This window comes from Halichoeres trimaculatus, unplaced genomic scaffold (assembly GCF_033239565.1).
Source record: "Halichoeres trimaculatus isolate MK-OKI-2021-1 unplaced genomic scaffold, fHalTri1.1 fHalTri1_scaffold_4, whole genome shotgun sequence".
Classification (NCBI taxonomy): Eukaryota; Metazoa; Chordata; class Actinopteri; order Labriformes; family Labridae; genus Halichoeres; species Halichoeres trimaculatus.
This window is the reverse complement of record NW_027437182.1, coordinates 2,144,305-2,286,767: the sequence shown is the minus strand read 5'-3', so window position 1 is coordinate 2,286,767 and position 142,463 is coordinate 2,144,305. Positions and strand designations below refer to the sequence as shown.

At 43.6% G+C, this 142,463-nt stretch overlaps 7 protein-coding genes across 11 annotated transcripts; 5 read left to right on the top strand and 2 right to left on the bottom strand.

Annotated features, from left to right (window-relative positions):
* The first annotated feature begins 1,971 nt into the window (after positions 1 to 1,971).
* s1pr1 (sphingosine-1-phosphate receptor 1) lies at positions 1,972 to 5,698 on the top strand. Of its 2 annotated transcripts, none has more exons than XM_074669156.1 (2): positions 1,972 to 2,124; positions 3,132 to 5,698. In XM_074669156.1, the coding sequence occupies exon 2, from the start codon at positions 3,254 to 3,256 to the stop codon at positions 4,373 to 4,375; it is 1,122 nt and encodes a 373-aa protein (XP_074525257.1). In that variant the 5' UTR covers positions 1,972 to 2,124; positions 3,132 to 3,253; the 3' UTR covers positions 4,376 to 5,698. The 2 variants fall into 2 exon arrangements, with proteins under 2 accessions (XP_074525257.1, XP_074525258.1); XM_074669157.1 differs by lacking the exon at positions 1,972 to 2,124 and adding an exon at positions 2,151 to 2,634.
* A 4,348-nt stretch (positions 5,699 to 10,046) lies between these two features.
* Positions 10,047 to 16,720, top strand: zbtb37 (zinc finger and BTB domain containing 37). The gene is made up of 4 exons (XM_074668433.1): positions 10,047 to 10,410; positions 13,057 to 13,999; positions 14,090 to 14,189; positions 15,196 to 16,720. The coding sequence occupies exons 2-4, from the start codon at positions 13,077 to 13,079 to the stop codon at positions 15,718 to 15,720; spliced, it is 1,548 nt and encodes a 515-aa protein (XP_074524534.1). The 5' UTR covers positions 10,047 to 10,410; positions 13,057 to 13,076; the 3' UTR covers positions 15,721 to 16,720.
* An 8,612-nt stretch (positions 16,721 to 25,332) lies between these two features.
* serpinc1 (serpin peptidase inhibitor, clade C (antithrombin), member 1) lies at positions 25,333 to 27,707 on the bottom strand. The gene is made up of 7 exons (XM_074667824.1): positions 27,336 to 27,707; positions 26,938 to 27,153; positions 26,613 to 26,750; positions 26,242 to 26,460; positions 25,962 to 26,136; positions 25,599 to 25,663; positions 25,333 to 25,509 (listed from the first exon to the last, which is right to left on the bottom strand). Exons 1-7 carry the CDS (start codon positions 27,705 to 27,707, stop codon positions 25,333 to 25,335), a joined length of 1,362 nt encoding a protein of 453 aa, XP_074523925.1.
* A 1,362-nt stretch (positions 27,708 to 29,069) lies between these two features.
* On the bottom strand, positions 29,070 to 38,616 carry stil (STIL centriolar assembly protein). 2 transcript variants are annotated; one of them, XM_074667453.1, is made up of 17 exons: positions 38,520 to 38,606; positions 38,206 to 38,435; positions 37,538 to 37,645; positions 37,318 to 37,433; positions 37,034 to 37,212; positions 34,517 to 34,764; positions 34,349 to 34,432; positions 34,123 to 34,209; positions 33,899 to 34,052; positions 33,717 to 33,820; positions 33,531 to 33,639; positions 32,735 to 33,451; positions 32,414 to 32,513; positions 32,161 to 32,329; positions 31,975 to 32,065; positions 31,617 to 31,894; positions 29,070 to 29,747 (listed from the first exon to the last, which is right to left on the bottom strand). In XM_074667453.1, exons 2-17 carry the CDS (start codon positions 38,283 to 38,285, stop codon positions 29,231 to 29,233), a joined length of 3,141 nt encoding a protein of 1,046 aa, XP_074523554.1. In that variant the 5' UTR covers positions 38,286 to 38,435; positions 38,520 to 38,606; the 3' UTR covers positions 29,070 to 29,230. The 2 variants fall into 2 exon arrangements, with proteins under 2 accessions (XP_074523554.1, XP_074523553.1); XM_074667452.1 differs by having other exon boundaries at positions 38,206 to 38,616.
* Positions 38,617 to 40,664: 2,048 nt separating this feature from the next.
* Positions 40,665 to 61,414, top strand: LOC141789027 (polypyrimidine tract-binding protein 1-like). 3 transcript variants are annotated; one of them, XM_074668293.1, is made up of 15 exons: positions 40,665 to 40,782; positions 46,875 to 46,908; positions 51,356 to 51,416; positions 51,711 to 51,883; positions 53,263 to 53,409; positions 53,497 to 53,625; positions 53,699 to 53,809; positions 53,906 to 54,083; positions 54,191 to 54,268; positions 54,407 to 54,549; positions 55,088 to 55,121; positions 57,607 to 57,699; positions 57,825 to 58,041; positions 58,134 to 58,211; positions 59,608 to 61,414. In XM_074668293.1, exons 1-15 carry the CDS (start codon positions 40,775 to 40,777, stop codon positions 59,738 to 59,740), a joined length of 1,617 nt encoding a protein of 538 aa, XP_074524394.1. In that variant the 5' UTR covers positions 40,665 to 40,774; the 3' UTR covers positions 59,741 to 61,414. The 3 variants fall into 3 exon arrangements, with proteins under 3 accessions (XP_074524394.1, XP_074524395.1, XP_074524393.1); XM_074668294.1 differs by having other exon boundaries at positions 54,188 to 54,268; positions 54,425 to 54,549; XM_074668292.1 differs by having other exon boundaries at positions 54,188 to 54,268.
* Positions 61,415 to 67,009: 5,595 nt separating this feature from the next.
* efna2b (ephrin-A2b) lies at positions 67,010 to 133,590 on the top strand. The gene is made up of 4 exons (XM_074669050.1): positions 67,010 to 68,007; positions 123,294 to 123,586; positions 126,782 to 126,847; positions 129,071 to 133,590. The coding sequence occupies exons 1-4, from the start codon at positions 67,844 to 67,846 to the stop codon at positions 129,208 to 129,210; spliced, it is 663 nt and encodes a 220-aa protein (XP_074525151.1). The 5' UTR covers positions 67,010 to 67,843; the 3' UTR covers positions 129,211 to 133,590.
* A 5,546-nt stretch (positions 133,591 to 139,136) lies between these two features.
* On the top strand, positions 139,137 to 141,165 carry LOC141789186 (tripartite motif-containing protein 16-like). The gene has a single exon (XM_074668523.1). The coding sequence runs from the start codon at positions 139,176 to 139,178 to the stop codon at positions 140,871 to 140,873; it is 1,698 nt and encodes a 565-aa protein (XP_074524624.1). The 5' UTR covers positions 139,137 to 139,175; the 3' UTR covers positions 140,874 to 141,165.
* Positions 141,166 to 142,463: the final 1,298 nt, after the last annotated feature.

Below are 142,463 nucleotides of genomic sequence, written 5' to 3'. Positions count from 1 at the left end.
TCTTAGACCATTTGTTTTACAGTCCCATTAGATTAGGAGAGATCTGGATCAGAAACTAGAGCTCTGAAAAAGTTCTGAAAAGTTCTGACAGTCAAAGGGTTCTGGTAAAGTTCTTTTTAAGAACTTAGGAAGAGCTAAGTTTGAGCAAAGTTCTGAAGATACGGAGTTCAGATAAACCTCTTTTCTTGGGTTTTAAAACTGTTAGGATAAAGTCCCAGTTTTTTTTTCCAGTTAGAGTCCTAAAGGGTTCTGGGAGAGTTCTGGTAGAACCTGGGTCTTTCTGTGTGTCTGTGGGTCTGTGGGTGATCTGTGGGTTTCAGTTTTTGAGTCTCAGAGTTTGTCACGCTGCTCAGTTCCCCCTGTTTCCCTCCAGCCGTCGTCATGGTGATGCTCAGCTATGCAGAGTCTGAATACAGTCAGCGGCTCAGAGGAAAGAGGCCTTTGTTACCCACAACCCCTTTCACCTCCCCTCACCCCCCTCACCCCCCCCTCCATCAGCCTCTCCTCATCTCAGAGCCAGTTTGGACTCTGAGCAGCAGAGCGCACTGGTCACATGTCCAACAGGGACCCAGTATGATCCCAGTATGATCCCAGTATGTTACCAGAACATGCAGTTCCCTGAGCGTCCACTAGAGTCTGTTTCCAGCAGTGAGTCAGTCCCCATAGAGCTCCATGTTAAAACAGGCTGCAGTTCCCTGAGTGTCCAGCAGGGTCCTGAGGTACAGACACAGTTTGCACGAGAGAAAGTGTACGACTTTACACTTTTTAAACACTGCAGTGTCCGTTCTTAGGCTGCAGGGGGCGGTGTACTGCAAATACACGTCTACAACATTTCTTTGCCAATTCCCTTTCTCTGCCAAATTTAGCAGCATCACACGGTGATCACGGTGATCTCTGTGTGATCAGTTTTATAAATGATGGTCGTTTTTGTAATTCAGACACTAAGAGCTCCAGATCATCTGCTCGTCTCTGTGTGGAAGTCAGAAATTTGGGGAATTCTGCTCATGGAAAGGACCGCTTCAGGGGGTGAGGCTGGTAAAATGTCAACAGCTTCCAAATGTGTCCGTTATAAAACCATCCAAATAAAGATTATACAAAGCATTAACATCGCGTCTATGCACACACTGTGCCCACTGGGTTTTCTGGAAAATAAAAAAAAATTAACAAATAAGGAGCACTAACCAAGCTTAAGGGTTGGGGGGGTTAATTCTTTGTTTTCTCTTTTTTTACAGAAAAACAGGATGATGATGACATTCAGACTTTGAAAAATCAGGGATAGACCGTCCAGCAGGGTGACAAGATCAGGGTCCCATCTGAGACCCCCAGAAACCCACACTGACCTCAAAGAGGGGTCAGAGGTCATGAGTCATTGTGGAGGGTCAGTGTGTGTTGGGGGGTTGTTCAGCTGCTTATTTTCCCACACAGTGTGTATGACAGAGTACCACCCCCCCCCCCCCCCCCAAAAAAAAAAAAAAAAAAAAAAAAAAAAAAAAAAAAAAATATATATATATATATATATATATATATATATATATATATATATATATATATATATATATATATATATATATATATATATATATTTATATATATATATATAACCTCAGAAAAAAAATATATAAATATAAATATATATTTATATATTTTTTCATAGTTTTTTTATATTTTAATTATTTATAAATAATAAAATATTTTAAATTACTTTAAATTATATATATATATATATATATATATATATATATATATATATATATATATATATATATATATATATATATATTTATTATAAATAATAAAAAAAAATCAAAAAACTATGAAACACATTTTAAATTATTTTTATCCTTAAAACAAAATCCGAACTAGCACAATAAACTCTTCATCATCATCATCATCACTCAGATCATCGCTCTGATCAGTTTTCATTCAGAATAAAGGAGCAGAAATACAAAGAGGAGGGCACCACCTTCATCACCATCATCATCCTCTGTGTGTGTGTGTGTGTGTGTGTGTGTGTGTGTGTGTGTGTGTGTGTGTGTGTGTGTGTGTGTGTGTGTGTGTGGTCGCTCTCTGCTCCCTCGCGCTGCTCTCTGTCGGACTGTTTTCCTCGGAGGACTCTGGCTGAAGGTAAACTCTTCTTCTTCTTCTCGGTTCTGATCAAGTTTCTGTCGGAACTTTAGGGCGAGGTTCGAGTTCAGGTTCAGAGTGAGGTTCGGGTTTCGGTTTGGGGTGAAAACATGAATGTTTGGAGGTTCGGTAGATGGAGGATGAGGATGAGGAAGGAGCGGAGCCGGACCCGGGTCCGTGTGGAGGAATAAATCCTCTTTACAGGAGGAAAAACGGACTCGAGTCTCTGAACTCAACTTTAAATCTTTACGCTGGGGAGTGACGTCACTGCGTTTTTTCACTGATAAAGAATAAAAAATCTAATTAATCGATCTGTTACATCAGAGTCCGGGTTCGGGATGTGGATCTCAGGTTCTGGAAATAAGGGATCAGTCCGAGTTCAGGGACTTTCTCTGAGAGGTTCTGGTTCTGTTAAGCGGTCTGGAATGGTCCTGAAGAGTTCACATCAGTAAAGAGTCTTTTTAATCCGGTTTTCAGTGCCTGCTTGGGATCAGGTCTCTGGCTCTGAAGGTGTGTGTCTGCTCAGAGATCAGATCAGTTTATAGTTTTATGATCTGTGGACTTTCAGCTCGGATTAGACCAGCATGTGGACCTGGACCCTCAGAGCTCATTAAAGACTAGCTCAGGTTTACAGAGTTAAAGTGCTCAGCAGGAGACCTGAGCTCAGGGTCTGATCCCAGACCACTGAGACAGACTGATGTGGATCAGTATCAAAACTTGTGGCTCCTCTCGGTGCTGACGGACTGATGTGGTTTATAAAAACCTGCATCTGTTCAGGGACGGGTGTTAGAGAGAGGGTGTGAGAGTCCAGTCTGAGCTGGATCTGCAGGACTGAGGATCTGATCAGAGATCAGTTTGTGACCCTGTGAGTAGACCTCTGACCCTCTCTGGGAGTCTGAGGACTTGAGTTTTAAGGAGGTCTGATCCTGCTGGTCTGATCTGAGGTCAGGGTTTTTGTTGATCCCTGTTTTCAGAGCCCTCTCTGACTGTAGTCCGTCTCTCTGCAGGACCATGTCCCCCCTCCCGCTGCAGGACTCTCTCGGCTCTTCTTCAAGGTTACGGCCCGGCATGAAGGACTGAAGTGTGAGGACGCAGCACCCCCTGCTGGACTTCTGCTGCCGCTGCAGCCATGGCTGAGTCCAGCTACTCTGACCTGATCGCCAAGCACTACAACTACACCGGAAAGTTCCGTAAGACGCAGCAGGACTCGGGTCTGAAGGCGGACTCCGTGGTCTTCATCATCGTGTGCTGCTTCATCATCCTGGAGAACATCCTGGTCCTGACCACCATCTGGAGGACCAAGAAGTTCCACAAGCCCATGTACTACTTCATCGGGAACCTGGCGCTGTCCGACCTGCTGGCCGGCGTCGTCTACACCGCCAACATCCTGCTGTCGGGCGCCAACACGTACAAGCTGACGCCCACTCAGTGGTTCTTCAGGGAGGGCAGCATGTTCGTGGCGCTGGCGGCGTCCGTCTTCAGCCTGCTGGCCATCGCCATCGAGCGCCACCTGACCATGCTGAAGATGAAGCTGCACAACAACGGGAACACGTTCCGGGTCTTCCTGCTCATCAGCACGGTGTGGATGATCGCCGCCGTGCTGGGCGGGCTGCCGGTGATGGGCTGGAACTGCATCGACAGCATGACGCAGTGCTCCACCGTGCTGCCGCTCTACCACAAGACCTACATCCTGTTCTGCACCACCGTCTTCAGCATCATCCTCATGGCCATCGTGGTGCTCTACGCCCGCATCTACGCCCTGGTCCGCACGCGCAGCCGCAAGCTCGTCTTCCGCAAAGTCACCAACGGACGAGGGAGCGCCAGCGCCAACATTAAGAGCTCGGAGAAGTCGATGGCGCTGCTGAAGACCGTCATCATCGTCCTGAGCTGCTTCATCGCCTGCTGGGCGCCGCTCTTCGTCCTCCTACTGCTGGACGCCGCCTGCGAGACGCTCACCTGTCCCATCCTCTACAAGGCCGAGTGGTTCCTGGCGCTCGCCGTCCTCAACTCGGCCATGAACCCGCTCATCTACACGCTGACCAGCAACGAGATGCGCCGCGCCTTCCTCAAGACGCTGCTGTGCTGCACGGCGTGCCTCCGACCCCGCGCCAAGTCCAGCGGGCCCATCATGGGGGCGGAGTTTAGTCGCAGCAAGTCAGATAACTCCTCCCACCCCAACAAGGAGGAGGCGGAGTATTCTCAGAGGGAGACGACGGCGGCGTCCTCAGGGAACGTCACCTCTTCCTCCTAAACACTCGGCGTCATCGAGGCGTAGAGTCTCAGGCGGAGGGTTTGGACAGGAAACAGGAAGCAGGTGAGCGGCGCCCGGTGGCGTCATCACAGACTGAACTGAACCCTCAGCTCATCTGGACTCACAGCACTTATAAAGACTCCTAGACCGGACCAGGACCAGAGGACTCTCAGAGCACACTTTGTCAGAAGCTCTCACCTGTGGCGAGTCATGGAGTCTCACCTGGAGGACGATGAGCGGACGGCGGCGTCCAGGTGACCCTCTCACAAAGTGTTTCTGACCTGGGTAGAAGACGAGACGTTTACTGACCCTCTAAGATCCACGCCGTCCTTTAGCTCTTAAACGCACCGCGGAGAATATTTAAGAGTTCAGATTAATTCATCCAGTGTTTCTTCTTCTGCTCTTTCTTTACGATTCAAACAGGAAGTCAGAGCTCAGCAGCTCCTGCCGGACGCCATGTTTGAATCACGCTCCTGGACTCTGACTTCCTGTCTCTCTGACTTCCTGTCTCTCTGTGAAGTTTTGTAAAGAGTTAACTGTTTTAGAAACTGTTGTCAGAATGTGTTTTCTACTTCCTGTTTGAGTCTTTGTTCCGTTGCGTCGTCAGTTTAGTCTGATTAATTTATCTCTGTAACCACCAGGGGGAGTCATTCGTCTGTAAAATATAAAAATGAAGTTGTTTTTGTTTGTTAAAAAGTACGGAGGCTCGTTTCTGCCAAAAACCTGTTCCTGTAGTAACAGGAAGTGAGGTCAGAGCAAGAGCGCTGTGATTATTTCTGAGGTTGTTTACAACATTTTAGTCTCTGAAACAGGAAGTGATGTAAACATTTTGTGTTCAAAAGAAAAAAAATCATAATGTTTAGATGAAATCAGCAAAAAATTAGAGATGTACCAATCTGACCAGAGAGGGCGCCAAAACAACATCAAGTTAAAGAGTAGAATTATTTTGTGCTTTTATTTTGAAAGGACAGCTGTTAGGGTTTTGGCAGGGACGAGCCTCCGTACAGGTCACACTCTGTGGTGAACAGCCAATCAGGAGCAGATCTATTAATCCATTAATGTTTGCGTGTGTGTGTGTGTGTGTGTGTGTGTGTGTGTGTGTGTGTGTGTGTGTGTGCACTGTTTAACTCCTGAGTGTGTGTTTGTTAGCTCTTAATAAAGACAGAAATAAAAACAAATGATTCAACACGACACTCTGACAGTTTTATATGTTTATATTAATGCTCTATATATACTCTCTGTGTGTATATACATACATATGGACACAGACACTGCCCCCTGGTGGCGCTGGAGGTCTGAAGATTAAAGAAGCTGAAGCAACATAAAATCAATTAAAGAGATTCACTAACCCCTACCTCACCTGATGACCTCTGACCTCTTTGATGCGAACATCAGTGGGATGTGATGTCACTTCCTGTCAGTCAGCATCGTCACAAGATGACCCTGTTCTGTGTCTTAGACCTGGTCCTGGTCTTAAAGGTGAGACATCATGATGAGGTAAAGGAAAAGGAGCTCTGAGTGGATGGAGCAAAAAGAGGAGTGAACAGTATGAGTGTGCTGCCCCCCTGTGGTCAAATCATGACATTACATTGATACAGTAAGTGAGAGTTGTCAGTCTGCGCTGAGGCTTCCCCCAGTGTTCAGAGCTGGTATTACGCTCTGCAGAGACAGACTCAGGTGTTAAAGCTGCTCAGAGAAAACCTGACACCTGAAGACGTGTCAGCGGGTCGACAATCAGCTGATCAGGAACGTAAACATGAGGAGGACTGAACCCAGCTGATGGTTTGTGTCCTCAAACAAACTGGATCCTGTCAGAGCTCCACAAACAGAGTCGGTAAACAGGGTCAATGTCCAATCCAGACTCAGACCAGACCGTCCCTCACAACCATCTGGACTTCAGGAGGACCTGATGGATCTGGTTCTGATCTTCACTCTGTCGCTCTGCTGTGAGTTCACACATCAACGCACTCATCGCACAAACACACACAGAGCTGTTGTCTCTCAGAGAGATCGTCTCTTCAGCAGCTTTCAAACACAAGGAGCGTGATGTTCAGGTGAGCAGTGAGCAGGTGAACAGAGGGGATCCAGATGTGCATAACCACCCGTCTGATCCTCATGGTCCCTGTACCTCTTGTGGTCTTGTTCAGGGTTTCAGTTCTCTGACCCGTCTGCAGTCTCTGATCATGAATTCAAACATGTCTGACTTCCTGTTTCTCTCTGGCTGGTCAGCAGGGTGGGCAGCTGAGGCTAGGCCTCAGTGGTCAGGTGAGTAAAGACCACAAAGATCCGTCCTGATGGATCACACAAACTTTATCAGTATTTTTCTTTTTTGTAACATGTGCGAATGTGTCCTCAGCTCCTGATTTGTCTCCTTTCTCAACGTCTCTGCAGATGTACCGGGCCTCCTCGTCAGCAGCGATGAGATCAAGGACGGCGAGTCGGTGACGTTTACCTGCTTACTGCCCATCGATTACGGTGGCGGGGAATGTCGTCTCTACCGAAGCAACAACAGGTTCGCCCTGAAGGTGACGAGGGAGTCCAACTGGTCGTGTGTCTTCCACGTGACCTCGGCCGAGGTGCTGGGGAGAAAACCAGTCGGCAGCAGGGTGCTGTTCACCTGTGACTACCACCTGCAGCAATACACCTCCAGCCACAGCGACCTCACAGGGGTCACCGTGTCAGGTGAAGAGTCAGGATCCAGAACTTAGTTCCTGGTCTGAAGCTGGGTCATGCTTATTTTTGTGCTGAGTCATGTTTTATGATAGTGCTGACTCCTGTTTTAAAATAGTGATGAGTTATGTATATAAGTGCTAAGTTATGTTTTAAGATAGTAATAAGTCACGTTAATATTAGTGCTGAGTCATGTTATTATATAGTGCTAAGTAACGTTCATAATATGCGTGGCAATGTTTATAACAGCGATGAGTCATGTTTATATACAGTCCTATGTCATATTTATAATATGTATAGGAATGTTTAAAAAAAGTGCTGAGTCATGTTTTATGATAGTTCTGGGTCATGTTTATAGTTGTGCTGAGTAATTTCATATATAATGCTTTGTCATGTTTTATAAAAGTGCTTAGTCATGTTCTATGATAGTGATGAGTCATGTTAATAATAGTGCTGAGTAGTGTTAGTAATAGTGCTGAGTCATGTTTTATGATAGTGCTGAGTTAAGTATATAAGTGCTTAGTTATGTTCTATGATAGTGATTAGTCATGTTTATGAGTGCTAAGTCATGTTTCTAATATGCATAGAAATGTTTATAATAGTGATGAGTCATGTTAATAATAGTGCTGAGTAGTGTTAATAATAGGGCTGAGTCAAGTTTTATGATAGTACTGAGTTAAGTATATAAGTGCCTAGTTATGTTTTATGATAGTGCTGAGTCATGTTTATATTAGTGCTGAGTCATTTTTATATATAGTGCTAAGTCACATTTTATAAAAGTGCCTTGTCATGTTTTATAAAAGTGCTGAGTCATGTTTTATGATAGTGCTGAGTTAAGTATAGTAGTGCTTAGTTATGTGTATGATAGTGATGAGTCATGTTTATATGAGTGCTAAGTTATGTTTCTGATGTGCATAGCAATGTTTATAATATTGCTGATTCATGTTTATGATAGTTTTGAGTTGTATATATTGGTGCTTTGTCGTGTTTTATGATAGTGATGAGTCACGTTTGTATGAGTGCCGAGTCATGTTTATTTTATGTGTAGCAATGTTTATAATGGTGCTAAGTCATGTTAATACTAGTGCTGAGTCATGTTTAATGATCGTGCTGAACATGTTTACAATAGCGTTGAATCATGTTAATGATAGTGCTGAGTCATGTTGTGTCCAGTGCAAACACAAACACACACATACTTAATTGCTGAAACATGAACTCATGACCTGTGTCTGTTGGTCTCTGGTCCAGGTAGCAGTCCCAGTCCCAGCTTTTCCGTCAGTGACCGCTTCGTCTCCGTGACTGACCGGGTGACGGTGAACTGTACCCCACCTGTCCAGCCCATGTCGGAGTGTCGCTTCTACAGCAACAACATCCACGTGGCTCAGGGACCCTGCCTCATGAAGTTGACCGGAAAACAGCTCGTCACCTGGGAGAAACCCGCCCTACTACTTCCTGTCAACCTGACGTGCAGATACTATCCACACGCAGACCTGGAGATCCGCTCAGAGCCCAGCAACCACAGCCTGGTGCTGGTGATAGGTGAGGAGCCAATCAGAGTCATCCTGAGTCACAGCCAATCAGAGTCATCCTGAGTCACAGCCAATCAGAGTCATCCTCTGTAGAGACAACACACTCACCTGCTGACAGGTGATCTCTGACTGTCAGAGGATATGGGCTTGATGTGTGTGTGGTTTCCTGCACTTTCAGAGCCAGCCCCTAGTGGACACTTGTAGAACTGCAGATCTTAACACTTCAGCATATTTTTAGACTGGAGGTTGCTGCTGGGTTCACCTCAGTCCAGATCACTACAGTTCACTTTGGCCCCCTTTGATCTGGATCAGGATGAGCCAAAGTCCACCAGGGCCTCAAACACACACTCTGACAGCACACACGCACACACACACACACACACACACACACACACACACACACACACACACACACACACACACACACACACACATACACACACTGTTTGTGAGTAAACAGAGACATTTGGATCCTCCCTCAGGTCAAACCTCTCACTCTGCTCAGTCCAGGAGGGATTTCCTTTATTTAACTCGTCCTCCTGACGGTCTAAACCCTGTCCCCTGAGTCTGACCTCTGACCCCTCTTTGTCCTCCTGCAGATGCGAGTCAGGCCTCCACCTCCATGAACTGCGGGGTCCAGGTGGAGGAGGATCAGCTGGAGGCGTTTGGAGACGGCAGCTGGTTGTCTGTGGGTGAAGACGGACAGATGATTAGTGTCCAGGTCTCTAACACAACCCTGACCACCAACAAGACCCTGGACTGTGTCCAGAAACCAGATGTTGATCCATGAGACTGACTTGCCCCCCTTCACTCTGATAGTTTGAGATTTAAACCAGCAGGAGGAAATCAAACCCTCACCTATTACTGTCTGTGGAAATAAAACTGATTATCCCTCTGGTCTCTGGTCTAAGGTCTCTGGTCTAAGGTCTCTGGTCTAAGGTCTCTGGTCTAAGGTCTCTGGTCTAAGGTCTCTGGTCTCTGGTCTGGGGTTAAGTTTATAATCTGTGTCAAATGCACATTTACAACAAATATCGAAACAATAAACAAAGACACACAAACACTTTCAACACTAAAGATTCAGTTAGCTTAGCATGTAGCATCCTCCATACAGAAAGAGACATTAATAAAGAATCTATGAATACACACACACACACACACACACACACACACACTAAACTATTAAACTCCACACGTTCATACATGACAGCTCTGTGTGTGTGTGTGTGTGTGTGTGTGTGTGTGTGTGTGTGTGTGTGTGTGTGTGTGTGTGTGTGTGTGTGTGTGTGTGTGTGTGAAAACTCCACTTTGCCAAACTCCAAGAGCCGTGATGACCCCTCTCCTCGCAGGTGCATGCTGGGACATGTAGTCCCCAGCCCGCCGTTTAACCAGCCCCGCTCCGGGGTCTGGACTACATTTCCCAGCAGCCCCAGCGCGTTTTCTTCCTTCCCTCCTTCCTTCCTGCAGCCTCGGCCCTTCTGCCGTGAAAAAGGAAGATGAGAGTCCGCAGCCGTCCAGCGACACCGAGCCGAACCTGAACCGAGTCTGACTCCCGGCGGCATGGAGGCAGAGCGGCTGCTGACGGACCGGAGCCCGAGCCCAGCTGCCGCTCCCCGGCCTTGAACTCGTCACGTCCGCCGCTGGAGCCTCGGAGCCCGGAGGAGCGGCGGGTGGAGCTGCAGCCTGCCGGGCCGAGCCGTGCAGAGCCGGGCCGGGCCGGGCCGAGCCGAGCCGAGCTGTCCTCTCCGTCCTGCTTACGATGCTCAGTTAGCTGCAGGTCTGAAGCCTCGACTGCACCGCACCCAGAAACCTCAACAGATCTTTCCTGAACCCTTCCAGGTGAGTCCCTGACACACCTGACGGTGCACCTGGTCCCTGTGACAGACCTGCTCAGACCGAATTCTGATCCCAGAGTCTCTGTTTAACCCTGGGCCCTGCTGACAGACCCGTCTGTCTGGATCTTGGTCTGGATCTGGGTCTTCCTGTCAGACTGGAGCAGGTGTTCTACTCGGACCTGGTTCCTTGTCTGGTTGGATCAGGTGACAGTGGGTCTTAGGATCTCATGACAGAGAGGGGAGCTCAGGATCCGGTCCAGGTGTGTCTGCAGAGCCTGAGTGGGACTCAGACTGAAGTGTTAGTCTGGGCCAGACCCCTTTAGGTCAGTTTAGAGCCCTCTTTATCACGAGGCCCAGATTTTAATGGATCCACAGGGACCGGTTCTTCAGAATCTGACTGTTCTGAAAGTTAAAGAGGGGGTTGATCAGCTGAGGTTATGATGAGCTGATTCATAAAACAATCAAGTGTGTGTGTGTGTGTGTGTGTGTGTGTGTGTGTGTGTGTGTGTGTGTGTGTGTGTGTTTTTCAAAAATCACTATGAATGATTAAACCATCAAATTTGATCCAGTACAGTGTAATCTACACATGGATAATAAACAGGCATTAAATATACGTTAGAGGATTAAGACCATTTTAAAGAAAAAAAAAGTAGATACACAAAAAAAGTTGTAAATTTACGACGTTAAAGAGGTTGTGAGGGGTTTAAAAGTGATCTTGAAAAAGTCTCCCCTCTAGAAATCTGCCTGATCCTAATCCAGACTTTAAAATGAGATTATCAGCACCAATACAGGTTGTTCCTAAATGCTACTTCTTAGCTTCCCGATCTCTGACAACACCACGTCGACTGACGGAGTTTAGAGAAGAGATCTGTGTTTTTCTCTGCTGAAAACGATTTCTGTGATTAATTTTGTAGTGATGGTGGACACTGGAGCCTAACTGTCAGACAGAAAAAGGACAGAAGAGAAGAAGAAAGAGAAACAGGAGAGAGATAGAGCACGAGCTAAAGGCTAACACAGAGGGGCTAAACTGCTTGTGCTAATGTTGATTCCAACCAAGGTTAAAATAGTTAACTAAAACGAAACTAAAAATGAAAACTAAAATTTAAAAAACATTGTATTAAACTCAAACTAATAAAAACTAGAAAAGAAAAAAACGATAAGTAAACTAAAACTATATCTCGTGTTCACAAAACTAACTTAAACTAACAAAAATTAAAGACAAAAGTCCCTTAGTTATAGTTTTTGACAATATTAACAGCCTTTAGGATTTAAATTTAATCCGACATATTTTCCCAACCAATTTTACAACAGTTTTCGGCAGTTGTCAGCGCCGTACGGCACCATCATAGCGACGTACTGGGACGAGCTTGTTTACTGCACTGACTGGACACTACACCCACTGGGTCCACATTTCTGATTATTAAAGCTCATATTATATTATTTTATTTAATTTATGTTTATATTCTTTAATACTAAGTATATATTATTTTCTTGTGTTTAGGGCAGCAGCCAACAGTTCAGTATCAGCATTAACTGAGTAGTGAGCACTATGTTGGACTGGAAAATAAAAAGTGTGACAAAATATTTACTCTGACCTTTTTGAATCCTGTACCTGGTTAATAAGGTATGGAAAAACTAAAACTAAACTAAAACTAATTGTTGCAAAAATCAAAACTAAATAAAAACTAGAATGCCTGCTCTAAAACTAATTAAAACTAAACTGTAATGAGAAAGGCATGACGCTACTCTGCCCTCTGGTATTCCCTCTGTTGCTGGGTTAGCACAGCTAGCTCGTCCATCTTATTGGAGATAGATCTTACGTTCCCAATAACGATGGATGGAAGGACAGGTCCATGTCGTCACTTCTTAGCTCACACCTGAGAACCAGCACGTCGTCCTCATCTCCTTCTCCTCACCTTGTGGGGAACATCAGGCCTAGCACCAGTTAGCATTGACATGCTACAGGCTGCTAACAGATGATTTCACATGTAAACAATGCAGCCATGGTTACATGTAGGATCTCCAGACAAACACAGGAGAAAAGTAGTAAAAATATCACTGAAGACACAAAAAGTTTGGTGTCCACGACCAACAAATGAGCCAAACAAAGTAATGATCCACTCCAAATTTCGAAAAAGAGACGAAAAAATTACAAGAAATGGACAAAGAAGAGAGAGCTGCTGTAAAAGGCAGCCATAGCCAACAGGGCGGCGCCTAGCAAGCATGTAGTAGCGCTACATTTAGCTGGCTACTAATGAACAGTACAAACTTACGTTTGCTTGTTGTCATGTTTCAAACAACGGCGCTACGTAACTGTACTGATAAATACCTCACCCTGTTGTGTTGTATCCAGTAAAAAGTTGACTTGAACAAATAATATTTATTCCAAAATCAAACACACGCCTGGTTAAAATCATATCTTTACGACAGTGTGGGTGAGACTTCAGGCCAGAAGGGGGCGACACAGTACAATGAAAATAGATCATCTTCTGCTGATCTCAGAAACAATCTGTGATGTCACTCCAGGTGTTGACCCAGTGGTAGAAAAATCTTGTGGCGTCTCATCCAGAGACTGCTTCAGAGATCCTCAATGGAGTCTGATGTGATTCTGGTTCTGGTCTAGCTCTGACCCTGGTCTGTGTCTTTGCAGTGCCCCCTGCAGGCTGCAGCATGGAGCGCTCTGGCAGCATCCAGCTGGACATCCCGGACTTCAGTAACTCGGTTCTGTCTCACCTGAACCAGCTCCGCGTTCAGGGTCGGCTCTGCGACATCGTGGTCAACGTTCAGGGTCAGAGCTTCCGGGCGCACAAGGTGGTCCTCGCCGCCAGCTCGCCGTACTTCAGGGACCACATGTCTCTGAGCCAGATGAGCACGGTGTCGCTGACCGTGATCCGAAACCCGTCCGTGTTCGAGCAGCTGCTGACCTTCTGCTACACGGGCCGCCTCTGCCTGCAGCTCGCCGACATCATCAGCTACCTGACGGCCGCCAGCTTCCTGCAGATGCAGCACATCATCGACCGCTGCACGCAGATCCTGGAGGGCATCCACCTGAAGATCAGCCTGGCCGACCTGGACGAGGATCAGTCCGAGGACGCCGTACGGGTAACCCGGGGTAACCGGACCCTGGAGGCTGTGGTGAGAGGAGCTGGTCATCCCACCACGCTGCGGCTGCTCGGCCCACGAGGAGCGTCGGAGACCTGCGAGGCCATCAGCCCCGTGGAGGAGCCCCTCAGCCCGCCGCCCACCGTGGAGCACAGCGGGCTGGAGGGGCCCGAAGCTACCGCCGTCAGAGTGGGCAAAGAACCGATCCTCCGCATCAACCGGGCCGGGCAGTGGTACGTGGAGACGAGCAGCGAACCAGAACGCAGCGGCAGCGCTGAGGAGAGCGGCGGCATGGAGCGGGTCAGGATCAAGACTGAGAGGATGGAGGACTGGATCGGAGCCGGAGAGCACCAGGAGGAGGGGGGCCCCATGGAGGAGGGGGCCACCGTCATGATCGACACATCCGGACGCAGCACGCTGGTGACGGGGCCCCTGAGCTCGCTGGGGGCCCGCAGCACGCAGCCGTCGTCCAGCTTCAGCGAGACCGACAGGTGAGGCTTCCTGTCTGCCGTGTGTGTGTGTGTGTGTGTGTGTGTGTGTGTGTGTGTGTGTGAGAATAACGTGTGTGTGTTGTGGTTCAGGTTCAGTCCCACGGGCAGCGTGGTCGTCCTTGCCGAGCGTCAGAGAGCAAAGAGCGAGTCCCCGAGCAGAGCGGACGAGCTGAGACAGCCGAGCTCCCAGGTAAGAAGAGAGACCCTTCCAGACCCCTTTGTTCTGATCCTGATCCTCAGAGTCCCTCAAAGACATGGGCTGTGTCTGAAATGTCATACTAACGTACTACTCATACTAAGTGTGACGTCAAAAATAGTATGTAGTGCGTTCACATTAAATAGTATGAAAAGATTGTGTGCGCGAGAAATACCCGGATGTATACTATATCGGTAAAAATTGTAAGTATGGAAGGTGGGCATACTAGTCGCACTGACACGCCCCATAATGCATTGCGAGCCCCGTATTTATAAACGTAAATACAGAATGAGATGACAAGATGAGAAGCGACTAAAATGGACTTAGCTCCACAGGGAAACCTAAACGTAAGTACAAAGAAATAAAGTGCCTGAGGCGACGGACAGATCGTCTTCGGTGTCTGCGAGCAGTAAACATTTTTTAATTTTTTGAAGAGAGATGAATTCGTCTTGAGACTGGTGTTAGCTAAAAATCAGCCACTAGTGAACTTCCCGTTTTCAAAATAAAAGCATCTTTTATTATCTCCTTTAAGTTCTTTAACGCTTTTGTAAATTGAGCTCTTGTTTTGGAGCGGACCGGAAGTTTCTTTAATAGCATATTGGCGCTCTTAACAGAATGTCCGAAATGTCGAAATTAAATTTGTATCCGTGCGTTTTGTGGCCCAAATGACCACATTTTGGTTTTCTACGTGATGACTTTCTCGCCTAAAATGTTCGTAAAACTTTCAAATGTGGCGAATCAACAGAGATATCTGATAGCCTGGTGTGCTTCCATAGACTTATGTGTGCTTCCAATTTTTGTCGTCGGAGGTTTTGAAATGCATCATGGGAAACCGAGTAGTATACTACAGTGTAAACGGTTGGCACTCTAATCATACTTATAGTATGTAGTATACAGTATATACACAACGACCATGTTGTATGTAGTATGTTAGTATGCCATTTCAGACACAGCCCTGGAGTCCAGTCTGTTCTTGTTAACGGTCTGTTCTCTCCGTCAGGGGGAGGAGCACGCTGCCTTCGATATGGGGGGCTACGAGGACTACCTGAGGGAGCAGGTCGGGGACCGCTGGTTCCGCTACAACCCCAGACTCACCTGCATCTACTGCTGCAAGTCCTTCAACCAGAAAGGAAGTCTGGACCGCCACATGCGGCTGCACATGGGCATCACGCCGTTCGTGTGCCGCATCTGTGGCAAGAAGTACACCCGGAAGGACCAGCTGGAGTACCACATCCGCAAGCACACCGGGAACAAGCCCTTCCACTGCCACGTCTGCGGGAAGAGCTTCCCCTTCCAGGCCATCCTCAACCAGCACTTCCGCAAGAACCACCCGGGCTGTGCCCCCCAGGAGGCCCACAGCGCCTCCCCAGAGACCACCACCACCTCCGTCACGTCCAGGGGCGGGCCTAGTGACGAGGCCTCCCCGAGCCAGGAGGAACCTGAGGGAGGAGGGGGGAGCAGCAGCGGAGGGGGCCAGTACGGCGAGGGCCCCCAGGCGTCGGTCTCCACCACGGGACCCGATTGACCCCCAGGGAAGAGGAGGGGGCAGGGTTTAGGTCTGGGTGGGGCTTCAGTCTGACCCTGAACCAACAGGACCCGTCAGAGCAGAACGAACACCTCAGAGTCCAAACTGAGATTCTCCGCTTTAAACCGCATCTACCTTCACGAAGCTCAATGAAGAAACGCCACACACTCCAACAACCTCATCACAGGACACGCCGCGGTCCTCGTCTGCCTCCGTCGACCTCGTTACGTTACAGATTTCTACTTTTATATCACAGGTGTTACAGGTTCAGGTTCATCACAGCAGTCTGTCGGAAACTTGCCAAACTCTCAGTGCCAGTTCGAGATCAATCCTTGTTTTTGCCTTGAGACAATCCGGAGCGGCGAAGTTTCTAATAATCATCCTGCGCGCTCGCTCAGTGCCACGGTGCACGGAAACACAACCACGGTGCACGGAAAGGTTCAAAGAGAAAACGCTGACTGTTAAAGATCCTCCAGTGTGACCGGAGTTTCAGAGCGATAGACGAGACAAACGTTATGAAACGAGTGCTCCGTTTGAGCTGAAGTTTCTCGTTAGCTACTTCATTTGATTAATTGTTTCTTCTAAATGCTTTGACGGTCTGTAATCAGAGCTAAACAAGCTTCAGTTTGTCTCCAAACTCGTCTGTAAAATGACTCACGACTCACTAAGACCCGTCTGAATAAACCTCTGAGTCGGTTATTGAACACGTAAACACGTCACGGCTAACCTCGCAAGCTAACTGCTAATCAACACTACTACTTAGCTTGAATCTGTTGATCCGTCTGAAGACACTTTATGTAAAACGTTTCATCCCCAGAGTCCAGCTGCAAACCTCAAATCTGAGCCGACTCTTGTGGAAGCACTTTGAGTCAGGATATGAAGTAAAATTTCAAAATAAAAGTTTCCTTCATAATTACGTCAGGTAGAAACTTATAGTTTTCTTTTATTTTGATAAAGAAAACGTACAACATGAACTCATCGGCAGCTTCATTTGGTGAAATGATCTTCACCTTTTTTTCCCCCTAACTCTTTCACTGCCATTGACGTATATAGACGTCATTTCAGTGCGGAACGTTTCCCACTAAAGAACAGAAAAAGGTAGAGACAATCTTTTTTTTTTGATGAAAGAAGAGAGTCTACTCTTTATTTCGTAGTTTCTGTGTTTACAGAGTCATAGAACTCAATATTCTGGGTCTTGAAAAATAGGTCAAAATGCGCTAAAACGGCTGGCAGTGAATGAGTTAATTGTGTCAATATTAGATTCATGATATATTGCAGTGAATAGATTCATTGAAGTCGACTTTTACTAGTAATGAAATAAATGTAGGGATGGGTATGGAGTAGGGATTGACCGATTACCAGCTAGGATTATTATCGGGGCCACTAGCTTAATGCAAACGTCAATGGAAAATCCCAATGACGGGCTAATTCAATTAGCATCATGGCTATCTTACTGTATATGAGCTTATTTTAACTTCCATAGACACAAAAATCACTCCTCTTATCAATACCCACAGGAATATGTTTTCTGCCTCTTAAAAATGCTAAGAAATGTTTTAAACTGCAAACATTCAGGAGCTGCTTGTTGATGCTTCTACACTATGGAAGCCCTAGATGGTCAAAACATTTAAAACCAATCAAGTAAATCCAAACTGAAAATTATTCAGCTGCATTGCAAACCCGTAAAAAGCAGCACAAACTCAATTCTGTCCAATTTTAATGCAGTTACATAGAAACTTTGGAAAACTTTATTTACTGTAGAAACTTAAGCTTTTTATTTTTTAAGTTTTCAGTTAAGTTTATAAAACATGCTGCTGAGTCTGGGATCTGTATAACAAACTCATGCTTGAAGGTATTAAATACAGTCAAGTTTTGGAGTTTGTATTGTTCAAAAATTTTTCAGCTTCAAATATCGGTTATCAGCCTCCTTGCCTACTAATAATCAGTATCAGTATTGGCCCTAAAAGAAATCCATATCGGTCTATCTCTAGTATCGAGAACTGGTTCCTGTGAAGAATTGATTAGAAATGGTTCAATCCATGGACATCGTTAGCCTTGATGATTCCATGGTCACAGCTGGACCTTAGCTTAGCACAGCGGTTCCCAAACTTAACTAGGCCAAGCCCCCCCAAACAGCATTTGCCTCTAGCTGGGGACCCCCCTTTAGAAACTAACAACTATGCTTCAAAATATGTAGAGAAATGTCAACTTTAAGATTTTTTTAACGTTTATTCACTTTTCAATAATTATGAAATTTGTTTAGAACAGAAAATTATTAACTAACAAAAGCCAGACTGGGCCAATTGGAAATGTTTTAATTAAGAGGAGCTAGCCTAGGAATTAGTTGGACCAGGATGCTAACACCTAGCTGACAGGTTATTTTAGCTCATACCAAGCTAGTTAAGAACATACGTCAAAAGCAAGTGAACATAGAAGGAAATTCCAATCATCCAACTCTAAGATAACCTAGAATCTAGCTTAGGCTAATCTCTTTGTCGCTATATATAAGCTAACATTAAAAGAATAACAGGATCCAGATTCTAACTCTCTTGACACATTGTTATCCAAAAACAAAAAATATTAGTTTTAATTTTATCCCTTCCCTCCAATTGTTTGAGCGCGCCCTAGTGGCCCCTACTTTGAAAACCACTAGTTTAGCTGATGATGACAGTTTCCCACGTTCAACATGTGATACATCTCCAAATAGACCAAAAACCATGAAGAAAAAATGGCGCCAATTTGATGCTAACATGAATAGGAAATTACATTTATATGCTAGTGGTTAGCATACATGGATAAAGCTCTCTTCACAGAAACATATCATAGTTACTTTGAGAACAATACTGCAAACTCCAAATATAAAAGAAAAGTTACATCATATGTGTTACAACCACTTCGAGACACTAGATGGCGTACTTTAGTCAGCAACATATTACAAAACAAAACATCCACATCAGGATATCCAGAGATATCCAGATCCATGGACCTTTTTTTTACTTATTTAATTGTAAACTTGTTTTAATGTCAATAAAATGTGTTTTCTTTTCGCACATCCTGGCGCCACTTCGTCCTCACAGTGGAGGAGTCCACTGAGAGTTGAAGTCTGCAGCTGGACCCCTTTAAAAAAACACTTCAACAACATGCTACATGCTAACTCAAACTAAACCTGTGAACATGTTTGGATCAGAGATTTGGATTCTAGATGAACTCTCATGACCTTCTGCACCTGTCCAGATCTCTGCTTTTCAAAACTGGGAATGTAGAAATCAGCTCGTCTCTTGTGGAGAGGTTTTTCTCCAGCAGGGAGTCGGTCTGTTCGCTAACATGTTGCTAGCACAAACCGCTTTGTTCCGGCAGCAGGTGGCGTTAGATGTCAGGAAACTAAACTTGTCATAACATCCTTAACAACTTAATCAAACCGTATTCACGTTGAACTCTTGGAGGAAGTCGTGGCGTGTTTGAATCTCTCGATATAAGAAAGAAACGAGTCTCGGCGCTAACGGAGCGACTCAAACTCCGATCACACTGGATCCGTTCGTAAACTCTTTAACGTCGAACTTTCTCACCCGGCAGCCTGTCGACTGACTCACCGCAGGAACTCTGGACCCGGTCCAGCCTCAGATAAGCTACATATCTCAGTTACCTCTCATCACTACGCAATACAGCTGCTGCACCGCACAGCACAGCACCACCGGGGGGCGCTCTGACTACTCACACAGACAGCCCCAACAGTCTTCTCAGATATTTTTATAAAGAAGCATGTGTTCTTCGTTTTTTCTTCTCGGACACTTTTTTGCTCTGACAATGTGTTTAAAGAACGAACAGGAAGAGGAGGAGGAAGAGTTGACCTGATCATCGGCGTCTGAATCAGCTGACCAATCTGCTTCCTGTTTCAGTTAATCAAACAGAAGCTGCGCAGAGATTCAATATTTTAGTTTAATGGAACAGAGAGGAGCTAGCTCCAATGCTAACATTAGCTTGTAAGCTAACACATTTGTCAGCAGACTGATATCCTTCAAACAGTTCTACAATAGTCCTGAACTCTCTACTTCAAACCACAGACCTTGAACAGAGTTAGCTTGCTAAGCTAGCTGAATTTAGCTTTTACCATAGAGATTAACTTTAGCTTCAAGCTAATTTTTAATTCTGCTAATCCTTTGTGTTCAGACCACACCACCGAAAAAACGCTGCAGTTATTCAATCTGTTAGCTAGAAGTGCTAACTTAAGCTAACACAGGCTAATTCATTCTAACAAACTAGCACTAGTTTAAAATTAAATCAGCTAACAAAGCTAACTGACTGTTTATATTATAACAGATAAGGAGTTTTTTCTTCCTCTCGTAGCACAGACCTTTTGCTAACAAAGCTAATGTTAGCTAATGTTTGTTATTTAAGTGGAGCTAATTTATTGTCATCAAAATGTTTTTACTGGTTCAGAGCACAAAAACTACAACGCTAACAGTTGTCAGGGCGTTAGCATGCTTACTGTGATGACAAATTAAGCTGCACAGAAAACACAGCTAGCATATTTAGCCATCTCTACTTTAGCCTCATTCAGAAAAAAATGCTAATGCACGTGAACCAGGGAGCTAATGTTAGTGTGCTGATGTCTTCAGTTTAACGTCAGAGAGAGGGTTAGCTTGTTTAAAAGACTATGAGAGAAAGACATGTAGTTAGCCTAGCTTAGCACAAAGAGCAAGTCTGAAGCTAAGGTTAGCTCACCAGCCAACAGGAAGTGACTTTTAAAATCAGAGTAAATGTATCTGTATGGTTAGGTTGGAGTTTCAGAGAGGCTCCGCCCACCTTGGAGGTAGATTCACATCTGAGCAGCAAAGCTAATGTGGGCTAACGTGGTCACAGCAGAGCTAAAGTAAGCTAATGTGGTTACATCAGAGCCAATATGAGCTAACATGGTGACAGCAGAGCTAAAGTGAGCTAATATGGTCACAGCAGAGCCAACGGGAGCTAGCATAGTCACAGCAGGCGGCGGTGATCAGGTCAACGGGGCTCGCAGGGACAGGACGAGGAGCTGGATCCTGTCAGACCAGATGGATGTAGAAGCTGAACTAACAACCCTCCACGGGGTCAAAGGTCACCTGTGGAGGGGAACAGGTGGGACCACCTGGAAACCAAAGGACTGTAAGATGGAGAGACAACTTCAGCACTTAGAGAGAGAAAGAAAATGGGAGGGGGGTCAAACTGAACTTTTTATAAGAACTTATTAATCCTCACATATTATCAGACACGTATTTAAACTACTACCATGTTTTGCATTATAATGCTAAGCTAAGCTAAGTGTATGCTCGGTAGGTGGGCAGGTAGCACACAGGTTGGCTGTTACTGTTTTCTACACAGCTGTGAATCCACTCTCAGAGGACTTCTTCTTTTTTTATGCAACTCAAGCCCGCGGCTCGTCCTCACCTCGGCTGGCCGGCCGGCTGGACTCAGTTTTCCTCCCAGAACCTGCCGCAGCCGCCGCCGGCGCCGCTGCCGCACGCCCTCTTCAGGCTAACCCAGGAACTATCAGGTATACAGACTTTCCTTATCCAGATCAGACGTTTACCTTCCCCACGTAGCAGAACGCTAACGGCTAAACCTCAACGCCATCTGCAGGCCGCAGAAAAAAAACTCACCTGTAAATACGCTCCGCAGCCGCAGGTAAGACGCTCCAACGAGTCTCTGCAGACACACACACCTGAGCTGGACAACCAGGAGCAAACAGAGAGCAGAGTAACCTAGCATCACCATGAAGGGCTGTTAGCTTGTTCATACAGAAGGGTTCTGAGCATGCTCAGTGATGTCCAGTTATTTAAATACTCATTTAGCCTTTCAAAATAAGAGCCTCAGTTTGTCAGCAGTTTGCTTCAGAAGGATCAGAGATGGTTTTAAACAGACAGGTGAGCATCAGGTGACAGATAAAAAAGAAGGATGCAGGTATGACGCAGTGCATTATGGGTAATGTAGTTTAGGTGCTAATATAAATGCTAAGAGAAACTGGAAAGAGGTCTTTGGACACAAAGGGTTAAATGAGACCAAATGAGCGAGCTGGTTAAAAACTAAAGTTTAGACAAGTCCAGATCAAAGCCAGCTCCTGTTCTGAGTCCCTTTGCAGAACTCCAAACTGGATCGCTAACCTGCTGATGAAAGGATTAAAGCTAACCTGTGTGCACGCGTCCTTCACCTCCACCTGAGTCAGTGCCTCAGTGAACAGAAGACAGGACGCTCACCTGTGCTAAGCTAACTTCGTCAAGCTAACACTAGAAAAGTAAAACCCTCTTCTTTTTAATGCTGAAGTTTGAAATCCATCAGAGTGACCATCTCTGAGAGGATCTTTGATGATCAATCAAAGATCCTCTCCGCCCTCTCAAACGTGATTTGTCTCCATGTGGTCCAGCTCAGACCCTCAAACCCTGGTCCTGCAGAGACTCGAGGAGCAGACAGACAGACAGACGGACGGACCTCAGAGCAGCAGAGACGTGAAGAGACAAGACCTCTCACTCCGTTTGTTTTTCTTTGATCAGTTTTTTAAACCTCTGAATCATCCGTCATGCTCCACGCTGAAGAAACGGGTCGGCTCATCTCTGCACTGAAACTGCTTCTGTTTTTATAACTCATCAAGCCAGTTTTATCACACAGCTGATTCCAGATCAGCTGCTCCGGTCAGGTCTGAGGGCCTGGGGAGGAGGACGGGTCAAGGTTCAGTTTAAAGGGGGGTCTCTGTAGACCTCCAGAAACGCTCAGACCGTCAGCTCAGAGAGCTCTGCTGAGGTCAGGAAGTCTCCTGGTGACCTTTGACCTCCACCTCTCCTCCTCCTTATGGTCCCTCAGTTTATTTCATCTTCAAACTGTGAAAACAGCCAAACCTCATCATCATCATCTTCATCATCATCATCATCACTCTGGTCTTCACCGTGTCTGAGCCGCTCAGGGCTCTTCTTCTTCTTCTTCTTCTTCTTCTCTTTGCTTTACGACACACCGCCAAACGTCTGAACTGTTTTTCTTCTGTTTGTGTGTGAACACGGCGTCACGTGACCACGACATGCCTAAGGACGAAGCTTCGCTCCGTGATGAGATTACTGTGGACTCAAAGATGATCCTCATGTATGGACTTCAGTCAGCCTCACTTTGATTACTGTACATGTTTAAAGAGCAGGTACTGAGCGCTCTGTGCAGATTTATGTGAAAATCTTTATGTTGCATGTTGGTGGGGGTGGGGGGGTCAGGGTGGGGCAGGGCGGGGGGGTCAAAGGTCGATCATTAGGGAATAAAATGTGAAGACGCTTCTTTCACCATGACCACTAGATCACTCACAGGATGCATCTCCTCCAGAGGAAATAAAGCACTTTAAGTGTCAAACGCAAACACGCTCTGCTTCTTCACTCAGTTACCCACAATGCACCTGCACACCTGGACACATAAACACCTGTACAGGAAGCTCAGATGTTCAGATGATGTTAGAAACCCAGAGTCCTGAAGCTGACCTCACTTTGAGATTATCCTACTCTGATTGGTCGATCAGTGATGACATCACTGCCGTGTAACAGTGGGCAGATTATAATTAGTGCGGTGACTTGGCATCATGATAAAGGTCTATAAAACAATTTTTATTCGAGGGTCAAGAAACCAGATGGAAAGAAAATTGTTTTTCAGCTCATTTTCCAAAATCGCCACAATAAATTTTATTTTTATTTTTTAAAAAAGGTCTTAATTTTTTTTTTATTATTTACTTTTTAATGTTATTTCTATTGCTATTTTTAGTCAATACTGTGTAGGGAATCAACTCTTATTCAAACATTGAGTTTTTGAATGTTATGATTTGGCAAAAATCAAAGATGGCTGCCATATTTCATAGCTTTTTCGAATTGAATATATCAGCTGCTACACTGACCAAGATACCCTTTAACCGTTTGTTTTCTGGGCATGACCGACACAATCAGAAACAAAGAAACAAGTCTTTATTTCGTTCCTTTTTGTTTTTCGGCCAAAAACAAAGAACAAAATAACGGTTTGTTTTTTCGCTTTTGGCTCAAAAATTGAAAAACAGAAATTCAGCTCAATTTCTTGGCACAGAAACAAGTCTTTATTCTGTTTTTTCATTTTTGGCCAAAGAACTAAAAAAACAGAAAAACGGTTTGTTTTTTCGTTTTGTCAACAAAACAAATAAACGGAAATTCAGCTCAATTCCTTGTTTTCTGTTCTATAGCCAAAAACAAACTTACCACTCCATGTTTTGTTTCGTTGGTGGGCGGGCTCTCTGACTGACAAGTGTGCTTCCTTTCACTCTACTCTTCAAAATAAAAGTTCTTCCGTTTGACACTGTCGACACAAAATTTACTGTAAATATGGTCAAATAGACACTACTACTGTGATAGACAGCACACACTTTAGCTTTTAATAATTGATAATTATTGACTACCGTAGCCATTATGACAGGTTCAGTCCGGCCCCCATAAGCCGTGTTTCCACCAAGCAGTCCGGTTCGGTTCGTCTCTGTACGTCGCGCATTTTGCAGCGTTTCCACTGACTTATCCCGGGACAGATCCCTAAAAACCGAGACGAGCCGTTCCACTTTTTGGGACCCTTTCGTATGGGTGCCAGACTGAACTGATCCGCTCCCTGAAGGTGGAGCTACGACACTGCAGACCGTTGATTGGTCGAAAGAATCGTCTCTTACCCCGACAGCAGCTGTATTTCTCCTGGCGGCACACAGACTTCTCTGAAACAAAGCTTGATTGTTCTTTGTATCAAAGAGCTACATGACGACCACAGAGAGGATGAAATGCTGCATGTCTTCATCTGTGCTCTTTGTTTACTGTGTTGTGGTTTTCTTCTTTGTTGGATTTATTAGCGGGGTAAGCTGAGTCGCGCTGCTACGGTGTCACGCTGTTGTTTAACAGCTGCGGCTTTCGGCATCCAGCTTATGGAAGGGTCCCAAAAAAGTAGGCCGGCTCGTCTCAATACAGTTTCCATGTTCTGTTAAGGCTGGTGGTGGGTTTGTAGCCTTCAGCGCCCCCTAGAGGGCAATTTTTTGATTCGCTCGCTTGACCCTCAAACCAAAATTGTTTCGTAGACCCTTCCAATCAGTTTAGAAGTGAAAACAAAACTTTTGCATCAACTTGAAATGAAAATGAGAAATTACCCAAACATGGAACCCCACTAAATCCCAGATTATCTCTCGTCTGTTTCAGGAACTTGAGGTGAGAAAACTTCAGGTAAACTCCAGAGTCAGACAGCGGTCAATCAAAGGTCAAAGGTCACTCCTTTACAGACAGTTTGATCCACAACTGGAGATAATCCTAATCCCATCATATGGCTGGATTAGAGGAACAAACGTTTAAATCAGATCAAACTTTTGACTCGTTTAGACTGAAAGAGGATCAATTTAATCTGGATTAACTCAACCTCTGAGCCACACTGCCCCAAGTGTTCGGGAGGAGAACTGCAGGGTGACAAGTTTAAACCAGGTGTAGGAGATAAAGAGTGTGTGAGGATGTTTAAAGTGTGTGTGTTGGAGTCAGAGAGCGTCACAGGGTGTAAAAAGGTTCGGGTTTATTTGACGTGTTTCTCAGGTGATGGCGTTGATGCTCAGGGGGTGGGGGTGGGAGGCGGGGTTTAGTGGCTGCAGGGATCGGCCACGCGGGCGGTGAACAGCAGAGCGTTGATGGTGGACTCTCTGATGAACAGCAGGAACGGACGGTCGGCCACGAACACCTCCCGGTACAGGTTCAGAGAGCGTCCGATCGCCACCACGGCGGTGGCTGCCCCCGCCTCGCTGCCCTCCTCGTTTACCTGCCGACCAATCACAGGTGAGACCAAACAAAAACACTCACACAGCCAATCAGTGAGCAGCTCTTAGTGATGTCACTGATGTAACTGACCTCCAGGAAGGCTTTGTGGAAAGCGTCTGAGATGTGGAGACCCTCAGCCCCGTCCTCCAGCATCCCTAAAACACACAGACGTCATCAACAGCAAAACCTGATCCAGATTAAACAAGATCCAGAATCGACCTGATCCTGACTAAACCTGATCAGATTAAACTTAATCTAGATTAAACCAGATCAAGTTAGACCTGATACAGACTTAATAAGATCCAGATTTGACCTAATTGAGTTACACATGATCCAGATCAAATAAAATTCAGACCTAACTGATCCAGATTTGATCTGATCTAGACGAAATCTGATGAGGCCTGATGAGTCCTTTGGATCTGGGTCTTAAAAGCCCCCCCCGGCCCCCCTCACCTGGCAGGCTGGCCCTGTCGGAGCTGAACAGGTCGGTCAGTCCCATGGCCTCCAGCTTCTCCTTCAGACTGAAACTGTCCTCCACCCTGAAGCGGGGCACGTGGACCGAGACCGTGGTCTCCTTCATCGCATCCATCCAGCCTGTGAGCTTCTTCAGGTCCAGACCCTCCTCCACCTGTTACACACACACACACACACACACACACACACACACACACACAGCATGGAGGACAGACTAATCTCAGGTCTCTATGGATCAGGATCAGGATCAGAGGTCTACCTGACTGAGCGGCGTGCCTTTGCTGGGCAGGACCATCACCATGGTGATGTCGTCTCCACGGTACGGCATCTCCAAGACCTGCACATGGTCGTCAGGGAAGTACTGGTACTTGAACTTGGTCTCCTGGTACATCATGTGGACCGGACAGATGCGGCTCGTGGTGGGGTGGAACTCTGAGGGGTACACCAGGTCCGTGTCGAACTTGTTCTTCCACTGACCCTGAGGGACAGGAAGCGGAGCGCGCTCAGACTGGCACCTCGCAACCATTCATTTCAAAATAAAACGTTCACTCTCTACGCTGACGACACACCGGTTTATATCACACACTCTGCCTGTGTGTGCGTGTGTGTGTGTGTGTGTGTGTGTGGAACCTTGAAGTAGATTGTGTTGACCAGGACCAGGACGGTGTTTGAGTCCAGCGCCCCCTCTGGCAGGGTGTCCTGGATCAGGTTCTCCGTCTTGTTGGAGATCCATTCGTTGATGATTCCACGAGCCTTATTGGGGTTATCCTGGAGAAACAACCAGGACTATCAGAGACCAGGACTATCTGAGACTAAGATCATAAGGGTGCCAGGACTATCAGACTGGGATTATCAGAGATCAGTGTTATCCCAGACCAGGATTATCTGGGAGAAGGGATCTTTTGAACCTGAGCCCTAAGAGGTCCTGATGTGGACTGGAGTCAGACCAGGATACCTTGAAGTTGAGTGGCAGCAGCTTGGCTCCGTACACGGTCTCACTGATGTTCTGGTAGGTCTCGTTGAAGACCAGGGACTTGTCCCCGAAGAGGCGGTTTGCAGAGATCAGCTCGGTGGTCTCGTCCTTCTTGCGGTACAGGCGACAGTTGAGTTTGGCGAAGAAGAAGTGGACCTGGTCTGAGGTCTTCTCTTTGATGGTGTCGAACTCGAACACCTGCAGGTGGAAACAGGAAGTACAGGTCATGATCCCTGCTCTGTCCTCGCCCCCCCGGACCGGTCCAGAAAAGTCTGATGAAGGTAGAAAATGACGTGAGGCGTTCCCGTCAATCAGACATTTTCTGGAGCGGGCTCAGGTTTGACCAGAATCAAAACCAGGCAGCTGATTGGCTCTCTGACCTTCATGATCTGCTCCAGCGTGGTGTGGCACGCGCCCAGTTTGGTCATGGCGAAGGCGGTGGAGATGCTGATGGGGGACATGAAGATGTTGGAGTCAGGGGCTTTGCTGAGGGCCAGCTGTTTGTACAGCGACAGGGCGAAGCGCCCGTTGGCCTTGGACAGCTCCCACACTCGGGGGTTGGTGGACTCGGGGACCTGCTCGGGTTCTGGGGTCGGGTCCTCTGGGGTCTCGGGGTCGGGGTCTGGGCTGCGGTAGATGCAGCGTGGCTCCAGAGCGAGGTCTCTGGGTTTGGCGCTGCAGATGTCGGCGTCGACGGAGAGCGAGACGAGGAGCAGGGACCCCAAAACCAAGAGCCAATCAGCAGCCCTCATTCTGGAGGAGAGCCAATCAGAAGAGAGATGGTTGAATCAGAGCAGAGAGACAGAACGCAATGTACACAAAACACACACACACACACACACTCAAAACACCTACATGACAAATAAAAACACACACACCGACAAATTTACACTCTCACACATAACACAAAACAAATATAAATACACACTGAAGCACACACACTACAAACACACGCCTACACATTGACAAACAACTACAAAACACACACACACACACACACTCCTAACTCTCCCGCTTTTCTCCTGGTTTCATTCTTCAAGTCTCTGAGTTCCTCCTCCTCTCAGATTAAAATTCTCAGATTAATAATCTGAGGTGAGTCCTCACCGGTCGCTAATCTCTGCAGGTGTTTGAAGTTAAAGATCAGATCTTGAATTTAAATCTGCAACTCTGAAACTCAGTCTAATCTCTCAGATTAGAGTCGGACTAAACAGACCAATCTCAGATTAAATTCTCAGATTAAACCATGATAAAATATTATCAGATTAAACTCTGAAAAACTACGGCAAAAATCAGATTAAACACAGACTAAACTCAAATAAAAACGATCAGAATTAACTCTGAGACTAAACCCAGATTAAACTCTCTGACTAAACTCAGAATAAATTCAGATTTAACTCAAATTAAAGTTCCCAGACAAAACTTAGATTAAATTTTTCAAACTAAACTCAGATTACATTTAGACTAAACTCAAAGTTCTAAAACAAAACTGAGATTAAACATTTGGACTGAACTCAGATTAAAGTTTTCATTCTAAACTCTGATTAAACTGTCAGATTTAATTTGGAATAAACAGTCTAATCTCAGATTAACATGTTTATTAAATAAATAAAGGTTTGAATAATCTCAGATTGTGTTTTCTCTTCAAGTGGATTAACCTGGACTACGTTACCTGTTCAAAATCCGATCCTCCACGACAGAAAAATATCACAGGAGACAAAATAACGTCTACCGAGCAGCAAAACCAGACAAGATCCAGAATCCAGGAGAGGGTTCTCACCTGAGCAGGATCAGGATCAGACAGAGGATCAGGTAAAGGATCAGGTGAAGGATCCGAGTAAGACGGTCTGATCCTCAGAGTGAGCTGAACTCAGGTCAGTGTCCCGCCGAGCACGGAGACATCACAGCAACCTTTGAGACATTGATCCAACCAGAGTCAACACACACACACGGAGTCAACACACACGTCTGCAGGAGCACAGACGACCAGCAGGGGGCAGGAGCACAGGAGAAGACACAAACAAACCTCTGAGTGACCTTTGACCCCATAGCTGAGGGAGGAGCAGAGAAGAAGAGAAGCTCAGAGTTTAAAAATCTTTAATTTGACTCATAAATATAAAAAAAGACAAAAACATTTCATAGACGATCGTCTGACAGCAGATTCAGAAACAAACACGTCAAACATTCAACACAGCTTCAGAAAACAGTCTGTGAATCTGGATCAACCGAGTCCGCTCAGACTCCAGATCCAGTACGGGGCCCTTGGAGAGATTAAGAGTCAGAAGAGTTTGGGCAGCTGTCTGAGGCGGCTCAGGTCCAGGATGTTCCCCACCGACCCCTCAGTCTGTCGGCTACTCGCCCTCACTAAAGATGGCGGCTGGCTGGAGCAGTTCTCCTTGTTGCTGTCTGCTAACAGCTGCATTTTGGGCTTCAGGTCTCTGATCAGCTGACTCTGTGGGAGGAGCTTCACGTTCAGAGCGTCACCAAGCGGAGGGCGGGTCGACGCTTCCTCCTCCTCCTCCTCGATCAGGCCGTACCTCCTCATGTACTTTCTGGTAGCTAGAGACATGTTGCTGGGTGACAGCAGGGAGCCGCAGGAGGAGGTGGGGCCTGCCAGGGGGGCGTGGCCTCCCAGAGACAGACGGCTGAGCTGGGAGTCGCTGAGGTAGCGCAGGGCGATGGCGTTGGCCTCCAGGCTCAAGTCCACGCTTCCTCCGGGGTACAGAGAGCTGGATGACGGCTCGGACACGCTCAGTCTGGACAGGACGGCGGCTGGGTTGATGGCCGCCAGAGTGCTGAGAAACACACACGCACACACACACAGGAGAGCAGGGATATTAAAGGTGTGATCATCTAAAATAAAATCATCCTGTCCAATCAGCTGATCACTGCTGTTCATCCTGTTCTGCTTCTGTCCAGCAGAGGGCGAAGAGCAAACAATCCTGTCCAGATGTCTCTGATGATCAAAAAGGTCCAAAAAGATCGGGAAGGGATAAAGGGAAACCAAGACACATGATCACATTAGCCTACGGAAATGCTGGGCTGCTAGCAGTACATCTAGCCCGCCCCTCACAAAATCACAACTTTGCTTGTTGTCATGTAGGGCTGCAGCGATTAGTCGGCACAATCGACTAGTCGACAATAAAAATTAATCGACACAAATTTTAATAGTCGACACGTCATATTTTTGTTTTTATTGTGGTCACATGGTGAAATCAAACACCAGGGGGTGATACTCATTCGTAACTTCAGTTCACAGCATGAGGTGCTGTGTTATTGGATACTTTTAAGGGAAAAGATCACTAAGTTCATACGTGAGGAATATTGATGAGGAAAAATCTCCACTCCCAGAGAGCGCTGTGCGCTGACGGAGGCTCTGCATCTCCGGCTCGAACAGCCTGACAGCTCCCGGAGTTTAGCGTCTGATAACGTGATTTAGAGAGTCTCCTTCACTCTCTGTTACAGACAGGTTTTCAGGATCTGAGCCACAAACTAGAGTCAAAACTCCCCTAACTTTAGAAAAGAGAGGACATTTATCTGATGGAGCTCTCACTCTCAAGCTCACACTGCAGCGCTAACACTCAGCGGGGAGGAGGAGGGGCTGAGTGCGCATGTATAGAGACGAAACTAAACGCGTTGTCATGGAGAGCTGGGAGAGACTCTGGCGGGATCATACAGAGAGCAAAGCCCCAATAAACAAATAAACATTAGAAAACAAGAAAAAAGTCACTCATAAGCAGTCTGTCCAACACTGGGTACAACAACTTCATTTCCCTGTTACCTGTTTCGTTCATTTTATGATTTATTTAATTTTTTGTATAGTAGGCTACTTAAATTTTTTTATGCCATTATGAATGAAAACAAACAAACATGACACAGGGCTGACCAATCAGAGGAGAGAACTTAACTCTGAGTAAATGCAGTGAAAATGCAACACACAGGTTGAATTTTAAAGGTCTGCACATTTTAAAGGCCAAATTAGGTTGAAACGCAAGATAAATGTGATCAATAGTGACTAATAGTCGATAGATTAGTTGTCTTTAAAAATAATCGTTAGTTGCAGCCCTATTAGACTGTAAGAGTAAACAGACTGGCCTTTTTATTTCTTATAATTTTATTCTATATTTTGCAATTTGCTGTGTTTAATTAGCTGTTATGAGAGAGATCGTTTTGGCATTTATTTGGGACACATTATGGTTTTGAAATAATTGAACATCAGAAAAATAATTGTTCGACTAATCGTCCAATTAATCATTAGATTAGTCGACTAATAGATAAAATAATTGCCCGATTAATCGTTTTAAAAATAATCGTATACCCCCAGCCCTATTGTCATGTTTCAAACAACAGCGCTACGTAACTATACTAGTATGAAATTTGTTCCAAAACAAACACACGCTGGTTTGTGATGAGTGTGACAAGCAGAATGATTGTCCAATTACCAGGTGTGGTTATTTTTAAAGATTCAGCCCCTGAAAATGTTTTCAAACCATCTTCAGGATCTGTAAAGGCTGAGAGTCTCTGAGTGATGGGTTATAAGCAACAGGTGGACTAGTTCAGAAATCTGAACCCTAATTTTCCACACCGCACCTTTAAAACCAGACGGTTTTTGGACTTTAAGGAGTGTGAGGTCATCATCAGCTGATCCCTCAGGTGAGTTTTACCTGCTGCTCTCCACTGTTCGGTGTTTCCTTCTCTCCGCCTCACTCAGATCGTCCTCGTCCACGTCCACCCCGAGCTGCTGCAGCTGCCTCAGCGTCGCGCTGACGACAGGGTCCCCACGGCTCTGCTGCCTCCTCCTGGATGAAGACGAGGAGGAAGATGAAGATGAGGAGGACTGGGAGCAGTCAGGAGCTGCAGGTTGGCTCCTCCTCCTGGACTCCTCCTCCTCCTCCTCCTGCTGTTTGCTGTCTGAGTCCTGGAGGCGGGTGGTGAGCTGGTTCTGAGGGTCAGAGCAGAGAGCGTCAGGTGTGATCTTCATCACGAGTCGTTGAATCTGATCCCTGATCTGATCTCAGGTACCATCAGGCTGTGGTAGAAGCTCTGCTGCTCCTCCGCAGGCGCCAACATGCTCGCGCTCTCCCCCAGGACCGGACTCTGCAGCCCGCTGAGGCTGAAACACAAAAACCATCATCATCATCTTCAACATCATCATCATCTTCACCATCATCATCTGTCTCCTCCTCTTCCTCCTCTCTGATATCTCACCTGGTCACAGCCGCCTCCTGACCTCTGGTGTCAGCGTCCTCATTTGACCTGATGACTGAAGAGTCAGAGTGTAAGGGAGGTCTGGGAGAGGAGGCGGGGCTTGGAGAGGATGTGGGAGGAGCTTCCTGAGGAAGAGGTTGCCAAGGATCCCCCCAGAAGAGACTGGCCCCTGGAAGAAAATCAGAGGTTCCTCTCAACTTTCAGACCTCTAACGAGTCAGAGACTGGTTCAAGGACCTGGTTCAGGGTCTCACCTGTTCCCACGGCGATGCTGGCCGTGCTGCGAGGTGTCTGAGTTTCCACCTGTTCACTGGTCGACTGAAGTTTCCCCTGAGCCTCCAGCAACATCTGCACCTGGAGAGATTCAACAAAGATGTGAGCTGCCTTCATGACATCACAGCAAAGACACGCCCACACGCCGCCAGTGACCAATCAGAAGCTCCAGAGCTGACTCACCTGTGAGCGATTGGGTTTAAGACTCTACAGTCTGATATTTCTCTGCCTATGATCCAATTATAGTTTTAGAAAGAGAGGTGCATTATGGGTGATGTAGTCCCAAAGTGCCTCCTCCTTACCTGAGCCTGCAGGAGACGGAGCTGTTGGTCCTGATGGAGGAGGAGCTGATAGGTGTCAGGTGAGGCACCTCCACCCACCTGGTCACAGCACGAGGGGCATGGGTGAGAAGGGAGGGGGGCCGTGGAGGGTGGAGGAGAAGACATGTGATGGTGTTTAGAGGGAGGAGACACAGGGCTGTGGGAGGGGCCAGAGGGGTGAGGAGGAGTTTGGTGATGAGAGTGACGAGGAGGAGTAAGGGTTTGATGATGGGAGGAAGGAGGAGGAGTGTGGTGGTGTTTGGAAGGAGGAGGAGGGTGGAAACCTGACAGAGGAGGAGGAGGAGTATGGCAGGGAGGAGGAGAGGCAGGATGGGAACTGGAGGCTGGAGGAAGAGGAGTGGTGTGATGATGGGAGCAAGGAGGAGTGTTGTGTCCATGATGTGGAGAAGCAGCAGGAGGAGGAGGAAGAGGAGGAGGAGCAGGGTGCAGGGCTGGGGTGGAGGAGTGGATGGAGGTGCAGCTGTAGGTGCGGGAGGAGCAGCAGGAGCACGGCTGCTGCAGGTTGGGGTTTGGAGTGCTGTGGAGGTGAGGAGGAGCTGCAGAGGAAGTCTCAGGAGGAGGAGCATGCACAGGAGGTTTGTGGGCGGGGCCAGGGTTCTGCCGGGCGTTGTGATTGGAGGAGAAGCTGCTGTCGATCAGCAGAGAGAGTTCAGGGACGGAGGGCTGGACTCTGCGAGACTGAGACAGGGATCAGAGAGGTTAGAGTCTGAGGACTGGGACTCTGCTGCAGGTCTGCTCTAATCCAGGTGGGACTCACCTGGTGGGCGGGGAGGTGCGGGCTCGGGGAGGGTCGAGGAGACAGATCCTCATCCTCCACTCCAGAGTCCTGATCGCTGACAGAGAGACGTGCAGCTGTAGGGACGAGGCTGAGGACCAGAGGACAGATCAGAGACTGAGGCTTAGGGTTCACAGCTGTGGTTACAGGTGACGGATGAACTCTCACCTGTTGAAGGAGCTCAGGGCGTCCCTGAACACCTGGGTCTGCCCGCTTAGATCCTCTGACCCCAGATCACAGCGCAGAGTCTGACCCTCCACACAGACCGCCTGCTGCAGTGACACAGAACCACATTAGTCCACATCAGAGAACAAAACCTCTTTTCTGAGCCAGGTCAGGTGAGCTCTTACCTGGTACAGTGTGACAGACTGGGAGGCACTGAGCAGCTGGTAGTCCATCTGTGCCCCTGATCCAGATCCTGATCCTCGGCACTGGAAGAACTGCGGCGCTCTGTGGGTGGAGCCGAAGAGGACGAGGAGGAAGCAGCTGCTCTCTGATAAAACCCTGAAAGAGGAGAACAGTCAGAGACGAAACACACGGAGCAGAAACGACATGAACAGGTGAGAGGACACACCTGTCCTGGAGGGAGGAGCTGAACAGGAACCTCAGACACCAGGCCCACACCTGAGGGTTGGAGACGTGTGTAACGCCGCTCAGCCAGCTGTCACGGGACAGGAAGTACGAAGGTTAGTGTCAGTCAGGAAACAGAAACCACGAGCTGAGAGGAGATGGTCAGGTGTCAACAGGCTCTGTTCAGCCAATCAGAGACGAGGTGTCTTTTTGGTGTGTTTTTGACTCACAGTCCGACCAGCGGCAGCGTGGAGGCTTTGGGGTCTGACTCCAGCATCAGGAGGAGCTTCCTGGTCTGGTCCATGGTTAGAAACCTGCACACACAAACACAGACCTTCAAACCTGATCCGGATCCATCAGACTGACCTGGTTGGTCTCTGAGAGGAGCACGCTCTCACCCTCTCTGTCGGCTGGCGGCGTGCGGCGGCGGTCTGTCGATGCTGGTCAGACTCCTCAGCAGGGCCGTGGGGATGATGGGAACAGATCGGACCGGCTGCACGTCCACGCTGACGGAGGGACAGACGGAGGACCAGCTGAGACTGAACGTCACAGCGTCGCAGTGCTGAGAGCAGATCACGTGACCTCTGACCTTTATCAGCTGACCCAGATCCAGAGTCTGTCTGCTGCTCACACACTGCTGCAGCGCCTGACACACACACACAAACACAATCTGTTAGGAAGTGATGACACACAAGCAGATCTGCAGGAATTTGTTCCTTTTTCATAAACACAACATTCAAACTGAGCTCCTCCCCCTGGGCTCAGTGCCAGCTGCAGCGCACACCCACAGCCTTCGATCTGGTACTATGTGAACACACTTACTAGTCCAGTGCTACCTGTAGCATCAGGTTTCTAGGCTCGTGAGCCGCGCACCTGACTTAGCATGTTAGCACAAGCAAATCAAGGGTATTTGACACATTCCTGCGGCCAAAGTGAAGATTTCGGAAAACTAAGGTTTCATGGTATCATCCATACGCCAGAAAACAGAGTTTTTGGTTCATTCTAATTTGCTGAAATTGATTGGAATTTTAAAAATGAATAAGGGGGGATATTCATCTATAAATCGCCCGGCTACGTGCGTACAAGACCTCAGTAGAAAGCTAACCTGAGTCTCTCTTCTACTGCTCTCCAAGTTCCTGAAAGCAAGTGAAAGTTGAGCCAAGCTTCACCCTTGTTCAGGTAAAAGCTTAATCTGTTCAGCGTTTTGTTCCACTTTGGTTGTGTATACCTTCCTCTGTGCTACGTCCACTATCGTGACCGCTCGGGATAGCTTCTTCTTCTTGCAATCATCAACACGCAAAGTCACTTACACACTGGGCGTGCTGTGATTGGCTGATGTAACCATGCTTAAGGGCTGCACACTGAGTCGTTTTTTTTGTCCAAAATGTATAAACCCTAAAGAAATCTGATCCCATCTTATGTCAATCATGTTTGCACCATAGACTAAAAAACATGGACGTAGTCTCAGTGACGTCACTCGTCTGTTTCTGAAACAGAAAATGAAGCAGATTGGCTATAGCGGCCATATTGGTAGTGGCAAGGGCTTCGCCTACAGCTATAGGGCGCCTGTTGGTCACGTGACCCTCAGCTGTGCCTCTTATTGGGGGAGCTCGCAATCTCAATATCCTCTGAACGGCCGAGTTACAAAAAAATTGACCCCCGTACAGTGGGAGCCGGTAGTAAAATTAGCGACTCAGACAGGAGACGTTTAGCTGTAAACAGGTTAATTTCTGCTGTGAAAACAGCTTTTTTTTGGCTTGGTGTGTCTGTGACTTCCGCTACTTCTGGAGCCGGCCTCAATCGGACACTGGAGAAACAGCAGATTTTAGCTCTTCAGCATTGTCTCATATTTTCAGACTGGAGGTAGCCGCTTGGTTTGCACACTCAGGCCAAACTTTCATCCGTCATTTTTTTTCGGAACAGGCACAATTTTTGTGCTTTTTCACAAATGTCTGTCTCATTTTCAGGATACTTTAAGAGACACCGTAAGCTACTTGCAACATCACATTTTTACATTTTCTGACACATTTTTTGTAATTTTGGGCTATGTTTAGATAATGAATGTGTCTGTGTGTGTGGGTGTGCAAGCCCATAGCTCAAACATACTGACAGCCGCTGCTCAGGATCAATTACTTGTACAAATTATCCCAATTGATAGAAAAATAAACCGTAGGATTCAGTATGTAAGGTGTCTCTGTGACCTTTTTTTTAATTCCAAAAAATGCAGAAAAGAACAGACTCAGTGTGCAAAGACGTTTACTCTCTGCTCAGAAACGTCCTGATAGAACCAAAACCTCAACATCCAGGCAGAGGAGGGGGTTGAGGCAGACACAGACACTGACACACATGTTTACAGGCCCAGAGAAGACGATTGAGGAGGACTATTCCTGTAAAAGTTGATTTCTTTTTTTAGGACAATTCTGCACAAAACTGATGAGCTGATCAAAAGGAAACAAACTGTGAAATATCTTTCTGACCATTTCACTTTTCTCTGGATTTCCTAAGCAGAAACGTTCAGTACAAAGACTCGAGCTTTGAGGAAGCTCACAAGCACTTTCTGGACTTTGTGACATCCTGGAGATAGATTTAAACATCTTATTGATGTAAATAAAAAAGGCTTTTAAAAATGTGATCTGGTTGATTTTAATTTAAGTTTTGCATCATTTAACATCCCAGTGATGTCACTGTGGCGTGTGAGCATTACGTTGAATCTGGCGTCTCATTGAGAACAGACCCTGAGAGAAACCAGCTGCTGGTGACATAAACGAGATGTTGCTGCGACAACAGACGACCAAGCAAACCGTCCTGAGACCAGGACAATCTGAAACTGATTCACAGGCAGGCTTGAACGGGATCTAATCTGAGGAGCGGGTACAGACGGACGCTAACCTTAGAGCTGCAGGTGTTGCACCCACCTTAAAGCAGTGATGCAGCTCAGCCTCTGATTGGACGACAGCATCAGACGTCTGTGAGGAGAACAAACAGGGAACCAGGACGTCTCCGGGCAGCAGAGCTGAAGGAGTCCTGCTTGAAGATCCAGCCTGGTCCCGACCTGGATCAAAGCGGTCTAAAGTCACGGTGACCCCCTCCTCATCTGAACATCACACACACACACGGGAAGAGGTCAGGAGAAAAAAATCAAATGATGCACAAACAGGAGCCAATCAGTGCAGAGAATGAGTTGGTGGTGACTTCTGACCTGCATCCACAGAAACTGAGCCCAGAAAGAAGCAGTGGAGGCGGGGCTTGTTGCTTTGACGGGCGTGACGGTGAGCCAGACGCAGAGCTTTCTCCATCAGCACCAACCGAGGCTTCCTGCACACACACACATAATCTCTGCTTAGACAAGCCCAGGTACCTTTAAAGGGACAAAACAGCTGCAGGAGTTTGGTGCGTGTGTGAATACAGGTGCAGTTTACCTGTGGGTGCACAGCTGGAGGCGGAGCTTCTGTCCTGCAGGTCTGCCGTCCCACAGCGCCGATCTCGATTTGGGGAAACTCAGAGCCGTGACAGAATTCATCGAGCCCCTGCTCAGAAACAAGAGAGGGGAAATGTGAGGTTAAAGAAACGTCTGAGAAACTGATTTTAATCTAAATTTTCATAAGTTGATCAGCATTTATTTGATTAATCTAAGCTATTTAACACCATCCTGACTTACCTGTTGATCTTTTACCAGTTAGATATTCTTCCAAATGTTGTTTTTTGTTCAAAATGCCCTTTTATTGTTCTGTTAGAAACGTGCTGCTGATATCAGATTTACACAACCACACATTATATGTTGTTTTTGCACAATATCCACTTTATTTAGGCTCAAATTGATCCACAAATCAATGCAATCTGTAAAATTTAAAACAATATTAAACACTTAATGCATACATTAAGATATTTAATCTTCAGATTAGTAAAATAACTCACCAGTTTATCAGTTAGTAACTCTGTCCACCGAGTAAAGACCATTAAAATAGCTTCATCAGTGTTTGGACCGCGGGTTATAACTGAGAAACACACATGAGCTGTCATAACACCTTCTCTTTAACCCGAGGACAGAGACCAGGTGTGACGCCCCCATCAGGTGCAGTTCTCTTACCTTCCTCTGATGTTCTCTGGAGTTAAAACGGATTCAAACACTCCGGACGGCAGCGCTTGGAGGTTTACCGGGCAGCTCATGCCTGCTGTGGCCGACACTGGGGTGCTGTTTTCGAGGGATGTTCTCTGAAGCTCTCCGTTGGATGCAGCTAGCAGCGGCTAACGTTAGCCACGTTAGCTCCCTGCCGCTTTGTCAACATTAGAGAAAAACACGAGTCTCTTTAACGATACCTGGAAAATAAATGACCTTAAACTCGATGAAACGTTTACCCGCGCGTTTTTTAAGTTCAGTTTGACAAGTTTTTGAACACAAACCGCTCTGAGAAAACAAAGTTTAACGCTGTTTGATTATGGCGCTGTTTCTGCCCTCCTCTGGCGGGGCAACTCAACCAGCCAATAGGAAGAGCCGACTGCGAGTGGTTGACCAATGAGATTTGCTGTCTCTTTCTCCCCTTCTCTGTGCTATAACCGGTGGATTAAACAAGAAAAAAGTACAACATCGCCTCCCACCGGCCAGAAGGGCGCCACACCGTTTAATAAGGCAGCAGCAAGCGGAAATATGTATTTACACATATAAATTTATTTATATATATTTTTACTTAGAGTTTGTCCGTAAATTCTGCTGAATTGAAAAGCTTGATAAGTCATTATGAAGCTATATTAATTGAGGTATATCTATCTTTTCATAGATTTATTTATGTATATATTTCTTAAGCACTTTATTAGGCAAAACTAGGTCAAATTAAACACAAACAGATGTAAACAGAGTGTTTTAAAAAGTAAAACACAACATGTGGTGTGTAACAGAGGACCAGGGTGTTTCAAAGATCTCAGAAACAGAAGCTACACAGACATCCAAAACCTGAAGTGCCTGGTGCTGGACAGACGATGGATTAGCCTTTACACTGGAGGCTGCTCCAGCATTTACTTAATAGAAAATATCACCACACAGAACGCCTTAGGCTGTTTGTCAGCATCAGACGTGTTTAACTGTTGTGATGAATATTTTTTATGAAGGAGGCTGAAGTCTGAAAACTTCAGGAAGTGTTATCCTCACACTGTGACACCAACAGATTCATCTGACAGTTAAGATATACGGCAACAACATTGTCACACAAGCATTTCATGTTAAAGAAAGTGGATTGTGTGCATGTATGTGTGTGTGTGTGTGTGTGTGTAATAAATCATTCATGTGTGAGCAGATGGATCATGTTCCTACACACAAAGTAATCTCCTGAAGAGCAGCGTGTGGACAAATTATTCATCAGCGTGACACACGATCCTCAGTTCAGCAGACTCACACACCTGTCAGGTAACCATAGTGTCGCTGCAGAGGAAGAACTTTAACACATCCTGAAAGTACGCAGGGAGAATTATAGTCAGAGGAAGACACATGGTTCATATTCTTGCAGCTGTACCCCCACCTCAAACCTGCTCCCTGACTGCTTGATCATGCCATATAACATTGTGCCTGTGCTCCATACGTGCTGCAGTGTACCTGACCAGCTCCAGGTTTGATCCCCGCTCTGCAGCAGCTGCTCTCAGAGGAGCTGTAATGAGGTCTAATGAGGTCTGACTGATGTGGTTCTGAGTTCACAGGAAACAAAACCTCCTTTTTACTGAGAGCTGGGGAGCTCAGATCAAACGACACCTCCGGGGCAAAACAACCCTGATCCTGCAGGAGGGGGAGGCCTCTTCCTGTCCACTCCTCGGCCTCAGCAGTGACGGGACAGTGTCTGCATGGCTTGGATGGTTTCAAACCATGTTTTCTTTCTGTCAGAGATTAAAAATAACCTTTAATGTCAGCTGAGGTCTCACAGATCTTCTAAATGAAGTGTTCTTAGTGTGCTGGCACCAACGGTTTGGGTACTTTCTGTCTGCCTTTAATTGTTTGCAGCTGTTTTAAATGATGTCCAGTTACAGGGACAACATGGGGAAGTCTACAGGAGAGAGAAAAATAACACATGGTGCATGTTCAGTTTGTCTTATAACGTGGTTAATAACACGGGTATTACTACAGGTGCTACTACTGAGTGATGAGGCATCAATTAACAAATATATATCGAATAATAGTTAATTGTAAAAATACTATTCTGTGTTAACTTAAGTGAGGTCTGCTTTGTGTTTCTGTCTGTTAGTCATTATCTGAGCATCTTATTCTGGTTTTAATGACGGAAACACAGTCGGGTTTATGGTCTTCTTTATTATATACTCCAGGGTCTCCTCACATGGGGCACAGGCAGGACAACGTGTTGTTGCTCGGCCGGGACAACGCCCACTAACCCGGGTAAAGCTTGGCCTGTGTCTCCTCGGGAGGGAGGCGTGGATCGGCGTGGATCTCCCCTAGAGACAATCGACGCTCGCTGGAATCTCGAGTCTTTGTTGTTGTGTTTCTCATCCCACCAGCCAATCAGAGCCCTGCTCTGGGGAGGAACGCCCACAAACTCCCTCAACTGTCCAATCAGGAGGCTCCTCGGACAGGAGGCCATTTTGTCAGCTTCCAGCGGCGGTGGTGGGGCTCCAGCGGGCCCCGGGATCGAACCTGTTGCTCCGTAGTTCCGTGTTGTGCAATGGACGGGTGAGTTCTCCCACATCCACACTCACACTGAGGCTCGTTTAGTGTCTGTTTTCTGTTCATCTCTCAGTTTTTAAAGCTCATCCGGAGGGAAACAGGTGCTGTTGATATTAGCTTAGCTTAGCTCAAAGTTGTGTTTGTAGCAGGAAGCGGAGCTAGCCCTGGGAGCTAACAGTGTTAGCCTGAGAGAACGGGCCACTCCGTGCGGGCACACCTCCTCACCAAACTCCATTCACTACAACCACTCTTTAAACACGGTCTCATTCATCACTTTGGACGCGTTTTTAACACAAACTTTGAGTTTTAAGTGATGTGGAGCCTCTCTGAGCAGAATCAGGCTGTAAAACAGCTCCTCGATGCTCTCACGCCCACCGCAACCAGCCCGTACTCCCAAAGTTTCCTTTCTGCTTCAGGTGAAGGAAGCTCAGGTACTTTATATCCGCCGATTTAAAGAGTTGAGCCATTTAAGTATTCTCATGTAAAATGAATATTTTCTGCTAAGGTGTTTTGTTGTTAAACGCAGATCAGTTGAATTGCTTTAAAACTAAATGAAGTTCTGTAGAGAAGTTAGCGCGCTGATGTTTGTAACGCAGACAGAGGCCTGAAAAAAGCTGGTTTTAGAAAAACTCCACTGTTTTATTTAAGTGTTTACCTAAAACTCCTTTCTTAACCTGGTTTTACCTGTGTGCCGAATTTAAGAGTGCTCATACCTGACCAGATTAGAGTGAAAGATGAGGTTATAAAGCGTAATGTTTTCATGATGTAGTGGAGGTCTTTTTAAATTCAAGGTACTTTACTAGGAGTTTGGTGTGTAAATGAGCTGTTTACAGAAACAGCTGTGTTTTTAGAAAGAATAAACCTTTATGAATTTCTCATTGGGGGAAATTGTTTATTATCATGATATAATCAGTGTAGCAGCTTGAATTAAAGAAACAAAGTGCAAAATCAGAAAATGGAATCAAAATATTTATATTAAATGTAAAAAATAAAGCATTTAAAATATAAATAAATTTAGTATAAGAGCAATGAGTATGAAAAAATGTATTTATACCAGTTTTTTTTTCTAGTCATAACTTTTGTTAAACTTCATGGTGTTTCTGATATCTTTTAAATCTACTGATACTGATACATGCACACCTTTTAATTCACCTTCTACCCTTAATGTGAAACAAGACACAAAGCATCTGAGTCTGCCATGAATTATAGATGCATTCTTTCTTAAATGTTGACGTTCAGAAGTATGGTCACAGGGTTTTTGCTGTCTTCCTTTGCAGAAACTCTGTTGATGGATTTTTTAACTGGTGATGTTTTGCTCTTCTTGCATATTTACAGTTTTTACAAACAGCTTCTTAGCTCTCTGTTTCTGACACTCAACAGGTGACAGGTTGGAGTTCAGTGCATGGATATGTTAAATGCAGTCTTATGTATCAGAAGACATGTTCACATCTGCAGATACGGAGAGTTAATGTGAAGCTGTTACCTGCAGATAAAATGCCAGTGAGATGATGCATCCCTGAGCCCGTCCCCCCGGCTCAGTGTTCACGCTAACCAGTCCGTCCTGCAGCTGATCAGAGTAAAACTAACGAGGAAAAATGTTCACTTTTCTGTGTGTTTGAAGCATTGATGAGCAGGATTTACAGAGCTGGGTTCCTCTGAACGATCGTGCTCTGATGTGGGGATGTAGGCCCCGGCGTGGAGCTGCAGACTGTGAGACGTCTGAGTTCCTGCTGTGAATATTTGTGCTTTGTCAGGGCTCATTCACGCCCCGAGGGTCCTCTCCACTGTCTGTACAGTCACGTCAGCTTCAGCCTGACCAGCCGGTTTCTCTTTGTCTCAGTGTTTCCCTTCTCTGTCTCACGCTGGAGGTTCACTCTGCTGCACGCTTCTCTTTACACATGTGACACATACATGTGCTGTTTTTCACTCCACTGAAGGAGCTTTGTTTCCCTTTTTTAAGTGTCTGCTCTTCCTTAAAAAATTCAAAACATACTAATTCTACAAAGTCAGCTAGTTTGTGAAGAAACAGCAGACTTAACAGCGTGTATTCTGCTGTCTCATGGGTTAAACATGGATAAAAACAATGCTGGATGTTCAGACTGAGCGTGTGCAGATTTTCATATGTTGTAGAAATCAAACTGATCAAAGTAGCGCCAGATCTTCACCAGACTTGCTGAAATGACCAGGTCATCATATTGGGATCTCCTGTCTGGTTTATGGCACATCCAAGGGGTGGGCCTCAAACACAAAGGGTTGGCCAATCAGAGTGAAGTGGGTTTTAAACAGCAGAAAACAAAGTGTTTCAGACAGAGGCTGAAATATGAGCTTTCTAAAACAGCAGAAAGAGAAAAATGGAGATTTTTACGAGCTTTAATCATGTGAAGATACTATGGGGGCACTAGAGCAGACATGGGCAAAATACGGCCCGCGGGCCACATCTGGCCCTTAGGTGGCCAGTGTCTGGCCCACCTAAAATCAGTCATAAATTAAGATTAAAGGTGAAATATTATACTTTTATAAAAAAAATTTAAAGTCAGTTGATGTAGAAATTTGATGTCCCCAAATCATGTATGTAGTGTGTGTTTTTCCTCCCCAAAAACTGAAAATTGCTCTATGCTCAGAAATGCTCACTGCATTTCTCAGCGAGCTGTTTCATCCTCTGGAACAGAATATGCAAATGAGCCCCGGTTGACCCCGCCCCTTCAGGAAGTAACATGCAGCCCAAGTGTTCCGTTACCGTGGTAACTATACCACAAGCAAACAAACTGCCAGTTGTGATAGCATCATTCCGTTTTGAGATTTGCGTAGCCCCAAATGACGCTAGCAAAGAAGGGGGGTGGATCTTCTTCATATGAGGCGATGTTGTAGACACACCAGTGACACATATTTCTGTCAGTGAAACATAGAAAAGTGGATTTTGTGTAATATGCCCCCTTTAAATAAAACTCAAAAATTATGCCGCAATACAATTGAGCTGTATTTGTTTTGGAAAGCATGGATTATTTCTGTATGGACTCCTGTGTGTGCTACCAACAAGTGAAGTCCAACAAATCTGAACACAAACCTCATAACACAGTCTCATCTGAAATTCATGCAGATTTCAGTGAGCTTGTTCAAGCCCGAGACTGACTCGATTTTTCTCAGTGTATCAAAATGAAGTGGACAAACATTCAAGTTGTTTTTTTTTTCCTTTTGGTATTAAGTTAATTTATGGTTTTTAGGGATATTACTATAGGGATATGGTTAGTTGTACTTTATTCCAGACCCTTAGGTCCATATGAATACAACAGATAGTTAATAAAAAGAAATTAAAAAAGTAAAAATACAGTTCATATGTTGAAAACAATTTAAAACACAAAGAGACATTTGTACCAATGTAGTTCGCAATATAGTTAATGGGGCAAATTTGAAACGATACGGAACCAATACCCTGTACCTGGCAATCGGTACAGGTACCCAAGGGTACTAATTTTCGGTAAAAATAAAACAAAACACTACTGCTATGTTTCTTTTTGGTTTTTACTGTTTAGTATTTTCCTTTTTGACCTACACCACAGTTTTTATAAATTAACACACATATTTAAAGAAAAATCCTTACTCTCCTGGATACCAGTTGCAGATAATCAAATAAATAAACAAGTCAATTTTATTATGGGAAAAGGTTCAAATTGGGCAGAATTTTAAGAAGCTCACGTAATTGTTGTATTAATGTATGGCACGAGTGTATTTAGTCTGTATATAGAGTGGACAGCGTACAGAATTCCCCCGTCACAGGAGCAGCCATTGTGGCAGAGTCTGCTTAGTAGAGACTGTGAGGGATTCTGGGAGAATCTGAGTGGAGCCGGGTGACAAAAATAATAATATTTTTTTCTTTCGAGAGTCTAATCACTTCTTGACTCTACCTCCAGACTTATTTTACAATCCCCGAAAAAAATACACTAGAACGTCAGCTGTCAATCATCATCAAACGTGACGTAAAGCCTCATTTTTAGCCTTTTATAACTAATGAAAATGAAACTTTTCAGAAAATAGAGGGCCTGAATAAAAGACAGCCAAATGATATCTTTAAATCACCACAACAATCAGATGTGAGAAACATTTCTACCAGGTGGATTAATTTTTTAAAGTTTGACCACAGCCCATCTGGAATGACTGGGGAGATGGATTTTTTGACCTATACTGCAGCCAGCCACCAGGGGGAGCAGTTTTTGTGGCAACATCACTTTGCCACCACTGTTCCGTACTGAGCTGTAAACTATATAAACTATAAACGTTTCAGCGAGTCTGGTGAAGATGTGGTGCTTTTTTTAGAACGTAGTGTTTTGATTGGCTTTGGTAGAGGTTTGAAAATCTGCACACGCTCAGTCTGAACATCCAGCGTTGGTACTTTAGATCCATGTTTAACCCATGAAACAGCAGAATACTCCTCTCTGAGGGTTGTTGTGAGCTGTGTGTCTGTCTGTGATGGAGGATCAGTCAGGGAGCAGACAGGAAATGAAGCAGAGTCCTGTCTGTGTGTGATGGACTGTGGTGGTCTGTGGTGGACTGTGGTGGTCTGTGATGGACTGTGGTGGTCTGTGGTGGACTGTGGTGGACTGTGGTGGTCTGTGGTGGACTGTGGTGGACTGTGATGGACTGTGATGGAGCAGCTTGTCTCCCTCCCTGCAGAGAGCAGACCTGAGACTCTCACTGAGGGTTAAAGGTGCTGTGTGTTGTGTCTAAGTAGAAATAGAAAAAGATATTTTTCTGTTTCTCGGGAACGTCCTGATCTCGTTGGTGAGATCAGACCGAACGAGTGACCTCGGCTGACTCTGAGCTCAGTTTGTGGCGGGACACAAACCGGTAACGTGTAGCGCTAACATGGTGTGTGTGGTCTAAACGTCTGCTCCACCTGCCCCCCTGCTGACAGTGTCATCACTGACCCTCAGAGCTGCTCAGGTGTGTGTTGTGTAAACAGGTGTTGATGTTGTGATGGAGCAGACCCTGGATTGGTTTGATGGATCTGAGTCCAGACTTCATCTTTCAGGAGATGAGCTGTGAGACGAGTGAAGTTTACACACTGTGGGTCTGAGCGCTCATGATCACAGCCGTCAGAATAACTTTATTAACAACAAACATGTGGACAGTGAAGTCAGGCTGGTTGATTTTCCCCTGCTCTTGTCTGCTAAGGCTTGCTGTTTTTTCCTCCTTCTCTTGTCTTCTCAGGCTGTTTTTTCCCCAGTGTTTGCCTGCTCAGGCCGCTTTTATCTGCTCAGAAAGACTTCCTTTCACATGATTAACCTTTGTTTTGCTTATTTTTTCCTCCCAGTGTTTGTCTGCTATGGCGGGTTGTTTTCCCCCTGCTCTTGCCTGCTCAGGCACTGTCTTGAACCTGGTGTAACTTTTGTTTTGCTGGTTGTTTTTTCTCCCTTCTCATGTTTTCTCAGGCTGGTTGTTTGCCCCCTGCTTTCACCTGTTTAGACTAGTTGTTTTGCCCCTGTTCTTTTTGTGCTCAGGCTGTTTTTTTTAATCCAATGTTTGTCTGCTCAGGCTGTTTATTTTAACCCTGCTCTTGTCTGCTCAGGCTGGTTGTTTCCCCCCTGCTCTTGTCTGCTCAGGCAGACTGTCTTTTACCATGTTTACCTTTCTTTTGCTAGTTGCATTTTTTCTCCCTTCTCCTTTCTGTTCAGGCTGTCTTTTTTTTACCCAATGTTTGTCTTCCCAGGCTAATTGTTTTCCCCCTGCTCTCGCCTGCTCAGGCCCCGTCTTTTACCTGGGTTACCTTTGTTTTGCTAGTTGTTTTTTTCTCTTTTCTCTTGTCTGCTCAGGCTGTTGTTTTTCACCCATTGTTTGTCAACTTAGGAGGTTTTTTCCCCCGTGCGCTTGTCTGCTTAGGCTGTTTTTTTTTTACCCCTGCTCTCGCCTGCTCAGGCTGGTTGTTTCCCTCTGTTCTTTTCTGCTCAGGCTATTTTCTTTACCCAATGTTTGTCTGCTCAGGCTGTTTCTTTTCCCCCTGCTCTTGCCTGCTCAGGCTGACTGTCTCTCACCTGGTTTACCTTTGTTTTGGTTGTTTTGAGTTTCTCTCCTGCTGCTGCTAACACGCTGTCTTCTCTTCACAGCAGTGTCCACCACGATTTAACAGTTGGTACAAAGGTAGGCACCTCTGCTTCCTCCTCCTCCTCCTCCTCCCCTTCCTCCTGCTGCTGCTCCTCCTGCATGCCTTCCTCCTCGTCCTCTTCCTCTGCCCTGTGTGTTGTCTGCTGTGATCGTCTCTCAGGCTGTGTGCTGGATGCTGTGTGTGATTTAGAGCTGAGGTTTGGTGATGAAAACAGCAAACATTCCTCCCCAGGTCTGAGAATAATCAGATTATGAAACAGCTGATTCCAGTCTTAAAGGAGCAGTCCGCTGGTTTCACTTCCTGGTTTCCCGCGGTACAAACCCTGCAGTCTGACTGTCCTCAGCACAGTTAGCTTAGGTTTGAACTGGTTGTTGTTTTGCAGTTATGATAGCATGAGGCTCTGCAGGGACTGGCTCACTCTTTGAGGCTGCCCCTAGTGGACAGTGGGTGAACTGCAGCTCTGAGGCTGTCGTTGTCTCCGTCTGTGTTGTGTTTGACATAATGTGAGCAGTGATCCGGACTCTGAGGTGTGGTTCGGTCTCTGTTTGTAGACCCAGTCAGCTGCCTGAGGGCCTGTGGGTCTTTTGTCCCCTCTGCAGCCTGAGGCAGGCACAGGTCTGTGGGTCAGCAGCTGTTCAGCAGGTTCAGACCCAGAGACGGGACCTGGACCAGGACTCAGGTTTCTGTTCTATTATTCATGCGGGGAGCAGAAAGAGGATCTGAGCTGCTTTTGTTCACACAGAAAGCTGCTCAGGTTCCTGTAACCTGCAGCCTGTCAGACCAAACCGAGGGCCCGATGACGACCATATGTTTTTAATAACATCCTGTTAGTGGGGAGAGGGACCATGCTGCATCTCTAAGAATCTGAATCTGGATGGACAGAGCCATGTTTCACATCCCGTCAGATAAACCTGTCAGCACACCCAGCACTTCCTGCAGATGTTTCACATTAAAAGCCCTCCAGGAAAGGAGAGGCCTTTAATGTGAAACCTCAGCAGGAAACGCGCGATGAAGCAAATCAGGGAAAAGACAGGAAATGACTGAATGTTTTCAGAAGTAAACATCAAGTAATAAATATTTAAACACTCATATCTCACAGTGTAAAGATGAAGAGCCAGCTTTGCTCAGTGATGCTCAGAGATGCTCAGTGTACAGACTCTGAACATGAGACGTTTCAGTCAGGTGCTCCTGTTGGATCCACCTCTTCAGACAGGTCACAGAGATTAGTCACTGTGCTTTTATTTTGAAAGTGTATCCTGGATAGGGATGGGTGCCTTTTACATTTGGTATGTATGGTATGTGGTAATAAATATTAATTTGTGAGATGATAAAACCTCGAAATGTAACATATTTATTTTCAATATATAAACTTAAAATGTTGTGTTCATGTCCCGCATGGAAAATCTCCTACTCTTCCACTCCCTCACAGTCACAAGGATGTGTTTAGGTACCTAAACATGGTACCATTTGATTTTACGTGAACCAGTACTTGGTACTACCAAGCGGCAACCTCCGGTCTGAGAATATGAGAAAATGCTGAAGTGCTAAAATCTGCTGTTTCTTGAGTGTTCGCTTAAGGCTGGCTCAGGAAGTAGCAGAAGTCACATACACACCAAGCCAAAAAAAGCTGTTTTCAAAGCAGAAATCAACCTGTTTACAGCCTGGTTCAAAAAACGTCTCCTGTCTGAGTCGCTAATTTTACTACCAGCTCCCACTGTACAGGGGGTGAATTTTTTTATGGCTGTTCAGAGAATATTAAGATCGCGAGCTCCCCCAATAAGAGGCACAGCTGAGGGTCACATGACCAACAGGCGCCCTATGGCTGTAGGAGAAGCCCTTGCCACTACCAATATGGCCGCTATAGCCGATCTGCTTCGTTTTCTGTTTCAGAAACAGATGGGTGACGTCGGCGAGACTACATCCGTGTTTTATACAGTCTATGGGTACTACAGACAGAACTCAGTTGGTACCTTTAAAAGTACCTAATTTGGTACCCATTCCTAATCCTGGACAGGTATTCAGAGATTAAAGTCACATACACAGCTCTCCATTTGGCTTCCTGCTAAGGATGGGTACTCAATAAAGTACTTTTACAGGTACCAGCTGAATCCTGTCTAAAGCCGCGTTTCCACCAAGCAGTCCGGGTCGGTTCAGTACGGTTTGGTACGGTTTGGTACAGTTAAGCCTGATCCCGTTTGTGTTTCCACAGCAAACTGTGCCCTCTCGTGGTAGGCGGCGTGTAAGCCGGATGCTGGAAGCCGCAGCTGTTAAATAATAGCGTGACGCTGTAGCAGTTTACCCCGCTATTAAATCCAACAAAGAAGAAAATGCGACACAGGAAACAAAGAGCAGAGATGAAGACATGCAGCATTTCGTCCTCTCTGTGATTTTCATGTAGCTCTTTGATACAAAGTACAATCAAGCTTTGATTCAGAGAAGTCTGTGAGCCTCCAGGAGAAATGCAGCTGCTGTCGGGGTAAGTGACGATTCTTTTGACCAATCAACGGTCTGCGGTGTTGTAGCTCCACCTTCAGAGAGCGGATCGGTTCAGTCTGGCACCCATATGAAAGGGTCCCAAAAAACTAAGCTGACTCGTCTTGGTTTTAAGGGATCTGTCCCAGGATAAGTCAGTGGAAATGCCGCAATAAGCGCAGTACCAAGACGAACCGAACCGGTCTGCTTGGTGGAAACAACAAGGGCGCCTGTCGGTCACGTGACCCTCAGCTGTGCCTCTTATTGGGGGAGCTCGCGATTCCAATATCCTCTGAACGGCCGAGTTAGAAAAAAATCCACCCCCGTACAGTGGGAGCTGGTAGTAAAATTAGCGACTCAGACAGGAGACGTTTTTTGAACTAGGCTGTAAATAGTTTAATTTCTGCTTTGAAAACTGCTTTTTTTGGCTTGGTGTGTTTGTGACTTCCTGTACTTACAAAGCCAGCCTCAAACGAACACTCAAGAAACAGCAGATTTTAGCTCTTCACCACTGTCTCATATTCTTAGACCGGAGCTTGACCTAGAAGCATCCTTGTGACTATGAGGGAGTGGAAGAGTAGGCGATTTTTCATGCTGGACATGAACACAACATTGCAAGGTTGTATATTGAGAATTAATATGTTCAAATGAAAAGCTTTGAGATTTAGTGAAAAAATTAGTATTTTTTACCACATAAACACACAAAAGTACTAAAGTACTGAAAATTGGTACCGTTGAGTACCAGTACTGAGGTGCTACTGTCGGTACCATATCATTTCAAATACAAAAACTGTCTTTGTCCCACAGGTAGAAATGAAATGTTTATCAAATGATTTCATTAATCAGGTTTTCCTGATCCTGAACATAGAGTTACAAGTTGGTGAGAACATACATGTTACATATTAATAATATCAGACTACCACGTTAGATGTTTAGAGACTAGACTCATAATGTAACACCTTGTTCACTCCCCAGCTCAAACTTCTGACATCATCATTATTATTATTGTTATTATGGGTATCACTGTTGTAAGGGTTATTCGTAATGATATTTCTATTCATCAAAGACCTAATGTATTCTTGTTTTTTATTTTTAGGGGCGTAATGAAATTTTGTGGCATGAAATGTCATGAAATGAAAAATGGGGAAATAAATTTCAAAGATTCACAAAATAAAATCAGATAAAAAAGTTATTACAGTGCCCAAATTTTAGTGCGTGTTTGTGGGAACTTCACACAGAATATTCAGTGTTGTTCTGAATATCCCACAGTATCAGGCTCCTGTCAGTCAGGAGATTGTTGCTTCGACATTCAACGGTCTTAAGGTAACAAACTTTATTTAGTTAGTTACGTTTGATCAAAACTACAGAAAGGCAGCGTCAAACCGCCTGTTTCTGTGTGTTTACCCTGCTTCAACATGACGTCTGTGTCAGAGTTTGAGAAAACGCCCACTGTCAGTCACCCTACCTCTCATCAGCTGATGCTCGTGTGAGCCAAAGAGCTAAATGATGAGCTCCATCATGCTTAGTGCTGGTGTATACAGTGGATAGGCATCATTTTTAATCTGAACAGGACATTAATTTCACAGGTAAATTCTGCTTTATTTATAGTGCTGTAATAGAATAAATATATTATAAATCTTTAGATTACTCCTTATTCTGCAGATAATGACGCCAATCCATGAGGATCAAGTCGTGAAAATCTGGATCTTTTGTTGAATGAAGCTCGATCTGGTTTTACTCTGTCTGCACAGGAATCCACAACCTGTGTGTGTGTGTGTGTGTGTCTGTTTGTGTCTCAGCTGTCATGTGGCTCCACAGCGCCCTCTGGTGGCAGCAGCTGCAACTGCATGTGTGTGAAAACAAGGGAGAAGTTCAGTCTCAGATTCAGCTCTTTGTGTAGCTGTGTGTAGCCTGCTCGTTTGCCAGTCAGGTGAAGTGTGTGTGTGTGTGTGTGTGTGTGTGTGGGGGGCTAACAGAGGAGCTAACGCTGTGTTTGTCTCCATGTTTCAGAGAGGATCTGACGAGCTTTTCTCCAGCGTCTCTAACGGCCCGTATATCATGAGCACCACAGGTCAGACACATTTCTTTACATTCAGAATCAAATCAACTCGGTCGTTGTTTTCACAAATCAGAAATACCAAAGAAATATAGTTTCACAAATGAATATTAAGATAGATTTGAATTTTTTATTTTTTGGCCTTCCTGTGATGATAAATGAGATTTCACGTGAGATTCAGCTGAACAATCAATAAGAAATTAGAAAATAACAAACAACTGTTGTAATTCTTCATTTCTGCTGTTTCACTGAGTTGTTGGTCCAGACTATGAGCGCTCAGGTGTCTGCCCTCTCACCTGTCCTCTGCAGCCAATGGCAACGACAGTAAGAAATTCAAAGGTGACATAAGAGGTCTCGGGTCGCCGTCCAGGGTCATCCACATCCGAAAACTCCCCAACGACATCAGCGAGGCCGAGGTGATCAGCCTCGGGCTGCCCTTTGGAGACGTCACTAACCTGCTCATGCTCAAAGCCAAGAACCAGGTGAGAACACAAACAGCAACGTGTTAATGTTACCTGTAGGAGCAGGAAACAGGCCTGTAGCTGTCCGACTGTAGTTCGTCTGTAGCTGTCTCCCTGTAGCTGCCTCACTTTAGCTGTATAACTGTAGCTCTCTAATTTTAGCTTTGTGACTGTAGCTTTATGACCGTAGCTGTCCAACTGTTGCTCTCAGACTGTAGAACTCTGACTGTAGCTTTCTGACTGTAACTGTCCGACTGTAGCTGTCTGGCTGTAGCTGTTTGACTGTGGCTTTTCGACTGTAAGTATCTGACGGTAGCTTTCTGACTGTAGCTTTCAGACTGTGGCTTTTTGACCGAAGCTCTCTAACTATTGTTGTCTGACTGTAGCTGTCTGACTGTCGCTCTCTGGCTGTGGCTCTCTGTTGTTGTCTGACTATAACTGTCTGCCTGTAGCTGTCTTACTGTAGCTCTCAGGCTGTAGCTTTATGACTGTAGCCCTATTACTGTAGTTGTCTGACTGTAACTGTTCGACTGTAGCTGTCCAACTGTAGCTCTGTGACTGTATCTCTGTCTGACTGTAGTTATCTGTCTGTAGCTTTATGACTATAGCTGTCTGACTGTAGCTCTCTAATTTTAGCTTTGTGACTGTAGCATTATGACTGTAGGTGTCTGAATGTGGCTTTCTGACTGTAACTGTCTGACTGAAGATGTCTGACTGTAGCTGTCCGACTGTGGCTTTTCGACCGTTGTTGTCGGACTGTAGCTGTCTGACTATAGCTCTCTGACTGTAGCTCTCTGACTGTTGTTGTCTGACTGTAGCTGTCTGACTGTGGCTTTTGGACTGTTGTTGTCTGACTGTAGCTGTCCAACTGTAGCTCTGTGACTCTAGTTATCTGACTGTAGCTTTATGACTATAGCTATCTGACTGTAGCTCTCTGACTGTTGTTGTCTGACTGTAGCTGTCTGACTGTAGCTCTCTAATTTTAGCTTTGTGACTGTAGCTATATGACTGTAGCTGTCTGACTGTGGCTTTCTGATTGTAACTCTCTGACTGAAGCTGTCCGACTGTGGCTTTTCAACTGTTGTTGTCTAACTGTAGCTCTCTGACTATTGTTGTCTGACTGTAGCTGTCTGACTATAGCTCTCTGACTGTAGCTCTCTGATTGTTGTTGTCGGACTGTAGCTGTCTGACTATAGCTCTCTGACTGTTGTTGTCTGACTGTAGCTCTCTGACTGTTGACTGACTGTAGCTGTCTGACTGTAGCTCTCTGACTGTAGCTGTCTGACTCTGGATTTTCGACTGTTGTTGTCTGACTGTAGCTGTCTGACTATAGCTCCCTGACTTTGGCTTTGTCTAACTGAACATGTCTGACTGTAACCCTGTGTTCGTTGTTGTTTCAGGCGTTTTTAGAGATGAACTCGGAGGAAGCGGCTCAGAACATGGTGGGTTATTACTCCACGGTGATGCCCATCATCAGACACCACCCGGTCTACGTCCAGTTCTCCAACCACAAGGAGCTGAAGACTGACAACTCCCCCAACCAGGAGGTACAGGCCCCTTATTTCAGCTGTTAGCTCTGTTAGCTCTGTTAGCCTCCATTAGCATTAATAAGCTCATGTCTTCTCTCCTCTCAGAGGGCGCAGGCGGCTCTTCGGGCCCTCAGCTCGTCTCACGTGGACACAGCGGCGGTGGCTCCCAGCTCGGTGCTGAGGGTGGTGGTGGAGAACCTGGTTTACCCGGTCACCCTGGACGCTCTCTGCCAGGTAACAACATCCTCCTGGCTAACAGCTGCTTCCTGCTTCCTGTCTGTTTGCTGACTTCCTGTGTGGTCCTCAGATCTTCTCCAAGTTCGGCACGGTGCTGAGGATCATCGTGTTCACCAAGAACAGCCAGTTTCAGGCTCTGCTGCAGTATCCTGACGGCTCATCGGCTCAGGCGGCGAAACTGGTGAGTCTCCCACCCCGCAGACGTCAGACTGAGCGTGCCCACCCCCACCCCCACCCCCGCCCCTTAGTGAGAACCTGAACCTGCTTTCTCTCTCAGTCTCTGGACGGTCAGAACATCTACAACGGCTGCTGCACCCTGAGGATCAGCTTCTCCAAACTCACCACCCTCAACGTCAAATACAACAACGAGAAGAGCCGAGACTTCACCAGACCGGACCTGCCCTCTGGGGACAGCCAGCCCCCCATGGAGCACCCGGCCATGGCCACCGCCTTCAGTAAGAGAGATCCATGAAGCTCTGAGTCACACACTGATCCAGCTTTAACCCTGACGGACTGTGTTTGAGGTTCAGAGTGTCACTCAGGTGTTGTTTCCTCTCAGCAGCTCCAGGCATCATCTCAGCTGCTCCGTACGCAGGAGCCACTCACGCCTTCCCCCCGGCCTTCACACTGCAACCTGCAGGTGAGTCTCACCTGCTGAGCCACACAGCTGCAGGTGTTCCAGACGCGTCAGTTCATAAAAGTGTCTCAGTGTAGTCCCATGTTCTGGTTGTAGTCTGGTTTAACGTGAGGTCAGGGGACAGATGCTCACTCCTCTCAGTGTCCCTCCCCTATCCAGGGCTGACGGTCCCCTCCCTGCCCGGGGGCCTGGCCTCGCTGTCCCTCCCCGGGGCCACCAGGCTGGGATTCCCCCCCCTCCCTGCTGGAGTCTGTGTCCTGCTGATCAGCAACCTCAACCCTGAGGTGAGTCCGTCCTCCTCCTCCTCCTCCTCCTCCTCCTCTGCTCTGACTCAGACACTCTGAATGTTTCATCCTCAGACGTCCTGACTGTTTGATCCAAGCATTTCACCCTCAGAGGTTCAGATTACACCTGAGCTCCACTTTAATCTGAAGCACACCTGCTGCCGTTTGATTGGCTGATGTCTCAGGTTCCTCATCCTGCAGCAGGTGAACGGGCTGTGACATCAGCAGCATGAGGCCTGTTCACCTGCTGCAGGATGGAGACGTCCTGAATCTGTCAAAATCAGGCCTTCACATGTTCACACACACACACACACACACACACACACCTGTACCTGTCCAGTCATTTGTGAACTCCTCATGTTGACATTATCTCTCCTCTCCAAAGGTAATTAACCCTCTGATTGACCCCTCACCTGTCTTTTTGTTGTTTTTTTCCCTTTAATTTGTTGCCATGGAATCGTCTCGGACCCTCCACCTGTCCTGCCCTCCCACCTTTACCTGTCCTGTCCCTCCGCTGCCTTCTCTGCTGTCTTTAAAGAGAGTTACGCCCCACTGCCTCTTTATTCTCTTCGGTATGTTGTCACCAGCTTCTTATTTTGAATTATGAGAACCAGCTGGTTTTTGTTTCTGCTCTTTAATGAACAATGACTCACCTGGTTTGTCTGATTTGTGCGTGTTGATTTGAGTTTGGAGCACAATACTTGCAGCTTCTCCTCAGAAAGAAACTCAGATCAGTCTCAGACATCAGTGGCTTTCCAGAATAAAAGTTTAAATTTAACTCATTTTAATATACATCTTTCATTATCAGTGTACATATACAGTTAATTAAAGCACAAAAAGGAAAATGGTGTAGATGCAAAAAAATGTACTAAGTCGTTATTTAGTCGATAATGGTAATTAGGCCTGTCACGATGTTATTATTATTTTTTTTTTCCATTTTTTCATTGATGTAATTTTGATAAATGGGATAATAAAGTAAGTACACCATATCAAAAGCAAGAAACTTTAATTTCTCGAAAGGATTTAACTGTAATTAAAATGTCAGGATCTTTAAAAAAAAAAAATTAAACAAAAAATATAATAAATTTAACAAACAAGAAAGAAAAAAAATACAATGAAAATGAAATGGACTCTTTTAGAAAAAAATACATGTCAATGAAAATAATTAATACTAATCAAAAACAATAAAACATAGACCCTGTCTCTAAAGAAAAAACGAAACTCCCCCCAAAAAAACCAACAATAAAAACTATAGCCTAAATAAAAGGGAGTTTATACAGTTCCTGAATTTTTTGTAACATGAACTTTTTCCCAGTCAATCCGTACCGTCTGTCAAACATTTTTAACATTTCTGGCTTTCAACCATATTGAAGGGCTGCATGTCTTTGGCAATGTATCTGTCTTTGAGCGCCACCATTTGGCGCTTTTATTTCTATTTACTTTGCCGACCAAAAGCCTCAGTAAGAGCGGATTGTCAAAGAACAAGGCTCTGCTGCACCTCCCCTTCTTCTTCTTCGTCGCCACTATTTTCAAACAAATGCCACATCTCAGCTCGTTGGTGTTCATGAGCTCACACTTTGTTCATTCTGATAAAAAACAAAATGTTCCCACACTGGGACTGTGGCAGGCGGCTTAAGAACCGTATCTTTGGTGCCATCACTCGTATTAGCGTGTGTTTCCTCCTTACCCCTCAGGACGCTCGCTTCAGCTCTCTCCGTGTGTACGTGCGAGCAGCCCCGTCTTCAGCCCAAAGATCACATTTTTGACAGATGCTCACTCCGCTATAAATCCGCTAAATCCGCTATAGAACCTATGCACCCCGATGTTAGGAAAGATAGACGTAGTGAGCCATCTTCTCATTCAGCCTCTTTGGTGGAAAGAGAGGAGGAAAACAAACATGCACGTGTCAGTTTATCGAGGCTGGCAAACTTACTGAAGACGTTTTTATTTATCGTTCGGTTAATCGATTTATTGATTATCGTGACAGGCCTAATGGTAACATTTCAGATCTAGGCTATAGACTGTATAACGAGGTCTCTAAACTACTGACCCGTACCGTCCCACTTTTTGGTACCCTTCAATTGGGTACCAGACATCTGACCCCAGAAGGTGGAGCTAGAAACTCTGCAGTCCGTTGATTGGTGGAAAGAATCATCACTTCCTGTGTGACACACAGCCTTCTCTGAAAGAAAGCTTGATTGTTCTTTGATCCAACCCGTTCCAAGAAGCTAAGGGTTTGTAGTTTGCTTTATAAACACTCGGGGAGATCAGAGAGTTCCGGAATGTAGTGACATCACAAAGACAGAAAGCTCTCTGGAACATCACGTGGAACATTCTAGAACCTCATTGATAGAACTGCCGCAAAGTGTAGTAGAGCTTTAAAAACAAGAGCAAGGACTTAACATCAGTTCTTAAAGAGACAGGAGCCAGAGCAGAGACTGGAGGAGGAGAGGAGACTTTATACACCAGAGAGTCATCTCAGCTTTAACTTCTTTAAAAGTTAAATTTAACAAATTGTGTAATAAAATCTTAGCGTCTACTTAGCCTGTTGTTAGCTTGTACAAATCTGCACCCTGAGCCTCAGAGGAGGCATTCAGTCTGAGCTGACATCACTTCCTGTTGAGTTTGTCGTGAAGCTGCATGTATTGTGCGTTTCGTCTTATTTCAGTCATCTGCAGTTTTTGAGTTTGCATGCTGGGTTTCTTTTAGTTTGCATGTTTTCAGGTCTGAATCAGCTGCTCCTTTAAAGTCCCATAATTCATAGCTCCAACTCAGAGGAATCATTTAATCCTCTCTGACCCTGAACTTCCTCGCTGCACTTCCTGTATAACATTCAGACGCTCCTGTCTCTAAAAGAGTTAAATAAAGCTCCTCAGCAGCGCTTCACAGCGCCTCACAGCATCACAGCCGTCTGCTCCTAATGATGTAGATTAAATGAGCCCTCATAGACGTCCTCAGGTCAAAGGTCAACAGCTCTGCAGGGTGTTAGTGCAGCTTTAAGCGTTTGTTTCCCTCTGCGCGTAACTTTAACCAGTTTCTCTCTGAATGTGTGTGAAGGTGTGTACGGCGACGTGATGAGGGTGAAGATTCTGTTCAACAAGAAGGAGAACGCTCTGGTTCAGATGTCTGACAGCACGCAGGCTCAGCTAGGTAACCTTCTGCACATGCTCAATAGGGTCCTAAAGTAGGACTGTGTGAAATTTCAGTAGAAACAGATTCTGATATTTTGTCTGGACTCTGAGCTCCTCCTCCTCCTCCTCCTCCTCTCTCTGCAGCCATGAGCCACCTGAGCGGTCAGCAGCTTTACGGGAAGTCTCTGCGCATCACGCTGTCCAAACACACCAGCGTGCAGCTGCCCCGTGAAGGCCACGAGGACCAGGGTCTGACCAAAGACTACAGCAACTCCCCCCTGCACCGCTTCAAGAAACCTGGCTCCAAGAACTACTCCAACATCTTCCCCCCGTCTGCCACCTTACACCTGTCCAACATCCCGTAAGTCCTCAGCAGGGTCACTGTCTTCACCTGGTACCTGGTGCCTCAGTCATGGGACCTCTAACACCTCTCCACCTGTCTCTCACCTGTAGCCCGTCTGTGGTGGAGGAGGACCTCAGGATGCTGTTTTCCAGCTTAGGAGCCACCGTCAAAGCCTTTAAGTTCTTCCAGTAAGTCCTCCTTTTTCATTGTCCTCTCATGACGTCCTGTCCTGTTTGTGAAACTCTCCTTCCTCCACCTGAGCTCCACTCCTCGATCCTCTGTGGCCATCTCACCTTGTGTCCTTGTCCTGAAGTACCCATCCTCACCCACTCCTCCTGATTTTGGCCCTAGCCTGTTTTCCACCAACCCCTTCGTTTTGGTTCTGTGGTCCTCTCCTGTCCTCTCTCTTGAGTCTTTTGACCTGAATCCTTGCTCTGAAGTCCTTGTTCTCTTTGAAAGACCTTTAGGGCCGTCTTACTTTGGAATATTCACGACCTTCGTATTGAGTCCATAAACTTTGGTCCTGAACTCAGTCCTGCCCCCGCAGTCAGTCTTTCGCCCAGTTATCACCAAGTGGTCCAGTATGGATCAGTGCAGTTTGGTGCAGGTCAGTAAAGCCTGGTCCTGTTTGCCATGGCAGCTTGACACAGTGTACCCCACAAATAATGAGTGCCATACCGAGACAAACTGAACCAATCGGTGGAAGCGGAGCTTCAGTGGTTGTCCTGAGCCCTCGCTGGTCTCCTGGCATCGTGGCCTTATGCCTAATCTGAAACTCTCTTACTGATGCATTTATCCCTGATGAGTCCCTCCTCATCTGGACTTGGTCCACCTACAAAGATTTTGCCCCATTCTTACAGCTTCATGACCCTTGACCAAAAACCTGTTCCCATCCAGTGGATTAGTCCTGTCCTTGCTTAAGGCCTTCAACCACCCTGACATCATTCTTTCTTTCTTGGCCCGAAATTCTTGTCCTTGTCCCCCTTAGGAGTCTTCACGCCAACCTGGTCCTTGCATCAAAGGTCCACTTCCCAGAGACCTTGTTCATGTTACTGAACCAACCTCCAGGACTGAACCACATCCTGATACCTTTACCTGACTCCTCCCCTCCTGACCCTTGCCTTCTAGTCTTTGTTCTTGATTTGACTTTGGACTCTTGTACCACATGTAGAGCATTACTGAGCCTGTAGTCCACTCCACAAGGACAATGCTCCTGTGTGTAAATCATGGCGTTGTCAAGAAACCAGGTAACCTGCTCAGGAGCACCCAACCTTGCCTTGATGTCCGTGTCCTTGTCCAGATGCCTCGATCTGTCCTATGGTCTGTCAAACTCTCCCCAAGCTCCAGACTTTGCAGATTGGTTCCTTCCCTTTCCTGTCCCCTGAGCCTCCTTCCTGTCCCCTGAGCCTCCTTCCTGTCCCCTGAGCCATGTACCTTTCTCCTTGTCCACAGTCACTGTCCTGTCCTGTACCTTTCCCCATAGCTCAAAGTGTTGTCTCCATCTCTGTCCCCCCTGAAGCATTAACCCCATCCTCCCACAGACCCAGTCCCCTGCCTTGGTCTTACCTTGTGTTTCTCTTACAGGAAGGACCATAAGATGGCTCTGATCCAAATGGGCTCGGTGGAGGAGGCCATCGAGTCCCTCATCGAGTTCCACAACCACGACCTGGGAGAGAACCACCACCTGAGAGTCTCCTTCTCCAAGTCCTCCATCTGAGCCTTCAGACTGCCCCGTCTGAGCCTGACTGGACGATGACGGTCGTCTACACTCCAATCATTCCACAACGTCTGCAGAAACCAGCGCGAGCGCCGCTGCCGTGCTCTTAGATTAGGATTTAACCTGTTCACGTGTCGGCTGGGTCAGAGGGGGAGTGGCCGGCTCGAGGAATATCAGTCCTGAGGGAGTCCACCTTTGATCTTACAGGAGACAGGGTTCTGAGTTTACCACCCAGATTAATCCAAATTGTCATTCCCTTCTTGTGAAGCTTTCAGCCACTCTTGCCTTCGACTCGCTAAAGCAGAGACCTGAAGTCCTGTAGACCGGTCTCTGACAAATGTCCCGCCTCCTGTCGGCCTACAGGTCTCACTCCTGGTCCTCCTGTGGTTCTGATATTCCTCACTCTGGTCTCTCTCCTGTCTCTAAATGCTTTGACAGTCTGATCCTGGATCAGATCTCTGCCCGGTCTTGGTAATCCAGCTGTGGTTTCGGCCTTCAAACAATCCCTGTGCCTTATTCTGGACTCTGACTCTTAGAAATCTCCCATCATGCCTCTGTAAAGGTCAGGTTTACAGACGATGCTAAGGTTTACTGTTCTGCGTGTGTTCTGTTGTGTTGTTGTGTTTTGTACCTGCTGGTTACTGTAGCGTCATCCTGTGAACTGGTTTCGGGGTTTCCGGGTTTCTTAGGGTTCTGGGTCTGTAGTTCTTGTCTTTATTTTGAACTCTTTGTTTCTTTGTATGCAATCATGTTTTATTCCGATCAGATACTGTAGCAATATTTTAATCATTCCTGGACTGTTGCTCTGTTGGTTTTTGGTGTCTCTGTTTTGTTCCCGTCTGTTGAATCCTGGCGTCGGCTCGTCTCGTCTGTCGCGTTTCCTCTCTGAGCGGTTTTATTTATACGTTTGTGATCCACTACAGCTGAAACCAAAAACGGCCTTTTGATGCAAACAAAGCGCCTGCCTCAGGTCTCTGGTTGGAGGGACTGAACACAGAGTCAGAGAGTCGCTCAAGCTCTGAGCACGCTCTCTGGTTTCTCGGTCACCGCCGCCGCCGCCGCTGTGACTTCAGTCTCTCCTCAGCAGCAGATGTAAAGTGGAGTGCCTTCAAGTCTTCAGTACTTCAGGTGTTCATTCCTCAGAGGAGAAGGAGGAGCCCGTCACAAAGACGCTGGGTCGGTTTATCTGTGTCTTAATTTTATTACCGTGACATTCCAGCTGCTCTGACGTCCACCTGACCTCAGCACCACCCAGCTCACCTGTCAGAGCCCGCGGGCTACATCCGCCATGCCAGCGGGGCCCTGGGACATACAGAGAGAGAGAGGGATTAACGTTACTGAGAAACCACACTGCCACCTGGTGGTGTGGAGGGGTAGCACAGGAAACACAGGTGTCAACGGTGTATGTCACCTGATGCTTCTTACATCCAGGTCTCTCAGGTGACAACACCACACATTTCCCAGGTGACCTGAACGCATCACGGACCATCAGGTGAGGTGGGTGAGGTCAGGTGAGGGAGCAGCAGGTAAAGGTTGGTCGGGGGAGGGGTGATGAAGTGTACATAGGTGTTTTATACGGCAGTGGGCTGAAGGTTGGTTTTATATCTGATGATGATGATGATGATGAAGATGATGATGATGATGGTGTATATTTTGATCCATGTGTGCGACGGTTCTGAGCCTTACACTGTTTGTGTCAGAAAAAAAACTGATTAAATCACTTTTTATCTAAACGTCTGAGTTTTGTCGTCCATTTGTGTCCTCACAGGGTCGAGTACGGAGGCCTGTGAGGGTCAAAACCACACTCTGTGTAAAACAGGGAAGTAGTCTTTGTGATGTTACACGTTTCTTTCTGATATTAGCTCCAGTCCAGTTAGCATCCTCGCTAACAGCTGCAGGGTGCACACCTGTCAATCAAACAGCCACGCCCTTATATGGTAACAAAAATCTACACATTCAGTTTAAAGCTCAAGTGTGTGTGTGTGTGTTTGTGTGTATAAACTGAATCAAACAGGTTATTTTTCTGGTGTGTAATGACCAAATTTGACCAGCAGGGGGAAGCAAACACACAAATACTACATCAGATACAGCGGTTCACTAACTGCTGACTGTACACATTACACACACACAACCAGATACACACATACACACTCACACAACCACTTTCAGTCAGAAGTGAGGCAGTAATCTTAATTATACACAGGTTTAATTTGTAAAGTGATGTAATTTAAGACAAGGATCCACAGACTCTGGTCCTTCCTCCTCCTGTAATCAGATTATTTTACATTTCAGACCAAGAGGAGGAGGAGGAGGAGGAGGAAGAGGAGGAGTGAAGTGTCCTGTGGAAAGAAAAAGATCTGAAGCTTTACAGACTCCAGGAACTTCATATCCGTGTCCTCTGATCCTCATCGGACCGCAGCACAACAAAGAGGGATTGTGGGTAGAAAAAACGGCGGCATGCCAGCTTGGTCTCTCCGGCTGTCAAACAGAGAGCGTCGCAGTGTGAGCAGAGAGTTTAACATAATCCTGCAACACACACACACACACACAGAGTCAGGGAGAAAAACTTAAGCTCGACCACAGATTTTATTTGTGGTCCTAAAATTTGAAGATGGTGGCTGAACGCTGAACGCTGAACTACGACTTCAGATCAGAGTTAATGTGAATGAGGTTACAAACTTTAAAGCACAACTTATTTCTAACACACACACCGACACACTACCTGTCAGCCATAGCAGGTGTTTCTCCTTGGACTCACAAAGAGTCAAATGGTCATAGAGTTTAAGGGCCTCAGAGTCAAAAATGTCAGACTCAAGAGTCAAAGATTTAAAAATCAGAGTCAAAAAGTCACAGACTCATAGACTCATGGAGTCATAGAATCAAAGAGTCATATTGTCATTGACTCCAAAAGTCAGAGTCTAAGACTTAAAATGTCAGAATCAAAGAGTCAAAAAAACAAGTTGGAGAGTAAAAAAGTCGAGAGTCAGGGAGTCAAAAAGTCAGAGTCAAAACATCACAGAGTTAAAGAGTCAGAGTGAAAGAGTCATAAAGTCAGAGTCCAAGATTTAAAAAGTCAAAGAGTCATATAGTCATTGAGTCACAGAGTCATAGAGTCATGGAGTCCAAAAGTCAAAGTCAAAGATTTAAAAAGTCAGAGTCAAAGATTTAAAAAGTCAGAGTCAAAGATTTAAAAAGTCAGAGTCACAGAGTCATAGAGTCATATAAACAAAGAGTCATAGAGTCAGAGAGTCCAAAAGTCAAAGTCAAAAGACTTGGTCTTAAAAAGTCAGTGTCAAATCAAAAAAGTCACAAAGTCATAGAGTCATAGAATCAAAAGTCAGAGTCAAAGAGTCATAAAATCAGAGTCAAAGAGTCACAGAGTCAAACAATCAAAGATTTTTGAAAGAGTTGAAAAGATAAAGTGAGAGTCAAAGGGTCTTTGACTTTAAAGTCAAAGTCAAAGAGTCAAAAAGTCAAAGACTCATAGAGTCAAAGAGTCATATAGTCTAAAAGACAGAGTCAAGGAGTCAAAGAGTCATAGTGTCACAGAATCAAAGAGTCAGAGAGTCCAAAAGTCAGAGTCAAAGAGCCATAGAGTCATTAAGTCAGAGTCAAAGATTTAAAAAGTCAGAGTCAAAGAGTCACAGACTTATAGAGTCATGGAATCAAAGAGTCATAGAGTCCAAAAGTCAGAGTCAAAGAGTCAGTGATATAAAAAGTCAGAGCCAGAGTGTTATAGGGTCCAAAAGTCAGAGTCAAAAGTCATAAAGTCAGAGTCTAAGAGTCACAGAATCAAAAAGTCATAGAGTCATAAAGTCAGAGTCAAAGATTTAAAAAGTCTGAGTCAAAGAGTCAGAGTCCATGAGTCAAAAAATTGGAGTCAAAGAGTCATAGGGTCACAGAGTCGTCCCCGTCTCCCACCCCTCATCACCTCATCCCCATTTTTCTCTGTCCTCCTCTTCCTCTTGTGGTTTTTGTTCCTCGTCTTCTTCTGCCTCCCCATCATCCTCTTCTTCTGCATCCTCCTCGTCCTTTTTGTAACCCTTGTCTTCTTAGTTCCCATCGTCCTCCTTGTCCCCCTTGTCTCCCTTGTCTCCCCCGTCCTTCTCGTCTTCCTCGTCCCCCTCATCCCCCCCCTGTCCAGGCTGGGCGCTGGTCTGCGGGGGACATATTGGCGGCGCTCACAGAGGTGTGCTAATGCCCGGTGGGTATCTACTTTAAATGCTAATTCAGCTCCATCCCACACCCCGACTATCAGCCGCCTGCTAACGACCTCTGAGCCAATCTCTTCCTCCACATTTCCTCCTCTTCCTCCCCGCAGAGCGCCGCCAACGCAAACAAACACAACACGCCTGTCAAACCCCTAATCCTCCGCCGCCATCGCCTGGACGCGTGTTCGATGAGCAGTCACGCGTGTTTGACATGTTGGAGGGGGAGATGAAGAGGCAGACATATTTAGGCAGGAAGTGGAGAGGAAGAGTGTCAGCGTGCGGCTAATGGCGTCCGGCTGACGGGTCCATCACGGATTTAAACGCCGCCGCCGCTCTGCAGCGTCTGACAGCTTCAGTGCTTCTGCCTGAAAGCAGATTATGTGGACGCTCGGTTCACTGGCCTCCATCACCAAAACCCACACACACACACACACACACACACACACACAAACACACCACCCACTGTCCCGCAGAGCGCCGGCAGGTAAATGTGTCCAGGTGAGATGAGACGTGAATAATCGTCCATCAGACGCTGGTCCTCCGGGTCAGAACCAGGACTTTAATTCTGTTTGAAGAGATGCTAATGTGCAGCTAACACACACACACACACACACACACACACACACACACACACACACACACACACACACACACACACACTCAGTCTGCAGGTCAATTAAAGGCTGATGGACGATCAGCAGACAGTCCATTAAACGTCGGTCTGTCCGTCGGTCTGATGGACCCCCCACAGAGACGCTGCGTCTCCTTCAGGAGGACAAACAGCAGGAGGGGGGCCCACAAAGACCCGGGTCAGACCTGAACCACTGGACAAATACCTGGTCTTCTCGTCTGGATCAGGACAGTAAATATAAATGAGACCAGGTCTGCATGATGACGAGGACCTGGACTCAGGGAGAGCTGGACTCTGGGGTCAGCTTGAAATGCTTCACAAACGTCTCAGAGTGAGACCTCCTCACAGAGAGGATCTCTGTCTGTCATACTGACGCTGACCAGCAGGGGGCAGAGCAGGTCACAGCATCTCAGTCTGATCATCTTAAAGTTCATCTGCCTCAGGGGATTCTGGGAAAAAAGGGTCAGAATGAGAAACACCTGACCCTGGACCTGTGTGACCTGGTCCTGCAGGAAGTGATGAAGCTCTCAGGTTTGATTAGAGCTGAATGAACCAATCAGAGACATCGCTGAAGCACTCACCTGTTCATCTCTCACAGCAGGTGGAGGTTAGGGGGTCATGCCTTGGTCTTGGTCTGATCTGGTTGTGCTCCCTGTGGTGTTACCTGCTCCAGATGTTTCCTTTCGTCGCTCTGATGTAACTCTGCTCCTCTCTGAGTAACCCTCTCTCTCTCCTGTGGTCAGTGGTAGTCGAACGCCCGGTGCTCTCTGCATTTATTCATGGACGCTCTGAAAGTTTCATGTTGGGGCTCCATTAATCTGAAGTCCTCTTTTAAAAGCAGAATGAAAGATTCATCTGACCCCCCCTCACTCCCCTCAGTAAATATGGATGAGCGCTGAATCACTGCATGAAGGAGAAACAGGCGTAACGCCCTCTTCACTGTAAACACTCATCTGATAATCTGAGATTAGCACATCACTTAATCTCATTTATCAGGTTTGTAATCCTGAAAACAAACAAGTAATCCTGACCTCTGAGGTTCAGGATTAAATAATGGCTGATGATAATTTTACAGAAAATAAAAATGAAAAAATGTAAAAACTTTAAACCTGTTTTTCTCTGAGCAGCTTCAGGCCTCCGTACAAACTTCACACTCAGATTATTTATTTATTTATTTATTTATTTATTTATTTATTTATTTATTCTGTGAGATGTTTCTCTGAAGTTTATCCTGATCACAGGACGATGATAATAAAGCTCCAACCTGAGGTCTGACTCATGCTACAGCTGATTGTACGGAGTCCCAGGAGGGACACTGAGAATAAATAGTTCAAAAAGTTTGAAAAAGAACAAAAAAATAAAATAACAAGTAAATTTTTTTAAATTTGTTTTTAACTTCTATATATTTACTTGACTGTCTTTTTTATTTACATTGATTAGAATGAATCTCTGAACTCTTATAAATCAGACTTTAATGTGTTTTTAATGAGTTATTCCACTTAGCTGTCAATCAACCAGTTATGGGCGGGGCATCCTGCTGCAGGAACCAATGAACTGCTTTCATTTTAAGACCTCAAATCAGACTACATATATATATATATATACTCCCTGATCCACCTGATCAGACTATGAATCAGATTATCTGTTGGACTATAGATCAGATTATAGCTAGGATAAAATCAGATCATACATCAGATTATAAATCAGATTAAAACATATATCAAATTACATCAGATTACATCAAATCAGACTATGGATCAGATTATGGATCAGTTTATATTTTAGATCATAGATCAGATTATGGTAAGGATTAGGTGAAATCAGATGACAGATCAGATTTTGGTTAAAATAATAAATCAGATTATATCAGATTATGGACAAAATGACATTACGGATCAGATTATGAATTAAATCCGATTGTGGATCACTTTATTTCTCAGAATATAAATTAGATAAAGTTTGAAATCAGATTAGATCATTTTAGATTATAGATAAACCCAGATTTTAGTTCAGAATTAAAATCAGATTTTGGATAAATTTACGTTGTAGAACATGAGTCAGATTAGACTTTAATTTAGATTAAAGATTAAATCAGATTATATATTAAATTATAGGTCAAATCGGATTAAAAGTAAGATTATATTTCAGATTAAAAATCATCAACAGGAAGTTCTGGTTCCTGATGATCCATATCAGAGGCTTTTATTTTGAAATGTCGTCCAGTAATCCACTTTATTAACACACACTCTGAGGCGAAACCTTTAATCTGTGTGTGTGTGTGTGTGTGTGTGTGTGTGTGTGTGTGTGTGTGTGTGTGTGTGTGTGTGTGTGTGTGTGTGTAAGAGAGAGAGAGAGGGAGAAAGGGGGGTGCCGGCAGTGAGGCTCCGCCCCCCGGGACTCTCCAGGACCAGCAGTCAGGATCGAGCCGGTAACAGAGACTAACGCTCCTGCTGCAGCTCCTCAAAACTTTGGGACGGATCCTCTTTTGTTCTGGACTCTGTGGACCCTGTGGGCTCTTAAGGCTCCGTGGTCTCTGGTTTCTGTGGTCCGGATCGCCTCGGTTCGGCTCGCCTCAGTTCGGTCCGCAGCAGGAGGGGGGGCAGGACCTGCAGAAAGTTTGAGTCCGGAATCAGAGAGCTGGGATCGGGCAGCGCGGGAGCAGAGACCCGCAGACCTGAGTCCTGCTGACGGAGGCTGTGGTCCTGCAGACCGATTAGAGAGTCCAGGAGCAGCGGGACGGCCCGGGTCCTGACCGGAGCGCATCTCAGGGGCCAGGTCTCTTCCAGGTCCTGATCCAGGAGAGTCTAGAGGAGTTACACTAAAGACGCAAAGAGGACCTGAGTCTTGAGAGAGGACCCCGAGAGTCTGAGCAGGCTGATCTGGACTTTTGAGGACTCTGGTGGACTCTTCGGTTCGGTTTTACGCAGAGAGAAGGACGCACGTGGACGGAGAGACTCCCTCGCAGTTCTGATCCGGTTCTGGCTGAGTAGAAGATGAAAGTTTGGGACTTCTGGTTCTCCTGGATGCGGATCAGGACGAGCGAACCGGTTTCAGAGGACGGACCGTGAACATCTGGTTCAGACCTGGTCCAGGATTATGGTCGCAGTGGCTGCGGGGAGCATGCAGCAGATGATCGATGATCATTGGTGATCGATACTCTGATCCGAACTGACGGACTCTGTCCACCAGGACCCCCCTCTCTTACATGACTCTCGGTTCTGGTTCTGGTCTCGCGCTCTGATCTGAACAGAAGCCTCGCGGATGTTCTGCGGGTCGTCGCGCGCCGCGCAGCCGCACATGGAGCGCCTCGGGCGGCCGCTGCTGCTGCTGCTGCTCGGCCTCCTGCTCCGGGTCTCCGCCTCCGTCACCGACGACCGGCTCATCTCAGACCGGTACGCGGTCTACTGGAACAGCTCAAACCCCAGGTAAGACCCGGACCCGGTGTGAGCGGGTCCACGGTGGGGGAGAACGGGGTGAGCTGGAACAAACAAAAAGTGTCTGAAGGTCTTTAAAGTTTAATTCCTGACCCACATTCAGTCCGGGAGCTGGAGGGAGACCCGGAGAGGGGGGCACGGAGAGACTGGGACTGAGGGGGGACAGGTTCTGCAGAGTTTGAGCCCTCAGGTCCAAAACCAGGATTAAGGTTTAAAACAAACCAGATTATTAATCACTACAGAGGAGAGAGAGATTTAAAGTTTAATAAAACACACACACACACGCACACACACACACACACACACACACACACACACACACACACACACACACACACACACACACACACACACACAGAAAAAAATGATTTAATGTGAATGAAAAGATGAAACTTCATCCAATCACAACCTTCATTTTTATCTGTTACTCATTAAATTCTTACTGTGGGTCTTTGAACGCCACGGCTAACACACACCCACACTCTCACACACTCACACACACACTCTCACACACTCACACACACACATATATAAACTCTATTTCTAAAAACTGTAAAAAAAAAATCAATCAATAAAAAAAAGATATAAAACTAATAAAAAAAAATTCTGCAGAAATTTTTAAATCTGTCAGATTTTATTTTAATCTCAGAATTAATTTAATTAACTTTAAAATAAAAAAATATTACACACACACTCGCTCTTACACACACACACACACACACACACTCTGGGATCAACCTCTGTTTATCGCTCTCGGATCTGATGAGGACTCAAAGCGTTCCTCCTGACCCCGCTCTCCCCTACAGTGACCTCTGACCTCAGCTGTCACTCACATGTCACGCTCGCTCTTCTTCTGTGGTTTTCTGAGATGTGTCTCTGTTCTGCTCTCTGATTGGTCGGCTGCTGTCCAGATCGTCCTATAGGAGCCCGTGCTGATTACACTAGTTTTGATGTTTGAAGGTGTTCACACACACACACACACACACACACCTGTCGAGGAGCTCCTCACAGAGTTTGTGTGTGTGAGAACAAACTCTCATATCCAGATCCAGCTCTACCTGTGAGATAGACTTGATCTAGTCCAGGATCTGGTCTGGGATCAGGATTGTCATGACCTGAAGGGATGGTTGTTGTAGACCTGAAGCTGGGCCGGCTGTGGCTCGGGGGTACAGTGGGTGGTCTCTCAGTCTGAAGGTCGGCGGTTTGATCCCAGCTCCTGTAGTCAGATGCCGAAGTGTCGCTGAGCAAGGCACTGAACCGCAGGCTGCGACACACTGGGTGTGCGGCCTGTGACTGAAGGATTCCCTCGATGAGGATCAGGACAGAACATCTGAGTGTGTGTGTGTGTGTGTGTGTGTGTGTGTGTGTGTGTGTGTGTGTGTGTGTGTGTATAATTTGACTTTAATGAAGTGAGGTAATAAACCGTGTTTGGTGCTGATTGAAGCTGCTCCGGTCTCTGTCCTCAGGTGACCTCACTGAGCGCTGCTGTGTGACGCTGTGAGGTGTGTGTGAGCGCTGGGTGTGTGTGTGATGCACAGTAAACAGCGTGTGTGTGTGTGTGTGTGTGTGTGTGCATGGTCCAAGGCTTCCCTATGTCAGCAGGACGTCAGCGCAGACTATGGTTTCAGGGACCGAAGGCGTCTGCAGGACCTCGGACACTCTAGTTTGGTTCCCAGAGGTCCTGGTTCATAGAGGTCCTGGTTCACAGAGGTCCCAGTTCACCTGTCTTCAGGTGTGTGTTGAGTTTTCTGTAAATCCTGGATGCTTCAGCGGCTCCTACGGTTCGGTGTGAAACCGTAAATGTGAGAAACAGAAACATGAGGAGGATTATTCTCCTGAGCTCTGGAGGTGAAACGTTTTGACTCCGTCTTGTATCAAAATATAAAAATTAAAAAAAAAAAAAAGTAAAATTATAAAAATGAAAAAATGAAGGAGAAGAGTTTGTTCGTTTGGTTCCTTAATGTTTCTGATGAACGTGTTTTATTGTGACCTTCATGTGAAGGTCAAAGCTGCTCTGTGATTGGTCAGAATTCAGTCTGATGGAGAAAACATCAACGCTTTGAAAGAGCCTGAAACATTTATTATTATTATTATTATTATTATTATTATTATTATTATTATTATTATTATTATTATCATAAATAATAATGATGAAAATGATAATAATAATTTGTATTTATTTAAATTAATATTAAATATTTTTAACTATGTGGGTGTATTGTCAGGAGGGTGTGTTTTATTTTCTTTTTTATTTTATTTAATTTTTTTCCTTTTTTCTTTTTCTTTGGTGTGTGTGTGTGTGTGTGTATTATTTTTTTAATATATCTGCCACTAACAGAATAGAAATATTTCATATTATTAATCTGAAGCTGCAGGTTTCTCTTACACTTCATTTCTCTCGTTGTTAAATCATGTGACTGTAAATCCAAACCTCGGATATTTGATCCTAAACACAAAGGAAACACACACACACACGCACACACACACACACGAAGCGCCTGATTTTAGGAAACGTTTGTGTTTCTGCAGCGTCCTCGTCTGACCTTCACTTTCTATGAAAACAGCTCACACACACACACTCACACACACTGACACGGTAAACACACCAGAGCTACACGCCATGAACACGCCAAAGAACACGTTAACCTCTGCAGCTCATGGTGCAACGTTTGCTGAGCAACATTTGGTGCAATAACTCTGTACGTACACACACAGAGCAGTGTGTGTGTATGTTTCTGTGAAGTCCCCGTGAGGACTCGATCTTTAGTCTGACTTTTATAAATCTGCCCATTTTTGATTTAACCCTTTGACTTCCTGCTCTTTGTGCGGCAGCGTCTCAGAGAAAATAAAATAAGTCGACCTGAGCAAAACCTGACGGAGTCGTCTCTACAGCTCTGAATCATTTTCTGATCTCATTGCTTCATAAATATAAAAAAATGATTATAAAAAATAACCCTTTTTTATTGGATGGAATATCAAAGGGTTAAAAATTAAACAGACTTAATTTCCCCTGAATTAAAAAATTTAAAGGGTTAAAATGAGATCATAAAGATGTTCTTCCTGATATCAGCAGCGTCTGTGGACGGTCAGACCTGAATTCTTCCAAAGACCCGACGCCACGCTGAGCGTCAGAGTTTATCTCAGAGAGAAGAGAGATCTGTGTTTTTCTTTGCTGAAAACGATTTCTGTGATTAATTTTGTAGTGATGGTGGACACTGGAGCCTAACTGTCAGACAGAAAAAGGACAGAAGAGCAGAAGCACAAACTAAAGAAAAAAAGAAAGGGTGCAAAGAGGAAACGAAGCCTGATGGGCTCACACAAGAGTTTCACCCTTTTCGATAATATAAGTCAAACCACACATGTCCGTAAGGCTACAAATACACTTTGTGGATAAGGAAACAAAGTACTAAAATGTTCAATGTTAAATGGAAAAAAAGGGGAAAAAAGAAAAAAAAGAAAGAGAAGAAACAATAAGAAAGGAGACAAAGAGCAGGATAAATATCATCAGATGAATGACAATGGAAACAAAACATTACTGAAAACCCAAAAGAAGGAAAGATAAAAACTGTAAAGAAAAACAACAGGGGATTGTGAAGGGTTAGAGGCTAAAATGCAAGCTAAAGGCTAAAATGCAATCTAGGAGCTAAGACACAAGCCAAAGACTAAAACACAAGCTTAAGGCAAAAAAAATAGCTAAAGGCTAAAATAAGAACTAAAGGCTAAAATATGAGCTAAAGGCCAAAACACAATCTAGAAGTTAAATCACAAGCAGAGGCAAAAAATACAAGGTAAAGGCTAAAATACGAGCTTAAGGCTAAACACAAGCTAAAGGCTAAACACAAGCAAAGGCTTAAAAACAAGTTAAAAGGCTAAAATGCAATCTAGGAGCTAAGACACAAGCTAAAGGATAAAACTCAACCTAAGAAAAAAACACAAGCTTAAGGCTAAAAACAAGCTAAAGGCTAAAATAGAATCTAGGAGCTAAGACACAAGCTAAAGGTGCACACACAATCTAGAAGCTAAATCTTAAGCTTTAGGCTAAAATATGAGGTTAAGGATTAAAAACAAGAAAAAGGCTAAACACAAGCTAAAGGCTGAAATACAAGTTGAGGCCTAAAACACAAGCTAGAAGCTAAGGCACAAGCTTAAGGCTAAAATACAAGCTAAAGCTAAAATGCAATCTAGAAGCTAAGACACAAGCTAAAGGCTAAAACAGGGGTTTAATTCTTAAACACAAGCTAAAGGCTAAAAAACACAGGCTAAAGGCTAAAACAGAGGCAAAAGAATAAAACATGAGCTAAAGGCTAAAACACAGGCTAAGCTTTTTGTGAAAATGTTCATCACCTTGTTGCTTTGCATCCTGGGAAAAGTTGTCTTGAACAAAAAAAAAAAAACAGTGCTAAAAATAAGGTCAAACACGTCCCGGTTACAGTCACCACAGAGGGTGACGGTGCTCATGGGATCTGGAGTCTTTATCCTGGAAAAACCACTACTGACTCTGACCACAGGGGGCGCTGCAGTCAAGGCCACACTGAAAATCCTCACATAGACATAAAGATTAAAACATGATAATTAAACTCGGCTGAACACACACATGTGAACATGACACGTTGTAATGAACACGTCAGATACACGTGTGTGCAGATAAATTCTGTTAGGAAACACACACACACACACTGTTCATGATGTCTGACGTTACATGTTAAACGTTTTTTTCTGCTGCAGCGTGACTTCAGTTTGGAGCGCTGATTCAATCTGTGGATGATGTTTGTCCCTCTGTGTTGCCGTAGTCCTGCTCTGAAGCCTCTCTGTGCTGCTTTTCTGCTCCGGCTGCAGGATTTTCTGTCCTGTGACATTTTTCTGCTCTGACTCAGTTTGAAGGAAATCAGGAAACGCAGAGAGCCAAACACACAGAAACCCCAAAAATGTTAACGTCATTAAAGTTTCCTCAGAGAGGCAGAGAGGGGGAGTCCTGATGGAGCGAATTAAAGAGCTGCTGTGAGTCAGAGGAAACACGAGTTCATCCTGACCGAGTCCAAACATTTCTGTCTTCCTCCTTTAATTATGTCTCCTGGATCCTGTCTGCTCACAGCAGGTGAAGCTCTTCACATGTGGCGTTGGTGTCTGGTGTTAGCTCTGTTAGCCATGTCTGTGAATAGCATGATGCCACTCTGCCCTCTGGTATTCCCTCTGTTGCTAGGTTAGCACAGCTAGCTCGTCCATCTTATTGGAGATAGATCTTACGTTCCCAATAACGATGGATGGAAGGACAGGTCCATGTCGTCACTTCTTAGCTCACACCTGAGAACCAGTACCTCCTTCTCCTCACCTTGTGGGGAAACATCCGGCCTTGCACCAGTTAGCATTGACAGGCTACAGGCTGCTAACAGCTGATCTCACATGTAAACAATGCAGCCATGGTTACATGTAGGATCTCCAGACAAACACAGGAGGAAAAGTAGTAAAAAAATGTTCAGTCCATGTGTGTGTGTGTGTGTGTGTGTGTGTGTGTGTGTGTGTGTGTGTGTGTGTGTGTGTGTGTGATCTTATTGAAACCAGGTGGCAGGAAGCTGCGCTCTGATTGGCTGATGGCTCTGAGCAGTAAAACATGATGGTGCTCTGATGTCACACATGAGGAATCTTTACTGTTCTCGATTTCCTGGAAACTAAACACGCCGCGTTGACCACGGATGTGGACGGCGTCACAGTGATGGCAGCCTCACGTCGTTTGGACCAATGGCGTGGCGGCGTGGCGGCGTGGTGGCGTCAGCAGAGAGAGCTGCTCCTCCAGTTATTTTTACATTCTCTGCTCCTCGTGTCTCAGCACTTCATCATGCTTTCTGCTCCCCGCTCATGCATTTTAATGTCTGACCCACATTTTACACACACACACACACACACACACACACACACACACACACTAACACACACACACACCAGGGGAACTTTGAAGTCCTGGCTCGAGCACTCTGAGTGAGGAGGAAGAGGGTGAGGAGGGTGAGGATCTGCAGCCTCCCTCTTCGCTCAGAGCGGGTCAGAGTAGAGCGTCGCTGCAACAAACAATCTATGGAGCTCTCACTCTGAGCGAAATCAGGGAAACCTCCGGTTTAAAAGATCTGTCTGCACTTTACTGATCATCAGTGTGTGTGTGTGTGTGTGTGTGTGTGTGTGTGTGTGTGTGTGTGTGTGTAAACAGTCATGTTCCTGAAGCTGAGCAGCTTGTCGTGATGGATAATTTAAGCAGAGTGAGCGCTCGTCTGTTTGTTGTTTATTTTAATAAATCAATCTGAGAGCGAACCACACATCAGGAAACACACACACACACACACACACACACACACACACACACACACACACACACACACATTGATAATTTGAAGGAAACTCATCTGAGCGTCAAAGACGAGGTGTGTGATGTCACAGGTCTTAAAAATGGATCAGGATCAGACGTCTGCGTCCTGCTCTCTAACCGCTCCGTCCCTCAGACGTCACATGACTGGAACCTGACCCGGCTCCACAGGTGGCTGCTGCGTGGTCGGTCTCCCCGATGGGTCCGTAGGGTCCTGGTTTGGGGATCTGGAGCTTTGTGGAGCTCTCAGCAGATGGTGACCTCTGACCCCACAGGCGGTCTGAGGTCCAGAGAGAGGAAAGGAAAACAGAGAAAGTTCCAGAGAGCGGCGTGAGTCCAAACCTGACAGACGGGACATCGCTTTACGGAGAAGAAGAGAGACAGAGAGAAGAAAGATAGAAAGAAAGAAAGAAAGATAGAAAGAAAGATAGAAAGATAGAATGATAGAAAGTAAGGCCCTGTTTACACGACAACGTTTCATCTGGAAAAGCAGTAAAAAAAATCAGTGTTTACACAGAAACTCTGATGGACTGAAAACGCTGTAGTAAGCATGCCAGGCCTGTAGGTGGCGCTATAACTGTCTTGTCCAGAAGCAGCTTTTGGTAGATCTCCTCTGAAGTAGAGTTGAGCGGATCATCTGGTGTGTTGGTGAATGCTGAGAGCAGAAGTGGAGCAACAGATGCTCATTTAGTTAAAGACAGTCACAGATTCAGCAGATTGAGCAGCAAAAGCTCAACATGTTAGCTACGATTGTAACAACGGGACTGTTGGACTGTAGTTTGTGCTCGTGCAGAGCAGAGTGTGATGTCATCGTTTCCACTGTACTCGCCGGCTAACTGTTTACACGGCAACTGTGTCGGCAGTGATTCAGAAAAATCCCACTCTGGAGGACGTTTTTAAAAGTTTGCGTTTTAGGTCGAATGAAACGCCGTTTCTGTGAAAACACGAGGCTGAAACGCAACAAAACTTTTGAGTTTCACCCTAAAAACTGTTATCATGGAAACAGCCCACTAAGAAAAAATAAGAAATGAAAAGAGAGAAAGAGTAAAAGAAACATAAAAAAAGAAAGTAAGAAGTAATGGAAAAACAAAAAGGAAGGAAAGTAAGAAAGACAAAGAAAGACAGAAAAAAGGAAAAAAGACAGAAAAAAAGAAAGTAATATAAAAAGAAGTAAGAAAGAAGAAAATAAAAAAAACAAAGAAAGAAAAAGGACAAAGGAAAAAGAGAAAGAAAGACAAAAGAAAGAAAAGAAAAAATGAGAAAGAAAAATAAGAAAAAAGAGAAAAAAAGAAAAACAGAGGAGAGAAAGAAATTTAAGAAACAAAGAAAAAAAGGAAAAAAATTGAGAAAGAAATTTAGAAAAAGTAAAAAGAACAAAAGCCAGAAAAAAGAAAGAAAGAAAAAGAAAAAATGGAAAAACCAAGGAATAAAAACGGAAAGGAAGAAAAAGAAATAACTGAAAAACCAAGAAAGAAAAAAAACCAAGAAAGAAAAAAGATGGAAAAACAGAAAGTAAGAAAAAAAGAAAAAACATAAAGGAAGGAAAGAAAGACAGAAAAGAAAGAATCAGAAATAAAAGAGAAAAAAGGAAAAAGAAAGAAAAAAAAATGAAAAATAGAAAAAAACAAGAAAGTAAGAAAAGGAAAAATGAAAGAAAGGAAATTGAAAGCGTAACAAAGATGTTTTAGGTGTCCAGAAACATGAACTTTCATGGGACTCTGGACCAGGTCCAATCAGAGAGACACACCTGAAACAGGCTCCGCCCACAACCCGACTCCTGTCAGTTTCTTCACTGTTAGTCTGCTGCTAGAGTCCAGCTCTGTGTGTGTGTGTGTGTGTGTGTGTGTGTGTGTGTGTGTGTGTGTGTGTGTGTGTAAACAGGATTAGCCTGCAGTAGCTCAGGTGTCTCTAACAGGATTACAGAGTCCTCCTGAGTCCCCCAGAGTCCTCACGCCGTGTTAATCCTCTTTATCGACCACTTATTGACAGAAAGGTGTTTCTGGACGGCTGAGACATGGAGAGGAGTGTGTGTGTGTGTGTGTGTGTGTGTGTGAAAGAGCTGCTCTTTGTACTTCCTTCCTATGAGGTCTACCTGAGGACCAGGTCTCTGCTGAGGTGGATCTTTAAACACTCTCAGCTTCCTCCTTCATTGTGCTGCTGGCTCCTGATTGGTCGTCTCCTGGAGGTGGGCGGAGCCTCTAGACTGGTTTTGTCAAGCTGTGACTGGTTCTGATCTGTTCACACTGGTTCTGTCTGGTTCCCGGTGATCCGTACCTGGTTTTGTGGGTGTCTGTGGGTTGTGGTCCTGGGGGGTCCACGTCAGCGCTCAGACTCTGTCAGGCCGGCTGTTATTCATTATGGATGACCCTGAAGTCCTGCTCGGAGACTCAGAGACGCTCATGAATCATTGAGAGACCACCGTCCAGAACCACAACGCTGTTTTTAATGTCCTACATGTCATCAGAGTCAGACCTGGAACAGGGCCAGACCTGGACCAGGAGCAGACCCGTTTGAGTCTTTGAGCGAGTGAGGCCTTTAAAACAGTGTGTGTTTATCTCACAGAGCGCCCCCTGTGGTCACATGACTCACTCTGGGCCTTTGTCTCCTGGGGATGCTTCACTGAGACCCTCTGCCTCAGGACCAGGACCAGGACCAGGACCAGGAGACTTCATCCTGATCCTGGTTTCACTTCCTGTGTTTGACTCCACGCCATCATCGCTCTGACCCCGGCTCCACTCCCCTCACAGAGTCTGAGGGGCCATGGATCCAGACTAAGACCAGGCCCAGGTTTATGTGGACTCTGATGAAGACCAGGTCCTGGTCTGGGTGGCGAGCAGCCAGCTGTGGATGTGAAGCGTCAGCGTTTTGTGGATCAGGATTTGTTCTGAATTTAAATCTGACCTACTTTCTGTCAGCAGGAAGCGTGAATCTGTTTTTCTTCTTCTGCTCCGTCTGAGGAAGAAGAGGAGGAGGAGGAAGAGAAGGAGGGGGGAGGAGGAGGAAGAGGAGGGGGGGACTGAGTAAGCGGACTTCTCCCAGACGGGGGGAAGCTGGGACAGATTTAAACCCGGAAGAATCTTTCAGCGTCTTTCTCTGTGAGCGTCTCGAGGTGTCAGCGTCTCTTTGGTTCATTCACAAACTGACGCGCTCAGTAACCCCCCCCCCCCCCCCCCCCCAGCCCCCAGCCCCCCCTCCCCCAGCCCCCAGCCCCCCCTCCCTCTACCTGAGCCGGCTGCGGCGTCATGGCGGTGGCGGCGGTGGAGTTAATGGGATTATGCAGATGGCGGCGCTCTTAAAGCGACATGTGAAGTGTTTAATGGAGATTATGTTAATGGTCGAGCGGCTCAGACGACACAAAGAGAAGAAAGGGGCAGCTGCCAGACCAGGACCAGGACCAGGACCAGGACTGGGACCAGGACTGGGACTTCAGGGTGGCTGGGTGCCTGGCTCTGAGGCTCTGAGGGAGTTGAACCGTCAGCAGCTCCTCTCCTCTCATGCTCTTCCTCTCTGAGTTTAAAGGAGCAGTACGTAGATTATCAGTCTGTTAATCTGACCCCTCAGAGTCTGTAAACACGGTCTCAGACTGATGCGGATCAGCTGATCCTTACAGGAGTCTGCTGAGTCTGGATCTGCTCCCAGACGACATCACTTCCTGTTGTGGATTTGTTGTTTTGTAGCGCTGTCTGAATTCTGAGTGAGCACAGTGACACCTGATAGTCCCCCTCATGTATCCCACAATGCATTTAGAAAAGCAATGTATGAGCGATGCTAACTTTGTTTTTTCCTTTTTTTTTTTTTACAATATTTTTATTAAAGTTTTAGATACATATCAAACTTTGTATCAAATGTACAAACATTTTCATTTTCATTTATGTCCCCTCAAACAAGTGCTCATTCACACACACACACACACACACACACACACACACACACACACAAAATAATAATAATAATAATAATAATAATATTAATAATAATAATAATAATAATAATAATAATAAAATTAATAATAATAATAATAATAATAATAATAATAATAATAATAATAATAATAATAATAAATAATGTAAATACACAACAAATAAATAATAATAATAAAAATAATAATATTTAAAAATAATTATAATAATATAATTAATACTAATAATTTAAAAATGATAATAAAGAGAAAAGCTAAATTAAAAAAAAAAAAAAAAAGGCAGGATCATTTCATAGTGTTATTCAGTCAGTGTTATCCCTTTCATTAGTCAAGAATGACATGAATGAGTCCCAAACAAAGGCAAACTCCTCTTTTTTACCTTTAACAATATATGTCAATCTTTAATGCTAACTATGTTAGCAATATCGACCATCATGCATTGCGGTCTTAACAGAAGAAATGGCTGACTACTGAGGTGGTGAGCAAACTGGGTCTGAGGAATGAAGAATACGTACAGACAAAAAATGACTTTTTTGCATTTTATTCAAAAATGTTGAGCAATTAACAAATAACTTTGTTAACATTAACATTACTAGTTTTTTGATTCATGAGTTTTCCTAAATGTGTGTTCTGTGTGTTTTCTGAGGCCTGTAAGGTTTTCTACTGAAGCACTAAAGATATCTGCGCTTTTATTCCTCTAAACTCTGCTGCTGTAACACAGACAGAACAACAACAAACTTATCGCTAACTAGCGCAACGCCTGTTGTAAGGATGGGAGGTATACCTGTTTCATCCCTGTCACTGGTATCAAAAGTTACCACAAAATGAATTTTGCAATACCGTAATCACCGCAGTAAAGCATGTTACACATAGTTTAGTCCAAGTCGTGGTTAATCTGTGTGAGAGATTTATTTCTCCTGACGTGAGAAGACACTTTTCTGTCACAGCCATTCTGAAAATACACCTTTAAAGGGACAGTTCAGTTTTTTTGAAGTGGGGTTGTATGAGCTCTATGTGACCACTATGGACATTAGATACAGTAGAAAGTTGTCTCCTCTCCCTCAGTAAGACACAAACTGTAATCGATGGTGACGAGGAAATAGACGCTAACAGGGAGAGACGGTACCAAATTCAAAGGCTATTTTCTCTGCCTACAAGAACTAAAATCAAAAAGTAATACCACAGTTTAAGAGTGCGCTACATAAAATATTTTTTAAGTGCATTAAGTCTTCGGAAATATAAACATTTATCTGGACCTAACTAACTGGTCATGTATCCTTCCGCGCAGCGCTAGTGTGCTCCGTCCCCCCTCCTCCTTCCAGCTGTAGGGAATGTAAACAAGCTATGCTTCGAGCGCTGGTTTTAGCCTCGTGTAAGTTTGATCAAGTATCGTAATTCTTTTGTTTGTACTCTAAGGATTGTGAGGCAGCGTAGGAAATTCAAAATGAGTGACTATGACAGCGACGATGAAGTTTCATTCACTTTGGAACCAAAAGGATACCTGTATGAACCGGAGCACACAGAAGAAGAGCTGCTACAGATGGAGACTGAAAGGAATACAGAGGAAACATCCGCGGACACGGCACAAATTTGTTGTTGTTCGGTGCAGTAGCTAAAAAGGTGGATATTAAAAAGAACAGGATGAGCCTGAACACAGCTTATGAGCTTTTCTGTTTCCAAGACGGAACTAGGAACCAAAGTTACATGTGTTGTTCTTTAGGACATCTCTCCTCTGATTGGTTGCCACCGTTTGCCGCTGATTACCATAAAGTTGACCGAGGCTCAACTTCTCAACTGGTGCCGCTTTAGCCGCTTTAGCTGCTCAGGACGCCGGGCTATCATTGAAATGGATGAACATCCCGCGTGCTGCTTTCGCCTCTTTTTTGAGCATCAGTCAGATGTCCACGAGCGACACGTGTGACCACGCCACCGCCAGCAGCTGGAGTGAGGGCGCGGCGTGTCCCAGATGTTTTCATTTAGCTGACGATAGAGTTCACTACGTGTAATTCACTGTACGGTGAATAGGGAGCACAGAACCAGGGACTCAGCCCAGGTCTCTGATAGTCCTGTAGGAACCAGCAGAGTGAACTCTGGACCCTGGACCCTGTCTTCATGTTTCCTCAGTCTGGATTTAATCCAGGACTAAACTCTGCTCCTGCTCCGCTTGTAAACCTGATCTGAAGTGACGGCTCGGCCCCCGGTTCACTGTGTGTGTGTGTGTGTGTGTGTGTGTGTGTGTGTGTGTGTGTGTGTGTGTGTGTGTGCGTGTCATTGATGAAAACGTGGTGTGTTTTTAATAAACGTTCATATTTCTGCTCCAGCTGTGAGCGTAAACACAGAGGAACGCCGTCAGAGTTTCACGCTCTGATTACTGCGACGTCCTAATGAGGTTTACACCAGGCAGGTCACACACACACACACACACACACACACACACACACACACACACACACACACACACACACACACACACCAGTGTTCAGCTGGGTGGTTAGGGACTCTTTCACGTTGTCTTGTTCTGGTCTAGAGAAACTCAGACCTGGTCTCTGTGGTCTTGAACTCAGTGGGTTGTTAACCTCTTTCTCTAAAACTGAACCCCAAGACCTGGACCTGGACCTGGACCTGGACCTGGACCTGGACCTGGACCTGATCCCTGAAACATGTCAGAGGAGACAAGGAAAGAGGAGACTTGTGGAGGAGGGAAGGAAAGGTGTCTGGCCCTCGGTAACTGTGCTCTCTGCTCTCTGATTGGCCGGCCGTGCTGGAGCCCTGAGATTGGTTGAAGGTTCAGGGTGTGTTGTGATTGGCCGGACGGTCTCACAGCAGCCAGTAATAATTGATGGAGTGTGTGTGTGTGTGTGTGTGTGTGTGTGTTCCCCATAGACGTGATGTTCTGCAGTATTTTTGTTGCTCTTCCTTCTTTAGAAATACTCTCCTCTCTCCTGTCCTTTCCTTCCTTTCCTTGTTCCCTCTCCTCCTTGCCTCCTGAGCTGTCGTTAAACCCTGAATGTCAGAGTCTGACCCGCACAGAGTCCGCTCTGAAGGACAGAGATTTATCTCCACTCTGAGGCTCTCCCGTCCTGCTCCCAGCAGGCTTTGTGGCCCCGTGGGACGGGTCTACTTCCTGGACACACAGGTGTTCATGAGGAAAGCAGCTGTCCTCCTTCCTCCGTCTCTGGCCTCCGTCGAGGCCTTGAGGAGGTAACGAGGTGCGGACGGGGAGACGCTGTAAACTGCTGCTGGTTTCCAGACCTGAGGACCAGGTCTTTTCAGCTGATCCAGATCAGATCAGTCAGGGTCGGGGTGAAAGGTCGGCGTCTCTGGTGTCACAGTGAGCGCTGATGAAGTGTAAATCTCTGATCAGAGACAAACTCGTGTCCTTGTGCAGACCCGGTTTCTGTGGATCAGCCAGGTGTCGTGAAGAGGAGCAGACCCGGTCCTCCTCCTCAGACCTCCTCCTGTCAGACCCGTGTCTCTGCGTCTCTGCTGCATGTTTCATCCGTTCCCATGAATACCAATGGAGCTCCTGTGATCACATGAATATCAAACAAACAGCTTCATCGCTCCTCTTCCTCTCTTGGCTCATTACTGCAGCAGGAGGCCGCCCAGGCTGCTCCTCTACCCATGATGCACCTGGAGAGGCGTTTACCGTCTCAGTGGTGGAGCTGTTCTGTCAATGTGCCGTCCCCCCTCTGATGTGACTCAGGACTGAGCCGCTGGACTTCCTGTTTCTGTCACACCTTCAGAAACGACCTCACCTGTTCGAGGCAATTCATAAAAAATAACAAAACACACTCCGGCACAGAATAACGTGATAATATATGATACTACAGGGTATGTTCTGTTACCTCATTAAATCAAACAATATGATACAGCACAACACAATAAAGTATGATACTCGGGATGCAAATATGAAAATTATGGCCGATAACATATTTACCGATATCAACACTGGTATTAAAAAAAAAACAAAAAAACAATCTGAGATGATGTGTCGAGGTAGTTCAGAGAGTAAGAGCGGCAGGATTGTGGGAAAAGACGACCATAGAGATATTGATACGGATATATCGTGCATCCCTATCAGTGGTGATTGCTCTCAGACTGCAAGAGAAGCTCAGCTTCCCCTAAAATGTCCCTAAAAAGTGTTGATATGTTCTGCTGTGTGAACATTTCATTGATAAAATCTGAGCTAGAATTCCTTCATCTTTAGTTCAGAATCAGCTCCTATCACAGGTAACTGGCTCCACCTCCTTCTCATTCATCCCCGCAGGGTCTCAGCGCTTTAACACAGTTGGACGCTGAGCGTCTTCTGACTTCAGCGGGGAAGCGTAGAGTGGGTTGTTCCACTGTGGAAACTGGACGGTCATTGGATAAACGCTGGGCTTTGTCCCGCCCATCGGACGCTCAGCGTCTCTGGGGGTCTATGAGACAGTGGTCTGGCCTGGACGCTGGGCTTCTGCATGATGATTGGATGATCTGTCTGAGGCTGAATCCCTTTTTGATTGACAGTGAAATGAGCCAGTCAGAGATCTTGAAGTATAACCCTCCATCAGAGCATCTTCTGAGTTTTACAGTCAGTTGTTCTGAACTGATCCGGAGGTTTTATTGATCTTCAGTGAGTTTACTTTTCTTGAAAACGACGAGCGTTGTGTTTGAAGATTCTCTCTCTTTTCACCAATAAGCAGCTACAGCTACAGCTGTGGAGCTTCTCCCCCTGTCACTCACACTTACAGCCTGTCGTAGTTCTCAATGAGAAATGGTATGATACTAATATTATCATATGGTATGATAGTATATGACACCACTACAAAATGCTATGTAACTTTACAATATAAGACACAAATGATTAGATTTTATCACGATTTTCGGGGTGCTGATTTTATTATCCAACATGTACCATGGTGGCAATTTTAAGTTTGCTTGTTTAACATCAGATCATGGGAAAAAAATTAAATGATGATGTTTACAGACTATATCAGGAGCCATATTTTCCCATAAAATCCACATCACATGAGTCAGAGAGAAACATTCGACCTCTGCTGGAGAAAAGTGGGAACTTTTTTCCAATCCAGTTTATAAACAAAGACTGAAATGAAGAATTTGAATCAGAAAAAAAAATGACAAGAAGTCCCAATTTTGATTGTTTCAAACAAAACATCCCCCACCCCCAATATATGATATATAAGATGATATGACATGATGATATGATGATATGATAACATATGATACGATACAGTACATGAGAGATGATTTAGTATGATATGACAGCGGTTACCAAACTTCACTCTGCCAAGGCCCCCAAACAGCATGTAAAGAAACGTCTACTTTACAAATGTTTTTCCTAACTTTTATTCACTTTTCAACAATTATTACATTTGTTTAAAACAGGAAATTTTTAACAAACAAGATCCAGACTCACACAAGTAGATTGTTGCGAAAGGGAGAAGGTGTTTCAGGGCTTTGTCACCTTAACGTGTTGCATGTTCAGGACAATCTTTTCTTTCTAGAGTCCCTTTCAATTTTCTGAGGCCCCCCAGTGCCTCCTGGCTGCCCCATAGAGGGCCGCGGCCCCCACTTTGAAAACCACTGTAATATGATACGAAATTATACAATAAAATATAAGATATAATTTATGATATGATATATTTTCTCTCTCTGCTCTCCTCTGATTGGACAGAAAAACACACTCTGTGTTTTTTGTCTCTATGTGTAAAAGTTGCTCTCTGCAGCTCCCATCATGCCTCACCTCAGGACGCCGTGGGCAGAGTGGGCGGAGTCAGAGGAAATCACTTCGGTCTTCAATGAATACATAAACAGGCCCCCTGTCTGCCCGCGCTCTCTCTGTCTTCCCATGATGCCTTGCAGTGCTGTGTTCACTCAGTTTAAATGGAAGCGGCGCCTGCAGAGCCCATTTTCCTCCCACCCCACACCCCTCACCCTGCCCCGCTGCATGCTGGGAACACACCTTCAGCTTGTCATTCATCAGCCGTCCTCGTCCTCTCCACAAGGAGACACCTTCATCATCATCCTCCTCCTCCTCAACCCCCTGGCTGTGAGTCAGCACCGTCCTCTGCGGGAATCAAACCGTCCACTCTGAGCTCTGCTGACTCAGCAGTTTTATCTTAAAGGGGGCGGAGCTTCAAGAACTACAGGTCAATAAGAGAACACTGACACAGCCTGAGAAAAGATGCTAACATCATTTCTCTGGCTAAAGACAGATACAGCTCACTGCTCCATGCTAGGTCACTGAAGATAATCAGCGCTTAGGTTTCCTGATGTTCCTGAATGCACCACAAGTGAAAGTTCCACCTCCAGTCAACAAACAGAGATTGTAAAACTTTAACTAATTTTCCCGCCTTCAGTGAGTCACATGACCAGCTTCACGGAACTCCTAATCAGTGTGACATCATCACCAACTGCTGCCCTCTGAGGAGTGAAATTTACAGAAGTTTTAGAAACAACTCCTCATAGATGCCACAATTTTGACCAAATCTCTGAAAAAACATTACAACTATGTAGTAAATTTTGTCAGGAATCTATCTATGTCAGGGTTAGGGTTTTTTTTTTTTAAAGCTGTAGGATGTTTATTTCTTTCCTTAGAGGCCCAAATAGTGCAGCTTTTGGGGAAAACCAATCCATCCACTCCCATTCATTCTAATGGGAGGAGCTGAGAGGGCTTCTTTGGGGTTCACCGACTTTGAGGGCTCGCCATTTGAAAACTGTTCACGAAACAACAAATTCCTGAATGGATTCTGTAGAGCAGGGTCCACTCTGTCATCTCAGCGAATTTCAAGCCGATACCATTTACGGCACGGAAGGAGATCATTTTTGAAAAAGGCCCAAAAATGTTGCCAAATTTTAGTTTGAAAGGTAAATTACTGGCTTCCTGTTCCAAATAGGCCCAAAATGCCCATTTATATAGTATGTCTCAATGAGACAAACATTTTGACTTTGCCCATTCGAGCCATTTTAGTGTGCCTAGGTGGCGCTAGAGAGCACATTTTGGTATGTTGGGGGTTAATTTTGGTATTTTATCGATTTCTTTGCAGAATGTGAGATTTGCGCTGAGTTTGATTGAGTTTTTAAGCACATTTAGGAGATAAACGGACGGTCCTGTCTCTTGACCTTGAGCCGTAGACCTCCGGCAGACCCTGAGCGGATATTTCTGATGTCACACAGCGACTCCAGGAGCAGCTGTTTCTTTTTCTTAGCTCTGTGTGTTTGTGGTTGATATTTTGGTTCACTTTCTGCTCCTGATTTTTCTATATCTAAAGATCAGACGCTGATCACTGTCATGACGTGTAAATGTTCAAAGATCTGACAGATCTGATCCTGATGATGCAGATAAACCTGCAGGACGTCCTGAGACTCCAAATCCTGCACGGTTAGACTGAGTCTGAACGAAAAGATGGCATCAAGACACAAAGACAACAGGATGATAGAGACAGGGAGCAACAAACAACATCTGAGGATTAAAATCAGCGCCACCCTGTTTTTCTTAAATTTGTCGTTTATTGAACCGGTCCCGTTAAGTCCGCGTGCAGCCCGTGACACAGACTTTCACAGAACAATAGAAAAGCAGGTAGAGAGCCTGTTACTCTGCTCTGTGATGAGGAAAGGAGCTCATTACTCCGTCTGAGCGTGTGTGTAAGCGTGTGTGTGTGACCTACATGTGAGTGAAAACAGATTTATTTATCTTCATTAGCTCTCAGCGCAGCCTGAACCTCTCTCTGCCTGATCTCTGAGTCAAACTTTACACAGCAGAGCCTCAACAGCAGACAGAGACACAGCATGTATGAGAAAATGTCCAAAAATGATCCGTCCGTGCAGCTAGTTCCTTTTATTTTCAGGGAAATCTTCACGGAAGAGTTTAAAACCTAAAATAAAACAAGTGGCCATGAAAAGTTTTCCAAAGTGTTTTAACATGAAGGAAATGATTTTTTTTTTGAATAAAACACTGTAAAAAAACTTCCTGAAGCAGAATAATAAGTGACATATACACTGTAAAAATGAAAAAGTTGTGCAAACTCAAAATTTCAAGGCAACTTGTCTGGCTCAGTGCCAGCAGCAGCCCACACCCAGCCTCTGACTGTGACTGTGTGAACACACTCTGTAGCCCAGCAACCACCTGTAGCTTCACGTTTCTACATGGGAGATACTCGAGAGCACCTGACTTAGCATGTTAGCATAAGCTGATCACAGGTATCTGACACATACCTGGTTAGCAGAAAGCTAACTAGCATCACTCTTCATCCTGAGCCGTTCTCCAAAGTGAGTGAAAGTTGAGCCAAGCTTCACCCTCGTTCAGGAAAAAGCTTAATTCGTTTGGAGTTTTGTTCCTCTTTGGTTGTTTTTCTTCTTCAGTGCTACGTCCGCTATCGTAGCCGCTCTGATTAGCTGCTTCCCCTTGCTATTATCAACACGCACAGTCACTTGTGCACTGGGCGTGCTGTGATTGGCTGAGGTAGCCATGTCCACTCTCACAGAAACATCCTGATACAACCAAAACATCTACATCCAGGCTGAGGAGGGGGTTGAGGCAGACACAGACACTGACACACACTGTGAAAGTTGACGTTTTGTTATTTAAGGAAAATTGTGCAGACTCTACCTTTAAAGTTTTGAGTTAAAAATTCTGAAACCTTTGATTCCTATAAACCCACAATTTAAATTTTAAACAAAACTCTGGATTTTTATATCTGTATAACGCGTAACTGATAGATGTTGAAGTAGAGAGTGAAGGGAGTTCACGTAAATCTTCTTAATGATTTGTTTTCGTTCATTTTCTTGAGAATTTAGTGTTTTTTTCAGCCCTACTGAAGAGTAGTTCCTGGAACTAAGAGTTCCTGGTCCTTCTGGTTAAAAAGCACCTTAAGATGATTAGAGGCAGGAGTCTGAAGTTGCTGCTCCGCCCTGCAGCTCCACTTCCTGTCTTCTCCTCTCTACATCAGTCTCTCACGGCTAACAGTTTCCCTTTGCTTCCAGTCTTTATGCTAAGCTAACGCTAACTCTGTCCCGTGTCTGTCTCAGATGAATGATCCATGAGAGACGTTTGTCTCTGGGTCAGATTCAAGAAAGAGGAGTTCAGGAAATGTCAGAGCTAATGTGGTTAGCGTGACAGTGATTAGCCTGTTGTTGCTGAGAGGGAGTCTCGTCCAATCAGACGTCAGCGTGTATCAAACGAGCGTCAGTGAAACGACTGATTCCTTAACGAGTGTTAAACAGGACCAGGTCTCTGCAGGTCCTCACATGTGCAGGAAGACAAATGTTTGTGTGTGTGTGAGTGTGTGTGTGTGTGTGTGTGTGTGTGTGTGTGTGTGTGTGTGTGTGTGTGGAGGGGGGGGTCCTAGACACCGAGGTCAGCGTGTCAGCGGGGACGCCAAAGCCACGCTAATTTACTGTTAAAGAGAGGCCCAAGTCCCCCCGTGAGGCCCCCCCTTACACACACACACACACACACACACACACACACACTCACACACACACACACACACACACACATACACACACTCAGAGGCTGTCCGCAGGTGAGTCTTCAGACCTGCTGGCTGTAATTATCTGTCATCAGGGACCGCCCCCTCCTGTGAGGTCATTTTAATTAGTCTCACATTAATCCCCCTCAGAGGGCCGATGACCATCAGGGCCACAATTAGTGTTTCTATTAGCGGACACACACACACACACACACACACACACACACACACACACAGAGGTAATTGGTGTAACAGGGTGTAACAAAGCCTCATAATAAAAACATCACAGAGAGCCCGACACCACACACAGGACGGACTCACTGCTGGAGTCAGACCCTAGTGGACACTTGGGGAACTGCAGGTTGAAATGTTGTATTAGTTGTGTAGATTGTGAGTCCTGTGTGTGTTTTTTTGGCGTACTGTCCCTTTAATAACTGTGAGCATGCCCCCTTTCTCTGTACTGTGTGAGCCCTCTTCCTGACCTTGGCGTAGTTCGTCGCCCTTCGTCCTCTCCCCCCTGAAGATGATCCTCTCTTCATTAATTCTGTCCCATGCCCCCCCCTCCCTGGCTCCTGATTGGCTGCTGGGGGCCCGCTGTGGTAAGACGCCACATTTATACGGGACGGTTTCTGACAAACAGGCAGCAGCGGGGACGCTAATGAATCAGAGGAGATTAGAGGGTCTGAAGCAGCACCAACACAGCTCCCACAATGCACCAGGAGGAGAAAAAACCCTGAGTGATGATTTCATGTTCATCCCAAACTCGCTGCAGCAGACGCTTCACTCCAAACATACGCCGACCTGTCTGAGCTGAGACTTCCTGTTCACACTGACTTATACCAAGACAAACGTCCAGGTGTGTCGTCAGGTTGTGGTTTATACGTATACATCACGGTTCTTGGCTGGTGCTGGTTCTGGTTCAGAGTTGGTTTACCTTCAGCTTCTGGTATTTTACCGTTTTTTGTGACAAAGAAATTTTTGTTGTGACGTCGAACACAGTGGATATGACACCCTACTGTCCACTAAGGTGTTGCCGTGCAAAGGGCGCTGCCCCAGAAGTGGTAATCTAAAATTAACTGAAAAAAAAACAAAAACAAACTCCACGTGTCTTCATTTTAAAGTTGGATTAAAAACTGTAATATCATCACTTACATAGTCTGTGCCGTACAAAGCACAGACATCTGTTCAATGCCATTAAAAGCAAAGACAGCAGTTCCATCTAGTGTGAAGCGCAGACAGCCTGTTTGTGCCATGTGAAGCACAGACAGCCACCCTTTGTCATGTGAAGCAGGGACTGCAGCTTGTGCCGTGTGAAGCACAGACAGTTGTTCAGGCCCATGTGAAGCAAATATAGATGTTCAGGGCCGTGTGGAGCAAAGATAGCTAGTGTGTGTCATGTTGACAGATGTTATGTGCCCTGTATATCACAGGCAGCCGCTTCATGTCATGTGAAGCACAGACAGATGTTCAGTGCCACGTGAAGCACAGACAGCCAACTCTTGACATATTAAGCAGAGACTGCAGGTTGTGCTGTGTGAAGCACAGACATCTGTTTATTGACATTAAAAGCACAGACAGCCTGTGCCATGTGAAAAACAGTCAGCCATCCCTTGTCATGTGAAGCAGAAACTGCAGGTTGTGCCAAGTGAAGCACAGACAGTTGTTCAGGCCCATTTGAAGCACAGATAGATGTTCGTCATCATGTGGAGCAAAGATAGCTAGTTTGTGCCATGTGGAGATTGATTTATTTTCCATGCCCTGTGATTTTAAAGACACCCTGTTTGTGCCATATGCAGCATGGGCAGCCAGTATGTGACATGTGAAGCACAGATAGATGTTTGGTGCCATGTGAAGTATCTCTGTCCATTGCCATGTAAAGCAGAGACTGCAGGTTGTGCCGTGTGAAGCACAGACAGATGTTCAGACCCATGTGAAGCACAGATAGCTAGTTTGTGCCATGTGGAGAGTGACAGATTTTACATGCCCTGTGAATCAAGGACACCCTGTTTGTGCCATATGCAGCATGGGCAGCCAGTGTGTGCCATGCAAAAGACAGACAGCCGTTCCGTGTCACGTGAAGCACAGATAGATGCTCAGTGCCATGTAAAGCACAGAAAGCTGTTCCTTTTCATGTGAAGCACAGACTGCAGGTTGTGTCGTGTGAAGCACAGAGAGATGTTCAGGCCCATGTGAAGCTCAGATAGATGTTAGGTGCCATGTGGAGCACAGACAGCTAGTTTGTGCCATGTTGAGACTGACAGATGTTATGTGCCCTGTAGATCATAGAGAGCCATTGTGTGCCATGTGAAGGACAGACAGCTGTTCCATGCCATGAAGCACATAATTTCCAACAAATGAGTTTAAAGAAACATGAAAACACAGTGTGACTGATGACAGCGCTCATTCATTTAACAAACTTATTGATATTTATGTTTTTTATTTAACTAAATGTATTTTTTATGTACCCAGAGAAAACCCCTGGTCTTGCAGCTGGTTGGTTCCCGTCAGTCAGGAAATATTTAGGGTCAGATCCAGACTCTGAGAGTCCCTGGACTGAACTGTCTAAAGGTCTGTAAGTTTCTTTGGGCTTGAACTTTAAGAAGAAACAACGACTGAAATCCATTGATGCATCGTCATCTAAAGAGCTCCAGCTTTGACCCTCTGACCTGAAGCAGTGCATTATGGGTCAGGGGGGCCCTGGGATCTGGTTGAAGGATGAGTTTTTACCCCGAGGTTAACCTTTGACCTGCAGCAGGAAATGAGCTGTCCCACCTGACTCCACCTGATGAGTTATCGAGGAGCGAGGATCAGCTGCACACAGATCTGTTGGACTCTTTTTACCCAGAATGCACTGCAGCTCTCTGTTTGATAGTACAGGTAAAACACTGATGATCTGAAAACAAACAATCAGACTTTATTTCAGGACTCTTTTCACCAGTCAGCTGTTTATGTTTACGTTTGAGCAGAGTGAATAAAAACAGGTTTTATGTCTTTAAAGAATCCGAAGACGGTTCCTGATGTGGTTCTGGTCTCGTTAAGGGTTCTCTGGCTCTGCAGGAACCCTTGTTGTCCTCTCTGCTCTTAAAGCAGGCTGTTTCCTGTCTGAAGCTTCAGCAGCTTCTTATTTCACTCAATAACATCTCAGAGGGCGGGGAGAAGGAGGGAGACGACCAATCAGAGCACAGGAGGAAGAGAAGGCGTCCAATCAGAGCACAGGAGGGAGAAGAGGCGTCCAATCAGAGCACAGGAGGGAGAAGAGGCGTCCAATCAGAGCACAGGAGGCAGGTTTTGGAGTCGGGGCGCTCACATCTGGATCTGATCAGAGTGTCCTCGTGGTTTCTGGGTTTTACAGAGTGCTGATTCTCTCCTGCTGTTTCACACAGAGCCAGACCAGGGTCTAAAGTCTGAGAGCGGCTCGACGAGCAGACCACACAGTCTGAACGATTCAGAATCCACGTGATTTAACGTGTTTACACTGCTCTCAGAGTTTACAGAGAGAAGCGATGTGTGAACATCAGTCATGTTGACTCCGGTATTTGGAGTCGTTAAGTTCTGATCGTACAGACTCAGCCTCTGATCAGAGGAGATGAACCTGAAACCTTTCCATGAGAGAAAAACAGCTGACAACTCCAAACAAAGAGGAGCACTTACTGTTCAGGATCAGAGTGTAACAGCTGTGTTAAAACCCTGAAGCATGATGGGTAAAAAATGAGCTGCCAGACTTGAAAAGTCTCCCCTAATCCTAATCCACGCTTTAAAATGAGATAATCAGCACCAGTATTACAGGTTTTTTACTTCTTAGCTTAGATTGATTTACGGCACGCTTAGGTTGCTATGACAACACCTCGCTGGCTGATGAAGTTTAGCAGAGAGAAGAGAGATCTTTGTTTTTCTCTGCTGAAAATGATTTCTGTGATTTATTTTGTTGTGATGGTGGACACTTCAATGCTGAAACTTGGGCTAAATTTCTAAATAATGTCCATCTAACCCTGGAACATGAATAATTCTAACAAAACCAGGCTTATAGTTATATGAACAACATGAATTTGATGTGGTTGCGCACAATATGCACATTTTTTTTCCCCCTTTAATTGAATTTTTCCAACTCAAAAGACAAAGAAATGCATTTTTCACAGGAAAATTATACTCATAAAAAATATTTACGTTTAAGAAATCAAAAGAAAAACCTGAAGTTTCTCAGAACTTGTGAAATATTGTGATAGTAAACATTTAGAGTATTAGCTAGTTTCTGTTCTCAGCTCTTAAAGGTTGACTAAACTGTGCGCACTAAAACCAAAATGACAACTTTTTGACTTTCTGTGTGTCATTGTTGTCACTTGCTGTTTTGACCTTATAGAAACTCATTCCAGCTCCTTTTTCTCCAAGGAAATTTCATGTTTTTCCACCAAAATCTTCAGTTTGGCTCAATCACTTCCTGACTCTACCTTCCAACATATTTTACAATCCCCGAAAAAAATACAAGAGAACAGCATCTGTCAATCATCATTAAACGTTACATAAAACCTCATTTTTAACCTCTTATAACTAATGAAAATGAAACTTGTCAGAAAAAAGAGGACTTGAATACAAGACAGCCAAATGATATCTTCAAATCACCACAACAATCAGACGTGAGAAACATTTCTACCAGGTGTATTAATTTTTTAAAGTTTGACCACAGCCCATCTGGAATGACTGGGGAGATGGACTTTTTTAACCTATACTGCAGCCAGCCACCAGGGGGAGCAGTTTTTGTGGAGACCTCTAAAAAATATTTTTTTAGACTTTTTCTGAGCCACATTCACCTGAGCAGTCCTCTTGTCTTGTGTCCTCTCTGGGCCTCCGTAGAGTCAGGCTCAGATGGAGGAGGAGTTGGAGTCACTTCAGGTGAAGCTCCTCTTCCTCGTCCTGCTCCGGTCTGTGCGTTCAGTCAAAATGGCGGTAAGGATTTGGCGCCCGGCTGCCTCATAAATCAGATTTTCCAGCAGAGAGACGAAGCTCTTCAGGAATCTCAAACAGTCTGAATTTGTCCCTCCTCCTCCTCCTCCTCCTCTTCCTCTTCTTCCTCCTCCTCAGCCCGTCACGCCCCGCCTCCTCCGCCCAATCAGGATGGAAATCCACTTCGTGTTGGATTAACGAGGCCGCGGAGCGTCGCGCGTATCGAGGCGTTAAATCCTGTGAAGGCCGTCGGCCGGCGGAGAGTTTATCAAACGGAGTCGAGTCGTGATGTTCGGCAGCGTGACCTGATCAGAAACACAGAGCAGTCACAGCCAATCAGAGCGGGCCGTGGAGACACAGAGGTCACAGGTCGCAGACACGACAACACACACACACACCGCCTGAAGTTCACGTCCAAGAGAGGAGAGGGCTGTCAGCCAATCAGGATGCAGGATACAGAGGTGGATTTGACAAATAAACTTCCTGCTCTCTAAGGGGACACCTGGGACTCACAGGTGGTTACCACGGCAATCTAAAACACACCTTCATCTGCTTCCTCACGTCAGACCGCCAAAATAAAAGCCTGATAAGACAGTGGGAGGAGCCTAAAGACCCTCGAACAGCAGAGGGTCACTTTCAGGTCATGCTCAGGTCACTTCCTGTGTCTCTCCCTGTGCTGCGGCTAACAGGCTCATTAGCTCATTGGCGAGGAGGAAACTCAGCATCTGATTGGCTGCTCAGAGCGCCAAATATCAACAACAGTGGCTCCCGTCCAACCGGGACAGGAAACCCTGTTCATGCTGGCGGCGGCGGCGGCGGCTCTGTTAAATATTAATGAGCGGTCAGATTAGCAGAACTCCCAGAAGCCACTGGGGTCGTGTAATCCAGGCCGTGGCGGCGAGCTGATAAGAGCGAGCAGGGGATCTGACTGTCGCCCAGGGGACGCCTGGCCCCTCCCTCACGGATAACTCCAAGCTGCTGATTGGTGGATTCAGTTTGAGATGGTCTTAAAGAGACAGTGACCTTTGACCTTAGACGTGAGGCTCCGTGGGCAGGTTCGTGTCTGAGCGTCCCTGAAGGCATCACAGCAAAGATGATCAGAGCTTTTATTTTGAAGGGACAGCGCCCCCCTCAGGACGAATGTTTGACTCTTTTGTCGTCTTTGCTGAATTAGTTTCGTGGTTTTTTGAATCAGAACCGGACTCACAGACGGGTCCAGTTTGACCTCAGACGGACTGGACTGGACTGGTTCCAGGTCCCTGAGGTGATCCCCCTTCAGACGGGATGAGAGTGAGAGTTCGTCCCGCTCGAGGATCTCTGGAAAGAGTCTCTCCATCCTCTCAGGGAATTCTGGGAATGATGGCGGCTATTGTTGACGCGGCGTGTGATTGGTGGAGCGTGTCGACCGCTGACAGCCGGGACAAAGAGGGTGGGGGGACGCTCGACCAAGTAGAACTAATCCAGCTCCCCGCCTGACCCCCGGACCCTCCGGTCCCCCTCCCTCAGACCCCCCCATGGTTCTGCGGGCCAGCAGGGTCACAAAGAACTGAACCAGATTCAGCTCGAGACGCCGTGGAAATAAAACTCAACTTAAAGTGTTTTAAAATAAATGAGACCAGGTTTTAAATTTTTCCTCCAATCACAGCCGCCCGTTCATAGAATGATTTAAATCGACCAATCAGAATTAATCTCTCTGATTGATCCTACGTTAAACTCTTTGAGCTTCAAATTCACACTTCACTGTGTGAAAAACAAAAGTAGAGATTTTTTGAAATGTGATTTTTTTTTTTAGATAACAAACATAATGTTTATATATGTTTTAAATATAAATGGCCAAAAATTGTTTTTGTGTCAAAGTAGACAATGTGCTCTTTTTTTGAATAAATCCATTTAGTTTAATATTTGTATTTTTATTTTCAAGCGTGTGCTTTTATTTTGAAACAGTTAAATTAAATAATAAAAAAATAAAAATGGAGTTTTTATTTTTTTATTTATTTTCTGTCAGATGCATATTCAGCAGAATGAAAGCTGTGTGTGTGTGTGTGTGTGTGTGTGTGTGAGTGTGTTTCTTGTCGTGTGTGTGTGTAGGTTTCTATGAATCATCTGTTTCACAAATTCTTAACAGTTAAATTAATTTCTGAATTAAAACAAGCGATAAAACATTTTTAGTTTTCCTTATAATTTATATTTTTATTAATTTGTAGTTTTTCTATATAAATGTTAAAAAATTGCTTTAACAAAATGCCGCTGTGTTTAAGATTTTTAATTGTCAATAAAACAAAAAAAAGAAACTGAAATCAAAAAATTTAAACAATAAAAAACACATTTATAATACAAATAATAAAACAACTTTTTATATTACACTTTTTAAAACAGGGTAAAAAAAAATCCTTTTCAAAATAAAAGCAAAGAAATAAACAAGAAATTAGACGTTACAAATTACACAGCTGTTAATTTGGCTGCCCCAACAACACTGTAAGAAGGTCTAAATATATAAATTTATAAATATATTATTGTAGTTTAAATACAAAAATTAAGATAATAAGATGATAAAAATAAACATGTAGGATGTTAGGACAAGAATGAAAAACTCCAAAATTTAAAGAGGAAAATAAAACAATAAAAAAGGCTGAAAACCAACAAAAAATGTAAAAAAAAAAAATAATCAGAAAATAAAAAATGAAGGATCAAAATAATAAAATTGAGAATGAGTTTTTTTTTTTTTTAAATCTTAATCAGTTTTATTTTCTAATGTTCTTATTTTAGACAATATTAATTCAAGAACTAGCTGATCTGCTGTGTTACTTTTTTGTGTTTAGAAATACACACACACACACACACACACACACACACACACACACACACACACACACACACACACGTTAAGGATTGAATTGATTTGATGCTGCTCAGGGAGTCTAACCTGGTTTCTGGCTCTTGTCCCTGTTTTGGCCTTTTTTCCGGTAATTCACCGTTCAGGTGTGAACACACTCAGCTCAGGTGTGTTAAGAGTGTGTGTTTCATGTTTAGATGATGTCATCAATCAGAGGTGTGTTTCCTGTTTCCTGTCTGATAAGAAACTCTGACGGGTTTTGAAGTCGTCGGCTCTTCGTCGCGCTCAGAGACGATCAGCTGACACCATGAACCTGAACCCGAGCTGGCCCCGTGCAGACCTCAGATCCGGGGCCTCAGATCTGGTCTCTGTCTCTTCAGATCTGACAAATTGACCCTGCAGCAGATTTCGGTCTGAGCGCACATCGAGGAAACCCTCCCCAAAACGAAGCCTCTGTTTGCACGCGCTCAGTCCGTCTCTGTGGAGCGGGGAGGTTTCAGGTTTCACACCCCAGAGAGCAACAAATCAAACGCTGTTGACCTCTGACCTTTAGCTCCCTGTGTCTGTGTGTGTGTGTGTGTGTGTGTGTGTGTGTGTGTGTGTGTGTGTGTCGTCAGCTCACACTCTTGGAGGATTCACTTTAACGGGAGATTTAAAGGTGCAGTCTGTAGAAATATGAATGACGCTTACTCAGCTACGGTGTCCTGTGAGGACAAACAGCTTTAGCGCTGCAGGTTAAATCTTCATCACATCAGTTGTTGATGTGAGTTTGCTGAGTTTCTTTTGGTCGTGTTTTTCAGAAAACTTAAATCTTATTAGTGTTTTTGTCTTATTTTCAGTATGAAAATGTCTTTTAGACTCGATATGAGCCAGATTCTTCTGACCGGTCCAGAAAAATGTTGTTTCAAGTTAATTAAAGACAAAAATGAGGTCTGAGTTGCTGTAACAAGTAGAAAAAAATCTGCCAATGGAAGGAGAGAAAAGTTACTTGTATATAGACGTTAATTTGGTTTGAATGTGGCTCATATTGAGTGTGATTAGACAATTTTTACTTAAAATTAAACAAAAACACTTGTTCAAATTTCAGGATTTTGCAGTCTGTGTTGCTGCTAGTTGACGTGTCCTCATTGCGTCCTCATTTGTGGCTCAATCAGTCTCCAACCAGCGGCGGCCTGTGACCAAATCTAGTGAAATCTTATCAAGTGTTTTTGTCTTATTTTGAGTAAAAAATGTCTCATTATACTCAATATGAGCCACATTTAGGGATGGGTACCTTTCACATTTGAAACAATACGGTACAGATGCCTGGTACCTGGCAACCAGTACCAATTCTCAAAGGTACCAATTTTTGGTACTTTTTGGTGTTGATGTAGTAAAAAATATCAATTTGTTTAATAATAAGATGTTTTTTGATTTTTTTCAATTCAACATATTTATTCTTCAGTTTCTAAACTTGTGATGCTGTGTTCATGTCCAGCATGGAAATTCGCCTACTCTTCCACTCCCTCACTCTCACAGGGTTGCGTTTAGGTACCTAAACATGGCACCTTTTGGTTTTACTTGAATCGGTACCAGGTACTTTTTGTCAGAACTGGTCTGTACCTATAAAAGTTTTTAAGTCGGTATTCATCCCTCGCCACATTCAACTGATCAGTCCAAAAAAATGTCTTAATTCACGTTATTTGAGGACAGAAATGAGGTCTGAGTTGCCGTAACAAGTAGAAAAATTGCAAATGGAAGAAGAAAAATGTGCTTGTCAAGTTACTTGAACCTAGAAAATGTCTTAATAGATGTAATTTTCCTACAGAGGTTGATCAGGGCCACTGGGAAAATAAATTAATAAATAAAAAAGTCCAATTTTTCTATTTAACTTCCGTATTTTTCTGAGATTAAAGTCAGAATTCTGACTATTTTTTATCAGAAAAAACAGTTATAAGATTTTTTTTTTAAATTCATTATTTTTTTTAAGTGGCCCTAATCCTCTTCCGTACTTGTCTTTTGTTCCATTGGCAAATTTATATTACTTGTTTCAAACATTTCAGACCTCATTTTTTGTCTTTAAATAACTTGAAATGCAAATAAATAAATACACAATAAAATGAAAATCTCTTGATAAGGTTTCAGTTTGTTGAACTATGATTTTCTGTGAGAGTCACATCAGGTGTGAATATGAGGAGTGTGTGTGTGATGCTGTGACTGTGATTGGTGGGGTCGGGGGGGCTGGGGGTGTGTGTTTCTGGCAGACAGTCGTCTGTGCTCAGATGGAGAAAGTCTTAAAGCTTAAAGCTCGTTACAGAACGCTCAACGCGTAAGGGCGCTCATAAGTCAGTTAAGAGAATATTTGGATATTAAATGATTTTATCCTCTGCCTTATTTCACACTCACGGACGCTGCTCCCTCAGCTCTGCCCTGAGTTACGCTGAGCTGACCGTCCTGTTGACTTTCTCTGTGAAGTCATTTCTAACGAGACACTGAAGCTCGCTGTCTCCTTCATCCCCGACCTGCTCGCTACGTCATCGTGTGATCACAGTGGATCAGTTACACAGAGCAGTGGTTCCCAAACTTTCCTCAGTCATCTTACCCCTGTGAATTTTATTTATTTATTTTTAATTTGATTTTTATTCTGCCAAGTTTTTTTTTAGAAAAATGTTGTAAAACTCAGCTCTTTACTGTTGGTGATTTATAAAATATTCTTTAGTAACAAAAACATTGTTTTTAACCCTGCAAATCTAGACACAAAACATTAAAATTACATCAACTGTAAAACATTCTACAAAACTTACAGTGTCCTCTTGGTATCAAAATAAAGGGCTTTTCTCAAAAAAACAAACAAACAAACAAAAAAAAAAATAGATAAATAAACATTTCTTCTCAAAAAAAGCATAAAATTAATTTTTAAGAAAAGATTTTTTTAAGGAAAAAAAAACTTTTCAGTTGAGTTTATCCAATATTTCTTTATCTTTTTTTTTTATTTTTTTTTATCAATTTTAACGTAACAATTTATTCACTTCAGCTTTTTATTTCTGTCCTTTCAAGTTTTAGTTCCACATCTTTTTCTCTTTTTTCTGTTTTAGTCTCTGAGTATTTTATTATCTTGTTTTTTTCTTTTAATTTGGTCATTTTTTATTTTCTTATTTTGAGTTAAACATTTTATTTTACCTTCAGTGTTTCCTCATTCAGGTCTCCAGGTGGCGTTTCCACACTTCTTCAGTTCATCTGCTCAAATTTTAATTATTTTTTCGTTATTATTTTTATAATTTTTATTTGTTTTTTACTTATTTTTTCAGTCAAGCTTTTGTCTTATTTTCCGTTAAAAACTGTCTTATAATTATCATTATTAGTATTATAATCCTGGTTGGAGACCTGTGAGTTGAACGTGGATCAGATGGAGTCTGACTGGACACATTCTGAAAGACATAAACCCTGGATCAGGTTTCTCTGTAGTCCTGCTCCTGTGGATCAGGCTGTTTGGTGACCTCCTGATCCACGATGTGTCCAGGTCTTCCTAAACCACCTGCTGTTTGTCTGAACGCTGCTGGTCTGGTCTGGTCTGGAGGCTGATAACCTTGGGTAGACTCGCTAAACACCTGAGACCAGTTTCTGTTTGGGTCTGTTGGTGTGCTCACACAGCAGGGGGTCTCTGGTCTGATCTGGATCGGTGTTTAATTTGGATGAGGTGACATAGATTTTAATTGAAACATAGAAATGTTCAACTCTGACGTCAGCTGTCGTTGATGACCTTTGACCTGGGGACAAACGTCTCTGGGAGAGGTGAACGTGGACCCACAGAGCGGCTGATGAGAAAAATGGCGGCCTGGTGGCGGTGGTGTTGATGGCGTTTGTTTGGATCGTGACCATGAAGGAGTGTGTGTGATGGATGGGGTCTCTGCGTTGGAGCGGGTCGGTCTGCAGGACTCAGACTCAGCTGGTTTCAGTGGGAACAGGGTGTCCTCTCCGTAACCCCCTCCCTCTGTGGAGGTGGGCGGGGCCAGACACCCCCTCCAGCTCATTGATTGGTCACGGTCACGCTGCTGACACCCCCGTGCAACCCTCCCCTGTGTCCCCCGTTTTCTGGGTGAGAATCAAACAGGAGCAGTTGTGATGTCCTGCACAAAGGAGGAGTGTGTAACCCCTCCACACACACACACACACACACACACACACACACACACACACCCTCCCCCACCTCAGTCAGGATCAGGCCTGATGAAACCTGACTCTGGTCTCTCTGACAGTCTTCGTGTTCCTGCAGCAGCTGATCCTCAGACTCTCTCTCTCAGACCTGAACCAGGACCCCCATCTTGTCCAGGTTTTCCCAGTCTCAGGGTCCTGCAGGTCTCACAGGAAGTGTTTTCCTGAAACTGAGCTGCTGCAGTGTCTTCCTGCTTCCCTCTGCAAACTGACGACACCTCCTCTGAAAACTTCACTCTGCTCCAGTTAAAGTCTGTGTTTGTTTCAGAGGCAGCTGATGTTGACCTCTGGAAACAGGAAGTCAGACTTTCACAATAAAAGACGAACCACACACAGATAAAAAGTTACAGGAATCAAACCGATAAATGACTTTCAAAGACGAAATGATCAGAAATGACCAAAGAAATCCAGATGATGGGCTTTAACCAGAGCAGGACACCTGGTCCAGTCTGGGCCTCTGAGCAGGTGAGCTCTCGAGGGTCATTAACGCTCAACAAAGGACAACACGCCACCTCGCAGGGTCAGAGCCCCAAACCCAAACAGAGCGAGGCCTTTGTCACCGCAGGGACACAAAACACAGGAACTGTTTGGGTCCATTCAGGTTCAGCAGGTTCTGGATCAGGTCTGATTATCATCAGGTCTGATCGCTACAAAATCTACTTTTTCTTCACAACATAAAGGTAAAAATCTAGAGAATAATTAAACAGGAAGTTTTTTGTGTTTATAAAAATGTACGTGTGATGTCTGAGTTTGTTTTTTTTTTAATTTGCAAATATTTTTTTAAAGAAATTGGAAATTTGTAGTGTCATCCATTTTTTTTTAATATCATAAATTTCCAAAAGTCAAAAAAATGAAATTTCAATTAACTTAATTTTCAAGAATGTCTTTAATTTATTTTGAATTAGAAAACATATATTGATTTTTTTACTCGACTCATATTTTTTAAAAATCTGTGTTTTCTTCCAGATGAGTCTTTTTGCAGATGTAGTTATCTTCCCAGGGATGTAAAACTTGAGGTTAGCAACAGGTGCATGGAAGTGAGTATGTAAGTAAGTTATGTCATCAATTTCATTAATGTCATAAATTTCTAAAATTGAAAAAATAATAATAAAATAAAATAAAATAAATCTAAAAATTTGCAAAAAAAAGAAAGAAAAAAAGAACAAATTAAATTCCAGAAAATATTCTTTTTTGAAAAATGTTGCAGTGTTTTTCAAATAAATGGAATTTAGATCATTTTGAAACAATTTCTAAGATAAGAAAAATTTAAATTTGCAGTTTTTAAAATTTGCAAAATTCTCAAAAAAATTGTGTTATTTTGAAATTTGAAATTAAAAAAAAACTTGAAAAAAAAATTTTTTTATTTAATTTTTTGAAAATGGCATAATTTTTTTTAATTAGATAACATAAATTGATTATATTACTTCACTCATATTTTGATTACAATCAGTATTTTCTTCCAGATTAGTCTTTTTGTAGATGTAGTTATCTTCCCAGGGCTGTAAAACTTGAGGTTAGCCACAGGTGCATGGAAAGTTGGTGGGCTGTTGATGTTGTAGGAGGTGAAGTAGAGCGGTGGCAGGCTTTATTGACAGATGGGATGAAGATTTAGTTCAACTAAATGTTAACACAGGATTTTATTTAGTGTCAGTGTCTTTAATCATCAATACCCTCTGGAAGACCAATAACAATTCTTTATTTCAGTATTTTTTTTAAAGCTACAAGGAGCCACAGGTTGAAGACCCTTCACACACACATTCTTGTTTAGGGACATATTTGTGGGGACCTCCGTGTTTGACCATTAAAGTATAAAATCACATGAACAGCACAGACACATGCTGCTGTCTCTTCTTTGAGTTTGTATCAGTGTTTGTTGTAGTAACATTTGTACAACCTGAGCTAAGCTAATTATAACTTTAATTAACGTCAAAATAAAAATCAACGATCATAAACAGAAACAGACGTCAGAGAAAAGGAACCAACGTTTCTTCAAACTGTCAGGATCCAGATCATTTCTCAAACACTCATCAGTTCGTTTTACTGCAGCTAACACACACACACACACACACACACACACCACTCACACACACACTGTCAGGCAGTGTGTGTGTGTGTGTGTGTGTGTGTGTGTGTGTGTTTTCCCTCAGCTCTTGTCATCGGAGTCTCAGCGCGCTGCTGCCATCTGCCCTGCTGAGTGTTTGTTATGAGCTCACCAGTTGCCAAACACACTCACTCACACACACACACACATACACACACACACACACACAAACACACACACACACATACACAGCAGGGCTCACGTTACAGGCAGCAACAGTCCTGACAGATGTTGAACAAGCAGTGCATACGCTCTCTTTCTCTCTTACACACACACACACACACACACACACACACACACACACACACACACACACACACACACACACACAGCTATCCAAGGACCAAGAACTACAAACGTTAAAGACTCCATGAGAGGAGATTTAGTGTACTTCTTTTCTTTATTTGAGGTACTGTTCCTTTAAATCACACCCTCCTCTTCCTCCTTCTTCTCCTCTTCCTCCTTTTTTTCTGCTTACATAGACAGTTTTATACGATGGATCAAGAACATTCTGCTCACTTAGTTCCTCCTCAGAGCGCACTGAGCTGCTGGCGCCTCATTGGTCCACACAGCTGTCAATCAAAGCCTAACTGTGGAAGGGGGCGGGGCCACATCATTGTTTAAAGTATCAAAATGTTGGACCTTTAAGATCAATGACAAATAAAGGTCAAAGGTCGGCTGGACTCTGTTGATCTTGATCTGAAAAACCAGTTTTGTTTGATTTTAGCTGCAGTTCACTGAACGTCCACAGGGGGCAGTGTGTTCGTGTTACAGCAGCAACATGTGATTCAGACGACCGGGGAAAAGAAAAACTGTTTATCTCTCAGTCAGCTCCAGTGTGTGTGTGTGTGTGTGTGTGTGTGTGTGTGTGGGTATAAACTGTTGTTTTCTAATGAGGTCATGAGCTGTGCAGATTGATTTGATTGGTTGATTTGTTTAACGAGGGGAGAATGAGGGACTAATTATCCTGATGAGTATGAGTGTGTGTGTGTGTGTGTGTGTGTGTGTGTGTGTGTGTGTGTGTGTGTCATGGGACTGACTCTGACAGTGTTTCTCTTTATGAGGCTCTGGAGACTTGCAGGTGTTCCTGTGTGTGTGTTACAGAGTCTCATGGGGAGTTTAAAGCAGCCGGTGGGAGCCAGTCGTGTGTGTGTGTGTGTGTGTGTGTGTGTGTGTGTGTGTGTGTGTGTGTGTGTGTGTGTGGTTTCTAGGTGTATGTAGCTCCTCTTTTGTTTTGGATACCCTGTTTCCATACAGAGAGCTTGGTGGTCTTATTTTTCCCCACCTTAAACAAAAAAAGCACCTGAGAAAATCTGAGACCACCTTAAAAAATCTGCAAAAAAAGAAATGTTGAGAAAACCCCAAATTTTTTATCTAAATTTTTTTTAGGTGACAGACTTCTGTTTTATTTGAAGTCAACTTGAATTTTTGAGTTTACCTTAAAGTGATACTCTGGGATGGAACAAGTTGGGTCCTATCACAAGGTTTAGGGCAGAAATTACCCCTACAGCAGTGTTTTTGTGCAGCAGAAGCCCAGAGCGCTCGCACCAAACACCCCCTCCCTGCTCCTCTGCAGGTTTCCTCTGCACTCAGACGGGGCCATATTTTACTTGACCAAAACACAAATAAACAGACTCCCACCGAAAAAGTCTGATATGGCTCTGCATTCACGCTTTATTTAGAGAATTTTCAGTGCGTTACTTTCACACAAAAACACCGCTAAATAAGGCTCTAGTTCTCATCGTGTCGTAAAACGGCGCTACCTCCGCTGCAGAGCCACAGCTGGCTACGAGGCGCTCGCCGCTCAGTGTATCAGTCCGCGCTCGGCGTGCCAGATATAAACAAACGCAGGTAGTCTGCCAGGACGAAGAGACACGATGAGAACTAGAGCCTTATTTAGCGGTGTTTTTGTGTGAAAGTAATGCGCTGAAAATTCTCTAAATAAAGCGTGAATGCAGACTGATATCAGATTTTTTCAGTGGGAGTCTGTTTATTTGTGTTTTGGTCAAGTAAAATATGGCCCCGTCTGAGTGCAGAGGAAACCTGCAGAGGAGCAGGGAGGGGGTGTTTGGTCTGAGCGCTCTGGGCTTCTACTGCACAAAAACACTGCTGTAGGGGTAATTTCTGCCCTAAACCTTGTGATAGGACCCAACTTGATCCATCCCAGAGTATCACTTTAAGGTGTAGTCATCTGTCTAGTAGCTCGCTACTGTTGTTTGGGTTTCATGGTTCTTTGATTGTTGAATGGTGTTTGATGTTCACTAATCTTTGTGCCCCCTGCACCTGTCATAATGCCCCCCTGTTTAATTTTGTCTGACGTCGACTCTGGGTTAGAATAGAATAGAATAGAATAGAATAGAATAGAAAATACTTTATTTATCCCCAAGGGGAAATTCAGAAGTCACAGCAGCAATCAAGAAAACAAAGTAAGAAAGTGTATAGAAAGTGTAAAAAGCTCCATAAGAAAATAGATGCTGACAGCTTGTCCATCATTGTCCAGTCAGCCAGCCTCCACCTCCACAGGGTCTGGGTTAGCACAGCTAGCTCGTCCATCCCACCGGAGATAGATCTTACGTTCCCAACAACGATGGATGAAAGGACAGGTCCACGTCGTCACTTTTTAGCTCACACCCAAAAACCAGCACGTCGTCCTCACCTCCTCCTCCTCAGCTCGAGGGAAATCATCAAGCCCTACACTAGTTAGCATTGACATGCTACAGACTGCTAACAGCTAATTTTACATGTAAACAATGCAGCCATGGTTACATGTAGGATCTCCAGACAAACACAGGAGCAAAAATAGTAAAAATATCACTGAAGACATAAAAAGTTTGGTGTCCATGACCAACAATGAACCATACAAAGTGATGATCCACTCCAAGTACAAAGATGACGGAAAAGAGACGAAAAAAAATTACAAGAAACGGACAAAGAAGAGAGAGCTGCTGCAAAAGGCAGCTACCTGGGCAGTGCCTAGCAACGAAAAAAGCACACTTAGCACACTGCTGAGCTGCAAAGCTAAGGTAACCCTGACTCGTCAGACAACAGTCGCCACAACTCAACTGCCATAACTGATAACATCACAACAACAGGACATTTTGGCAGATTAGACAATAAGATGAATGCCAGACGGCTGTTACTGTTACATGAAGCAGCACAAAGCTAATCTTGCTAACCTGTCCAGCAGAAAGACGCCGACATCCGCGTCTGTTTTCATCTCTGTTAAACCGCTGAGTTCCCTCCACCGTCACAAAGCCACGCCAATGTTGACCCGGGTCTTCCCTCTGTTATGGTCATAGACCTTCTTTTTCATTTTATGCTCTTCTGTCCTTTTTCTTTTGAGATGTTTTTCAGCCGTTGCTACTGTTGGTATCACACTGCTTTCTTACGCTAACTGCGCACGCTACACAACATACTACTCCCCATCCCCCTTGGTGGCTCGGTCTGAGCCACAGTATCTACCTGCTGAAATTCAGAGCCAAGGCTGTGTATTCAAACGGGACTTTTTTTCAACATGCTGTCAGTGATGGTATCTCGTGGATGGAGAGGAGAAATGCAGCGATTTTGACAAATAGTGACGATTAGACGATCACTGACTTCACCTTTAACTCACCATTTGATTAGTGTTTACTCAGCTGAAATAATGACAAATACAACTGATCTGCAGGTCAAAGGTCAGGTGAGTGTGTGTGTGTGTGTGTGTGTGTGTGTGTGTGTGTGTGTGTGTGTGTGTGTGTGTGTGTGTGTGTGTGTGTGTGACAGGTGGAGAGGTGCATTATGGGAGAGAACCATGCTCCAAAAATCATGCTGACACACACACACACACACACACACACACACACACACACACACACACCTTTCACTCTTTGATTGACAGCTCTGGTGCTTCCTCTGGTGGTCGCCCTGGTGACCGCGTCCCGCTCTGTTAGTCCGTCTCAATTGGCCGATGCTGCCTGCCAATCAAACGCACCGGCCACTTCCCGCCCCCTCGGGACTTCCAGCCTCCTCCTCTCCTTCTCTCCTTTCCTCACTCCTTTTTCTTATCCTCATCATCCCTCTGCTTCACATCAGCGTTCATCAGGTGATCATAAGCAAACACAGGAAGGAAGAAAGGAAGGAAGGAAGGAAGGAAGGAAAGAGGAAAGGGGAAAGGGGATAGATGATATAGAAAGAAAATCAAGGATGAAGGGAGGAAGGGAGCAAGAAGGAAGAAAGAAAAGGAGAGGACATAAAGGAAGGAAGGACAGACTCATGGGGGGAGAAGACAGAGATATTAAAGAGATAGAGCGGGAAGAAATGACGCAAAGGAGAGAGAGAGGATTTAAAGACAGAAAAACTAAAAATAAAAGGCGAAAGAAAGAAAGTGAAACTGAAAGTAGTAGGAAGAGGGAAGAAGAAAAAGATAGAAAAACAATAAAAAAAGACAGAAAGGAAGCAAGGAAGGAAAGGTAAAGAAGAAAGAAAAGACCAGAGGAGGTAAGGAGGTAAGAAGGGATAAAGAAGTGAGGACACATGAAGCAGGAAAGAAGAAAGAAGAGAATGAGGAGAGAGGAAAGAGGAATGAAGGAAACAAGGAGAGAGTGATGAAGGAAACAAGGAGAGAGGGATGAAGGGATGGTTAAAGGAGGAGTGCAGAGGGAGGAGACCTGCTGCAGGTGGTTCTGATGAGCTGGTGACAAACTTGTTGAAGGTCGCAGACTTCTCTGTTTGTTTCCTCCCCCGGTGACTCCCCCCACCTCCCCCCACCTCCCCCTGTACAGTTTAACCCCCCTCCCCCCTCCCCCCCCCAGGCCTCCCGCCACCTGATGAGCTTTGATGTGCTAACGAGTCGCTGTTTACACCGACAGAGCGAGTCTGACCGCCACGCCGCCTTCATTACAGCCGCCGCAGGGCCGCGTTCAAAGCTGCACCGGAGGCGGAGCGGGGGAGGAGGGGTGAGGAGGCGGGAGGAGGGGGGAGAACAGAGGGAACCTGGAGGAGCTGCTCTCAAACCTCAGCTCTGTTTTTACATTTCTGAGCCAAAAACTCGGGGCCTCCCTCGCTGGCGCTGCGAGCCGCTCGTTAAGGCTCTTTAGAGCTCGTTAAGGCTCAGAGGTTGCCGTGGTGATTCAGGAGGCGGAGCACGTCAGAAGGTCAGGACGCCTTTGGATAAAAAAAAAAAAACAAGTTTACATGATTTATCAGCGTAATTTCCCTCAGCACAGAAGTGTTTCATGCTAAGCTAGGCTAACCACACGTAGAGTCCGACCAATCAGAGAGAAGCTGCCCTCAGCATCATTCATGTGTTCATCAGTAAAACCAGAACCTGAGCCTTCATCATGAGCTCTTCCTCCTCCTCCTCAGTGAGCTCAGACCTCCTCAGGAGGAGGAGGAGGAGGAGGAGGAAGAGGAGGAAGAGGAGGAAAAGATGACAGTTTCTCAGAGGAATAAAAAAAGTGATGAGTCTGACAGCCGTTAGTGGGTAATAACTCAGAGAGAAATCCTGTCGTCAGTTTGATCCCTCGTTCACATCATATTACTCAGAGATTACAGCAGCCAATCAGCTTTAGTCCTGAGGATCAGCAGGAAGTGGAGCCGGCGGGATCCGGGCGGAGGTCACTCAGAGCCGGAGCGACAGAGTTAAAGGTCACTTTGGAGGAAACTCAAACACCTCTGCTTAAAACAAACACTACAAGCAAAACAAATATAGACAAAAAAAACTATAAGGAAAGATGTAAACAAGGGCAAAAATAATGCTAAGCTAGGCTAAAAGTTTCTCTTTGTAACCAGTCATTTTGCAAAGAGAGGTCAGCATTTACCGCCTACTTCCTGGCCTCTTTTGTTTGTCCACATTGTTTATAGTTCTTGTGCTAAGCTAGGCTAGTAGTTACAACAGTCTTCCAGGATCCAGTTGTTATGCTATGCTAGGCTAAAATATTGTCACTTCCTCCATTCCTCCTGGCTAGGCTAACAATTTCCTCTCCCTTTTTGTCATTGCGCTAGGCTAGGCTAAAATGTCTGTATACTAGTCTAGGCGTAGATGTCGCCCATCTTTAGTTTTTCTGCTAAGCTAGGCTAACATTCAAAGCCTGACTTCTGGCTTTGTTTTTAAACAGTTTACTTCTACCGACAGTCTCTGTGCTAAGCTAGGCTAACAGCTTGTCTCCAGTCAAATCTGTGCTACAGTCTCTACCAGGATCCGGCTGTTGTGTTAAGCTATGCAAACAGTTTCTTATTGCCTTCATTCTCAGTGGCAAGGCAACTTGAGCTATTTTTGACATTTTGCTAAGCTAGGCTAACAGTTTTGACTTCTGCCAGTCTTTGTGTTTAGCTTAATATTTTTATACCCCTTTCTGCTAAGTTTAGCTAACATTTACCTGACCCCTGGTGTTGTGAATGGGCTAGCAAACAGTTTCTTTTGTCCACAGTCCCCATGCTATGCTAAGCTACAGTTTCTTACGTCTCCAGTATAACTTGCACGAAAGTCTCTGCCAGGATCCAGTTATTGTGCTAAGCTAGTTTCTACATTCATTTTGGCTTACAGCTTCTATGCTATGCTGAGCTATAAGTTCCTTCTTACCTGTGATCCCTATGCTAAGCTAGGCTAAGTTTCTTTAGTCAGGGGGTCCTAAACCTGTGGCCCTGGAGCCTCATGCGGCTCTCAGACTCCTTTACTAACACTAAATAAAATCATGTATGAACATCTTGTTGACCTAAACATGTATCACATTTTGCAATTAAGCTTTTCATTTTATTGTGATTTTTGCTTAAATTGGAAAAAAAAAGAAAATATTTTGAATTGAATTTTTTTTTTTAAAGAATTTACAAATAAAAAATATCTTTTTTTAAGATATTGCAAATCTTTGACATCTTTACAAGTTTCATAGTTGTAAGAAATTATATGTGCAAATATTTGCACATAGTTAAAATTCCACTTTTTGGAATTTTTTGCAAATTTTTGAAATTCTAACAATTTTTTTTTTAAATGAAGCAAACTCTTGAAATTACAATTGTTTTTTTGTAAATTGATAAAATTATGGCAATTCTTGAAATTTCAAAATTGTTGGAGTTTTCGCAAATTTTTTGAAGATTTTGTTCTTGTCATTTTTTAAGATTTTGCAAAAAATTCAATTTTTTTGAAGATTTTGCAAATCTTTCAATTTTTTTTTGCAAGTTTCACAGTTGTTAGAATTTTTGCAAATTTTTGCACCTCATTGAAATTCCACTTTTCAAAATTTTTTTTGCAAATTTTAGATTTTTTTTAATTGCAACTGATTGAAATTTATAAAAATTGTCAAATAAATGAAAATTATGATATTACAATTTTTTACCATTTTTTAATTTTTTTTTTTTTTTTTTACATTTTTTCAAATTTATCGAAAATGAAAAAATAAGACATCACATGCACAATTCTATAAACACAAAAAAAACTCTTTGTTTAATAATTCACTAGATTCTTACTTTTCACAGAATTTATACTTTTTTCGTCTGTTTTGTAAAGAAAAAGTAGATTTTGTGGCTCCTGAATGACTTTAAACCAGGTGAAGTGAAGCAAAATGGCTCCTCTGAAAGTAAAGGTTGCTGACTCCTGCTTTAGTCTCAAGTCTTAATTCTAAACAGTCCCCTAACTCACCTAAGCTAACATTTTATGCCTGCTTTTTGTTTAGTTGTTCTTTGTGTTTATGTTACTGTTGCATTATGGGTAACGTAGGCACTCTGATTTGTAAAGTAAAAGGCATTGACTATCGTATTGCTTCTGTATCTTCAACATTGATTTGTTTGAGAAAGAAAAAAATCCATCGGCCTGTTTCTCTGATTCCTCCTCTGACACGTTCGGTCTGATAACGACAGGAAGGAGAAGAAATCTTCAGATCGTAGCGAAATGATCCGACAGCTGACGATTCACGCTGAGCTCTGACGGATTACCAGGAGAGAAGGAGGGATGATGGTTGGTCTCATGTTTCTCTGAATAAACTCTGTGAAATGAGAGTAAAGTGAGTGTAAGCTGATTCAGAGGAGTGTGTGTGTGAGTGTGTGTGTGAGTGTGTGTGTATGTGGGGGATTTTCTGCAGCAGCAGTGTGAAGTGTGAAGCGTGGGGCTGGACTCGGGGCTAATAGATGTGATAAAGAGGCCGGCAGCTGTCCTCCTCACAGAGCGCAGATACTCCTAAATCCTCCCAGGACCAGAGGAGGGGGGACCAGTGGGGTCCGTGGATTTTCCAGGAATTTCTTTCTCCGACTCGACCCGTTCAGTTTCTTCAACCTGGAAAGAGCCTGGCACAATCTGACCAATCAGGACGCTGCTAGTTTTGGTTGTGTTTCCCAGGTTTTTCCAGGTTTTCCAGGATGTTCATTGAACTCCTGAAAAGCTTCATCACATCATCCAAACACTCCTCCTCCTCCTCAACAAACACGCCATGACTGACAGCTCTAAAGATAAGGGGCCAGGCCGGGTCCATGGGGCCAACAGGGGCCACATGACCCACATGAGGGGGTCATATGTGTGTGTGAGTGTGTGTGTGTGTGTGTGTGTGACAGGCTTCACCCCTCACATCAGAGCAGACAAAGCAGCAGCAGCCACGCATTGTTTCCAACAGGGAGGGGGCAGATCAGGAGGGGCGGGGTCAATGATGAGGGCGGGGTGAGGAGGGGGAATGATTGACAGGTGTTTGGCCCCGCCCCCTTCATGCTCAGGAGAAATCTGTTGTTTCTGGTGTTTACGTGTTGAGCTTTAACCCCCCAACAAACCCCGAGTCCATCTCATACACTCATAAGTCTGGCAGCTAGCAGTTTCCATCCACTTCCAGTCTTTATGCTAAGCTAAGCTAACTACAAAGAGCTGCTATAAACTCTAAATGGAAACTGTGATTTACACACACACACTCTTTCTCACACACACACTCTCACTTATGCCTGGTGTTTATTTCACGATGAGTCGCAGTAACCAGAGACGAAGAGACCGTGTCGAGTTTCTGTGAACATATGGCTGCTACTGCTGAGTGTGAGTGTGTGTGAGTGTGTGTGTGTGTGGTTAATATGATCCTCCATACTCTGAATATTAAAAGCTGGAGGAATCTGTCCTCTACATACCTCCTGTCAGTGCTGCAGCTTCGCTCTAACAGCCTTAAAGAAACTTTACGGCCTGTTAATTCCCGCGATGAATGCTTTTATTTTGAAGGGCAGGAAGGAAAACTTTTATTTTCGTGGACGTAAAAGATACACTTCCTTTTATAATTCTATAACATAATCAAAAGCTCCTCTCATTGAATCAGAGTTTAATAATTATAAATACATGAGACTTGTCAAAGATTAACAGTGAGTTACGTCTTGCTGCACTAACCTGCTGTGTCCACAGGGGGCGCCAGAGTCCACACAACTTTACCTTTTTGTCAACAAACAGCTACATACACAGACAATAAAACATGAGGGAGGAGCTTTAAATGAGCTGCTATGGTGTAATAAAAAACAAACAATAACAATAAAGGGCAGAAAATGGTGCTAAGCTAGGCTAATAGTTTCTCTTTGTAACCAGACTTTCTGCTAAGAAAGGCTAGCATTTACCGCCTGCTACCTTACCTCCCCCCCCCCCCCCCGACAGTGTCTACAGTTCCTGTGCTAAGCTAGGCTAACAGTTACTACAGTCTCTTCCAGGATCCAGTTGTTGTGCTATGCTAGGCTAAAAGCTTCTCACTGTCTCCATTCCCCTTGGCTAGGCTAACAATTTCCCCCCTTTTTTCATTGTGCTAAGCAAGGCTAAAACATTCTCTTTACACTAGCTAGATGTAGATGTCCCCCATCTTTGTTTTTTTCCTTGCAAAGCTAGGCTAACATTCAATGCCTGCTTTCTAGCTTTGTTTTTTAACAGTTTATTCTTTTTTACAGTCTCTGCACTAAGCTAGGCTAACAGTTTCTCTTGTCTCCCATCAACTATTTGCCACAGTCTCTTTCAAGATCCAGTTGTTGTGCTATGCTAGGCTAAAAGGTTCTCATTGCCTTCATTCCCCCAGGCTAGGCTAACAATTTTCTCCCCCTTTTTTCAAAGTGCTAAGCTAGGCTACACCATTCTCCTTTCACTAAAGCTAGATGTAGATGTCCCCCATCTTTTGTTTTTCTTTGCTAAGCTAGGCTGACATTTAATACGTGCCTTCTGGCTTTGTTTTTAAACAGTTAACTCCTATCTGCAGTCTCCATGCTAATCTAGGCTAAAAGTTTCTCTTATCTCCAGTCAAATCTGTGCTATAGTCTCTTCCAGGATCCAGTTGTTGTGCTATACTAGACTAAAAGCTTTTCATTGGCTTCATTCTCCCAGGCTAGGCTAACAATTTTCTCCCCCTTCTTTCATAGTGCTAAGCTAGGCTATACCATTCTCTTTTTACTAAACTGGACGTTGATTTCCCCCATCTTTAGTTTTTCTGCTAAGCTAGGCTAACATTTAATGTTGGCCTTCTGGCTTAGTTTTTAAACAGTTTACTTAAACTACAGTCTATGTGCTAAGCTAGGCTAACAGTTTCTCATTGCTTTCATTCTCAGTGGCAAGGCTGTTTGAGCTGCTTGCTTTTTGTGATTGTGCTAAGCTAGGCTACGTTATTCTCTTTACACTAAGCTAGACGTTGATTTCCCCCATCTTTTGTTTTTTCATGCTAAGCTAGGCTAACATTTAATACCTGCCTTCTGGCTTTGATTTAAACTGTTAACTTTAATCTTCAGTCTCTGTGCTAAGCGAGGCTAACAGTTTCTCATTGCCATCATTTGAAGTGGCAAGGCAAATTGAGCTGCTTGCTTTTTGTCATTGTCTTAAGCTAGGCTACACCATTCTCTTAACATTAAGCTAGATGTAGATGTCCCCCAACTTAAGTTTTTCTGCTAGGCTATGCTAACATTCAATGCCTGCCTCCTGGCTTTATTTTTAAACAGTTAACTTCTATCTTCAATTCCTCTGCTAAGCTAGGCTAACAGTTTCTCTTGTCTCCCATCAAATCTGTGCTACAGTCTCTTCCAGGATCTAGTTGTTGTGCTTTGCTAAGCTAAAAGCTTCTCATTGCCTTCATTCCCCCTGGCTAGGCTAATAATTTCCTTCCCCTTTTTTTAATAGTGCTAAGCTAGGCTTAAACTTTCCCCTTAAACCAAGCTAGACCTAAAAGTCCCCCATCTTTAGTTTTTCTGCTAAGCTAGGCTAACATTCAGTGTTGGCCTTTTGCTAACAGTTTCTCATTGTCTTCATTCTTAATGGCAAGGCTATTTGGGCTCCTCGCTTTTTGTCATTATGCTAAGCTAGGCTAACAGCTTTAGCTTCTTCCAGTCTTTGTGCGAAGATAAATATTTTCCTTTCCCTTTCCCTAGTCTATTTGCTAAGCTAAGCCAACATTTGCCTGTGAGGTTACACACACTCCCACGCCTCGACAGACTCCTCCCACACTGTTATGGGAGGTTGTGGATTTCTGAGTCTGTATGTTGGAGGTTTGATCCAGACACACCAGATATTCTGTTGTATGTAGCAAAAAGCACACAGGTAAACAAAACCTGGAATTACTCCTGGAGCACCCGCCATGTTTGTTTTGGTGTTTTTCCGCCTCTGCATCGAGGCTGGAGAAGCCTGAAAACGTCATTTAGAGGTCAAACCTGAGGACATTTGCTGGTTTGGGTTTGATGTGGTTCTGGTCTGGTTCCGTGTTATTTTGGCCCAGTTTAGCTTGTGTTTACAGATTTTGTTTCAGAATCAGACGCTTGTTTTAGCCCAGTTGTGTTTCAGTATCGTCTGTCTCGTTAGGCCTGTTTTATTCCAACACTTCCTGATTATTTCTTATTTTGAACTTTTATTTTGTTCCCGTGTTTCCAGAAGTGTTGGCCTGGCTCTGGAGTTTGGTTTCAGTTTTGCTCTGTGTGTTTTTTTTCCTGTACACTGATCCCCTGCTGCTGTGTGTCCTATCTGATGTTCAGTCCTTATCTCTGTGGCGTTCAGGCTCAGTTTGGATCTGAGTGTTTTAGCTCTAGCAGCTTGTACCCTGACCGTACTGAAGGATCGGGATCTTTTTCTGGATCTCTGAGTGTTTTTGGTTCTGACTTCAGGAAAAATTCACAAACTGTAACGTCAGTCAGCGAGTTTAAAACAGAAAGTTGTCTTTGTCTCTATCTGTGTGTGTGTGTGTTAGTGTGTGTGTGCTTCAGGATCAGGTTCTGGACATCAGATCAGATAGTTTTGTCTGCTAGCTTGTAGCTTCTTGTCTGAACCTGAGGGGAACACTGGGGGTATTGTGTGTGAGCCTGTCAGGCCGGACTCGGGTTACGCTAACACGCAGTCACACAAAGCTCGGCGAGTATCTCCAGAGGACATCGGTCATGTGACCAGAGAAATAATAAAGCTGCTCTCTGCCGCTGCTGTGGGAAAATCCTGCTCCGTGATGGACGCCACATAACTCAATAACAGCGCTAATTCTGAGCTCAGCGCTAACTCCCAGTTCACCTGAGAGTCAGCACCCAGCCGCAGATCTGCCTCTAGAAAGACCCAGAGACAGCTGAGTTTGACCACAAGGGGGCGTCATGTGATGAATCTGATCTGTGGATCTCTAAGTGACTTGTTTTGTCCACGGTCACACTTCAGTCTCGCCTCCACCGTCCTTTTGCTCCACAGGTTTTGGTTTGTTTAGTCCAGAATCAAGTCCTAACTTAAACCAAAACTCTGTTGTGAATTAGTCCTGATTTAATCCAGTTTAGCTCCGTGTGATCAGATTTATCCTTCTTTGGTCCAAAGTTTTTGTTGGTTTCAATTGTTGGGTTTAGTTAAGCCTTGGTTTAGCTAGCCCTGGTTTAGTTTAACCCTGGTTTAGTTTAGCCTTGGTTTTGTTTAGCTCTGGTGTAGTTTAGGCCTGGTTTAGCTTATCGTCCATTTATTTTTAGCCTTGGTTTAGCTTAGCCTCAGTGTAGCTCTGGTTTGTTTGGCCTTGGTTTAGTTACAGGGCATATTGCAGGTTAAAGACAACATTTAAGAAATGAATAGGAAAATATCTGCTGCTTCTGCCTCAGTTTAACATTAACAAACATGGATCAGACTGTCACTCCTCAGAGTTATAATTATGAGCCTGTTAGGAGAGATGGAGACCAGGAACAGGGCAGGATGAGGAGGAAAAACGGCCGGAGAGCAGTGAAGGTGTGGTGGGAGGAGGACGGAGCAGGTGTCCTGGTGAGTGAGCGCTGTTAGCTAGCGATATGTAGCCTAACGCTGTGTTCACATCAACATATTTAAAGTTTGAAATCAGATTCACTGACTTCAAAATAAAATAAGTAGTAGGTGTAAGAGCTGATCATAAAGCAGCGCGCTTTGAGTCGTCATGATAAAGCCCATAGAGAGACAGACAGGGAGGTCTATCCACTGATCTAGAGTCAGAAAACCAAGACTTAGCTACGGAGCTCAGCTCACGTTTCTGTCGGGTTGAATCTCTGATAAATCCATGTTTACATTTGTCACTAGCAGAGTTGGGTATATAACTACAAGTAACGAACGTTACAAGTAGTTAAATTACTTTTGATAGTAACGAGTAGTGTAACGGCACTACTCCTCCTTGATTAGTAGTTAAACTAGAGTTACAAATGAAACGCCACGATCGTAACTTTTACAATGACTGCAAATAGAGCAACCAAAATATTACTATTTAAGCGGAGTTCTTTTTATTACCACCAGTAGATTGAACGGTGGCCATACGAGCAACAACTCGCTATCTCTTCCGGGTCAGGGCTGATGGAACTGTCACAGTAAAATTGGTTGCCTTATATAAATCTGTGCCCCACTGACAACACTGCACTCCCTCCCACTGTAAATGCCCCTTTTAAAGGATAATTTCAGTTTATACAGCTTTTACATTGTTTATAGCATGAAGTAGAACAAAATACTCACCCAGAAGGCTTTCTTGATCCAAGCAGTGCTTCGGGAGATATTTAGATCCAAAATCGTGAAGCGGACGTCCGTATAATGGGATCCATCAGGGCATGGACAGCCCCGCTCCTACAACTGCATAAATTCTCCAAAACTCCTGTTTTTCACCAATATTTTTCACCATGGTCCACTTCAAGTTAGTCCTCTGCTGCAGTCTGTGTCACTCCAGACAGCGCTGTGTGGCTGTACTGACCTCTGAACTGACGAAGACTTTGTTTACATTTGTTCCTCAAAGAAAGGAGTCAGTATCTCCTGAAGCACTGCTTGGATCAGGAAAACCTTCTGGGTGAGTATTTTGTTCTACTTCATGCTATAAACAATGTAAAAGCTGTATAAACCGAAACTATCCTTTCAAAGGGGCATTTACAGTAGGAGGGAGTGCAGTGACGTCAGTGGGGCACAGATTTATATAAGGCAACAAATTTTACTGTGACAGTTCATATGCACATTATTTGGGTTTTGTAGAGCAGAAGGAGACGAGCGTGACCGTAAAATGCAAGTTATGTCCAGGAAATAAGAGGCTGAATACTGCGTGGAATACAACCACGAATCTCTTGAAGCATATAAAGATGTATCAGGGGGATAAAGTAGTGTAACGAGTAGTGCAACTTCTTTACTATTTCCATGGCGTAATCATGTAGTGTAAGGCACTACTATTTTCAATAGTAACGAGTAACTGGTAACTCTTTACTTTTTTGAGTAACGGACCCCAACTTTGGTCACTAGGAGCCGGGCTAGGAGCTGCTGCTCCCGGTGAGGTTGGAGTTGTCTGACGGGAAAGTAGCCGCGTCAGTCTCACCTGGACCTGGCTCTGGTATCCCATCCTGAACTCCATCCATAGACTTTATAAATCAGACTCCATCTTATCAATCTTCCTGAGAAACAGGCACCACGTAGGACTTCCTTTTTTGTGACTGATGCAGAAATAAAGTCCCATCTTGTCAGCTACACAAATATTATATTGGCAGAAACACAATAAACACGACCTGAAATGCCTGATCTCACTCATGACAACCTGTTATTCACATTAGCTCAAAGCGAGTAAAGGAATCTGAGTCCCTTTGTTACGTCAAATGACGCAATGCTAAAAAAAGAGCGTTTTGAACAGCTATACTGAAAACAGCCACTTCTTCCTCTAAATTTCAGACTTTTTGGTTGAATAACATATAAAATCAATAATTGACCTAATCTACTGCCATTATCAGACCATGCTAAGTGTTAATCTAAAAAAATAAATAAATAAATTAACCTGCAATATGCCCTTTAAGTCTTAATTTAATTTAACCCCGGTTTAGTAAATCCTTAAGCATTGTTTTGTTTTGTTTTGTTTTTTTAGCCCTGGTTAGCTTAGCCCAATTTTTGGGGTTTCTGCCATGTTCTTCTCCAGAGTTGGTCTTGGTCTTGTTCATTAGGTTTCTGGTCTCAGTCTCAGTTTGATCCAGATTGTGTGCCTGGTTTTGATCTGAATCCCAAGGTCCTAACATTTGGTCAAAGTTCAGGATTGTTTTCATTCAGTTTGGTGTAAGAATAATTTCACAGTCTCATGTTGGACCTGGATTTGTTTTGATGTCTAAGCGCCATTAGCTAACAGGAGGTTTTAGGATTTAGCTCAGAGATCGTCTGCGGGTTTTGCCCCCTTGTGGTCCAGGATTGTTCCCCTGGTTGAGCTGAGGACTCTAAAGTTCAGGTTTGAAGCGTTGTTGAACTGACGGAGATAAAATCTGTGTATCTGTTTCCACCACCTGAGCAGGACACCGCGCTGCTCCGTCTCCGTCTGTGCTCATCTGAACTTTAATCTGTCAGCAGGTCGGCCTCCTTCAGGCCGCTCTGTCAGGAACCCTGACGAACGACCTCGACCCGTCCCCGTCATCACAGGGCCTGGATCTAATCCACCTGACCTTCGCAGACTGGCACAGATTAAACAGTAAATCACAGCCAGGCATGCTGGGAGTGCTGACATCACAGGTGTGGACACTGAGATATATGTGGAGGGTTCACAGATTCCTGCAGCAGCTGGTCGGAGGACGTGAAAAACATGTGAGCAGATCTAACGTGAGAAAAGAGGAGCAACTGTCCGACACCTGTTCAGGTTCTCTCAGAGTCCGATCAGAACCAGGACACCCAGCTCTCCTTCTGCTGCTGCTTTAAAGAAACAGAACTACACAACATGTTGACGGTTAGACTTTAAAGATCTCTGTCAGATTAAACCCAACGTCACACAGTGATAGATTACAGAACATCTCAAAATCTGTGTGCTGAGTTCTTCTTCAGGGTCAAAATCCTCCTGATCATTCACAGCTCAAACACTGAGGCTACTGGCCTTAAAACACTCATTCCAGCTACTGTCTCTTTAAGAACATCAGGGCACTCACTATGAAACTGTCTCTTTAAGAAATATCAGAGCAGTCACTATGAAACTGTCTCTTACAGAAACATCAGGGCACTTACTATAACACTGTCTATTTAAGAAACATCAGGGAATTCACTATTAAACTGTCTCTTTAAGAAAAATTGGGGCACTCACTATAACACTGTCTCTTTAAGAAACTCACCATGTAACATTCTCTTTAAGAAACATCAGGGCACTTACTATAACACTGTCTCCTTTAGAATCTCACTTTGGAACTGTCCCGTTTAGAAACTTACCATGTAACTGTCCCTTTAAGAAACAACACAGCACTTACTTTGTAACTGTCTCTTTAGGAAACATCAGGGCACTCACTAAATTACTGTCTCTTTAAGAAACTCACAATGTAACTGTCTCTTTAAGAAACATCAGGGCACTTACTATTATACTGTCTCTTTAAGAAACTCACTTTGGAACTGTCTCTTTAAGAAACTCACCATGTAACTGTCTCTCAAAGAAAACATCAGGGCACTCACCATATAACTGTCTCTTTAAGAAACTCACCATGTAACCGTCTCTTTAAGAAACATCAGGGCACTTACTATAACACTGTCTCTTTTAAGAATCTCACCTCGGAAGTGTCCCGTTTAGAAACGTATCATGTAACTGTCTCTTTAAGAAACATCAGGGCACTTACTATAACACTGTCTCTTTAAGAAACTCACTTTGGAACTGTCTCTTTAAGAAAGTCACCATGCAACTGTCTCTTTAAGAAACATCAGGGCACTTACTATTATACTGTCTCTTTAAGAAACTTACTATGGCACTGTCTCTTTAAGAAACTTTCCATGTAACTGTCTCTTTAAGAAACATCAGGGCACCATGGAACTGTCTCTTTAAGGAACGCACCATGTAACTGTCTCTTTAAGAAACATCAGGGCACTTTCTATGCCCCCGCTCTTTAAGAAACTTACTATGACACTTTCTTTTTAAGAAACTTACCACGGAACTGTCTCTTTAAGAAACTTACCATGTAACTGTCTCTTTGAGAGACATAATGGAACTCACTTTGAAACTGTCTCTTTAAGAAACATGAAAGCATTATGGATCCTCCACTTACTTTCCTGAACCTAGCTTCCTTGAAGTTTTTCTTTGATGTCATGCAACAACAAATTCGGACTCCCTCTTTAAAAATGACAGATTTGCCTTCATAAGGAGATTTCTCAACTAGTGATGTCACATATTGTGTAATTCTCTTGATGACCTCACTGAGTTCTAGAACCTTCTGCTCCCGAGTGAAAACCTCTGACTCTCAGAAAGCTGTAGTCCGTCTCATGCGGACTGAAACTCTCTGAGTGGTTGAACCGTGGGCTCCTCACTCAACTCATCCGTCCTTCTTCAGCCAATCACTGACCTCGAAATGACCCACAACTACTTCAGAGTCTTTGACCATAGACGGCGTCAGGACGTTAAACTTTAAATCACAGAGAGCAGACGGAGTCAGCTGGAGTCTGCTCTCAGGATGAATAAATGATGAAGGTGATGATGATGATGATGAGGAGGGTTTGTCCGTCAAAGCTCTTTGTGAACGTTTGTTTCTAAAGTTATTGTTATGATGATGAAGAGGATGAGGAGGATGAAGATGGCGGTGGTGAACCGCTCGTCCCTCGGCCCGCCCGGACGAACAGAACGCCTCGCTCCATTAGAGCGATGAGTGATGATGTGAGCGCCGAAGGGGACAGGGTTCAGTGAACGCAGCGCCTGCTCTCTCAGCTGTTAGCGTCACCCAATCCCTCAGCTAACTGAGTTAGCATGCACTTTGCTAATGGTGTTAGCGGAGACGGAGAGGGCGCGGTGGAGGAGAAACGCCATCAGGGCGGTTTTCATCCTGTGGGGAAGTTTCCAGCTGCTCCCGTCGACCTCCATCAGGACCGCGCTGCGTTCAGGCCACGTGGGAATAATCAAAGCTGTGATTCAGCAGCTGGGAGTGACGGGCTGTGAAGGAAACTTTAAGTGTTTTCAGTCATTACGCTAACTCAGTTATACGGAGGCCCATTAGGGCAAAAAATAAATGATCCACTCCTGTAGGGTCACCTCTGGGGGGGCGCATCCAAAACCAACTCTAGAGGCCTCATGGTCAGAACACAAATCCAACAAACAGAGACCGGAGACCTCGGCGCAGCGTTCGCTGGTTCGATTCCCGGGGTTAGGTTTGGTTCAACCAGTTATCTCACAATATCGCCAACGATGTTCCCGAGTCTGACCCTCTCAAAGAATGTATGACAGGTAAAAAAAAACATTTTTGGAAAGCTAATGGCTAGCTGCTTAGCATGTTAGCAGCTAACTAGCGTTAGCTCAGACTCAGACTGACCTCTGCTCAGAGACCATCCTGAAACCAGACTGAGATATTTTTCGATCTAGCTCAGCCCTCACAGCCTGTACTCCCAGATGTACCGTGTGTGTGTGTGTGTGTCTGTGTGTGTGTGTGTGAAATGTGTGTGTGCGTGTGTGTGTAAATATCTCTTCAGTCAGGTTTTAGTTCCTGATGTTAGAAAAAGTTTCAGTTTCATGTTTCTGAGTAAACTCTGATCAGTCTGACTTCACAGACTCATCTCTCTCTCACACACACACACACACACACACACACACACACACACACCCTCCTGTCAAACGTGTGATTTTATTGTTCTCTGAGCTGAATTTAAAACGAGCCGTGATTAACGGGAACGTCTCGGCCAATCAGGACGCAGCGTCTGAAACCAAATCAGTCAGTTCAAACCTCATTACAGAAATCTAAATTAGCTCTGTTGATTCGGACACACACACACACACACACACACACACACACACACACACACAGCGTCCTGTGTGGATGGAGGATTTGTTCCTCTGTTGTTTCTTTGGACATGAATATTCAGAGGGACGAGGAGGAAGATGAGTTTGTTTAGTGGGATCGATCAGTGTGTGTGTGTGTGTGTGTGTGTGTGTGTGTGTGTGTGTGTGTGTGTGTCAAATTAAATGATGTGTCTGTGATAAATTAAATTATGTAGATTACAGATTACAGAGTCTTGGCAGCTGCGAGGACCGCAGGAAGAAACAAAAACACTCGACATGTTTGAGCTCAACTAAAAACTTTATTCAACTTCAAACTAAACACACACACGCACACACACACACACACACACACACACACACACACACGTTATTTAACTTCAGTTGATAGAAATTCTACAGACAGATCCTTTGTTTTGTTAATGCGCCGTTTAATGTGGCGCAGAGTATGAAGTTGAACATACTACAAATAAAAACATTTCTCCACATTCAGCTCATTCAACAGCGCCGTCGCAGAACTTGGTACGCTTCTTTTAGCCGACAGTTTTTGACTTTCTTAAAATCCAGAATTTGCATGTTGGTTTAATAATTAGAAATTGTACCTTGAAACTTAAATATCTTTATTTCATATTAGGAAATCTTTGCTCTAGATTTAAAAAAATGTTTGCTTGAGATTTAGAAATCTTGACCAAATAATTATCAATCTTCGCTCATGATAAAGAAATCTTAGATAAATACTAAAATATAAAAGAAAAAATTAAATATTGACTAAACATTAAGAAATCTTGGCTCAAGATTTAGAAATATTTGATAAATATCAAAATCTTCAATAAATATTTAAAGATTAAAAAAAGAAAATTTGACTACAAATGTAGACATTTTTGCTCAAGATTTAAAAAAAAAAAAGATAAATTTAAAAAAAATATTTGAAATATTAAATATTAAAAAATCTGGACTTAATATTTAAAAGTCTAAGCAAATACTTAGAAATCTTAGCTCAAGATATAATTAAAAAAGTTTGTTTAAGATTAAGGAATCTTGACCAAAAAATGATAAATCTTGGCTCATGATATAAAAATCTTAAATAAATAATACAATATCTAAAAAAAAAATTAAAAATAGCTCTTCACTTAACATTTAGAAATCTGTCCTCAAGATTAAAAAATTTCAATAAATACAAAAATATTTGATAAATATTTTGAATTAAAATACTGAATATTAAAAAAATTGGACTAAATGTTTAAGTGTAAGCAAATATTTAGATATCTTTGCCCAAGATTTAAAAAAAAGTTTTACTCAAGATTTAGAAATCTTGACCAAATAATAAGAAATATTCGCTAATGATATAGAAATCTAAGTTTAATATTAAGAAATATTGAAAAATTTGAATCTTGACTAAACCTTTAGAATCTTAGCTCAAGATATAGAAATATTCGATAAATATACAATATAAATGAATTTCCCCTCTGGGGACCAATAAATCTAAATCTAAAATATCAAAATATCAGATAAATATATATTTTTTTAAAAATATTTATTATATATTTAAAAATTTGGACTGAAAATTTTGAAATCTTAGCAAATATTTAGGAAACTTTCCTTAAGATTTGGAAATCCTAACTCAATATTTAGAATCTGAGCTTCATATTTAGAAATCTTTGCTCAAGATTTAGAAATTTTAGTTAATTTCTAAAAAATTAAATACATTAAAAAAGCCTTGACTTAATTTTAAGACATCTTTGCTTTGGAGTCAAAAAAATTCGATAAATATTGAAACATTAGATCAATACTTAATTTTTTAATATATTAAATATTAAAACATTCTGACTAAATATTTAGAAATCTTGGCTTAAGATTGAAAAAAAAAGTTGGCTTAAGATTTAGGAATCTTGACCAAATAATTAGAAATCTTTTTAGTATGAAGAGATGTTATTTGTAGCGTGTGCAACTTTACAATCAGCCCCCCTTAAACACAGGTGTGTAACAGGTTTCTGCTCAGGGGCTGAGTCGTCTCAGGTGTGTTGGTGTTTTTCAGTGTTGCTCTGAGTCTCTGAGGAGCTGCACACCTTAACACCCCCCTTCCTCCCCCTGTCAGCTGGTTTGGAGCAGCAGCATGGTGCGCCCCCTGGTGGTGCATCATATATGGTTTAAAAGGTGTGGGTCATTAATCAGACTCAGCTCTTCCTGTTTGATTCTGTGGTTTCATCATCAGAGCGCCATGCTGTCACTGTAGGCAAAAAAAGGTGAAGCACCCTCTGGTGGACACTCAGGGAACTACACTGTATTCCAACATGGAGCTCAAAGAGACCGACCTCAGCCTGCGCGTCTTGATGTGGAACAGAAACTGTGACGTTTGTCTCTAATATGACTCTGTGTCCTCTCCCTCAGGTTCTTCCGTGGCGAGTACACGGTGGAGGTGGCCATCAACGACTACCTGGACATCTACTGCCCGCACTACGAGGTGCCCGAGTCCTCGGAGCGTATGGAGCACTACATCCTGTACATGGTGAACTATGACGGGTACACGACCTGCGACCACCACAGGAAGGGCTTCAAACGCTGGGAGTGTAACCGCCCACTCAGCCCCAACGGGCCGCTCAAGTTCTCCGAGAAGTTCCAGCTGTTCACGCCGTTCAGCCTGGGCTTCGAGTTCAGACCGGGACATGAGTACTACTACATCTGTAAGTCCACTATCAGGTTTTACTACATCTGTAAGTCCACTATCAGGTTTTACTACATCTGTAAGTCCACTATCAGGTTTTACTACATCTGTAAGTCCACTATCAGGTTTAACTACATCTGTAAGTCCACTATCAGGTTTTACTACATCTGTAAGTCTAACAGTTTGGTTGATATCTGTATTTGAACCAATAGGGACTCAGCTGTTTCTGGTGTTTCTGGTCGTTCTGGTTCAGAGCTGGTCCCTTCTGACTCCACATGACCCCGCAGGGCCACCATCCAACAGAAACACACTCAGTTTCAGTCAGTCAGACAGAGGGTTTGTGTGTGTGTGCTTTACACATGAGGTGCTAAACACAATCATTGGCAGCCTGGTGTTTGGCTCCTCCCCCCTCACTGAGCAGGAGAAATGTTTAATGAGCCAATTACCCCCCATTTCTCCACCTGTTCAGACCTCTTCTGGTGTGTAATCAGACCCACTGCCTGAGACTGCAGGTTTCTCTTTGTGCTAAGTGTGGTTAGCTGTGGCTACGTTATTTTAGATGTAGAAAAAAAACACTTGTTCTGACACTAGATGGCAGCACCTGCAGCCAAATTCCTTGAAGCTTTTCATCGCGCGAAGGTTTTCCCTTAATCCTTGGTGGCATAGATTCATCAAGGTCCTGGAAACATTCCTCAGAGAGTTTGGTCCATATTGACATGATAGCATCACACAGTTGCTGCAGATTTGTGGTCTGAACATCCATGATGAGAATCTCCCGTTCCACCACATCCCAAAGGTGCTCTATTGGATTGAGATCTGGGGACTGTGGAGGCCATTTGAGTACAGGGAACTCATTGTCATGTTGAAGAAAGCAGTCTGAGATGATTCCAGCTTTATGACATGGAGCGTTATCCTGCTGGAAGTAGCCATCAGAAGATGGGTACACTGTGCTCATAAAGGGATGGACATGGTCAGCAACAATACTCAGGTAGGCTGTGGACTTTTTATTTTATTTTCTTCTTCTTTTTTCATTTTTTCATTTTTTCTTTTTTCCTTTTTTGAATTTTTTTCTTTTTTTCCCTTTTTTCTCTTTTTTCTTTTTTCCCCTTTTCTTCTTTTTTCCCCTTTTTCTTTCTATTTCTTTTTTCATTTTCTTTCTGTATTCTTTTTTTTGTTTTTTCTCTTTTTTTTCTTTTTTCTCTTTTTTTCTTTCATCTTTTTTCTCTTTTTTCTTTTTTCTCTTTTTTTCCTCTGTTTTTCCCCTTTTTTCCTTCTTTTTTCTTTCCTATTTTTTCTTTTTCCCCCTTTCTTTTCCTTGTTTTCTTTCTTTTTTCTTTTGTGCCCCCTTGTTTTTCCTGTTTCTCTTCTTTTTTCTTTTTTTTCTTTTTTTCTCTTCTTATTTTCTTTCTTTTTCCTTTTTTTAAATTATCTTTTCTTTTTTTCTTTTTTCTCTTCTTTTTTGCATATTTTTTCTTCTTTTTTCTTTTTTCCTCTTCTTTTTTGCATATTTTTTCTTCTTTTTTCTTTTTTCCCTTTTTTCTTTCTTTTTTCTTTTTTTCTTTCTTTTTTCTTTTTTCCCTTTTTTTCTTTCTTTTTTCTTTTTTTTCTTTTTTCTTCTTCTTTTCATTTTTTCCTTTCTTTTTTTCCTCTTTTTTCTCTTTCACTTTTTCTTTTCATTTTTTTCTGTGGACTTTAAACCATGCTCAGTTGGTACTAAGGGGCCCAAAGTGAGCCAAGAAAATCTCCCCCACACCATTACACCAGCAGCAGCAGCCTGAACCGTTGGTACAAGGCAGGATGGATCCATGCTTTCATGTTGTTGAGGCCAAATTCTGAGCCTACCATCTGAATGTGGAGCAGAAATCCAGACTCATCAGACCAGGCAACATTTTTCCAATCTTCTATTGTCCAGTTTTGGTGTTGCTGTGTGAATTGTAGCCTCAGTTTCCTGTTCTTAGCTGACAGGAGGGTCACCCGGTGTGGTCTTCTGCTGCTGTAGCCCATCTGCCTCAAGGTTGGACGTGTTGTGTGTTCAGAGATGCTCTTCTGCAGACCTCGGTTGTAACCAGTGGTTATTTGAGTTACTGTTGCCTTTCTATCAGCTCCAACCAGTCTGTCCATTCTCCTCTGACCTCTGGCATCAACAAGGCATTTTGTCCCACAGAACTGCTGCTCACTGGATATTTTCTCTTTTTGGGACCATTCTCTGTAAACCCTAGAGATGGTTGTGGGTTAAAATCCCAGTAGATCAGCAGTTTCTGAAATACTCAGACCAACAACCATGCCACGTTCAAAGTCCCTTAAATCACCTTTCTTCCTCATTCTGATGCTCGCTTTGAGCTGCAGCAGATCATCTTCACCATGTCAACATGCCTAGATTCATTGAGATGCTGCCGTGTGATTGGCTGATCAGAAATTTGTGTTAACGAGCAGTTGGACAGAATGATGTGTCTCTGAGTTCACGGTTTGAGTTTTTCCTGTGTTCAGAGAGGAGCAGAGTGAGGCCCTGCTGCAGGTTATCAACAGACACAATCTGCTGTCATTATAGTGTGTGTGTGTGTGTGTGTGTGTGTGTGTGTGTGTGTGTGTGTCTAGACATAATTTGTCCTCCAACCTGGAAAAAATTTCCTAAATTGTGGCTCATTTGGGGAGAAAGGTTTCCAGCAGAGACGCAGGCAGTTTGTTTTAAATGACACTTAATGACCGGTGTGTGTGTGTGTGTGTGTGTGTGTGTGTGTGTGTCTGTCTGAACTTCAATCGGCTGATTTTACTCTGACCTCTCTCTGAGACGAGGAGCTTCAGTCTGCTGCTTTCAGGAGGAGGGGTGTGTGTGTCCGAGCAGGTGTTTCACACACCGGTATGTGTGTGTGTGTGTGTGTGTGTGTGTGTTTAATCCACAGGAAACTTTCAAAGAATAAATCCCATTTCAGTTTGATGAACAAACGAACAACAGAGAGAAAAATAACTCATCAAATATTCAGATTTTTACAGGTCACGTGTTGTGAGTGTGTTTCAGATTTTCACGGTGTAGATGTAAAAACTCAGAATGTGAACTTCAAATATAGATATAGTTTGTTGATAAACCTTAAAGAAAACAGAAATAAAAACCTCTCTACTGTTAGTTATATTCTGTTTTTTACAGCGACAGATTTTCTCCATATTTTTTTTGGTCTGATTTTTAATTTATTTTTCTTTGTTTTTCTTCTCCCCGCAGCGTCTCCTCATCCGAACCTGGCCGGGAAACCGTGTCTGAAACTGAAAATCTACGTCAAACCAACCAGTGAGCTCCTTCCTCCTCCTCCTCCTCCTTTGTTTCTGCCGGGGTTATTATTAATCCATACAAATTTTACTCATCACAGAGATTATCCGGAGAGTTGTTGGTTCGATATAAAACAGACGCGATTTCGGCTGTTGACGGCGCTCTTTTCACACCCTTTCAAAATAAAATCACAGCGTCTCACCTTTTCACCGTTTAATGTTAAATCTGTTTCTTTCTGAAGGTTTGACGAGTTTCATTAATTTATGATTGATTGTATTTAATTTAGTGAGAAAAAATGTAAATTCAGGCTGAGTATTAAAATGATTGTTGTTAAATATTTTTTTCAAAATATCCATAATATATTTATTTAAAAAAAGCTGCTCAGCCCGAAAAGAAATACTAAACTGAAACTCTTTATTCAGAAGGTATTCAGATTATCAGAATCAGATTGACGTAGATTTTTGAGACACTTTGAGCTCTTAGATTCACGCTGCAGATATTTAATCTCATAGTAATTCAATGTCTTTTATTCTGAAATAGTTTAAGAAAGACGATACACACAGCTCCTTTTGAATACACACACATCGAATTATATAATTTCATTACAAACTTTGATAATTAGATTGTGTAATTTAAGTACATAACAGCACAAAGATGATAAAAAAAACAAGGAGGTTTGCACAGATGAACACAGATGAGAGAAATATTGACCTATCAACATTCACACGTAAAAACATTCACATGTGAAACATTCACACGTTTACTCGGTCATGGCTGGAAATCCTCTGACTAACGATGTTTAGAAAAACAGGAAAAATAACTAATAAATAGAAAATAATAGTCATAATAAAAAAATCGAAATTATTTTAATACGATAATAAAAATAATTTGGAATTAGATTTAAAATATTTTAGTAAGATAGGTCATTACGTTACCAGACAAAATTCATAATGCTGTCGAAAAAAAAAGACGTGATGTAACAACATAAAAATTCACGTTACAATAAAAACCTTGTTATGTCATGAGATTAAAGTTATTTTGTTTGTGAGATTTGAGTCGTTACGATAGAGAAATATTAACATATTAACATTCACATGTGAAACATTTACACATTTACTCGGTAATGGCTGGAAATCCTTAGATAAACGGCGTTTATTTAAACAGGAAAAATAACAAATAAATAGAAAATATTGATAATGAAAGTATCAAAATAGTTATAATACAATAATTAAAATAATTTGGAAGTAGATTTAAAATATTTTAGTAAAATATGTCATTACGTTACCAGACAAAAGTCATAATGCTGTCAAAAAAGAGACATGATGTAATGACAAAAAAATTCACATTACACTAAAAAACTTGTTATGTCATGAGATAAAAATCATTTTGTTTGTGAGATTTAAGTCGTTATGATAGAGAAATATTAACATATTGACATTCACATGTGAAACATTCACACATTTACTCGGTCATGGCTGGAAATCCTCAGATGAATGGCGTTTATTTAAATAAGGAAAAAAACAAATAAATAATAACATGATAATTAGCATAATAATTATAATAATAATTTGCTTTCAGATTTAAAATATTTTAGTAAAATTTGGTATTACATTACCAGACAAAAATCATAATGCTGTCGAAAAAAAAGATGTGATGTAACGACATAAAAGTCATGCTGCAATAAAAACCTTGTTATGTCATGAGAATAAAGTTATTTCTTTTGTGAGATTTGAGTTGTTATGAAAGAGAAATATTAACATATTAGATAATTATTAGTAAAATAGGTCATTACGTTACCAGACAAAAATCATAATACTGTCAAAAAAAAAAAGACGTAACTACATAAAAAGTCACATTACAAAAAAAAACTTGTTATGTCATGAGATGAAAGTCATTTTTTACAAAATCAAAAAGCTGTAATTTTACAGGATAACATTTGCGACGTGATGATTTAAGGTCGTAAATTTCCGTGTTTCATTGGCGAACAAGATTAAAGTTGTAGCTTCACAGTAAAAAAATAATGACGTTAGCGGATCGTATATATAACATATACAGAAGATTAACGCTGTTGTGACCAGATTAAAGTTGTTATATCTGAAGAATAACATTGTTATGTGGGGAAATTGCTTATACGTAAGCAATTTAGAGTCCGATTGTTTCGAGGTTAAAGTAGTTTATTAAGGAAATAAAATGTTTGTAATCTCACCGTAAACACCGCGTCAGTAATCCCTGTCTCCCCCTCAGATGACTCGGTGTACGAGTCCCCGGAGCCCTTCCTGACAGACGACACCACCGGTGGCTGCGGCCTCGCTCTGCCTCGCCTCCCTCTGCTGTCAGCCATGATGCTCGCCCTCCTCCTCCTCCTCCTGCTGGCCTCCTCATAGCACCTCCTCTTCCTCCTCCTCCTCCTCCTCCTCCTTCGTACTTTCGCTCTGAAAAGAATCAACCAACCTGAGGCAGGATACACGTCTCGCTTCCTGTCCCTGACCCCTGACCTCCACCTGAAGACCACTCAGCAGCTCAGCCAATCGGGGGAGACAGGGAAGAGTGGTGGGAGGAGCCTGGAGCTGCGCCTGTGATGGAGACGGATGGAGGCCCTGAAGGGAAGCAGACTCAAACCACGGTAAACATCAGCTCTGACGGCGACAGGTCAAAACTCAGAAACTGTGCTCAGCTCAACAACAACACATTTCTTTATTATTAGACTTAACGGACCACAGCAGAGATTTAACAGATCTATTAAACACCTGGATAAGACTGCAGGCAATCATCAGACTGAGGGATGATCTTTAAAGAGGGGGTATTCTGCTTTCCCGTATTTTTACTATGGATATAAAATAAAATGCTGGATCCTATGTTGTATAAAAATACACAAGATCTTCACAAGATCTGCTGAAATGGGGTCTATTTTTGTTTAGCTGAATCATGTCAAGATACTATGGGGGCCCCTGAGGGACATATTATAAGAATATGAACTAAATAAATGTAGTTAAAACAATATGTTGATAAAGGCTGAAAGTTTTTATTCCATATTAAAAAGCTAAGGGTCTGTAGTTTGCTTTAAAAACACTCAGAGAGATCAGAGAGTTCCGGAATGTAGTGACATCACAAAGACAGAAAGCTCTCTGTGCTTGATGATGAACATTCTAGAACCTCACTGATGGAGCTGCAGCATAAAGGCCGTGTACAAGGACTTTAACATCAACTGACCTATGGCTAAGCCACGCCCCCTACACTCACTCTGACAAACCGTAAACATTCAGTGACAGATGCTGTGGCAGGTGTCACAATATGAGACATTTCACAGTCAGTTACAGACTAAATTTACAGCTCCCAGAGCAAACCTGATTAACAACATCTGGTTAGCATTAGCATCTCAGACAACAAGATACAGGATCAGCATTGGTCAGGACAAAAATATAACCTCCTTTTACCATCTTTATCAAGAGTGTGTCTCTGTTAGTTTGGAGCTACAGCATTTACACTGAACCACTCAGCACAACGTTTGACAACCTTTGTTATCTTAGCTATTACAGATAAGCTAATGAAGCTAAGCTCCAGGAGCTAATGTTAGCTTAACTAGAACCCTTTGGACAACAGCTAACAATGATGTACGATCACCAAAGAACAAAAACTAGAACAAAACAGACCAATGAAGAACACAGCTAGGAGCTAACGCTAGGCTAACTTTAGCTAACCTTTAAGAAACTTCAAATACCATAAAAACTGACTTTCTGTAATGTATTGCAATGGACGTCCGTTCAGAGAACGTCCAAGTGTATGGGAAGGCTTTATGCACTGTGATTGGCTCATCACATTTGAGGGCGGAACTTAGCCATAGGTCAGTTCTTAAAGAAACAGGAAGCCGGAGCAGAGATTGAAGGAGGAAATAAAGCTTCAACAAAACACCAGGGAGAGCACAAGAGAGATTTTACTGAAGTGTAAATCATGGAAAGATACTACGGTGGCACCAGAGGGACAAAATAAAGACAAAAAAAAGCAGACCACCCCCTCTTTAAAGTCTGATCCAGCGTGATTTTGAGGAGTTTCCAGAAGTTTCCATCCAGCTGAGCTGAGCAGTTAAAACACTGATGTGGTCCTTTAATAGATGGTGCTAAATTAATGTAGTGCTGATAAAATAAGATTCAGATCTGAACCAAATACCCTGTCAGGAGGAGGAAAGATGGCCGCCAGCAGAGCAGCCTGACTCATCAGACTGAACCTTCAGGATGAGGATCTTCACCACAGCTTCGACTCTCCATCATCTCATCGGAAATGTACAGGGTTTCAGTTTCAGTCGGAGCGTCGTTCTCTGGCTCTGTTCGTCCTGAGACGTTTAATTTATCTCTAAAGATCTGAACAGACACAGAAACCAGCCTCGCGTCCAAAAACCTTCCACCGTCTCAGGAGTTAAAAAGCAATAACACGAACATCTCCATCAACACAGACGAACCTACCGTTCAATCTTTGAGAGAATAAATATGTTTGTCTGGAAATCTCCAGACTCTGTCCACAGTCTGAGGAGTCTTTGAGAGATCTGTTTCTGAAGAGGTCCAGCAGGGCGGCAGTATTCCCTCCTGAGGACACTTGAAAACACAAACACAATTCATCAGATAAAACCAAATCAGCAAACAAGACCCCGGCCCTGACAGATTTATTATTAACGCTCTGTTTGCTCTGCAGGGAGCTTCAAGAGGAAGTCATTGAGGTTTTTTAAAGTAAACTTCTGAGCGAAGAGAAAAACTGTCCACAGAAAAACAGAGACAGAGAAAACCAAGTGTTAGCATCATGTAGCACTGTGGAGATTTTTCAGACACTTTAAACTCTGTGCTAAAGGTAACGTAGCTTCAAATACTGAAAGATCAGATAACTCTGTCACATAGACCAACAGAAAAGGCTAACAGACCAGCTAATGAAACATAACGAGCTAATGAAGCTAACGGCACCACTGACACATGCAAAAGTAGCGCCTTTGAGGTGCTAATCTAACTTAACAGGCTAACAAGATGGAGCTAAAACAGACCAACAAAGCAAGAGAACAGCTTAGCAGAGTAGCTACAACCTCATGTGCTATAGAGCTCCGCAACCCCACACAACAAGCTAATGTTGCTTTCTAGGCAATAAATATGAGCTAGCACAACTTCACAGAGAAACAGGATGTGAAAGACGAACATAACAGAGCTAACATAACTATGGGAAAAGCTGATGTAGCTTAAGATCAATAACATGAGCTAACGTAGATCCCCTTACTTACACTAAAAGCTAGCAAAGCGAACAAAACTTTCGACCCAGCCTGTGTAGCTAAAGACCAACGATGTGAGGTGACATCTCTTCAGATAGAAACAGGATAAGCTAACATAGCTTCACTCATGCACCTTTACAGACTCACACACAACTTAGCAAAGCTTTACAAAGCTACAGGAGGAGCTAGCTTATCTTGAACACTAAAACTCAAACTGTTGCCTTCGAGCAGGAAGTTGAGTTTGGAGCATTTTTGTAAATAAGCGTTCGTCGAAGCGTCCAGAGGAGGGTCAAAACGTTGATGTTTCAGTTTTTGGACGCTGTGGCTCGTTTCTGTGTCTGAACTTTGAAACTCTCCTCAGTAATGAAAATAAAATAATCGACGAGAGGAACAACCTGAGACTGTCCCCTCTCCTGCAGCAGACGGCCTTCTTTTGTTTCTGTAAATCTGCCAAAGACTTGTTTAACTTTTTCTACGGGGGAGGGCAAGTCAAACAGCAGCTACAGGGGTACTTATGGCCCCGCCCACCTCTGCCACAGGGGGCGGGGTCTTTATAAAGGGGAGGGATTATGTTTTTGTTTTTTTTGTGTCATGCTTTTTTGTGGTGAATATATAAAAATCGAATGTTATGCGTAAAACTAAAACAAACCAATCAAAAATGGCCTTTTTCCCACTGGTGCTGAATTTTTGTGACTGACAGACTTTGTACTCCGAGCAGTCCAGGTTTCTTTCTCTTCATCTCTTCGTATCCCTCCATCTCCGCTGATGGATAGGGGGCGTGTCCTTGTGTGTGGACAAGCAGGGGCATGCTGGGAAATGCAGTATATAAATAACGAACGCACTGTGACGGAGGACGGACGGTGGACGTAGCACTTGGAACAAACTGACTTCGTCAGAACGAAGTTGTTATTTTGAGTTTTTGCCGCGTTGAGGACGACGTTCATATCAGATATGAACCCATCAGCACTGAAACGAAGGAATCAGCTGTTTGTTGTTGTTGTTGCTGTCGTTGTTGTTTTCTCCTTTTTCGTTCCTGCTTGCATCACAATGCATTCTGGTCCTTGTAGTCCTGTGCTTCCTGGTTTTGTGCTTGATAAAGGTAAGGTGGGTCTTGGGCTCATGATCATTTCATGGTCGGTTTCGGTGTGGGTGGAGTCTGGTTTTCGTGGTGTAGCAAAGAAAAACTACAGAATAAGTTTTGGTGGGGTTTTTTGAGCAAGAGTGAGACCTCGCTGCTCTCTCCGGTTTACAGCCTCTCTGAGCTCAATCATTACGAGGAGAAGTGATTTTTTTGTACGTCCAAATGTCTGCTTCTTCTATTCTCTGACGGAGTAAAAATCTGTTTGTATATTTTCTTATTGGATGCTTATAAAGTCCTGTTAGAGAACGCATTTATCTGATTGGCTGAAGAGCTAACGAGGGTCAGAGGTCACCGGGCCTCGTCAGGACAGATTCTCTCTGCGCTGCATGAGCAGGAAAATCTCAAACTCATTTACTGAATTAACTTTGAAGATGAACTCAGAGAAGATGTTATAAAGTGTATGAATCTGTGTTTGATAAATTCACCAATAAAATCAATTCACTAAAAACTCCGCCTCCTTTTTCTTCTTCTCTTGCTTTTTTTTTATTGTGGAGCAACAGCAGGTCAAACACCAATAACACATTAACTCTACATTCACCATTCAGATTCAAAACACCCTCTGTCAGTTTTTCTGTTAATCTGTGAAATCAGCGGTTTGTCAATGAGAGACCTGAAACAGGCGAAGAAGAAGAGGAGGAAGAGGACGATGGCGGCTTTCCAGCCCTCGCCGCAGCCCGACCAAACTGTGGTTGTTATCTCATTAAGAGGTCGATGCTGTTCTCTCTGTTCGATGGGACGCTGCCAGAAAACAGTTTGGAGATAAGCCAGTTATTCCTGGCAGAACGCCACAACAGCACGCCTCCTGTCAGCCAATCAGAGAGCTCAAACAGCATGCATCAAGAGCTGCTTTATTTTCTGTGGAAATAAGAGACCAAGAGTTATACGTACAGTTTAAATGTCACTAACCAATACTGAAATAAAAAATAAAGTCCTTCTTCATCCTTGTAAAATCCTGAATAGTGTCCTATTAACACCTTGTAAACAAGTATTTTACACACTTTTCCTTGTTTAGGTTGAATTAAGGGGACTTATTTAGAATGGTTCTCCCAGGGGGACCTCCATTTCTGGGGACTTTAAAACAAAAAGTCACAACCATCAAAGTCTGTCCATGTTTAATGTTTTGTAAAAATATCCATGACGTGACTTGGAGGTCTGAAAAACTTGTGTGGATTTAAAAGATCATTTCTAAACTGGTGACCATCATCTTCTGGATTCACAATGTCTTAAACTAGTGATGTTATCCGTCCATGCAGCAGGATAATTTTTCTGAACAAGAAACCTTAAAGTAAGAATTTAATCCTAGAAATAAGAGAGCCTCTAGACGTGTTAAAACCAGAAGAAAATTCTAATACTTAAATTAAATCACCTGGAGACAAACTTCCTACAGCAGAGTTAAAAGTAAAACTTGCTAAATTTGAGCAAAAATGTCCAGTTTCATTTATCTGATATTTTAAATGTTAGCAAATAAAGCCACAGGAAGAAAAAATCAGAAGAATTATTAAAATGTTTTTCTTTTTCAAATAGTGTTTGTGCCAAAAATATAGAGTTTATATGACATTAGGTGTCATTTACACTTGATTTTTTACGTGTCATTTGTACAACTCTGACTCATTTACTTGGTTAAAATTTGTTTTCAAATGATTTATTTTATGTTTATTCCAACATTTTATTTTATTGAGTTTTTTCATCCTCTGAATAACAGACAGAAACAACATGTCCATGCTCAATTGAAGATTATACCGTAAACTCAAAGAAAAAAAAGAATCAACAACTTCTTAAAAGAAGGTTTTTTATCTAATATTTCTAAATCTTGGAATTTAAAAAATGGCAACAGCCAAATAATCTGCAGTGTAGAACATAAAAATGTAAATTCATCTGAAAATCCACAGAGGTCAGGGCAGCTCTGTGAAAGCCTAATTACCTCACATTAATGATGAATGATTTATCGACTGAATGTGTCCAGACCCTGACACGGTTTGAAGAATCTCAGTAAAACAGAAAAAAAGGTTTTTACGCACATGACTGATCAAAGACTGCTCAGTCCATTGAATTTAGGATTTTATCGTAAAACACGTTTCTGGATTGAAGTGGTGTTAGGAGGGTTCGTTCAGTTTGTCCGAGCAGAAGGAGTTAAACCATCTTAAGACACTCCCGGTCTCTAAAACCTTTAAAATCATTCAGGCTGTCTCACTGGACGCTTGCAAACATTAACACCAGAGTCACAGTAACACCTGCTAAACAGCCATCTTATGTCGTTGTTATGTATGAATTTATTCATAGAATAGTTATAGCTGTTTTAACTTCTGGCTCTCAATGTTATCATCATATACTATTGTTTTGTGTGGTTTGACGTGGTTCTTGCTTGTATTGATTTTACCACTTGTAAAATGTCTATGAGTTCTTGAAAAGCACTATATAAATAAAATGTATCACTCTATTATTATTATCATTATTATTATTATTATTATTATTATTATTATTATTATTACTTTATCACCTTTTACTTATTCATCTACTTTATTATTCATGTTTTTTATCTTTCTTACATTTCCTTCTCCTTCTTTTACTTCCTTCTTCTTACCTCTGGTCCTAATCGTCTAAGTGTGTGTTATAGGGTTCTTATGCTGCCTGGGTTTTCCCTCCTGCTATTGTGTTTTTATGTCTTTACTGTTTATTTTAAAGTTCTACCTTTGATATGCTCATCGTTTTAACATTTATTTGCTGGCTTTTATTTTTAGATATTTATCTTTTCTTTTACCTTTTTTATTATTGAACTTCTTCCGTCAGAGCACTTTATCATCTAATGTTTTTAAAGGTGCTACATAAAGTTATTATAATTATTATTATTATTTTCATTCATATGACATACATACTTAAGTACATACATATATATGTAAGAACTTTCATACATTCACATCTTTATAAGTACATATAAAAGTACATACACACATAAGTACATGCATAAATACATTCATTTTAAGGTACATACAAAGTTAAAACAACATATATATGTAAGTATATTCATTCATAAGAATGCTTATAAGTATATACATATGTAAATACAAACATAATAAAGAACAATTATTTAAGTATGTCTTTTTAAAACCACAGAGCAAAAACTACTAAAGAAAACAGGAAAAACAGGGAGCGATATAAAGTAACAGATAAATAAAAGCACTGGACACTGCGACATAAAAAGCAGAAATAATACAAAGGATTAAAAAGAAATAATGCAGTAAAAGATTTAATTTGATAAAGAACATTACAGTTATTAAGTTATAAAATTGCAAACCCAACATAAAAGCCAGACTGAATAAAAAGATCTTTAGCTTAAGTTCAAAATGATCAAACAAAAGCTACATACATCATCAAAAAATGTATTTTGTGTACACCAAATCAAACATCTTGAAAGTTTGACTAAATCTTAAAGTTTCACTTTGAAGAGACTAAAAGTAAGAGCAACAATTCATCTCATTTAAGTTTTTTCTTAATGTTATAATGCTCTGACTAACTGAGATAAAAAAGACATATTCATGCTGAATTAGAGATTATATAAAAAATGTAGAGATTAAAAAAAAAAGTCAAACATTTTTGAAACAGAGTTATTTATCCAACATGTTAAAATCAGAATTACTCAGACTGTCTTGCTCTGCACTTACTGACATTAACAACAGAGTCACACTGACACCTGCTGGTCAGCATTGATCATTACAGGCTGATGATGACAGTTTCTCTCCACTGCTGACACACAGTTACCAGATTTACACTAAACATGATCATAAATGATACCAAGGACTGACCTGTTTACACAAAAGTTAATGAAGCAGATCTTCCTGTATTCATTTAGAAAACATGAAAAACTGTAACCAGTAAGCTCAAAGTCTCCTGATTTGAAGGGAAACTAAGCAGTTAAATGACACATAAATTAAAAAATGTTCTCAAATACAAGGTACAGAATAAGATAAATTTTATATTCTTTATACAATAATTAACCATGGTAAATAAAATGTGCTAAATTATATAACTTTTACTCAGCTCAAAATAAAAATATATATACAAACATACATACATACATACACACGTGCATAATTTTCAAGAAACATACATACAAACATGCATACATGTGCGTAATTTTTAAGATACATACAAAAAATACACACAAACATTCATACATATATACATACATACATACATACACACAAACATACCTACATACACACGTACAAACAAACAAACAAACTTGCATAATTTTTAAGATTTACATACATACATACATAAAAACATAATTTTTAAGACACATACATACAAATATACATACAAACATTCATACAAAAATACATACAAACATACAATCACACATAAGTACATACATACATGTGCGTAACTTTTAAGAAACTACATGCATACATACAAATGTACATACATACAAAAACACATGCAAACATACATTCATATATTATTTTCAAGATACAAACATACATACATACATACATACATAGATGTGTGTATTTTTTAAGATACATACAAACATACATACATCAGACATACATACATACATACATACATACATACATACATACATACATACATACATACATTATACATGCTTACAGACAAGCATACATGCATACATACATACAAAAATACAATCAATCATATAGACATACATAAATCAGACATACATACAAAAATACTTACAAACATACATACATACATACATACATACATACATACATACATACAAACATACATACATACAAACATACATATGTAAATACATACATATGTAAATACAAACATACATACATACATACATACATATATACATAGGTTTATACATTCATCAGTAGAGGCAATTGTTAAGCGTTATCCCATACCTGTGACTTCAATGAAAACTGAATTGCTGGTTTTGCAAGTCAAACAGGTTCTGTTCAAAACAGGAATGGTGGCCCGAGTGATAAATGAGATAAATGATTGATGTGTGTGAAACTGTGGTTTAGAGGGAAGGGAGAAGTTTATAAAAACAAATCATAAACAAAAGTGAATACAAACGCTGATAAACAGCAAGGACTGTATCAACCTGAAATAAATACCAAACAATAAGAGTCAGATTTTATTTTTCCGACTGAGAATTCAAACAATATATCCAATCAATTTAGTACACTAAAAACTGAAGCAATTAAAACTCTAGCATCTCTATTTATTAATTTTTATTTAATCTTACATCCCCCTCAAGCGCTTGTTCAAATGTTGAACATGTACGTTGTTGCTTGCATGTAGATGTACATTGTGGTGCAATCTTTTAGAAAAAAAATCTTTTTTGAATATAGATCATAATTAGTTTTCTTTTGTTGTTTGATTTATTTATGGTTGGTGTTTTTGCTCTTTTTGCTCTTAATATGTGTTTGCCTGTTAAAGTTTTTTTTTATCCTTTAACTTGAAAATTGGCTTTGGCAACTTTTTTTTTAAAACATCATGCTAATGAAAATGATTTTGAATTTCAATTTGTACTTCTATACTCTGTCAAAGAGAATATTTTTAAAGTTAACTTTTCAAAATGTTAAAATATATTTAGAAACATCCTATTTTAAATTTGTGCTTTTGGTTTACTTTTGTTTGAAAAAATTGCCACAGCCAGTTTATGTGACGTTAGTGGTTTAAGCCTGAGAGGAAAAGGCGGCCCCACACTGTGTCAGATGAGAAAGTTATGAAAGTCAAACTTTGAGCCTCACACAGACTTCATTTCCTGTTTGGCTCCTCCCCTCACACCACATTCATCTCAGACGTGTTGGCCCCGCCCCCTTTTGCAGATCTAGCACTACATGGATGGGTGTGACCAGTGTGTGGTGACCTGTCAGAGCTGGCAGTTCATACCCTGTAGATCAGTGAGTCAGCACAGAGGCTGTGAGCTCCCAGTTTATCAGGAACAGAAACTTAGAGACAGTCAGCGTCTGTTCAGAGGACAAATGGTGCAGCAAGTGATTCAGCTGGGGAAAGACAAACGGAGCTGCTCCATCTGTCTGGATCTGCTGAAGGATCCAGTGACTATTCCCTGTGGGCACAGCTACTGCATGAGCTGCATCAACGCCTGCTGGGATGAGGACACAGAGGAAACACACAGCTGCCCTCAGTGCAGGCAGACGTTCCCACAGAGGCCTGTCCTGGTGAAAAACACCATGTTAGCAGAGCTGGTGGAGGAAGTGAAGCTGCTGGAAGCTCAGGCTGCTTCAGCTGATCCTCCTGAGGCTGGACCTGAAGACGTGGCCTGTGATTTCTGCTGTGGACAGAAGCTGAAAGCCCTCAAGTCCTGTCTGGTGTGTATGGCCTCTTTCTGTGATCAACACCTCCAGCCTCACTACGCTGTAGCCGGCTTAAAGAAACACCAGCTGGTTGAAGCCACGTCCAAGCTCCAGGACAACATCTGCTCTCGCCACGACGAGGTGATGAAGATGTACTGCCGCACCGACCAGCAGTGCATCTGTTACCTCTGCTCCGTGGACGAGCACAAAGGCCACGACACGCTCTCTGCCGCAGCAGAGAGAGCTGAGAGGCAGACGCAGCTCGGGCTGAGTCGGCAGAAAATCCAGCAGAGAGTCCAGGACGCAGAGAGAGACGTCCAGCTGCTCCAGCAGAGGGTGGAGGCCTTCAACCTGTCTGCTGATGAAGCTGTGAGGGACAGTGAGAGGAGCCTCACTCAGCTGATCCGTCTCATGGAGAAAACACGCTCTGAAGTCACGCAGCAGATCAGAGACCAGCAGAAAAGTCAAGTGAGCCGAGCCACAGAGCTGGAGGAGAAGCTGCAGCAGGAGATCTCTGATCTGAGGAGGAGAGACACGGAGCTGGAGGAGCTGTCCCGCTCAGAGGATCACCTCCATTTCCTCAGGAACTACCCCTCACTGTCAGGTCTGAGTCCACCTGGAGACCGGCCCAGCATGGACCTCTGTCCTCTGGGCTCCTTTAAGGCTGTGACAGCAGCTGTGTCAGAGCTGAAGGACAAACTGCAGGCTGCTCTGAGGGAGGACTGGCTCAGCAGCTCCTCAGCTCCCACTCAGGTGGAGGTTTCAGCTCCTCCAGAGCCCAAAACCAGAGCTCAGTTTCTGAGGTACTCACGGAAGATCACTCTGGATCCACATACGGTTAACAGAGATTTGTTACTGAGTGACGGGGGCAGAAAGATTAAGGTAACGTATCCAGAGCAGGTTTATACAGATCATCCAGACAGGTTTGTTGACATGTGGCAGGTCCTGAGTAAAGAGGGTCTGACTGGACGATGTTACTGGGAGGTGAAGAGGAGTGGGTGTGTTGATGTAGCAGTTGCATACAAAGATATCAGGAGGAGAGGGAGCACAGAGGAATGTGGATTTGGTCTCAATAACAGATCTTGGTCATTACTCTGTCACAGTTATGGACACACATTCAGACATAATAACACTGAGACTTCTATCCCAGGCCCTCCGTCCTCTGTAATAGGAGTTTACCTGGATCATGAGGCCGGGACTCTGTCCTTCTACAGAGTCTCTGACACCATGACCCTCCTCCACAGAGTCCAGACCAGGTTCACTCAGCCTCTCTATCCTGGACTTGGGCTTTATGGACCCTTATCCTTCCTCCTTTATGGAGACTCTGCTGAGTTTGTTGATGTGCAGCAGTCTGGAGGACGCTGAGTGTTTCCTCTGTGATGATCTGCAGCTCATGGTGAGCTGTTTGGGGTTTTCATCCTGTAAATAGTTTCCTATACAAATCAAATCAAACAGTGACTTCATCTGAGTTTCATTGGGGCTCCATCTGTCCTCTTCCTGCTCCGATGTCGGATAAAGACTCTGATGAAGAAATCAGATTTAGAAAGTCCTTTCCATCCCAATGACACAGATACAACACCTGAACAGGAAGTGGAATGAGTCGCTGAATATTTCCATCAAACTGTTTTTAATTCAACATGTTTGGATGATGATGATGATGATGATGTTGATGCTGATGTTGATGTTGATGCTGATGATGTGATGATGATGATGTTGATGCTGATGTTGATGATGATGATGATGATGAGTATGATGTTGATGATGATGATGTTGATGTTGATGATGATGATGATGATGATGATGCTGATGTTGATGATGATGATGATGATGAGTATGATGTTGATGATGATGATGCTGATGATGATGATGATGAAGATGATGATGATGTTGATAATGATGAAGATGATGTTGATAATGATGATGATGTTGATGATGATGATGATGATGAGTATGATGTTGATGAAGATGATGATGAAGATGATGTTGATAGTGATGATGATGATGATGACGATGATGATGAAGATGAAGATAGTGTGAATGATTTTGATGATGATGAAGAAGATGATGTTAATTTTGATGATGATGAAGATGATGATGATGAAGATGAAGATAGTGAGAATGATATTGATGATGATGAAGAAGATGATGTTGATTTTGATGATGATGATGATGATGATGATGATGATGTTGATGAAGAAGATGAAGATAGTGACAATGATATTGATGATGATGAAGAAGATGAAGATAGTGACAATGATATTGATGATGATGAAGAAGATGAAGATAGTGACAATGATATTGATGATGATGTTGATTATGATGATGAAGATGATGATGATGAGGATGTTGATGTTGAAGATGAAGATAGTGATAATGATATTGACGATGATGAAGAAGATGATGTTGATGATTATGATGATGTCGATGATGATGTTGATGCTGCTGCTGATGATGAAGGTGATAATGATGATGATGATGATGAAGATGAGTCTTGTTTGAACTCTGCTGTGTTGTTGTTAAACTTATAATCCAGTCGTTCATAAACTCAAACAGTGTGAACCTGCTGAATCCAGCTCTGATCAAAGGGAATAAAGGGTCCAGTGGGATTCTGGGAAATGTTGTTTTTTCTTCTCTTTGCAAGAAATGTTGATTCTGAGGCTTAAAAACGTGAAAGTGTCAAAGATGAAACCATCCACTCAGAGGAAAGAACAACATGAACACCTGTTTTTTTCCCATCAGGCTTCACTTCAGGTTCACGCCCTGATGAAGCCTTCAGAGTGCGTCACATCCAGACTTCCTGTGAGCTTTGAAAGGTGTGTGTTGGTGTGTATCAGGAACATGCTAGCTTCAGTCTTCAGAGCTGTGCTGATGAATCAGTCAGACACAGACTGAGGAGAAACACTGGGAGAAGAAACGTCTAACGTCTGGATTCATTCATTTCTGATCCTCACCTCG

Coding starts and splice junctions, on each gene's coding strand:
- s1pr1 (XM_074669156.1), top strand. CDS start 3,254: ATGGCTGAGTCCAGCTACTCTGACCTGATCGCCAAGCACTACAACTAC.
- zbtb37 (XM_074668433.1), top strand. CDS start 13,077: ATGGAGCGCTCTGGCAGCATCCAGCTGGACATCCCGGACTTCAGTAAC. Junction 14,000..14,089: donor AGCTTCAGCGAGACCGACAG/GTGAGGCTTCCT, acceptor GTTGTGGTTCAG/GTTCAGTCCCACGGGCAGCG. Junction 14,190..15,195: donor TGAGACAGCCGAGCTCCCAG/GTAAGAAGAGAG, acceptor TCTCTCCGTCAG/GGGGAGGAGCACGCTGCCTT.
- serpinc1 (XM_074667824.1), bottom strand. CDS start 27,707: ATGAGGGCTGCTGATTGGCTCTTGGTTTTGGGGTCCCTGCTCCTCGTC. Junction 26,461..26,612: donor TCAACACAATCTACTTCAAG/GTTCCACACACA, acceptor CCTGTCCCTCAG/GGTCAGTGGAAGAACAAGTT. Junction 25,510..25,598: donor TCCACAAAGCCTTCCTGGAG/GTCAGTTACATC, acceptor ATTGGTCGGCAG/GTAAACGAGGAGGGCAGCGA.
- stil (XM_074667452.1), bottom strand. CDS start 38,285: ATGAGCTGCCCGGTAAACCTCCAAGCGCTGCCGTCCGGAGTGTTTGAA. Junction 32,514..32,734: donor TCCGTCTCCTGCAGGCTCAG/GTAAGGAGGAGG, acceptor GAATCTCTCCAG/GTGCAGATGTTGCTGGAGGC. Junction 32,330..32,413: donor CAGCATCGCCGTGGGAACAG/GTGAGACCCTGA, acceptor ATTTTCTTCCAG/GGGCCAGTCTCTTCTGGGGG.
- LOC141789027 (XM_074668292.1), top strand. Junction 46,909..51,355: donor ATTTAACAGTTGGTACAAAG/GTAGGCACCTCT, acceptor TCCATGTTTCAG/AGAGGATCTGACGAGCTTTT. Junction 53,810..53,905: donor CGGCTCAGGCGGCGAAACTG/GTGAGTCTCCCA, acceptor TTTCTCTCTCAG/TCTCTGGACGGTCAGAACAT.
- efna2b (XM_074669050.1), top strand. CDS start 67,844: ATGTTCTGCGGGTCGTCGCGCGCCGCGCAGCCGCACATGGAGCGCCTC. Junction 68,008..123,293: donor TGGAACAGCTCAAACCCCAG/GTAAGACCCGGA, acceptor CCTCTCCCTCAG/GTTCTTCCGTGGCGAGTACA. Junction 126,848..129,070: donor AATCTACGTCAAACCAACCA/GTGAGCTCCTTC, acceptor TCTCCCCCTCAG/ATGACTCGGTGTACGAGTCC.
- LOC141789186 (XM_074668523.1), top strand. CDS start 139,176: ATGGTGCAGCAAGTGATTCAGCTGGGGAAAGACAAACGGAGCTGCTCC.